The 127226-nt window shown below is 27.2% G+C and overlaps 9 protein-coding genes across 16 annotated transcripts; 7 read left to right on the forward strand and 2 right to left on the reverse strand.

The window, feature by feature from the left end:
- The first annotated feature begins 2332 nt into the window (after positions 1–2332).
- Positions 2333–9530, forward strand: LOC115719616 (linoleate 13S-lipoxygenase 2-1, chloroplastic). 2 transcript variants are annotated; one of them, XM_061111014.1, is made up of 10 exons: positions 2333–2889; positions 3032–3044; positions 4870–5133; positions 5580–5817; positions 5914–6234; positions 6676–6761; positions 7286–7396; positions 7499–7800; positions 8217–8483; positions 8639–9530. In XM_061111014.1, the coding sequence occupies exons 1-10, from the start codon at positions 2504–2506 to the stop codon at positions 9396–9398; spliced, it is 2748 nt and encodes a 915-aa protein (XP_060966997.1). In that variant the 5' UTR covers positions 2333–2503; the 3' UTR covers positions 9399–9530. The 2 variants fall into 2 exon arrangements, with proteins under 2 accessions (XP_060966997.1, XP_060966996.1); XM_061111013.1 differs by lacking the exons at positions 3032–3044; positions 4870–5133 and having other exon boundaries at positions 2334–2885.
- A 1643-nt stretch (positions 9531–11173) lies between these two features.
- Positions 11174–14332, forward strand: LOC115719618 (pentatricopeptide repeat-containing protein At2g33680). The gene is made up of 2 exons (XM_030648722.2): positions 11174–11345; positions 11662–14332. Exon 2 carries the CDS (start codon positions 11670–11672, stop codon positions 13938–13940), a length of 2271 nt encoding a protein of 756 aa, XP_030504582.2. The 5' UTR covers positions 11174–11345; positions 11662–11669; the 3' UTR covers positions 13941–14332.
- On the reverse strand, positions 14296–116905 carry LOC115719620 (beta-glucosidase 12). Of its 5 annotated transcripts, none has more exons than XM_061111021.1 (13): positions 44929–44944; positions 22042–22246; positions 21863–21932; positions 19417–19475; positions 18834–18909; positions 18572–18737; positions 17705–17960; positions 16943–17058; positions 15800–16017; positions 15315–15346; positions 15096–15198; positions 14684–14792; positions 14296–14585 (listed from the first exon to the last, which is right to left on the reverse strand). In XM_061111021.1, the coding sequence occupies exons 2-13, from the start codon at positions 22231–22233 to the stop codon at positions 14405–14407; spliced, it is 1578 nt and encodes a 525-aa protein (XP_060967004.1). In that variant the 5' UTR covers positions 22234–22246; positions 44929–44944; the 3' UTR covers positions 14296–14404. The 5 variants fall into 5 exon arrangements, with proteins under 5 accessions (XP_060967004.1, XP_060967003.1, XP_060967002.1 ...); XM_061111020.1 differs by lacking the exon at positions 44929–44944 and adding an exon at positions 41045–41063; XM_061111019.1 differs by lacking the exons at positions 22042–22246; positions 44929–44944 and adding an exon at positions 116537–116763.
- Positions 30352–31327, forward strand: LOC133035174 (uncharacterized). Its single transcript, XM_061111012.1, has 4 exons — positions 30352–30572; positions 30654–30842; positions 30944–31045; positions 31125–31327. Exons 1-4 carry the CDS (start codon positions 30376–30378, stop codon positions 31315–31317), a joined length of 681 nt encoding a protein of 226 aa, XP_060966995.1. The 5' UTR covers positions 30352–30375; the 3' UTR covers positions 31318–31327.
- On the forward strand, positions 40225–49108 carry LOC115719615 (linoleate 13S-lipoxygenase 2-1, chloroplastic). Its single transcript, XM_030648718.2, has 9 exons — positions 40225–40783; positions 41927–42195; positions 42280–42517; positions 45668–45985; positions 46527–46612; positions 46785–46895; positions 47142–47443; positions 47547–47813; positions 48181–49108. Exons 1-9 carry the CDS (start codon positions 40366–40368, stop codon positions 48938–48940), a joined length of 2769 nt encoding a protein of 922 aa, XP_030504578.2. The 5' UTR covers positions 40225–40365; the 3' UTR covers positions 48941–49108.
- LOC115719612 (linoleate 13S-lipoxygenase 2-1, chloroplastic) lies at positions 56273–63958 on the forward strand. 3 transcript variants are annotated; one of them, XM_030648714.2, is made up of 9 exons: positions 56273–56842; positions 57772–58061; positions 58787–59027; positions 59821–60141; positions 60572–60657; positions 61072–61188; positions 61314–61618; positions 62322–62588; positions 63105–63958. In XM_030648714.2, exons 1-9 carry the CDS (start codon positions 56449–56451, stop codon positions 63868–63870), a joined length of 2787 nt encoding a protein of 928 aa, XP_030504574.2. In that variant the 5' UTR covers positions 56273–56448; the 3' UTR covers positions 63871–63958. The 3 variants fall into 3 exon arrangements, with proteins under 3 accessions (XP_030504574.2, XP_060966998.1, XP_060966999.1); XM_061111015.1 differs by having other exon boundaries at positions 56329–56842; positions 61075–61188; XM_061111016.1 differs by lacking the exon at positions 61072–61188 and having other exon boundaries at positions 56329–56842.
- On the forward strand, positions 70490–76727 carry LOC115719614 (lipoxygenase 2, chloroplastic). The gene is made up of 9 exons (XM_030648717.2): positions 70490–71072; positions 72043–72329; positions 73056–73293; positions 73919–74266; positions 74395–74480; positions 74582–74695; positions 74788–75095; positions 75201–75467; positions 75804–76727. Exons 1-9 carry the CDS (start codon positions 70700–70702, stop codon positions 76561–76563), a joined length of 2781 nt encoding a protein of 926 aa, XP_030504577.2. The 5' UTR covers positions 70490–70699; the 3' UTR covers positions 76564–76727.
- On the forward strand, positions 90414–98041 carry LOC115720530 (lipoxygenase 2, chloroplastic). The gene is made up of 9 exons (XM_061111017.1): positions 90414–90925; positions 91940–92226; positions 92816–93053; positions 94998–95345; positions 95527–95612; positions 95712–95825; positions 95911–96218; positions 96323–96589; positions 97053–98041. The coding sequence occupies exons 1-9, from the start codon at positions 90553–90555 to the stop codon at positions 97810–97812; spliced, it is 2781 nt and encodes a 926-aa protein (XP_060967000.1). The 5' UTR covers positions 90414–90552; the 3' UTR covers positions 97813–98041.
- Positions 101425–103363, reverse strand: LOC115719621 (cyanogenic beta-glucosidase-like). The gene is made up of 7 exons (XM_061108938.1): positions 103226–103363; positions 103057–103126; positions 102817–102875; positions 102603–102678; positions 102393–102470; positions 101795–101882; positions 101425–101695 (listed from the first exon to the last, which is right to left on the reverse strand). Exons 1-7 carry the CDS (start codon positions 103361–103363, stop codon positions 101425–101427), a joined length of 780 nt encoding a protein of 259 aa, XP_060964921.1.
- Positions 116906–127226: the final 10321 nt, after the last annotated feature.

Consider the following 127226-nt stretch of genomic DNA (forward strand, 5'->3'; position numbering starts at 1 on the left):
GTCAAAGTTCAGGGGCAAAAATCTTAATTAGCCTATATTATATGCATAAATATTTGATTGTTTGTATATTAATTAAAACATGCTAAAATTGAAATGGATAGGTGAAAATGAACGTGACATATATGACACACCAATATATATTTAACCAATAATAATAGGACATGCATGCACTACATGTAGAGTCTTGGATACTTTTAAGATAAATTTGGAACTTGCATTTTTATAAGGAGGAAAAAAATAATGGTTTTTTTTATTTTTATATTTTAAGTAATTTTTTTTAACAGAAATTTATATAGTAACCTACGTAGTAACTAAAATTTACTTAGCAATTCACATAAATATTATCGGAGCAATCTAAACCGTAAATTTTTTTTTAAAAAAAATTAAAACATAATATATGAAATAATTCCTCAAATATTAATATTAATTAATTATATATATAATTGACATTAATTTTTGTTAATATAATTTTACAAGATTTAAAATATTTATAAATATATTCAAAGAGAAAATATTATTCAAAAATGATTTTATAAAATTTTATTAAGATTTTTTTTTTCTCATTTTAGATTTGTATATATGTTTGATGTCGAAAATTCTCGACAACAATTTGTATTATAACTTTGAATTCTTTACACCAAGTTCAGTCTAATTAAAATATGATCTCTGTCTACACAATTTCCCTCTCAATTCACTAAGTTTTTGTTTAGGTCGACTGCTTATTGTGCTCAAAGTGTTCTTGAGGCCCATGCTCAAAGTGTTCTTGAAGATATATTCCGACAGAGTTTCGACTAGTGTAACATGAGCAACATGTCGTCTATTTTTTTAATGAGGCAATATTTTCTAAGTTCTATTTATAGGCACAAAGGATCGTTATTAGCTTTCCTCTTTCCGTCTGTTCTAATTGGTCCACGTGGATTAATCCTCATTTGCTCATTCACGCGCTTTCCTCTTCTCGCTTTCAGAGCTCCTTAAAAACACATCTTCACAATTAGAGTAAAAGTAAAGTGAAAACATGTAAATTTTCCTAAAAGTAATACTTAAAATTTTTCAATAAATATTTATTAATATTAGCTATTGAGTAGGCCCGACCCTGATTATAGGTAAATTATGCTTGTACTTAGGACCTACTTAAGTCTATAGTCCGATTATTTTTTTTTTTAATTACACAATTTTTTTTTATTTTTTTAAAAAAATATCATATTTTTCTGTAAGAGTTTAAAAATATTTTTTTTCTTATCTTCCACTATAGCTTGCCGTTAAACGTTTAAAATGTTATATATCTCACTATTCTTTCTAGGATTAATTTTAGTGATAAATTTTTTACTTTTAGTTATAAATTTTATTGTAATTAAAAGTGAAATTTGTTATAGTATATAAATATGAGAATTCGCACATCCACTATTACTATTTCTGCACTATATATTGACAATATCTTACACAAGTCAAGTATATATCATATTTTTAATCTTTCTATTCGTGATCAATTAATCATAATGATTACAGTTGGCTTCAATAATTAATACAATACTTTTCAATCTTTCAATTTGTGACCAGTTAATCATAATGATAATAGTTGGCTTCAATGATTAATACAATAATAGGGACTCAAAAAGTAAACTTTAAATATAAAAAATAAAAATGTTCTTGTTGAAATTTAAACCCTTAACATTTATTATTATATATACTATAAGAAAACTTAACCATTATCAAAAAGCTACAACTATGTATATATAGAAATATCTTTTTTAATTATAAATATATGTTGTGATTAACTAAAATTTATATGTTGTGATTAACTAAAATCTATGTATATGTATTTTTATTTTAATTTTTTTAAGGGGCGACTACCCCTTCCCCTCTATGTGTGCCCGCCCTTGTCCTAAATTAATTTTCATTAATAATTCAACTACTTAAAATCTTTTCTTTATTTTGTGTTGTCCATGACTTTTATCATTATAATTTATGATATCTTAAAAAAAAGTTGGGATATAATTATTTTAGTTATTAAAAGTATAAAAGAAAACATCCTTACAACTAGAGTAAAAGTGATTAATGATGCCCCACCTAAAAAAAATTCAATAAATATTTATTAATATAAGCTGTTGAGCAAGTCCGGACATGTGCTTAGGATCCACCTATAATCCAGGGGTCTAAAAAAAATTGTTTCTTTTTAAAATTATACATTTTTTTTTTACTAATTTTAAAAAATACTATATTTTTCTCTAAATAAAAGTTTAAAAATATTTCTTTTTCTTATGACCCGCTAAATTTCAAGATTCCGATTAGGCCTATATATAACAGTACATCCTATACAGTAGAATTTTGTGTCTATTTCATATAGCTACTTGCTTAGATTCCTCACGTTTAAAATGTTATATATCTCACTATTCTCTCTAGGGTTAATTTTCACCTATAAAATAAACACTTCTCAACTACTCATCAATCACTTCATTCATATTCAAAAAGCTCTTCTATAATAATATAACATCAAACCCTAAAAATGTTGAAGCCCCAAGTTTTTCAAGAATCAAAGCTATCCTCATTATTCATCCATGGAGGGAACTATAATAACAATAATCTTGCTTCATTTCCAGTCTGTATAATAACATTACCAGCTTGTTATTATGAAAAAAATTATAACCACAGAAATTTTGGGAAAGTAATTAGAGCTGTTTCAAGAGATAATAATAATAAATATTATAGTAGTAGTAGTACTACTAAAGTTGTGGAAAAGTCAACAAAAGTCAAAGCTGTTGTGACTGTGAAGCCAACTGTGGGAGGTGTTTTGTCTAATATTGGTTTGAACAGAGGAGTTGATGATATTCAAGATTTGCTTGGCAAAACCCTTCTTCTTGAACTTGTTAGCTCTGAGCTCAACCCTAGTAAGTATTTTCATAATATATATATATATATATATATATATAAATATATATGTATTCATCTTACTTTTATTGTTGACTTAAACTTTAATTATTTTTGCTTGCTTAATTTCTTCTATATAAATTTTACAAGTTTTTCTTATTTTAAGAAAGAAAAAAAAAGTGTTTTTAAGTCATGTTACGTGAATTGTACGTATAATTAGTTATATTTTTGTTAATTATGTGTATTTTTAAAATTTGAGTAAAATATATATATAAAGTTTAAGAATATTAAAATTAAGTATGCTCACGATATTAAAAATAATAATATTACAAATAATATATTAATATTTATATATATTTAAGTTAATTTAAAATTAGTATAAATTCAATTAACTTAAAACAAACAATATTAATATTATATGTATATAAATTATTCTAAAATAAATAATATTAATATTTATATATATTTATAAAACTAACTCTGTTAACACCGTTAAATATTTAACGTAATATTCTTATATTTTTAAAATATTTTGTTAAACTAACAAAAAACTATTAGCTAACCACATTTTATGTATAAAATTTTTACAACACAAGAATATTAATGTATACCCACTTTAAAAAAATTAATTAATTAATTAATTAATATATAGACATATCTATAAATCATTACATTTTTGAGTGAATTACTCATGTGTATATCTGTCTTTTTAATTTGCTGACCACTCAAGACATTATTAAGGCTAAATAACTTGATATTTTATAAAAATTATTGGTTGGATTTTTTATTTAGTTAAAGGATAATTTAAATTATTTATTTTTTCAAAATAGTATAAAATAAATTATAGATTTAATTTTTTGTCAAATTAAAATTTAATAATAACCTTATTTTGAGGTAATATGACAAGAATGATTATATATTTTTGTTTTTGTTCATATTAAAAATTAGTTTTAAATTATTTATATTAAAACAAAAATAACAAAAAATTGAGTTTATAATTTATTTGTACTATTTTAAAAAATTTAAAATCTGAATAGTCATTTAATAAAACAAATTGATCCAATCTATAACTTTTACTAGGAAATAAATATTTTTATTGGCTTAAGTATTATTAGCTAGTTATATATAGAAATTTGCCTTTTTTTTTATTAATTTCTTTTTTGCTATTTTTTTTTTCTCTGTAAAGTAACTCTCATAAAGGTATCATAAATTGTATATATCACTAAAAAAATCTAGTACAGGTGTGTGGGTGAGAAAGAAAAAAGACTGTCACAATAATGTTATCTTAAAAATTAATTCATAGTACCTATTATGTGTTTTACACTTATTTTTTTTATAAGTGGTCCATTCACACATATTTGTCCTATTTTGGCTAAACTCTTCTCTCTCTCAAAATGAAGCTTTGATTAATAAAGCTAGTACCATGTGGGTTGGAGTTGTTCCCCCTTGTACGAGACAAGTGGTTCAGCTTAACTTGCCTAATCTATTGTAATGTTTGTTTGAATGAATAAATTTTATTTCAAAAAAAAAAAATGGAAAAAATAAAGGGTTTTTTATTTTTTTTAAAAAAAAAACACATCATCTAATTAATTAATATATAATTAATTAAAAAGAAAAGGTGCATGGAGCTCTATTATATATGCTTAACAATTTTAAGAATATATATTAATTAGATCATAACAATACTTTCTTACAAAAAAAATTTGTAATTAATTATAAATTATTATTTTTATATTGTCAAGGTCCGTGACTAAAATTGTTATTCACAAAAATTACAACTTGTTGTGACTAAATATATATTTAGTAACAATATTTATTGTAACTAAAATTAAATTAGTGACAATTGTATTTAAATACTATATATGTTTTAGTCACAAAATTTTTATATTGTACTAAAAGATTACGGCTAAAATTAACTTTTTTTTAGTGTTTGCATACATATATATATAATACAATTAAATTTAATATTATTAACTAAATATTATTTTTATTTTTGGTGAATAGGAAACAATTAAAGGATATGCACATAGAATTATTGGAGGAAGAGATAATATTGGAGGAGTTAAATATGAAGCAGATTTTGATGTGTCAGTTGATGATTTTGGAATGGTTGGTGCCATTCTTGTGGAGAATGAGCATCACAAGGAAATGTTCATCAATAATATTGTTCTTCATGGTTTTCCAAATGGTACTATTAATGTTACCTGTAATTCTTGGGTGCATTCTAAGTTTAACAATCCTCAAAAGAGAGTTTTCTTCACAAATAAGGTATTTTTTTTTTTATTTATTTGTACACATAATAGATATTTTATTTTAAAGTAGGGATATTACTTTTGTCTGTATCGCGGTAAAGATATTTTTTTATATATATAATTATGTATATTGTAGTTATATATATTGATGTTTTTAAAAAATTTAAAATAATTATAATATCGAAAAGAAGGTTCAAATATTCAGTTATATGTGTGTAAGAAAAACAAGCACACGTAAAATTTAATATTTGAACTTTATTTTTGACATTGTAAATTATTCATAATTTTTCGAAAATAGATAGAATGCTTACTATAACTATAATGTAGACCGTTATATAAAAAAATATGAGTTATAATATTGATTTCTTCAAATGTTGAAAATATAAATGTCCATGTCAGTATAATCATGTCTTTCATATTAATATTATATAATTAATGAATATGTATATATTCGGACTGCAGTCATATTTACCATGTGAAACCCCGAGTGGAGTAAGGAAGTTAAGAGAAGAAGATTTGAAGAATGTAAGAGGGAACGGTGAAGGAGAACGTAAGCGTTTCGAGAGAATTTATGATTACGATGTGTACAATGATCTTGGTAATCCTGATAAAAGTCATGATCTCAAAAGACCTGTTCTTGGTGGTAAAGAACGCCCTTATCCTAGGCGTTGTAGGACCGGGCGTCCTCGCACTAAAACAGGTAAACATTACATGAGTAAGCGACATACTTAAATTACACTCACCAAAATATTTTTAAGCGGAGATCACCTCACTTCTAAATATAACGATATTACAGATCCGGTGTCAGAGCAAAATAGTGCGAGCGTGTATGTCCCTAGAGATGAAGCATTCTCAGAAATAAAACAAATAACATTTTCAGCAAATACAGTGTATTCAGGGCTACATGCATTGGTACCATCTCTTCAAACAGCCTTACTTAACCCTTCACTTGGGTTCCCTTACTTTAGGGCTATAGATTCACTCTTTGATGATGGTCTTAAGCTACCTCCAACTAAAATAGAGCAAGGAATTCTTAGGAATGTTCTTCCTAGATTAATCAAGACTGTCAAGGATGCAAATGATGCCTTGCAATTTGAGATTCCAGACACTTTGGATAGTAAGTATAATTTACTAATAAACACAACTTTCTCATATAAATTATTATATATAACAATGAAATTATAGTCTCTAAAATAGAGATATTTATGTTTTACAGTGTTTGAAGATATTATAATTTCAATTTTTCTTTCATATGATGATCTATAATATAATTAAAATAGATATCTCACTTTTTTTTTTTTTTGAAAAATACTGAATAATTTACAATGTTAAAAACATAGTTGAATTATAAAATTGCATGCGTGTAAAAAATTATTATGTTTGAAACTTATTTATGAAACTTTCAATTATTTGAAATTTTTTGAAAACTAATAGAATGCTATATTATGATCTTACAATGAACACTTATTTTCAACACTACTTTAATTAATATATTTTCATATATACTAATAATATTGATTTTTAAAATTAACTTTTTTTTTCTTTCTTCTTTTATTAGGGGATAAATTCTTTTGGTTTAGGGATGAAGAATTTGGTAGGCAAACACTTGCAGGTCTCAATCCATGTTGTATACAATTAGTCAAGGTATGTTTTTCATCCATACACCAAATTCTATGTATGATGCAATAAAACAATCATAAATTAGTGGTTAATTATTATTTTTGTTAAATAAAATTTAACATATATTAAATTATGCCTCCTAAACTTTTTTGGTCGTTAAAATTTTTCCAACTATTGAGACATGGATGAAAATTTATTAAAGAAGTACATATATATATTAAAGTTCTCAAGGGACACAATTTAAAACTTATCAAAGTTCGAGGAGTACAATTTAGTACAAAGATATTTGTCACGTTAGTAAAATTAAATAAAAATTGATAAATGTACGTCTTTAAATTTAATAATCTCAAATATACAAAAAAGAATTTTTAACAGTCTAAAAATTTAGAGACAAAAATCCTAACTAACCTAAATTAATCATGTACGTATATACATCCAAGTAATTTATAATATTTTAGGTTTTCTATAAACCTATACATTCATGCACTCATAATTTATTACTAATTAAAACCTATATATATATATATAATATTTATATAAATATGCAGGAATGGCCACTAAAGAGTAAACTTGATCCAGAGATCTATGGACCAGCTGAATCAGCAATCACTGCAGAATTGATTGAGAGGGAGATCAAAGGATTCATGACTATTGATGAGGTATTAGTCATAAATTAATAACTAATTATGTTTGATAGTTATATAGCTATAAAATAATTCATAACTTTTTTTTTCTTTTATTTTCCCCACATATTATTGTAGGCCATAAATGAAAAGAAGTTGTTCATTTTAGATTACCATGATTTGCTTTTACCATATGTAAAAAAAGTAAGAGAAATCGAAGGAACAACATTATATGGATCAAGAACATTGTTTTTTCTAACTTTGGATGGAACATTAAGACCATTGGCCATTGAGTTGACTCGACCACCAATGGATGGGAAGCCACAATGGAAAGAAGTCTTCACTCCTTCTTGGCATGCCACTGCTGTTTGGCTATGGAGGTTTGCCAAAGCTCATGTACTTGCCCATGATTCTGGTTATCACCAACTTGTTAGTCACTGGTAAATATATATGATTATATATACTTAATTATTTTGTATGGTTTTATGTTATATATTTGAATGATGGTATATACGGTAGTTATTTAGGATATTCTGCAAAGTTTTGGAATATAGAAAGTTGAGTTTAAAAATAATCTATTTCACCACGTGTGTATAAAATAAAAGAGGTAGGCGTTGAACAAACTGTTTTGATCTTGTTTCCAATGTGTTAAATTATTCTGAATTTCTCGAAAGTTTATAGAATATCTTAGATTACTACAATGTACAGTGCCATATAAAAAAATTAAAATTAAAACTACTCCATTGTTGAAAATATGAAGGAGTGCATCAGTGTGCACCCATTTTTAAGAGTACACCATAAAATTTTCCAATATTATATCTTATTTCATTATTTGATTAGTTGTATATGAACACAGGCTAAGGACACATTGTGCAACCGAACCATATATAATAGCAACAAACAGACAACTCAGTGTGATGCATCCAATCTATAGATTGTTGCACCCACATTTTCGATACACAATGGAGATTAATGCCCTAGCTCGAGAAGCACTAGTCAATGCAGGAGGCATCATTGAATCTTCATTCAGTCCTGGAAAATACTCGATGGAGTTATGTGCTGATGCATATGACCAAATATGGCGATTTGACCTAGAAGCATTACCAGCTGACCTTATCAATAGGTAATATATAATGATAATATTTGTTAGAGAGTCTCATATTGCTAATTTGTAGAAATGTAATAATAAATATAAACTTTTAGGACTACTCTTCTCATTGTCAATTAATTTTGAGATGGAACTACATGCATTTTGCGATTCTAATACTAACTTTGTAGGGGAATGGCTGTGGAGGATCCGAGCGCTCCGCATGGTCTAAAGTTAACGATTGAAGACTATCCTTTTGCCAATGATGGTCTAGTTCTATGGGATATAATCAAACAATGGGTCACCGACTATGTCAACTATTATTACCCAGAGCCAACCCTAATTGAGTCTGACTTAGAGCTACAATCATGGTGGACAGAAATTAGAACTGTAGGTCATGGAGACAAAAAAGATGAGCCTTGGTGGCCAATCTTAAAGACTCCAAACGACTTAGTACAAATCATAACGACAATTGTTTGGGTAACATCGGGCCATCATGCAGCTGTAAATTTTGGACAATATACATACGCGGGATATTTTCCCAATAGGCCAACAATTGCTAGAATCAACGTGCCAACCGAGGATGCTAGCGATGAATTTTTGGAGAAATTTTGGGCTAAGCCGGAGGAAGCACTTATGCAGTGCTTTCCTTCGCAGATTCAAGCAACAACGGTGATGGCCGTGTTGGATATACTATCGAATCATTCACCAGATGAGGAGTATCTTGGGGAGAAGATAGAGCCTTCGTGGGAAGAAGATGATGTTATAAAAGCGGCTTTTGAGAGATTCCAAGGAAGGTTGAAAGAGTTGGAAGGAATTATTGATGGAAGGAACACCAATAAGGATTTGAAGAATCGGTGTGGAGTTGGGGTTGTGCCTTATCAACTTTTGAAGCCCTTTTCTGAGCCTGGTGTCACTAGTAAAGGTGTTCCTTATAGTATTTCTATTTGAGTTGCAAATGAAAATAATCATTGTAATGTAAAATGCAAATTAAAAAAGACTTAAACTAAAGTTAAATGGCATGTACATGCATGGTGATCTCTATAAAAATAAAATAAACGAAATTAATATTAATCATCAAAATCATTACTAGTGATATTTTACATTTTAGTTAATAATAGTTAAATGGCATGCACATGGTGATCTCTATAAAAATAAAAGAAACTAATATTAATTATCACACTAGTGATATTTTACATTTTGGTTAACAATTTTTTATTTTATTACTTATTAAATTAAAATACATTAGACTTGATATTTAATTATTATGCATCTTTTACATTTATTGTTCGACAGTGCTCCTTCAGACCATTTTCAATAGATGATGTATATTTTGGATTAAATTTAGTCTAAAATATACCATAAAACTATGATCAAAGAATTGCATGGTATAATTTTTCCTCATCAATAATATTAGAGGATTTAATAATAATAATAATAATAATAATAAGCAAGATGCATGATGTGTTAGTATTTCTAGAATTAAACAAGTTGGTGTTGGTGCTATTCTTAAAACTAGAATGAAGTTCCATACAGGCCCGGCCCTTGGGGATAGGCGGGCTAGGCCTGTGCCTAGGGCCCACCCAGCCCAGGGGCCCAAATTTTTTTTTTCCTCTTTTAAAATTATACATTTTTTTTTACTGATTTTGAAAAATACCACATTTTTCTAATATAAGGGCCCAAAATTTTTTTTTCTCCCTATGGCTCACTTTGTTTGAGGGCCGGCCCTGGTTCCATAAGATGGCAAATATGATGGTTAGAAGATTTATTAGGTGGGGGAGCATTTTTCAAGTCCTATTATTGAAGGTAGGATTCTTCTAATTTGGAGAAGAGTGTTTGTGCAAGTTAAATTAAGTCATTAAGAACATTCTCAATATGTCCATTGCCTTGTTAAGATGGCTAGACAACAATAAGTTTTTTATGTTACGTTTGTTTATGGTTAAATACAGTAAAAGAAAGGGTGGGTTTATGGCTTGCCCAATTTTTCCCAAAAACTTTCACTACAAAAAACTACTACTTCTAGTGATAATTTTTTAGTCACAACATAATTTTTTTGTGACTAAATGCGATTTTTAATCACAATAAAATGTTACTTGTGAGTAAATAGTATTTTGTTACAAGTTGTCACTAATTTAGTTTTAGTCACAATATGACTAAAAATATATTTAGTCACAATAAATTATAATTTTTTGTAACTAATATACCTTTAGCCACAGATTTTTTAGTCACAATATAAGAATAATAATTTATAATTAATCACAATTTTTTTATTTTTAATCACAAATTTTATTGTAACTAAAAGTAATTTTTTTTTTTATAGTAAGCTTCATTGATTATAGGAAATTTCAATGCAGTATTCAAGACATGCCATTACAAGAATTAATAGATTTGCAGGTGAATTTCAATTAACCCATCAACAAAACATTCATAATAAGATTTTTACACCATATACTAGATTGAAATTTCAAATTTTTTTCTTTTTTTACTGTAGAGCGGAATTTTTTTTTAAAAATACTGTATTATATTAAGTTTTCACTATTGTTTTACGGTTACTTTTAGTTGTCCTACCGTTGTTTTTAATTAATCTGTCTTTTCTTTTACGGTTGTTTTAGGTTGTTTTATAAAAAGACAGAATCTTTTGTAAAAAATTCCGCGTGACAGTAAAATTGTAAACTTTGACACAAAATCCAGTATTTTTGTAAAAATCCCAAAAAAATTTATTAGCCCATTTTTGTACAGGCCCAATTTATTATTTGGGCAATTGATTCTCTTCAAGTGAGTTCAATGGGAGAACACTAGGCTTCGTTGCTTTTCTCAGCTGGTATCACCGTCGCCGTCGTACTTCCGTTGTCGCTGCAACCTCTCCTGACGTCGCCATTGTTGCCGCCTCCGTCAACGGTACTTTCTTACTTTTTGTTAATTCATCTCTTCTTGGCTATTCTTAGTAAAAGTAAGAATTAGAAATGAAGTGCTCAGGTTATATATTTAAAAATCTAATTTTTCATTATTTTTATCTTTGATTACCAATCATTTCCTTCCATTACGATTTCGAAACTGAAATTCTAACTTATATATTTCAATCAGTACAATTTGTTGGCACTGCTTCGATCTTCGACTTATCATATTGGTATTTTCATGCAAATTCAAGAAACTAAAAAATTATGAGTGAATTTCTGAAAACAGAGTAACTGTCTAACATTTTTTTAAGTAACAGGTGATATCATGAGTTTATTCGAGGCTTTGGGTGTTTCTTCCCCACCTATGAATTCCTTCTTCTTCCCAAACCCAGCTCCCACCAACAAAACTAGACCAGTATCTAAGCCATCGCCAACTGTTGAGAAATCAGATAGAGATTTACAAGCCAGACTTTCAAGTTCAATTGCTGTACACAAGACTCAAAAACAAATATTAGTTGATTTTTTGCGTGATTCTGCAAATAAAAGATCTTTAGAAGCTACACGAGCTGTTCATGGTTTTGTGCTGAAGTCTGGGTTTCCAGAATCAGACTTGGTAGTCCTGTTAAATCATGTATTGCACGCTTATTCGAAATGCATGGACTTTGCCACTGCTCATCAAGTGTTTGATAAAATGTCTGAAAGAAATATATTCTCTTGGACTGCTATGATTGTTGGGTCGACTGAGAATGGGTTATTTAATGATGGGTTTGAGTTCTTTTGTGAGATGATGAATCATGGAATCTTTCCGGATAAGTTTGCGTATTCTGCAATTCTTCAGACATGTATTGGTTTGGATTGTATTGAATTGGGTAAAATGGTACATGCTCAAATTGTTGGAAGTGGCTTTTCATCTCTTACTTTTGTCAGTGTATCTCTTCTTAACATGTATGCGAAGTTGGGCTCCATTGAAGATTCATATAAGGTGTTTAGGAACATGAAAGAACATAATCAAGTCTCCTGGAATGCAATGATATCAGGATTCACGTCAAACAACCATCACTTAGAAGCGTTCCAATTTTTTCTCAAAATGAAGAATGAGGGAATTTCACCCAATGTATACACCATAATTAGTGTCTCAAAAGCTGTTGGTAAATTAGGTGATACTGACAAGGGTAAAATAGTTCAGGCTTATGCTTCTGAACTTCATTTGGATTCTAACATTAATGTGGGAACTGCTTTAATAGACATGTACTCAAAATGTAAGTCTTTGTCTGATGCAAGATCCATTTTTGACTCAAATTTCACTAGCTGTGGAATCAATACCCCTTGGAATGCAATGATATCAGGCTATTCGCAATGTGGGTACAGCCAAGAAGCTTTGAAACTATTTTTAACCATGTGCGAGAAAGGTATTTATCCAGACCTTTACACGTATTGTAGTGTGTTCAATGCAATATCTTCTGTAAAATGTACAGGTTTTGTAAGGCAAGTTCATGGAATGGTTTTGAAGTCTGGGTCAGTGTTCAAGACAAGTGTTTCCAATGCAATTGTTGATGCGTACGCTAAATGTGAGTTACTTGAAGATGTAAGGAAAGTTTTTGATAGGATGGAAGAAAGAGACATTGTGTCTTGGACAACCTTAGTAGTGGCTTATTCTCAATGCTCTGAGTATGACGAAGCACTTAAGACCTTCTCAAAAATGAGGGAAGATGGGTTTATACCCAATCAGTTTACTTTTTCTACCGTGCTTGATGTAAGTGCTAGTCTTTCTTTGCTTGATTATGGAAGACAAGTTCATGGTCTTTTATGTAAGGCTGGCCTGGATTCTGATAAGTGTACAGAAAGTGCTCTCATTGACATGTATTCCAAATGTGGCTTCATAACCGAGGCAAGAATGATTTTCGAGAGGATTCCCAACCCTGATATTGTTACATGGACTGCTATAATATCAAGTTATGCTCAACATGGTCTTGTGGAAGATGCTCTGCTACTCTTTAAAAGAATGGAGCAAATGGGCGTAAAGGCAAATGCTGTTACCTTATTGTGCATCCTGTTTGCTTGTAGCCACAGGGGTATGGTGGAAGAAGGTTTACTTTACTTTCAACGAATGAAGGAATGTTATGATTTGGTACCAAAGATGGAACATTATGCTTGTATTGTTGATCTCTTTGGTCGTGTCGGTCGCCTTGCTGATGCTATTGACTTCATAGAAAAGATGCCTATTGAGCCCAATGAAATGATCTGGCAGACCTTGTTGGGAGCATGTAGGGTCCATGGAAATGTTGAGTTGGGGAAGATAGCTGCTGACAAAATTCTTTCAATTAGGCCAGAGTATTCAGCTACTTATGTTCTTCTTTCCAACACTTATATGGAGGCAGGGAGTTACGAAAATGGAATTAGTTTAAGACATATGATGAAAGACCGAGGCATAAGAAAAGAAGCGGGATGTAGTTGGATTTCTGTCAAAGGCGAGATCCACAAATTTTATGCAGGAGATCAACTACATCAACAAAAGGACCATGTATATGCTAAGTTGGAGGAGTTAAGGATGACAATCAATTCAATGAATTATGTTCCAGATTTGAGCTACGAATAGTAACTGAAGTTGGACAAAAACTTGAGTTACTTGGCGGAATTAAGATTGGCAAAAAGACTTGCGGGGAGGTCGGAGCCCTGACCTGATGGGGCGGCTATGAGACTTGCAGAGGGTGTATTCCGCCAAAGAAGTTATTGATTCTGATTTGGACGATGTAGTCGAGTATATTCGTTCAACAAATACACCATAGGTACAGTATCACTAGAGATGAAATAATGGATAGATGTATAAAGAAAAATGAAAAATTATATGTTTGTTCATTTTTTGGCAAGCTGGAGATGAAATAAAGATTATTTTGTACAGATTAGAAAAAATATGAAGCACAGGCTTTGTAGGCTGTTAAAAGTTTGGTTGATTTATAATAAAAGCTCTTCTCTTATTGATCAAAAAAACTATAATAATAATATATATTTGTCACTATTTATTACAATATATATGGTGGTGACTAGTTAATATTAATGTGATTAATATTTCTTCTTCTTCACAAGAAAATTCTTAAACCAATGTGCTGAGAGTTTGGGGTATCTTTTTTGATGATCTTTGTAATCAACAAAGTTAATCCCAAACCGAACTGTGTAACCTGAAATCCATTCATAGTTGTCAAGTAATGACCATGCAAAATATCCCTTCACTTTGACTCCATCCCTACACACAATTAAATTCATAATAAATTTAATTTTACTCAAAAAGAATATATTAATTAATTAATTATATAAAATATAATTATAGAGATAATTAATTACTTGATGGCCTTTTTGAGGTAACTAAGATGTTTGAAGTAATAATCAACTCTTTGCTTGTCGTTGAGGGCTTCTTCTAGAGATAACTTGGGATTATTGAACTCATCAATGCCTATAGGTAATCAATTAATTAATTATATATACTACAAAAAATATTATTTTTATTTACAACAAAATTTATGACAAAATAAAAAAAAAAATATATGATTGTAAGGTTCGTAATTAAAGATATTATTAGTCACAAAAGTTACAATTTGTTGTGACTAAATGTGTTTTTAATTATAATATTTGTTGGGACTAAAAATCATATTTAGTCACAAAAAATTTACCTTGTCACTATTGTTAGGTTTTTTTTTTTTCTAGTGATAATTCAAAATATTAATTTATTTAATTATATATATGAATAATTACTTACCATTCTCAGTGATGTAAATGAGTGGATTGTTGTATTTTTGTTTGGTGTACTGTAAAATGTTATAAATTCCTAGTGGGTAAACTCTGAGCCAAGGTGAAGCAGCCTGTAAATAAATCATATGATATATATATTATTATCATGTATATAGAAAGTGTGAAAAATTGTATTTCATTTAATTTAATTTAATGAACATTAATAATTAATTGTACATACACACACCTTTGGACCAATGGAGACACCATTTCGCTCAGCTGTCACATATAAGATATCATAACATAAAATTAAATTCACATTAAATAGTATGTTTGTTTATTAATAGTATATAGTTAGATTCGATTAGGTTAGTTATAACTATACTATATAGAGGAGTGTAATTATGTCTTGTATAATGTGTTCCCATTCTTATATACTTCTCTCCTATTCAAACTCGCTAGTCATTTAAAATTGAGAAATGCCAAAAAAAAAAAAAAAAAAAAAGTGTCACGTGGCTCGAAATGAAACTCATGATCGAGATGTGTAGCATTTTTTTTTTTTTTACAAAATATAAGTAGCACTAGTATTTAAAAAATTTACATTTTATATTTTCCAATACATTTGATTTTACTTTGGAGAAAAGAAGATTAATTTACAATTTTCTTTATCAAATTAGGGTCAATATTTGTGTAATAGCTAGGGTAGTGACTATACATATATGAAGTACTTACTTGTAACATTAGTTCTTGAGTCGGTGTTATAGCTTGGTAAGGAGTTATTGGGCAAATGAGCATAGGCTGCATAACTAGTTGTGTAGTAATTTAAGCCAACAAAGTCAAATGATCCTTTCACAACTTTGGCTTCTTCTTTTGTGAACTTTGGTAGTCTCTTTCCCACTAGTACTTTCATACTATGTGGATACTCACCATTTCCCAAGGGTTCCATGCACCTACAAATTAATTAATATGTGAGATATAATTTCCCAAGGATTTCTTAATTAATATATATTTTTAATTAGAGCATTGTTATTAGATATTTTATGGTACCCAACATTATACCGAAATAACATGTTACAAGTAGATAGCAATTTCTTATATTATAATTTATTAAATGAAAGTATGTGAGATCTAATATTAATTTATACCAATAACAATGCACCATAAAACGTTTCTTAACATTTCTCTATTAATAATTAGGGTTCTCCTTATAGTTTTTCAAAAATCTCTTCTTAGAGAAAATTATTAAAACTCGTTTCTATCAAAAAAAGATCTTTTTAGAATTAAAAGTTGAAATAAACTAGTTACACAACTACCAACACAAATATTTTTTAGAACTTCAAAAACCTAAAAATAACTTTTAAAACTCCAGCCAACTAAAAGTTATATATATTTATACAGTAGAACCTCTATTTAAGAATACTCTATTCAAGAATAACCTCTAATTTGTTATAAAAAAATCAAGTCCCAATTTGGGCCAATTATAAATAAGAATAACCTCTAAATTGTAATTAGTTATACATTTTTTAAGTTCCTTATTAACAAAGTATACCTCTATATAAGAATAATTACATCTTAATAAAATATATACATATGTTTTGTAAATTTATTTACATAAAATTAATAATTTTATTCCAAATTGTAATATATATATTACCATTATATTTATTCTAAAATAATTCTATTATAATATAGTATTAATAATTATTTATTGTTATTATTATTACATTGATATTTTTTAGTATTTTAATTTTTCTTTTCTAGTATAACTCTATTTAGTTATAATCTCTCAAATAGAATATAATATTCTTGGTCGCAAATCTATTCTTGGATAGTGGTTCTACTGTATAATCATAGTATGATATAGTAATAATGTACCATCCAAAAACGAAATCAAGGGCTCGTTTTGCAGCATTTAGGTTGTGCTTTGCGTTAGAATACGGCTCATACCAGGGCGCCACCAATGATATTCCAATCACGCCTTTTTGAGATGCCTGCATAATTAGGGGCGAAGGCAGAAAAAGATTGTGATTAGGGACTAATATGCAAAAATAAAATTTAAGAGGAGCCATTAAATAAATTTTTAAATAAAAAAAATTACAAAATATAACTTAAAAAATTAAAAAATACATAACATATAATAAAGGCTAATTAAGATTTTTGCCTCCTGAACTTTGACATGTACCAAATCATGCCTCCTTGAACTTTTAAGGTCATTGAAAATGCCCCTGAACTATTGAGATTGTTGGATTTAAGGATTTTTTTTTCTAATTTTAGTAAAAAAGTCTAACATGAATGAAAATTCAGGAGACATAATTTAGTACATATCAAAGTTCGAAGGGCATGATTTGGTAGATATCAAAGTCTGGAGAATATGGTTTAGTACATAAACAATCATTGAAATAGTAAAATTGAATAAAATTAGACAAAAGTCCTTAAATCCAAAAATCTCAATAGTTCAAGGGGCGTTTTCAATGGCCTTAAAAGTTGAGGGAATATGATTTGGTACATGTCAAAATTTAGGGGCAAAAATCCTAATTAGCCTATAATAAAATTAGCTATAGGTTATAGTTAATAATCTTATTATTTGAAAAAATAAAATCTAAAAAATGAGTAATTAAGAAAATAAAAAAGACTTACTTGATATTTATCTCGATATAATTTGACTGCGATAGCATGAGATATAAGTTGATGATGAATCACCAAATATGGCTCAGTTCCCGAGTCTCCGCCCGTGCAATTGAGCTTTTGCCAGACAGAGCATCGACCTGGGGCTGCATACCCAGTTGCATAACCCCCAACAGCGTATGACCATGGCTCGTTTAATGTTATCCAATGCTTCACTCTGTCCCCAAATTCTTTAAAACAAAGTTCTGCATACTCTTTAAAATGCTCACTGAAAATACATAAAATATAAATTCACATTATTTTTGTATATTTTATTCTGCTCCCACTAGAATGAAACTCTTGATTCATCATTGTGTGCACATATCTTTATATTAATTATTAGAGTTTACACCCTAAATATATTTAAATTTAACTCTTAGTTACAATAAATATTTAAATATAATTTTTTACGATAATAATTAATTATTAGAGTTTACGGCGTAAATATACCTAAGTTTAACTCCTGGTTTTAGATAAATACTTAAGTCTAATTAATTTTTTATAGTAATAATACCTAAGTTATGTTTCTGGAACTTTCGTAAATTTTTAACCGTTAAGTGACAAGTTAATGACTACATGACAGTCCATAATAGATATAGATTATCAAATTTTTTATTTTTTTTATTTAAATATATCAATAGAAAAACAACACGTAGATATTGACTTGACACTTAATTTCTGAATACTTACAGAAATTTAAAAAATATAACTTTAATATTATTACAATAAAAATAAAACTTAACTATTTATCGGTAATTGAAAGTACTTGCTTAGATATATATTTACGTGGTAAATTACTTTAATTATTATTAAAAAATAATATTATATGAGATGACTTACACAATGTGAGGACTTAAAAAACCACCATACTCTTCTTCTAAAGCTTGTGGAGTATCCCAATGGAAGAGAGTAACAAAGGGCTTCAATCCTTTGGCTATGAGTTCATCAATGAGATCATTGTAATACTTTATTCCTTTCTTGTTCACACCACCACTCACTTTCCCATCTAATTAATCAAATTCATTTAATTATAATTAATCATACATATATTTATTAATTAATTAATTAATTAATAATACACGTAAACGTAATACGTACGTACTTGGTAACAATCTTGACCATGAGATTGAAAATCTATACGCATCCAAATTCATCTCCTTCATAATTCCCACATCCTCCTATAAATATAGATATAGATATTTTTAAATAATTATTTTATATATTTTTCGAAAATTATAATGTAAGTATCACTTTAGATTCTCTATTTTGAAAAGATTATAAATTAAACCATTTACTTTAATAATAAATTATAAATTAGACTTTGTATTTTATAAAATGATACTAAATAAATAGTACCTTAAATTAATTTTCTGTCAAGATAAAATTCAATAATAATATGACAAAACTGATTACATTTACTGTATCTGTTTATGTATGGAATTATCTTCAAGTTAGTTATATTAAAAAAAATTATCGAAAATTAAGCTCAGGATCTTATTTATACTATTTTAAAAAATACATAGGATCTATTTTATTTTTTAACAAAATTAACGTTAAATTAGTAATTTTTACAAAATACAAAATTTAAAGTAACATACATTAATATAAAAAATTAATTAATAACATTTCTCATAATAAAAAATTAATAACATTTAATTTTTAATATATATACATAATTTTTCTACCTTGTATCGATGGTATTCATCATTTGCCACATCTCCATTACTGCGGTCCGTTACTTTTCCTGTGCAATTTAATTATCACATATAAAAATGTTAATTAAAGAAAATTTTTATTGGATACTATTACTAGTAGTGTCGTATTTTTTTGGATGTGTCGTTTTGTAATTGATTAGCGATATATTTTAAAAATTATTATATTAAAGGGATTCGATATTTAAGTAATTTACTTAGATTAAATTATACGAGACTCGATATTTAGTTGGACTAATAGCAGTATTGATACGTAAAAGGGTGTTAGGCGTCACTGGTACCGTTTAGTATTTATCTTAATATAATATGAAGAGAATTACTAAAAGGCATCATTGGTGTCTAGCACCCTCCTCGATATCATAATACTATTGGTGTACAATTAAGTATCACATCTTTTATAACTTATTTTTTTTTTTTAGAGAATATATCGCTAACGAGAAATGCTAAAGGGCACCAGTGGTGCTTAGCACCTTCCTATGTGTCAATATCGCTATTGGTCCAACTAAGTATCAGGTCCCATATAATTTAATATAATAGCTTTTAGAGAGTATCGCTAACTAATCTCGCAACACGATATGTCGAGAAGGTGCTAGGCACCACTAGTGCTTAATAGTAATGCTCTATCGCTAACCAATTATATAAGATGCTATCTATGAAAAATATTTGGTGCCTAATAACAATGCTCAAATATAAAAATGTAACTGCACATATAAAAGGATTTCATAAAAGAGAAATGCTAATTACAACCTCCTATTACAACCTCTTAGTCAACCTTTACGTCCGAAATCACATGCCGAAATATTTTTTTTCATAGCAGTATTCGTTATAATTACAATATCATTCCTGTAAATTTTTGAAAAATTTCGAAAAGTTTACAGTACCGAAAACAGAGTTCTTGATATTCCAGTTTACCACGCGCATTCAAAAAACTTCAAATGTATTTTTGGCACTGTAAACTATTCGAAAATTTTTAAAAATTTACAGGGATGATGTTGTAAGCATAACGAATACCCCTGTAAAAAAAAATATTCTGATATGTATTTTCAGGGATAAAAAATTAACTAAAAGATTATAATAAGAAATTGACGGTAGCACTTCTCTTCATAAAAATTGACAGAGAAAACAAAAGAAACTTCATTGGAAATATAAATTATTTGGTTTGTAACTGCATGAGATGGATTAATTAAGAGTAATTAAGTAATTAAGAGCATTAATTATCTGAACTGTCAATTATATGTAACGCACTAGCACATATTTCTATGTTACTCTTTCTCTCCATTATAATTTTAAATTTTTTACCTTATGCTATATACTGCCAAAAAATTACAATGCTGGAAAGGAAAAAGAATATTGCCTAAATTATAATAGGAACTATTACGTTATAAATTATTTATATATTTTTTTTTATAAATTATCCTATTTTTTCAGTATATATTATTGTTATTTTATATTATTTGTCCATTTTAATTTTTTTTAATAATTTATAGCATTAAAAATATTTTAACAAATATTGTAAATAATTTAAATAACTGCATTTTATATAATTATATGGAAAATTTTTAAGATAACAAAAGTGATAAAGTGTGTTTGAACAACTTTTAAAGGGTGTCAATTAAGTCCAACTCATTTTAATAAATAATTTGTTTTGAATGTATATAAGTAATTTTAATTAAAAAAAAGTTATATTTTGTGTTGTCATTATTATATATCTAAACTTTCCAAATAGCCATTCATTAAAAAAAAAAAAAATAATAAATAGCCGAATTATTAGCAGAATATTATTTTATTATAGCCGAATTATAATTTGTGTTCATGTACCTACTTACTTACCACTAATGAAAAAGAAAAAAAAAAGTCATAATTAATATATGCCTAATTTGAATTTTTGTTTTTAAATTTTAACATAAATCAAACTAAGTTTTATACATTATTGAGATTGTTAAATTTAAAAAATTTTGTTTAATTTTATTAAAGAAAATTTGTCATCGATGAAAATTTAGAATACAAAATTTAATATATGTCAAAGCTTAGTGAACGATTTAGTAAATATTTAAGTTTGAGCAGTATAATTTAGTATATAAACAATTGCTACATTAGTAAAATTAAATAAAAATGAATAAAACTCCTTAAATGTATAATTTTAATAATTTAATGAAATTTTACTAATTTATACATATTAAACTTTAATGGATAAAAATTTTAATTAATCTTGATATATAAATAATAATATTAAGGTCATATTGATACTGACTCATTTAAATAAATAAATAAATAAATATAACTTTTTTTAAAAAACAAAAAAAAAGAAAAAGAAAAAAATCACTGTGCAGCACTGAGAGAGAGATCACATGACTAAAAAAAATCTTTGGAAAAATACAATTAATATAAATTTTTATAAGAAAGAAAATAGAAATTAAACCTGGATATTTGTGAGTGAAATTATCCCAAATACTTGGTCCTCTACCATCTTCATTGGCAGCCCCTTCATACTATAATCAACCAAAAATCACAAACAAAGAAAAATTAATTAACCCATATTTATAATATTTAATTACATATAACATAATGATTTATATGTATGTATATATAAATTTATACCTGATAAGATGAAGAAGCTGTTCCAAAGATGAAACCAGGTGGAAAACTTGTTCTATTGAGATGTAGAGAAGCATATTGAGTTGGTATTATTACTTTACCATTACTTTCAGATACCAATGACCCAATTAAAAGAAGAAGAAGAAGAAACCCTAAATTCAGTAGAGATAAGTCTTTTTGATTAGTATAAGCCATTAGTTATTTGATACTTTGTAAAAAAAAATTATAAACTTATTGTATTTGAAACCTCACTCATTATGTGTCTTTATATATAGCCATACATGACCACACTACTACTATAATTAAATAATTTATATTTAGAGAGAAATTTACAACAAAGCTCCTTATAGTTTTGCAAAAATTATATTTACCCCTAATAAAATATTTTGATGGCAAAATACTTTTTTTGTTGTTGTTATTTTGTTGTAATAATTATAAAGGGTAAGTTGAAAAATGCCTTTTTTATTCATCAATTAATCAAATTTACCTCTAATTTTATATTTATTTGAAACATACCTCTTTTTATATGTATTGTACCCAAAATATCCTTACATAAGAGAATCACATGGAGAGTATCTTGAAGTGACAGAGGCAAAATTGGTACAATGTTTAAAAAAAAAGGTAAAAATGATAGATTTTAAAAAAAAAAAGGTAAAAATAAAAGAGGACAATATAAAAAGGATATAGAGTATAATTTCCTCTAATTATAACCGGTTCAAGGGTGAGGCAGCAGAGAGACCCAATCCTAAGGTCCCCCACTTAAGTTTAAAAAATCTTTTAACAAAAAGATCTTAAATATATTTTTTAAATATCATATTTTATACTTTTACTATTAATATTTATTAAAAAATGTAATTATTTTCTAAAAATTATATCTAATTTAATTTTTAAAATACTACATTGGATATTTTACTAAAGAAAAATGCTCAATTATATTTTCTAAAGGACATTTATGGTACCTAATAACATTCTTATAAAGTGTAATATTATTATTGGTGTAATTTAATATCAGATCTCAATTATTTTTCCTTAATAAATATTATAGAAAATCACTAATCAATATCAAAATACTAAACACTATGAGTATTAGTATTACTAATCAATATATGGTGAGCCATGATAAAAATAAACGTTGGATTGTGTGTATAAATAAAATAATTTTATTTTATTATATATTATTATTATATGGTGTTGATTATCGTCAAAGTACACGTTTTGCAATCTAGATCATGTATAAAATTGTTTTAAGAATAGGTTTATACCTCAAAAATAAAAATAAATAAATAAATTGTTTAAGAATAGAGATATATGTGTGCAAGAAAGTGATATTAAGGAGAAAACCAAGAACAAAATGATAAGAGCTAAGCTTAATTTTTGATATTTTTTTTTTTAAATAACCAACTTGAAAATAATTCCTAACACGAATAGATACAAAAAATGTAAACAATTTTGTCATAACACCTTTAGATTGGATTATTATTAGATTTTATTTTAACAAAAAATCAATTCATGGCCCCATTTGTACCATTTAGAAAATACATGGTCCATTTTGTTATTAAACAAAACAGATGATCCAATTAGTAACTTTTGCAAAACACAGAATCAAAATGGTATTTACCCTTAATAATAAGGCCATTAAGTCTAATGTCTAACCAACTGATCAGGATATTTGAAGTAATCTCTTTACCTGTAATGACATTGAAAGAATAGATGATCATGTTTCAAGTTTTACTATCACAGATTGTACACTTGGTTATCAAAACAACCTCCAAACCGAGCCAATCTTTCCTTGGTTTGAAGTGTGTGACAGTCAGTAGTCCCGTGATCCGTAAGGGGAAACACCGGGTAAGCTGTGCAATCCCACACCGCCTGGGGAAGGTCAAGTGGGATGATTCTGAGACTGTGTAGGTATGGGACTACACAGTTGAAGAGGGCTTAAATGGATTGATTTGTACTACCTATATCAACAATGTGCATCTTGTTTTTGGATAGCCCATCACGAAAGAACTCCACGGTTAAGCGTGCTTGGCCTGGAGCAATTTTAAGATGGGTGACCTCCTGGGAAGTTTTCCCAGGAAGCGTGTAAGTGAGGACAAAGCACGCTGGAAACACTCGTGTTGGTCTGTAGGGTCACTCGTCATTCCAAGAAGCAGCCAGAGTGGCGTACTCGTGTATAAGAGCCATTAGTCCGTGGGTGTAAGGGCCCAATGGAGGCTTGAAGCGGGGACGTTACAAAGTGTCTCCAAGATAACCAACCATGTAATAACTTGGTGTTTAGGCAAACTTACTCTTTACCAATACTAAATTGCATTTCAAGACAATCTTCTACCAATACCAACTAGAACGAATTGGAGTCTCATAACTACACTAATCATTTTCTTTGGTATAAACTGAGCAAATTAATTCGACAACCCAAAGGTTGTCTTTTATCAAAGCAAGGTCCCAAACATATATTCTAATAGTTGCAATCGCTATAAATTTTTTTAAAAAATTGTGACTAAAACTAAATTAGTAACAACTTGTATCTAAATTTTATATTTTAGTCACAAGTAACTTTTGTTGTGACAAAAAAGTTATATTGTGATTAAAAAATTATCACTAAAAATAACTATGTTTATAGCGAATATTCCAATTTTCAATCTGTCTAAACCCCATATTCCTCTTGAGTGTAAAGACATCATTCCATGCAACTTGTCCTAGACCAATTGTAGCATCAACACTTTTCCATAAGAAAGCTTGCAAATATTGTTAATTAATTATATTATTACTGCTATAAAAAAATATATACATATATTATCGTTGTTGTAGTGCTTGGGCCCCTTGTCACATTTTTCAGTTGATATTTGTTTTAATTAATTAGTGTTGGAGCAATCATTAGCTCTTATATTATATGACTTTCATCTAATTATTAGCAATCATTTTCAATTTTTCTTTTTGTAATTAGTTTACTTTTGTTATTATGGTACCACTATAAAAAATGTCACTTTTATCAGCACATTTCGCAAACTAATCTTACTGATAAGGCTAATTAATTAATAATATTAATGTATATATAGTGGCAGTGACGGACTCACATGGAAACGAGGGGCAGTTGCCTCTTAAAAAAAGAGAAAAGATGTATATAAATTTTAGTTTAATTAAGAAATATATATTTGTAATAAAAGATATACGTATTTATAGGGCCGATTCTAAAATTTAGTGGACAATAGGGAAAAAATATAGTTTTCTGCTCTTATTTAGAGTAATATAAAATGTGATATTTTTCAAAATCAATAAAACAAAATTTGTAATTTTAAAAGGGAGATTTTTTTTGGGCCCTAGATAGGGCCGGCCCAAATATTTTGGGCACCTTGTGCAAAAGATTAAAATTTGGCTTTTTATAAAAAAAAAATATGTACATTAAGACCTCCATTACTAGTTTTTTACTTTTTTTTTACTTTTTTCAAAAATATGTTTCTAAACTTTTAAATATAAGTTTTTTTAATGTATTTATAATAATAATAAAAAAAAACTTTTCCTATAAAAAAAATAGGCCTTTAAAAATGGGAGGTCTTGTGCAATGGCCCAAGCTGTTTAAAGCTTAGGCTGGCCCTGACCCTTAAGACTCACCAATGTAGTTGGGTCTACTTATAAACATAATATTAATTTTGATGTATATGATTAAGTTAAATTGCAGATGGGAAACTTACAAAAATACTGGAATTTGGGTTAACTTTTACAAAAATACTGTCACACGGAAATTTTTTCAAAAATACTGTATTTTTATAAAACACCAGTAAAACACAAAGCAGTATAACTCAAAACAACAGTAGAACCACTACTACAATGTTAGCCTTTAGAGGCAGTTTTTTCAACCCCATTTATAAAAAGGGAAGCTAAAGGGTGTGAAAATACCCGCTATGTTCGAAATTGACATTTAGAGGCGGTTTTTTGATAAAAACCGTAGGTATAAAATTGCATTATACCATTTAGAGGCGGTTGGAAATTAATTTTTTTTTTTTTTCTGAACTACCATATGGCGTCGGTTCCAGCATAGGAACCGACGGCATAGGGTACACAGTCTGCTGACACGTGTACCCTATGCCGTCGGTTCCTATGAAGGAACCGACGCCATAGGGTCGACCCTTGTATATAGGGTTCGATCATCTTCTTCCTCCCCACTTCACTCAGCCCAGCAAAAAACCAGAGAGCCTTTTCCCAGCAGAAACCCTCGCCGAACCCAGCTCCTCCCCACCCTATCTCCCCCATTTCTCAACCATTTCAGCCCATTTTTTTTTTAAAAATCCTCCATTTTCGATACTTAATAACATACACCTAAAAAGTTTTGATTTTTTAGCCTCTTTAAGTGTCATCCGAACCCAAATAGTAAACTTTGGGTGTGAAATCCGGCCACCCATTTTTGTTGAGAAATTGTTCAATCTCAACCTCGTTTAAGGTATAAATATTGCTTCTATTCTTATTGTATTATGTATATTGTTTTATTTTTTGTTTTTGTAAATTATTATTTGAGTTTTTTTATTTTATTAGTAATATTATTGTGTTTTATGTGTATAGTGTCGGGATTTTTTACGGTGGTCGTCGGATTGCGGTTATTAGGTAATAATTTATACCACAATGTGTTTTATGTATTTGTATATTTTATTGAATATTTGTATATAATGTGTGTATATATTGTGTGTGTATATAGTGTGTGTATATTTTTTATGAAAATAAATTTTGTATTTGTATATTTTATTGAATATTTGTATATAATGTGTGTATATATTGTGTGTGTATATAGTGTGTGTATATTTTTTATGAAAATAAATTTTGTAATTGTATTTTATATATTTTTTGCAATATATATTTATTGTGACTAAAATGACATTGGAGGGATTTTATTAGTTTCAAAAAAAAAATTAGTTTAGAAATAAAAATTTTAAAATGGAATTAGTGTGTCATGATATAATTTTATTTTTTTGAGATAATAGTGTGAGATATAATTGATTATATATATGTATGTATAATTTAGTAACTAAGTAACTTGTTACAATTTTTTATAACTAGTTATAAGTTATGAAATAATTAATTTTGTAATTTCGTTGTATTTCTTTATATTATAGGGGTTCGGCATAATTTTGTGTGTAGCGTATTTGGGCTTGCAATTATAGGTATATACTTTTACTAACTTTTTCTTAATATATAATTAATTATCAATGCATGTTAGTTGAGTTTGAATATCTTAAATATTCATCCGTAGTGAAGTAGGTTCTGCGAATACATGTACTGCGGTCGGATGGGTGGATTAATTTTGTATTGTTTATCTGTTTTGTTTGTTATTTTAGGCACTTGTAAAATTTTTGGGAACGTCCAATTACAGCCGTTATGCTGCCGAAATTTCGGTAGAATTAGGATAAATCTTACTAAAACCATTCATAATATAGTTAATTATAACATAGTAATAAGAAGTTAGGTCACATAAAAAATAATAATATTCACATTTATGAAAACTTTTTAATTTTACCAACATTATAATCAACTAAACAACCTAATAACATGAACTAATGTAAAACGAAAATTTGAGTAATTTTTAGATTAATATGAATAAATTGTGTGAGAGACTTAGTTAGTTACATTGTGTAATTAGTAACTAGATATAATTAGTTACTAAATAAATTAACAAAATAAACATATAAAATCCTTCTTTTTTTTATTTTTTTTTTCTTTCATTTGAGAGGTTCAATGTGGATTTTTTTTATTTTTCAAAGAAAATAAAGAGCAAAAGTTAATTAAAAGGGGAAAATATTAGTTAATACCTTTATTGCTTTACCAAAAATTTTTCCCCTCAATTTTATTTATTAAAAATATTTAACATTTTAATAACATTCTAATCAACAAAACAACCTAATAATATGAACTAATCTAAAACGAGAATTTAAGTAATTTATAAATTAATATGAATAAATTGTGAGAAACTTAGTTAGTTACATTGTGTAATTAGTGAATTAAAGCTATAAGTAGTTACTAAATACTGAATTTTTTTGGATAGGATTTTTATTATGGATAAATCATGGATGCGTGAGGAGAGAGACACACTGCGATTTCAAGTAGGGTTCGATGCATTTTTAGAGTTTGCCTTAAAGAATTCTACAAATCACGATCGTATTCATTGTCCGTGTGTAGATTGTTGTAATGTATCTAAAGGGAATATTACAATGATTAAGGACCATGTGTATTTACGAGGTTTCAATAGAAGTTATACTAATTGGTATTACCATGGCGAACATTTACCTAATGATCCATATCCATTAGGAAAGCGGGGGGTAGATGATATCGAGGGTAATGATTTCGATGATTATCCATTGGACTTGCTTAACGAAGCACAGGAGGAATTTCTTAATGATCCTGAGAAATTCGATAATTTTCTTAGTGATGCTGATAAACCTCTGTTCGATGGTTGTAAAAAACTAAGATTACCAACAATGGTAAAGTTTTACAACATAAAAGCAGAAAATGGAGTGAGCGATAAATGTTTTACTCAATTTTTAGCTGCTTTTAAAGATATCTTACCATTTGCCAACTGCTTCCCGGAATCTACTTATGAAGTGAAAAAAACGTTAAATTCTATAGGATTGAAGTATGAAAAAATTCATGCATGTCCGAACGATTACATTTTATATCGTAAGGAATATCCAGACATGAATTATTGCCCGACTTGCGGTTTATCCCGCCATAAAGTAAACAAGAGTAAGGAGAATAGGAAACTTATCCCCCAAAAAGTGATGTGGTACATGCCTTTGATTCCGCGACTGAAACGATTATATCGTAGTGCAGAACATTCTGAAAATTTGATTTGGCATGAGACCAAGAGAGTGAAAGATGGAAAACTCAGACATCCTGCAGATTCCCAAGCTTGGAAAAAAGTAAACTACATAAATCTTGAATTCAAATCTGAACCAAGACACATTCGTCTCGGTCTGTCTGCGGATGGAGTAAATCCACATAGATCTCTAAGTAGTCGTCATAGTTCATGGCATGTCTTCCTAGTTATGTACAATATTCCTCCCTGGTTAGTGATGAAGAGGAAATTTAACATGCTTTCTTTAATGATATCAGGCCCGCAACAACCCGGACATAATATCGATGTATATTTGGAACCATTGATTGACGATTTAATAGAATTGTATGAGAACGGTGTTCAGGCCTATGATGGTTTTAAAAAGAATTTTTTAATGCGAAAGCCGTGTTGTTGTGGACCGTCGGTGATTTCCGCTTATAGTAATTTATCAGGCTTAAGCACAAAAGGTTACGAAGGTTGTCCGATTTGTTGCACTAACACATCGGCTCGTCGCTTGGCAAATGGACACAAGATGTGTTATATGGGTCACAGTACGGTACTTGCCCTCGCAAATCATCCCGATAGACGGAAGAAGAAAGCATTCGATGGTACCGAAGAGGGTGATATGGCTCCTTTGCCACCGTCCGGGGAACAAATTCTCCAACAAGTTCAACTTGTAGATTTTAAGTATGGAAAGACGCAAAAAAATAAAAAAACTAATGGTTGTTTTCAAAGAAAGTCAATCTTCTTTCGTCTTCCATATTGGAAAAGTCTACTAGTTCGACATTGTTTGGATGTCATGCATATTGAAAAAAATGTGTGTGAGAGTATTATTGGTACCTTACTTGATATTCCCGGCAAAACTAAGGACGGTCTAAATAGTCGTTTAGATCTCGTTGAAATGGGTATACGACAATCTCTGGCACCTGAGAAGAAAGGTGAACGTTTATATTTGCCTCTTGCTTGTTTCACTTTATCCAAAAAAGAGAAACAAACAGTTTGCAAATCACTTGCAAATATGAAAGTACCCGATGGTTACTCGTCTAACATCAAAAACTTGGTGAATGAGACTGAATTGAAACTAATGGGTCTGAAATCACATGATTGTCATGCGTTAATGCAACATCTACTTCCAATTGCCATTAGATCAGTCTTGCCAAAAAATGTTCGAGAGTGTTTGACACATGTTTGCATTTTCTTTAATAGGCTGTGCGGGAAGGAATTGGAATTGGATAAGTTAGATGCATTACATGAACATGTAGTCAAAACATTGTGCAACCTGGAAAAGTTTTTTCCGCCATCTTTTTTCGACATCATGATCCATTTAATGGTTCATCTAGTGAGAGAAGCAAGGCTGTGTGGGCCGGTGTGGGCGAGATGGATGTATCCATTTGAAAGAAATATGAAGGTACTTAAAAGTTATGTGCGTAACCACTATCGGCCAGAAGCATGTATGGTTGAGTGCTACATATCTGAAGAGGCGTGGTGCACGGGAAGATGAGTTGTTCACGGAAGAGAAGATGGCGTTGATCCCTAATTCGCTAAAATGGATGATTCATGAATTCCTAAGGCTCAAAGATAAACGTGATATAATCACAATTTCTGTCCCCCGAGGATTCATTGCACCGCGTACCCAGATCATTTTATCTGGAGAGGATTTGCAGCAGGTTGCTACGTGTAACTACATCGGCAACCAGGGAATGCTGTTTGGAATGATGTATACTCTTCTTTAATCTAATTAACCTTATATCAAATTATAGTTAAATTATTATAAGGCACTAACACTTTTTTTTGGCAGGCACATATGGGAGAGCATCAACGGTCTGAGAAAAATTTTCAAGTTTTACGACCCAGAGCTTCTCACAGTGCATGGGATCAGCGATGAAGAACAGAGTCAGTCTTTTGACGATGCGGCAAGACGATTGGCTAATTGGTTATCATTAATGAACAGCAACCACCAAATGTTCTTTATTCCTTGGAATATCGGGTAAACTTTATTAAATTGTTTAGTGCTAATTGTTCATTTCTATATTATGTCTTCAAATTATTTTTATACTATCTTACTTATATTCCAATATAATTTTCTAGGATGCATTGGACGCTAGTGGTGGTTGCGCCAAGGAAAATTATCCATTTAAACCCTCTAAAAGGCCGCCCAATTCCCGAAGAAATAGAACAAATGATCGGAAGGTAATTATTTAATGACTTCTTATGTAACGAATTTAAATTAACTAACGAATTGAAATGCTAATATAATTTTCCCAAACAGGGCATTCATGTATATAGGGGACGCACATCAGTATCTTGGCCCGTGGCAAGGAATTTCACAAGCAAACTGTCCAAGACAACCTAAAAGCCAAGAATGCGGTTTTTATGTTTTGAAATATATCACTGACATCGTCGCACGTGCCAACCCCAACCGTTACATAGAAGATCAAAAAGCTGTAAGTTTTAATTATTGATCATAGTATATAAATTTTTTTTAATTCAGGAAATCAAATTAGGTAATGAATATTGAAATCTAACTATATGTAGAATATCACACAAATATTTATTTATCTCAATATTAATTTCTTTATTTTATTCCATAAATAAACATATTATAATAATAAAATCTTAGGGGTCATGGCCACACTATCTCCTAAACTACCTCAAAAAAAAAATAATTTACTAAATCACTAATTTTATATGATAGCTAATTAATGTTAGATTAAATAAATCTAGATGCATATATAAACAATCTTAATCTAAACAGATTATTACAAATTTAATTTGTAAAAAAGAAAAAATATTAATAGGATATTGTTATATCTATATTTCTGCTGAGTAAAATAAATAGGTATAGTCGTGCAACATGTGTGCACGTACATCAATGAAGGACATTGAGATTCTGCTCACCTAACAAAAGATTTGAAATAAACGAGTGTATTGATAAAGTAATGTTGTTAAAAAGATTATAAGAAAATAATATTATTTAAAAAAAAAATAGAAAATTGCTAAAGGATATTATTAGTGCTTAGAGCATCTTCAAAGAGACACTAAATTTGGTGTTACACTATCACCAAATTTGGTGTCAAAAATTATTTCTACTCCAACCACAACACCAAAAATTACACTAAAAAAATATTCCTTATTATTATATTAATTTTTTAATAAATTAAAAAAAAATAATATCATATTAATTAATAAAAATTACCACAATTGTTATATTTGATTAATAATTTAAATAAACTTACTAATGTGATTAAAGACAATAATACTGTAAAATCGGCGAAATTCGATAAATTAAAATATCATATTACAATAACATAAATATTACATTACTAGAGAACAAACATTACATTCATGACAAAAATAAATATTATAAGGTGCTTTTACAATGTATTCTTCTAAATAAAAGAGTCACGCAACAGAAAGTTTGAATTTTATTTTCGGCATGTTAAATTTTTTTAAATTTTTTAAAATTTTGCAGGATGTTTTAAATAAATATAATGTACACGACCATAAAAAAAAAAGACTAAACAAGTCTCCCGAATGCCGAAACAGGTAGGAGTAAATCAGTGTACCACTTTTAAAGAAGTGCTTTATTTTCGGCGTATTAAATTTTTCTAAATTTTTTTAAATTTTACAGGATGTCTTAAATAATTATAATATACACTACTATATAAAAAAAATAGACTAAAAAAGTTTGTCGGGTGCCGAAATAAATAGGAGTAGATTCGTACATCACTTTTAAAAATGTGTATTAAAAAATTTTCCAAAAAATAATTCTTAATTTTACAAATATAATAATATAAATATATATAAATATAAATTAAATTATTAAAAAAACTAAAAAAAACAAAAAAAACAAAACATGCCGTGGCTACAGTGCACGGCATATATGCCGTGCACTGTAGAAAAACTATCAATTTGCAGTGTGTGTTGCTGCCTCCTTGGATCAATCTTCAACACCAAAGTGCCAATTTGCCGCCTCCTTGGAGTTGGCCTTAGTATTCTTCTTAATGTCATCTCGTTATTAGTGTAATTAAATAGTGGATCTCATATAACTTAAGAAAATAAGTTTTAGAGAATATCGTTAACCAATCATACCATGACACCTATAAAAAGTGTTGGGCATCACTGATACTCAATAACAATGCCCAAAAAAAACATCCTTTCACCCTGAATATAATAACAGATGTATTGGAAAGACAAATAAGAAAAATACTATTTTTTTTTCTTCCTAATTCAACACTAAAAATTTAGTATATTCTTTATTATTATATTATTTTATTATTATTATTTTTTATTTTTTTTTGAGTGTAGCGTAATGGTATTCTTACAATCAACTAATAGCTTATAACTTAAAAGTCTTAGGTTCGAACCAATATTTATCCATGATTATAACAAAAACATCGTATACCCATCTATACATGATTTCTATATACAAGTCATCTATAATCTCTCCAACCAATATTTATCACGTGCCTTCATTTTCTTAGGCAAAATAAATAACATTCTACTTTTTATGTTTTGCTTGATACAATGAACAAAATCTTTTACTGTATCCACTTTTTCTGCCATAAAGCTTTGTTTTTATTTAGCCATATATGATACACCATTGTAGCAATAACCATGACAAAAAAATTACTGCCTAAATGAAGAAAAAATAAAAACCACCCTAACCAACCTCTAATCTCATCCAAACATCAAGAACAAATGATCTATATTTTCAGTCTTAACTCCACAAACCACACAAACTATTCCTCATTAGAAATATTGAAATGGTGGAATCTTTCTCTAGTTTGTAAACTAAAAAGAAATGTCGTGGTCTACAGTGCTCATTATTATTAGTGGAATACAATAGACTCTTATGAAATAGATAACCTTTTGTCGTCATTCAGTTGGAGTATTTTACTCGAAAACTCACATCATATATACCATTAATTATAACGTTGGATTAGAGATGACTTAACTATAATAACTTTTAAAGAATATCACTAACTAATATTAAAATACTATTTTTAAGTTGTGCTTATATATGAATATATAATCACTATAAAAATCATACTTTTAGTCATAATAAAATTTGTGATTAATTATAAGTCATTATTTTTATGTTATTACTAACATGTCTGTTGTTAAAAGGTATTAGTCTTAAAACACTACTTCTAAGTTGCGCTTATATATGAATATATAATCACTATAAAAATCATACTTTTAGTCATAATAAAATTTGTGACTATAATTATAAGTCATTATTCTTATGTTGTTATTAACATGTCTGTTGTTAAAAGGTATTTGTCTTAAAAATTATAATTTGTTGTGATTAAATATATTTTTAGTTACAATACTTGATGACTAAAACTATAAATTAATAACAACTTGAATTTAAATATTATATTTTAGTTATAAATATTTTTTTTGTTGTAACTACAAGTTATGATTTAAAAATTATCACTAAGTAACTATTACTTTATAGTAAATGTATGTCATATTTAATTGAGTTTGTTGGTGAAGATGGCATAAACATGTGAATAATGAGAGTGTTTTGAAGTACTATTGTCATTTTTTCTAGTGTGACATAAATAAAAGGTGAAAAAGTAGTTTTGACTATATATGTGATTAGATGGTGATGAATAGTAATAATAATTAATTGATGACTAAGACATTTATAGATATAATTTTCTAAATTATTGGATATTTTCAGTATATAATAAAGCATTGCATATCCATGCATGTGAAAGAAAAAGTGAACACAATATTCCAGAAAATACTCTTTTGTATGTATATATATGTATGTCTTTATTAAAGACTTTTCATATACTTCCATCCCTAGCTATATAATTTATATATATATTATTGATTTGTAATAATATGATTAATTTTCATATAAAATAAAATTATTACAAAAGTTAAAGCATATATATAATTTTTCTTTTTAATTTTGATTATTAAAAATTATTTTTAATCCCAACAAAAGTTGATTAAAGAAAATGACATTTTGGATTTTATGTCTCTAATAAAGATGGTTGCAATGTGTGGTCATTTTCTGAAGTAGAGTTTTGAGGTCTCTTTAACATTATTAATGATTCAGAGTACTCATGAAAAAGTATTTTGGAGGTTATATATATAAATAAAATTGATCTTTATCACAAAAGAATATTGTGTGGTATACATACATTTTTTCAATTTCATAAAAAATTAAAAATCATTATTATGATTCATAGAAGAATTTTGTATTAGTTTCCAATTAAAAAAAGCCAAAACATTGTTTGGTGGCATTTCACATTTAGTCGGTCACAATCTAGCTAAGTGTTACTTCTCAATTTAAAACACACATTTATTCATAGTGAATTTTTTTTTTTAAAAAAATAAGATTCAACAACGACAAAAAATAACTTCTTATAATAGAGAATAGATAAGCTCCAAGCTTCCTACTTTTTGGTTAAATTTTTTAATAGTATTTTAATAAAAAATTATTTTATTAAATTAATTTATATTTGAGTAAATACTATTTTGTATCATGTATTTTACAAAAGTTATAGATTAGACTCTTTGTTTTATTAATAACAAAGTAAACATTTTATTTTTTAAAATAGTACAAATAAGACTCTGGGTTTAATTTTCGATAACTTTTTTAAATATAACAACTTGAAGACAATTCCTAACATGAACAGATACGGAAAATTTAACCAGTTTTATAACACATCTAGGTCAGATTAATTATTATTAAGTTTTATTTTGATAAAAAATCAGTTCAGGATCCTATTTGTACTATTTAAAAAATACAAGGTCCATTTTATCATTTAACAAAACAGATGATCCAATCTTTAACTTTTGCAAAATACAAAGTCTAAAATAGTATTTACCCTTTATATTTAACAAATTCAAATTATAAAATAGGGTAAATACCATTTTAAACCCTATATTTTACGAAAATTACCAATTGGACCTTCTATTTTGTTAAATGACAAAATAAACTCCGTATTTTCTAAAATGGTACAAATAGGACGCTGAACTAATTTTTTTTATCAAAATAAAATTTAATAAAAATCTGATCTAAATGTGTTATGACAAAACTGTTTACATTTTCTGTATCTGTTCGTGTTAAGAATTGTCTTCAAGTTAGTTATATTGAAAAAAGTTGTCGAAAATTAAGCTCAGGGTCCCATATTTTTACCATTTTGGAAAATACAAGGTCTATTTTGTTATTTAACAAAACAGAAGATCTAATCTGTAACTTTTACAAAACATAATATTCAAATAGTATTATTTAACCTATAAATTATTATTAAAATAATTAAATATTAATTAACTAAAGTGGGGAGTATAATTGGAGTAAGAATAATAAAAATAGCTATTTATTTTAATATTTTAGCCATTTAATTAACCCGAACGTGTTTAGTATTTGACTTTTACAGTGTAAAATCAAGTGAAATATACTAAAACTATTTGTTAGGTTAGTAGGACATGTTTGTCGATTTTATTAGTACAATTTAATTTTTGGCACGTGAAGAAATTATATATATATATATATATATATATATATATATATGACGGTGTATATGATTGTACAATTTTTTAAGAATTTTTGTAAAAACTTTAATAATTATAGTATTGAAAATAAGTTTTGAAATGATCAATTTTACGAGCTTATAAAAGAAATTTTTAAATAATTTATGTTTGTTTTTCAGTACATATAGGAATAGTTTACAATTTTTAATATTTTTTTTTCAATAAATATTATTTTAAAAAATAAATTATTTTATATTTTATTAAACAGTCTACTAATCGAACACATTTTTTTATGAAATAATTTCGATTATGTGTTGGTTGTAAATTTAGCAAGAAGAAATTATGTTATGCTTTTGAGAGATTTGTTCAATATTAATGAAATTTCATTAATTAAACAAAACATATCAAGTTCACGTGTATTAATAATTTATGTGTATGTATACGTAATATTGGTGATTCTACAATGCACCTCTTTAAAAGAGATGTACTGATGCACCCTTAACTTGTTTCGGTATCCAGAAGAATTTTTTAGTCTAATTTTTTTTCATATTCATGTATGTTATATGTATTTAAGATATCCTACAAAATTTTAAGAAATTCTGAATAATTTACAATATAGAAAATAATGTTCAACCAGTCTATTTTATACGAGTGTAAATGTAACGTCCCCGCTTCAAGCCTCCATTGGGTCCTTACACCCACGGAATGAATGGCTCTTATACACGAGTACGTCACTCTGGCTGCTTCCTGGATTGATGACTGACCCTACAGACCAACACGAGTGTTTCCAGCGTGCTTTGTCCTCACTCGCACGCTTCCTGGGAAAACTTCCCAGGAGGTCACCCATCCTTGAAATTGCTCCCAAGCCAAGCACGCTTAACTGTGGAGTTCTTTCGTGATGGGCTACCGAAAAACAAGATGCACCTTGTTGATATAGGTAGTACCAATTAATCCATTTAAGCTCTCTTTAACTGTGTAGTCCCATACCTACACAGTCTCAGAATCATCCCACTAGACCTTCCCCAGGCGATGTGGGATTGCACAGCTTACCCGGTATTTCCCCTTACGGATCACGGGACTACTGACTGTCACAATCACCCCCCTTACGGGGTCCGACGTCCTCGTCGACCACACTTCCGGCTGGGTCAAGGCTCTGATACCATTTGTAACGTCCCCGCTTCAAGCCTCCATTGGGTCCTTACACCCACGGAATAAATGGCTCTTATACACGAGTACGTCACTCTGGCTGCTTCCCGGATTGATGACTGACCCTACAGACCAACACGAGTGTTTCCAGCGTGCTTTGTCCTCACTCGCACGCATCCTGGGAAAACTTCCCAGGAGGTCACCCATCCTTGAAATTGCTCCCAAGCCAAGCACGCTTAACTGTGGAGTTCTTTCGTGATGGGCTACCGAAAAACAAGATGCACCTTGTTGATATAGGTAGTACCAATTAATCCATTTAAGCTCTCTTTAACTGTGTAGTCCATACCTACACAGTCTCAGAATCATCCCACTAGACCTTCCCCAGGCGATGTGGGATTGCACAGCTTACCCGGTATTTCCCCTTACGGATCACGGGACTACTGACTGTCACAGTAAAATATAATAGTGATCATGCGTACAACACACTGTTTGAACGTAGTTTTCGGCGTGTTAAACTTTTTCGAATTTTTTAAAATTTTGCAGCCGGATGTCTTAAATAACTATAACGTATATGACCATGAGAAAAAATTTGACTAAAAAATTATTTCGGATGCTAAAACAGATAGGGATGCATCAATATATCCATTTTAAAGGGTGCATTGTAGAATTTTCCTGTAATATATATTGAGCTAAAAGGACAAAACACACATATATAAATTTATATAAATAAATACTAGCTAAAGGGTAGTATCTTTATCTAGTTCTCCTTAGCTTTTAGTTAGGTTTTCCTTTCCTTTTTGTAGTTGAGTTTTAGACTAATTCAATTAGGTATTTTAATCTAAGTTTAGCCTATTATTTTTAACTCAAAAATTATTTCTTCTAATACTTATTATTTTTTGACGTTGTTTTGTTATTTTTTTAAGTAATATTTCAGTACTATAAGCCGAAACTTTGGCTCTTTAGGGAGGACTCAATTAGGCTTACAGAATTCTAATTAGTGAGGTTTATTCAGATTCATTTTCTTTGGTAAGAGCTATGAACAAAGGAATGCTATTTTTTAATAAGTTGGGCGTAATGTTTGAGAATGTTATAATTTTATTGTCTAAATTTTTAGAAATAATTTTATCTCATATGACTTGCGATAAGAATTCTACAACTCATAGTTTTACAAAACATGTCCTTTAATTAAACGATAAACTATTATAATTAGAGAAACTAATTATAAATTGATGCATAGAGAGTCTATTAATAATAAGTCAAAATAAATAAATAAAAACATTTATATAATGTGGTGAGCATGAAATCTTATTCTTATATATAAACGTATTTCAAGAAAAGACCATTTGAATATAATTGATTTTGATGGGATAACAACTAAGTCACACTTATCACATTTTGCCTCCTCAAATTTCCTGAAATTTCTATTGTTTAACTCTCTAATCTATTTTGGTACCCTAAATTATTTAAAAAAAATCATGATAAAATGTTAAAGATGTAACTATTAGAATTTGGGATCTCAAAACCAATTAATAATAAAAATAATATATAATTTATTCATTTTATATATTCTTTTATTTATTCACACATTAACAATGTGAAATTTTTTAACTAACTGGACATAAACCGTTGTATATATGAAATAGATTATTTTATAATAATTTCTTAAAATGTCCGCCAAAAATAAAAGTCTTCCTATATATATCCTCACCGTCGAATATAATAATGTTTTTTTTTTTAAAAAAAAATATTTACATTTTCTTAATGTAATATATATAGTTTTACATTGGAAATGAATGAATAAATATAAAACTAATGTAAAATATAGAATTAATGAAAGCACCCTCTCTCTCTCTCTCAAAAACATATATAAAAAACAAATTAATATACTGTGGTGTGTTGATTTTGTCTCTTAACTTTATTTTGAAAAATAATAATAAAAAACAAATTAAAAATACGTACGTCAAATTCATAATAATTTCTCTAAATTACTTTGTTTTCAATTATTATTATTTATTTATTTAATATAGTAACACAATTACAATACCCATATGTATTTTTACATATTTTATATAATTAATATATATATATTTTATTATAATAAAACTGCTTTCATAATCAATTATAACACTACTAAAATTACCATGCCATGCATCCAAATATATATACTATAATTAAACTTTCAGATTTTTAATCCTCGTACGTACAACGTAGTTAATACTGATAGTAATTGGCTTGGAGTTTACCAGGTTAGTATTTTTTTTTGATAAATTTGCACCACAATATTATTATTCTCTTTCCAAGCAGTTAAAATCAATAGGAGGGGACCAAATATATTTGTGTCAATTGTGAAGGTTATCGTATAATTATATATATATACATTATACACGTACAGTACAATACTATAGTATATAAGTAAGTACATATACTGATATTTTTCAATATTGGGAGATTTTTAGGTATGGGCATTATATAACTACAATTTTTCTATTTATATCTTAAATATCATATGTTTATTATGTATTGATAATAAAATTTAAAATAATTATATTGCATGCACACGCGTATTAATTAAAAAATACACATAGTGTAAATTAATTATTTAATTCTTATTTTCCGTAATATAAATTATTTTACCAACAAGTAAAAAAGTACGTGGTCTATAAAAAACACCCAAACTTTTTTATAAAATATATGTATATATTACCAAAACAGAGCCACATAATACTAATATTACGTAACCTTATTATGTCATTATAACTTGGTTACTTTACTCATTGTTATATATATGAAAAAGTATTAATATATATTTATATAATTCACAACTCATTGTTATAACATCCCAAAAAAAAAAACATATTTCAAAAATGAAAACCACAGAGATGTTAGTGAACCCTACTCATCACTCAAACTCATCTCAAATCCTCTACCGACGGCCGCCACTGCGAAAAACTTTTGTTCACGGCCTAGATGGCGCAACGTCGTCGTTTCGAATACTCTCACTACCAAAACGACACAAAAATAATCGTCGTATAACATGCCCTACTTCTACCATAAGAGCGATTAGTAGCTCACCGAGTATTACTGATAATTTTCAAGAAGAAGAAGAAAAAAGAGAATCAGAGATTGAAGAAGAAACTATCGCCGTTAAGGCGGTGGTTACCGTACAACCAACGGTCACCGGTTTCTTCAAAAGCCTTGGGTTAGACCGTGGTCTTGATGATATACAAGATTTGCTTGGTAAAACATTCCTCTTGGAGCTTGTTAGTGCAGACCTTGATCCTAGTAAGTATATAAATATATATATATATATATATATATATTTATATAAATATAAACATACATATAATTATTTGTTATAATAAATTGGTATAGTAGACCCTTTAGAGTTTATTTTATACTTTGCTTTATGTATTTAAATTTTCTTCTAAGTCAACTTTCTATTTCAACTTCTAAACCTAAAAATTTATATCGAATTATTTTTTTTTATTATTAACTTTATAACAGTGTTCGTGATAATTTTTAATAAATAATTCCTGTAATTTTTTTTGTAAAAAAATTTATAGTAATACAGAGAGTTTCTATATTTTAGTTTACAAAAAAGTGTGTATTTAGAAAAATTTAAATATGTTATTTACACTATAAACTATTTAGATTTTTTTTTTTAAAAAGAAATGTACAATAATGATTTCGGAATACATGTTTTTCACTATTTTTTTTATGTTTAGAAGGAAATTTTTTTGGTAGCCAGAAATTACTTCACATGTATGTTCAAGGTTTTAAAAAATTTATAGTACATACTCCCTTAAAAAAGTTCATTTCGCCAGCTATATCTCGTATTTGTTTTTGTATTGAGAAAAATTTATTAATCTAATTTTTTTTATAATCGTGCATGTCGTAATTTTTTAGAGTTACTTGTAAATTATTAGAAAATTCTGAATAATTTATAGCGTTAAAATAAAAATTCAAACAATACTTATTTACTATGTGTATAAGAAAATTATTCACGTATTTAACAAAATACTTGAACTTTATTTTTAACACTCTAAATTATTTGAATTTTTTTTGAAAATTTATAATTAATTAGACTAATTTTTTTTAACTAAAAATAAAAATAAATAAAAAGATCGAACTAATCTTTTAAAAAGAGTGTACTATAAAATAACAAAAAAAGTACTCCTATTCACACTTTGTATAACACGTGTAGGTGTACTATAAAATAACAAAAAAAGTACTCCTATTCACACTTTGTATAACACGTGTAGGTGTACTATATATGAAGTTTGATATGAGTTATTTGAGAAATGTTAAAGGGTATTTATATGGTGTTTAACACTCGTAGTTTATTGGTATAATTTAATATAAAGTCATATAATTATTATAAAAAACCGTTAACCACTTATATATTCGATTAATTTGGGTGTATAGAGACGGGAGAAGAGAAGGAGACAGTTGAAGGATATGCACATAAAATTGGAAAAAAAGAAGATGGAATAAAATATGAGGCAAGCTTTAAAGTTCCCATTAAATTTGGGCATATTGGAGCTATTTTAGTAGAGAATGAACACCATAAAGAGATGTATGTATCGGACATAGTCCTTGATGGCTTATCCAATGGTCCCTTAAATATCATATGTGGTTCTTGGGTTCATTCCAAGTTTAACAATCCTGAAAAGAGAATATTCTTTACCTCCAAGGTCTGTTATATATTCTCTTTAATTAATTACTCATTAACTAATAATATTTATGTGTAATTAATTAATTAATTATAACGTATACAGTCATATTTGCCGTCTCAAACCCCAAGCGGGTTGAGAAGACTGAGAGACGAAGAGCTTGTGAAATTGAGAGGTAACGGAGAAGGAGAACGAAAACATATTGATAGAATATATGATTATGATGTGTACAATGATATCGGTGACCCTGATCGAAAGTTTAAGCTCAGTAGACCGGTGCTCGGTGGTGAAGAACGCCCTTATCCCCGTCGATGTAGGACTGGACGTCCACCTTGTGAATCAGGTATGTTCTCATTAAAATTGTACAAAATAGACCATAAAATCAATTATTTTTTAATATAACAAACTTGAACCCAATTTATAATACGAAAAAAATACAAAATAATATAACCAATCTTGTCGCAATATAACACATTCATGTGTCAGATTATTATTAAATTTTAATATGGTAAAAATTATAAGGTGATTGTTCAATATATTATTAACTAAAAAAATGGAAAGAAAAGCTTAAAATAATAACATATATTTTGGAAGTGTGAAAATGATATACTGAATTAACATATGATATGATAAAGAAATAAGTACAATAATAGGTGTGGTGTGTGGTGTTGCAAAAAGATTCTAATTAATGGAGAGAAGTAACCACATAATATTAATTCTGGTTATAATAAAGTAACTCATATAAATAAACTCACAAACTTCCAACTTTCACTTTCACTTTCACTTTCATTATAGACATTTTGTCTTTTATTCCCCAATTGACTAATACATATGTATATATAATATTTAATGGTCCACACCCCACTTACTAAAATAAAAAAAAAAAAAATTATATGTAATTTTTTTTATTTTTTATTTTATTTATATGTAATATATATTTGTTGTGACTGTGTAATATTAATCGATAAATCTGTGTGGTCCGGGCCGTACTATATGTAATAATAGTCCCCTCCTTACCCTACTTATATTGTAAATATCTTACTTTTTTTTTTTCTGAAAAAGAAAATAAAAATAAATAAATATGTATTATGTATCATTTGCCTTTTTGATGAAAGGTCATCGTATGATAGATATACTATAAGATCAAATATACATCAAAAGATATATAATTGAATAATAAATATTCCATAATAGGGTGGGGACTATAATACAATTGTTTTTCTTTTTTTTTTTTTAAAAAAAAAAAATATGTATGTATATTAATTATACACCATAATTATCCTTTTAAAAAAAACACATCATTATGTATATTTTATTATATAGGTAAATATTCCAATTATAAATAGGAGAATTACTATACATACGGTTTTTTAAATTTTTTTTTTTCAAATTTAGGGTTTGAGTTTCTAAAGTTGTTGCAACGCTAGTTGCAATAGAGGTTTATATACGATTTATTGTTACAATTTAATTAGATTGCAGCGCTAGTTGCAATAGGAGTTTCTATATAGAATTTTGTAAAAATGTAAAAAAAAACTTTTGAAGTGTAAAAATAAAAAAGAGCCTTATAAATATTCTATCAAGGAACAAAGCTTAAATAAGTTTAAAATTTTGTTTTAGTTAGTAAAAATTATATATTTTTGTGAGTAATTGGAGAATCTTTTTAGAAATATTTTAAAGATTTTTCCAGTCCTAAATAGCTCAACTTAGCTATATAGTATCATACTTAAGGATGAACATTTTATCACAAAATTCTAACTATTTTTCTGTGTTGTGTAATGTTTGACACACAAGTGAGCAATATAGTCTTAATTTATCTGGAATTTTGGATTTTTTTTTTTTAATAATGACACTTATTAATTTTTCAAAATTTTATTTGGACCTCAAATTTTTTTAAGAAAATAAAAATAAAATTAAGAACTAAATCATTAATTTTTAGTCAAAATATATTCCAATGTATAATGTATGAATTTTGGATTTTAAAATAATTTTTTTTTAAAAAAAATAATTATCATTATACTAAACAATAAGGTCCGAAATAGTACACTCTTTCTATAACTAAGGGTATTTCAGTCATTAAAATAATTTGACCTTTGGGTTCTAGTTTTAATCATTTTGAAAAATAAGTTCAAAATAATTTTTTTTTAAAATATCCAATCAAAATAATAGAAGGTGCAAAATATTATAAACTCATTTATATATAGTGATAGGTATATTTTTGAGATAATTACATGAAGTATTATTTTTTGTAAAAAAATTATATTTTTACGTTTACAGATTTTTTTTTTTTTTTTACATTTTTACGAAAACAACAAGAAAATTACATAAAAGTAACTTGAAAATAACATCAAAACAACAAAAAATAACATACAGATAACAAAAAATCAACAACAAATTAACAAGAGTACAACATATAAATACTGTATTTTTCTGTAAATAAAATAAAAAAAATCGTAAAAATGTTTAAAATTCCGTGAAACCATATTTTTGTTATTTTTTATTGTTTTTGTGTATTTGTGAAATAATCCCAATATTTTTTAGGGAGTTTTTACACCATATACTGAAATTTTTAATTTTTTAATTTTTTTACTGCGGGATGGAAATTTTTTTTCAAAAATACTGTGTTTTTTTTTTCAAAAATATTGTGTTCAGTGTTAAGTTTTCACAGTTGTTCTACGGTTATTTTTTAATTGTTCCACTATTATTTTAATTGTTCTGTTTTATTATTTTACGGTTGTTTTATAAAAAAAACAGTACTTTTGTAAAAAAATTTGTATGACAGTAAAATTGTAAACTTTTACCCAAAATTCAATATTTTGTAAAACCCCATTTTTTCAGTACATAAGAATGAACCAGGGCTTAGTAGCTAAGCGGATGAGGCCTGAGCTTAGGACCCACACAATCTTAGAGCCCCTAAAAAATTCTTTTTTAAATAATACACATAATATTTAAAAATATCACATTTTTTTTTTTTCCATAAGAGCCTAATAAAAACTTTATTTTTCCTAATGCCGTAAAATCGCAGGAATAGATGAAAATGAAACAAAGTTATACAACTTTGGCTTCATGGCATAAACAAATACAATTTAAATAGAAAATGAAACAAAATTATTAATTTGTGTTTGATATTTAGATTTAGTGAATATAGGAAAATTACATAATTAAATTGTTATTTTTAGCAAATTTTTTACACATTTACATTTAATTAATTTATTTTTTATTATAATTTTACAGTGTTCATAAAAATAATACAAACAACAAGAAAATCATATAAAAATAACATCAAAAAATAATATACATATAACAAAAAAATTAATAACATAGTAACAAGTATAAAACATAAAAATACATCAAAAAATTGTATTTTATATAAATAAAACCTTGAAAAAATTATAAAAATATTTAAAATTCCGTGTAATTGTATTTTTTTTTATTATTTTTTATTTTTTATTTTCTTTTAAATAATATCTTAATTATATATATTTATTATGTGCAGATACATTGGCTGAGAAAAGGAGTGGAAGATTTTATGTACCAAGGGATGAGTGCTTCTCAGAGATAAAACAATTAACATTTTCAGCAAAAACATTATACTCAGTATTACATGCATTGTCACCTTCCTTGGCCAATGTCATGGCTGATAAAGACCTTGGATTTCCTTACCTCACAGCCATTGATGCCCTTTTTAGCAAAGGAGTTGATTTGCCTACCATCGGCACCGAAGGCTTTCTTCGGAAAGTCATGCCACGTGTTGTCAAGACTATGGACTCTGGCAAAGACGTCTTGCGTTTCGAGCCACCTGAAACTATTAACAGTACGTACTAATTAATTAAATTCAATAAATTAATAAAATATAAAAATACGTCGTACATTTACTACTACAAAATTAGTTTTTCCTAACGGTTAATAAGGGGGCCAATTATGAAAACCGTTGGATAAGGTAAGGGAAGATTTTTCCCAACGGTACTGAAGCAAAGAAACCGTTGAGAAAAACTAATGCCAGCAGTGGAACCGTCTTTTAAAGTTCAGTATCTTTATGACACCCACAAAGACAACGGTTTTAGGAACCGTTGGGAAATAGTATAAAAGACAGTTATAAACTATTGAGAAAAGCTAATTTTGTAGTAGTGATTAAAAATTGTTTTCGGGTTTTTGAAGCTCCAAAAACATTTTTGTAACTATATAAGTTACCAGTGAATTTCAGTTTCTAAGTTTAAAAAGTTCTTTTAACATAAGTCTATTTTTCTCAAGAAAAGTTTTATAAGAAGCTAAAATTTTCTTATTAATTAATTATATTTTTTTAATAAATAATTAGATGTGAACTTGGTATTAATTGTTTAATTATGGCTTTTCAGGGGATAAGCTCTTTTGGTTTAGGGATGAAGAGTTTGCTAGGCAAACCCTAGCTGGGCTCAACCCTTGCAGCATCCGATTGATCACAGTACGTAATTAATTTATTTATGTATCGAAAATATTAAATAGTGATTAAAATAAGTAATCACAAATATAAACTATTTTAAGTTCTAATTTAATAAATATTTATGCATTAAAAAAAATACAATTTATTTATGTATTAAAAATATTGAGTAAAATTGTGCATGATTATTATGCAGGAATGGCCAATTAAGAGCAAACTTGACCCTGTGATTTATGGTCCACAAGAATCATCAATCACTGAAGAGATGATAAATCAAGAAATTGGAGGCATCATGAAAGTTGATGAGGTAAATTAATTATTAATTATAAGAATATCATCATCATTATAATAATATATATGTATGTATGAGAAATGTTAATATGTATCGTCAGTTCAGTCTCATATTGTTATTAGTATAATTAAGTATTATTAGATACGTACTTTTATGAAATACTTTTAGCAAAATGGGAAGATGCTAACTTTTACATAGTACTAAACATATTATGGTTAAAAAATTATAATGCACTATTTTTTTTGGTTATTATAAATACAGGCCATAAAACAGAAGAAGTTGTTTATATTAGACTACCATGATTTGTTATTACCATTTGTTCACCAAGTTAGAGAGCTTAAAGGAACAACTTTATATGGATCAAGGACAGTCTTTTTCCTAAACCCAGATGGAACTTTGAGGCCATTAGCCATCGAGTTAACTCGGCCACCACATTTGGATTCGCCTCGTTGGAACCAAGTTTTCTCACCTTGTTGGCATTCAACGGGAGTTTGGCTATGGAGACTGGCTAAAGTTCATGTCCTTGCCCATGATTCTGGCTATCATCAACTTGTTTGTCATTGGTATACATATTTGTTTTTTAAATTTTATTCTATTTCATTCTTATTTTAATTCTCGTGTTTTCATATCAAAAAATTTATTTCCAATAATGTGTTTTTTGTGCAGGTTGAAAACACATTCTATAACAGAGCCATATGTTATTGCTACAAATAGACAACTTAGTATAATGCATCCAGTACATAGGTTGTTACATCCTCATTTTCGATATACAATGGAGATTAATGCGCTTGCTCGAGAAGCGCTTATCAATGCTGATGGTACCATTGAAACGGCATTTTCACCCGGAAAATATTCTGTAGAGCTTAGTTCTGTTGCATATGATAAGGAATGGAGATTCGATTTACAAGCATTGCCGGCCGATCTTATTGATAGGTAACATAAATTAGTAATTTAAACAAACTCATCACCTTAATTATTTAAATTTTATTTTCTTTATTTTACTTCAGATTATAATATTATATTAACTTTTTTAAAATATATTAGCAAAAACTCTACTTTCTTCAAAATTCTAATATATTCTATTCAAATATGAATGTATATGGAAATAAATACTAAAATCTAAAATAATCAATAAAATATATTTAATTTAATAAATAATATTTTATGTAGAGCATGAATAGTAAATTTTAAAAGATCAGTTCTAAAGAGAAAGCAAGAAATAAAGATTTAGGCCTAACCATGATGTAATACTAATTATTTTTTGCACTAATAATTAATAATTAATCATTATTTTGTTTAGGGGAATGGCTGTTGAGGATCCAAATTCTCCACATGGTCTAAAGCTCACAATTGAAGATTACCCTTATGCAAATGATGGATTAATAATGTGGGATTCCATCAAAGAATGGGTGACTGATTACATCAATCATTACTACCCAAAAGCTAGTCTTGTTGAGTCAGATCAAGAGCTCCAAGCATGGTGGACAGAAATTCGAACAGTAGGGCATGCTGACAAGAAAGACGAGCCATGGTGGCCTGTCCTTAACACACCGAAAGACCTTATAGAGATACTCACAACGATGTTGTGGGTAACCTCTGGTTACCATGCAGCTGTTAACTTTGGTCAATACACTTATGGCGGTTACTTCCCTAACCGACCTACAATTGCAAGAACTAAAATGCCAACAGAAGATCCCGACGAGGAGGAATGGAAATCGTTTGTTAAGAAACCTGAATCCGCTCTTTTGAAATGTTTTCCTTCACAACTTCAAGCAACTAGGGTTATGGCCGTTTTAGACATTTTGTCGAATCATTCTCCGGATGAGGAGTATCTTGGAGAGAAGATGGAAAAGGCATGGGCTGATGATCCTGTTATAAAAGCGGCTTTTGAACGTTTCAATGGGAGATTGAAAGTGTTGGAGGGAATTATTGACGAGAAAAATGAAAACCCTAATTTGAGAAACAGAAATGGAGCTGGGATTATTCCTTATGAACTCTTAAAACCTTTCTCAACTCCTGGTGTTACAGGCAAAGGTGTTCCATATAGTATTTCTATATGAAGATAAATATTTTCATGTAATAATAATGTTTGTGTAAAATAATTAAATAGTTAGAAGAAGGTACTTAAAACATTAAAGAGAATACATATTGAACTTTTTAAATGACTTTTGATAGTTAGACTAAAATTATATAACTTGGAATTAAATAAATATTCTTTTGTATCTTCATTTTACTATTACAGTTAAGTACATCAAGACACTATTTCCTAATATAAATATGTATAACATTTTTCATATCTGTTTAAAACTATTTTTTTTTAATGAATAAGTGTGTATTTCTAAAATTGATTGAATGTACAACCTAACACCACTAATGAGGCCTGTGTAAAAGCCAAAAAATTAGATACATTTTGAATTGCTTTAATTTTAACTTTTGGATTTTGAACACTTTGAGTCCAATATGCTTGATTCTTGTTCTTCCAAATTAAGATGATAAACAGTTGCTGCAACAACTCCATAATAAACTTGCTTCATGCACTTTGTGATCTTCTTCCTTTCGGATCCATTTTAGTAAGTCTCCCTATTATTGTTGAGGTCTTCTAGGACAGCTACAACTTTAGCTCTTAAAGGCAAGCTGAACTGATTGAACTTAAGAAGAGATGGGAATTGGTCTCTACATTTGAATCGCGGACCAGACTGATCACTTTGGTTTGGAGTGGAAGATTGAATATCAATTCTTTCTTTAAACTTGTTTTTTGACTGAAATAATTTGCTTCCAATACCAGCTTACTTGGTGCTCTGTAATTCCACCAATCATTGCTCCTCAAGTAAACATTATAGATTCATTTTACCCACAAGTTATCTTCTTTCGAAGCCACAGCCCAAACATACGTTCCTATTGTCGCATTGTTTCATAACATGAAATCTCTTATTCTCAAACCACCTGAATGCTTTGGGGTACAAACAATGCTCCAACTAAGCTTCTCAGTACCCGAAAAATTTGATATGCCTTTCCAAAGTAAGACATGCAAATTGAATTGTTCTGATATAAAACTTTCTTGGGAAGAATTTTGGGACCAATGCGTATATGTATGGAAATGAGAATTAAATTAATGAGCATTGTTCTACCAGCAAAAGAGAGATTTTGGGAGTTCCATAAACGAATTCTACTCGCAATTTTCTCCGCAAGAATCCTACAATCTATACCTCAAATATTCTTTTTGAACTATTCGGAATTCCAAGATATCTGAATGAATAGTGTGTACATAAAAAATGAAGATTGGTGGGTCTACTTACTGGAGGAAAGTAGTTGTTGTCAAGGATGTATTTCAGCATTTAATAGAGCACATCATCTTCCAATAGAGCATTACAATATTTAGGATGGATATCGTTTGATTCATCCAGAAAATGAAAGAGTTAGATGGAGCAATGAAGTATGAAATAGATTTAATAGTCTAAAACATGCTGTCATTTCTTGGTTGATTGATCAGGCTGAAACACAAGATAGATTGATTAAATTTAATATTGTGCATGAGTCGACATTTTTATTGTGTGGTTTGGAATCTGAACATCAACTACCCCTTTCTTAATTGCACTGTGATTATGAATTATTTAAGTGCTGCTAAGGAGTGGATGGAATGACACACTCGTTCTAGCACTCTTATTGTACTTTTTACATGAATAACTTGATCAAAGATGAGTAAATTTAGAAGGAGCTATTTCTTAGCCATCTGAGCTTTTTTAGTTTACCCTTTGTGGTGAACTCGAAATAAGGTTTTGTAGTCTCAAAAGCTAACAAAATTAAATATATTTGTAAAAAGAATCATTGGAAGTGTTAAAAGTAGAATTTTATTGATTTGGCCTAAACATGTTAGAAGAGAAGATAAAATTTGGTTTGATTATCTCATGTCAAACTAAGGTGAGATTTGTATAGATCATTAGGCCTTTTTAAAAGGTTCTACTAGTTTGTAATTGGTCTGGTTTATTGCAATACACTTTTTGATTTTACAAAAAAATATTTATAAAATTAATTTTACTTCAAATTTAACAGAATATTTTTATATTAATAAAATATTTTATTAAACTAACAAAAAATCATTAAATAGATAAATTTTATATAGACAAAGACATATAAATCTTTATATTATTTGTTAATGTAATTCTAGGACAAAAAAGTGGTCCTATATATTATAAAGAAAATGTTTATCTGTTTTATTTCAAGTGTTAATATAAATACATAAATAATATAAAGAGTGATTTACGGTATAAATACTTAACTTTAATTCCTGATTATAAATAAATATTTAAGTTATATTTTTTGAACTCTGTAAATATCTGACCGTTAAATGTCAAATTATTATTTACGTATTATTTTTTTATTGGTATATTTGAACTCATTTTATTAAAAATAAAAATAAAAATTTAATGATGTGGACCAATCAATAATTGTTATGTGACAATTTACTTAACAATCAACAGTCAGTCACCTTTAAATGACTGAGAGTTAAACTTAAGTAATTAATTCTTTTATGAGAGCCAGTCTTAAATCATGTTTAAATAATAAAGACCAATCTATATATCTATACAAAGAAAATGTATAAGATGGTGACGTGACGTTCTAAAATGGCTTAAAATCTAATTATCTATTTGTTTTTATTTTTTCTAATTATTTTAAATCTATTTATCCATTTTTAATTATTTAAAACATGTTTATCTATTTTCTCATTTTTTTAATTTTTTAAATAAAAAACACAATAGATTTTTTTTAAAAAAAAATATACTAAATTTAATTGTATCTCAAATCAAAAACTTATTAATCGTGTAATTCAAGAATTTTAAAAAATAAATAAATAACCCAATATTTCATAAAATCAATTAAGAAAATATCAATATATAGTCTTTTATAAATTTATTGAGGTACTATATGGTGAGTTTTATTCAATTTTATCATTTATATTTTTGTAGATCTCTATTTTTAGGTACTATATTCTCACAGTTCTATTCATTTATTATTATATGGTGAGTTTTATTCAATTTTATCATTTATTTTTGTAGATCTCTATTTTGAGGTATTATATTCTCACAGTTCTTTTCATTTATAATTATATGGTGAGTTTTATTCAATTTTATCAATTATTTTTGTAGATCTTTATTTTGATTTAGTTTTTTATAATCCTATATTATTTGACAATAACTCTTCTTTTTCTTTCTGTTCTAGATCACAAATTAATTATATGATAATTTTTTTTATAGATTTGTCAACTTTTTTCGAGATCTCTATTCTCGGTGAGAATTTTTTCAATTTCTAATATTTGTTAATCTTTATTTTGGTTTTAGTTTAGTCTTTTATTATCCTATATCGTTTGACAATATCATTTATTTCCCTTTTTTTAGACCACAAATTATATGATGAGTTTTTTTTCTTCATAGATTTGTCAATTTTTTTTTATAAAATCTTTTTTCTTGATGAGGATTTTTCAATTTTTAATATTTTTTTATTTCTATTTTGGTTTTAGTTTAGTCTTTTAATACCCTATATTTTTTTTTTATATACAATATTCTTTCTCTTTAAAAAAATATTCTTTCTCTTTTTTTAAGTCAAAAATTATATAATGAGGCAAGGAAGGAATTTATTAAAATAAAATCATTCACTTATTTATAAAAAAAATAAAAAATTGTAGTTAATTAACTCAAGGATATAATTATGTACAGAGAAAACTTATAATTATAAATAAGATACGATAATGATAGCGACTTTGAATGTAGTGACGACTACAAGTGAGATACGGTGATGACATCGACTTTGAATGATAACAATTTTCAAATCATACGATGAGTTTTCTATAGATTTATTAATTATTTTTTTTAGATCTTTATTTTGTGTGAGAATTTTCTAACCTTTATTTTTTTTTATTTTACTATAACATTTAAAATATTTTTTTGCTGTTTTTTTTTAGATAAGAAATCTTATAATGAACTTTTCTACAATATTAATTTTTTTTTATAAAAATTATAAAAAAATTTAATAGAATTTTTTTTGAAGATATCAATTTTTATATATTTTTATAACTTAATTATTGATACATAAAATATAACCGGACGCAAAGCGTGATTTGTTTCATGCTTATACAATTAGATGTACGGTCTCTCTGACTGAGACATATATATCTATTCTATATAAAGTGTGCCTATATAACTGAATTTCTTGGTTTATGAGAAATTCATGGGTAACTTTTTATTTATATTTACTAAAATAATAAAATATTATTTATATATAATAAAATAAAAATAAAACAAATCTCATTAATATTTGAACTGATATTTGATGCTAATTATGAGAAATTTATGGGTGACTTTTTTATTTATATTTAATAAAATAATAAAATATTATTTATATATAATAAAATAAAAATAAAACAAATTTCATTAATATTTGAACTGATATTATTTATCTTTTTATTAAAATTTCTTCAAACTAGAATTCTAAATTACATTACTGAGAACAAAAAAAAAAAAATAATTTTAAGCTTCAAGCTGTAATATATAAAATGTATAAGATTTTTTCTAAACCTAAAATTTTTAATTTCATAATAATTAACAATCATTTATCTATTTTTATTTTTTAAAAAATACTTGAGTTTACCAAAATATATAAGAACAAAACCAATGAAGAAAATTTTAACAAAAAAAAAATGAACGAAGAAAAAAAGAGTCATAAACATTATTGAATAATGACAATTGTCAACACAAGGATTTCAGCACAAAAAATTATACTTGACCCCTAGACAAGATTATCATGATCTTCCAATCCTAATAATATAAATAATGAACAACACCTCATTAGTTATTCTATGATGCATGGTAATGTCAAAAAAATTATTAGATGATAATAATATTTCTCTAACAATGATACCCTAAGTAAGAACTAAGAAATATTGTAGCATTTTATTTTTAAGAGCATGAATAATATTAAGACAATTGGATTCCACAATCCAGCTCTTATTCTCCTATTAAAAAAAATACATTAATATACATGTAAATAATTCTTAGTTTTACAATAATAAATTATTAATAAACTCACAATTTCATAAAATTATAAAGTAGTAATTTCAATTAATTTTTAAAAATAATTTATAATTTTTTCAAAATATTAGTTATAATTATTATTTCCAATTTTATAAAAAATAAATATAATTTTTTTTTTAAAAAATAATTATTAAAAACTTGCCATAAAAGGTTATTAGATTGTTATCTTATTAATTTTTTTGCCCATCTATGGGTATTACCCATTTAGAAGTATTCCATATATATATAAAGTATTTTAACTAAAACATTTCACATTATAATTTGTGAAAAAGAGATTTTTTATCTACAACTTTTAGATAGATGTTATCTTCAATTGTCAATAATTTAGAGATTGATTTTTAATTTTCTTTTTTATTTCACACACATTTAAGTTGTGTTTTCTTTAGTATTTGAACATGAATTTTTAGTTTATTTTTGAATTATCTTAAGAACATATTACACTTAAATTATCAAGTTTTCTTAAACACTATAATATATTACATCCAGTATATACTTTTAATTGTCAAAATTATAAATTACATTATTTAGATATACATAATAATAATCTCACCTAATAAGTTATAATATTTTTTTTTAATTGTTAATTATATTTTTTTAAATAAAGTAAAAAATACCTAACATAAAATTAGTATACGTGCCTCGCACGTAACTTTTTACTAGTATATATATATATCTACATGCACTTGTATATATTTCACACACAAGATCCATGGCAAATATCTTTAACGTGCAATAATCGTTATCCATACACGTGTTGTTTTTTGATTTGGTAGTAATCTACATTTCCATTACAAATATATCTTTATCGTACATAATAAAGACAATACATTAATCCATGCATGCAGTTGCCCTAACCCTAAAAACAAAGTAATATTGAATGGCTGTTTTTAGGTGGTCCATAACTAGACTTGACAATTACCTCAAAATACAATTCCAACGTGAGAAGAAACCTCAAATCGTACGTTGGTCAATAATGGTGTCTTATAATTAATACATAATATATTATTCAAAACTCTATTTATGAATTAATGAGTGATAAGATTTTTGCAATCCAAACTTTAATATGTATTAGCTAGGAGTCGCAAAACAGTTTTCAACACGGTATACGAACACAAACACAAATACAAATACGATACGAATTTTACGAGTTAAGATCGGAAAAATTAGATACGGGTCAAACACGATACGACTCGTTTAACACGAATTCGACACGATTTTTTAAATAAAATAAAATAAAAAATTATTAATAATATAATATAATTATATAAAAATATATATTTAGTGATTCAATTATTAAGTTAAAAAATTTAAAATTTATTATTCTTTAATTTGAAATTAAAAATATTTTGAAATTTTAATTTTTATTATATATATAACAAATTCTATATACATAAATGTATATAATTTTTCTAATAGAACCTATAATTTATCATTTTCTCAACAACTCTGGTTTCAATCATAGCAAAAGAGGTTAAAGTGGGTTCACATAAACACGACACGATGTTTTACGGGTCGAGTTAGGGTTGAAAAAATTAGACACGAGTCAAAAAATGGGTCAACATGCATGACACGAAATATCGAAACGGGTCACATAAAATATGACACGAACACGACACGATGAGACATTTTGCCAGTACCCCTTATATATGCACTAAATTGTGCTTCCAAACTTTTAAAACAGTTAAAAATTACCCCCGAACTAGATATGTTGGGTTCAAGGACATTTTTTCAATTTTACTAACGAAAACCATATGTAGATGAAATTTTAGTGGAGACGATTTGGTGTATATTAAAGTTCAGATGGTACGATTTGATACATATTAAAGTTCGAGGATACAATCTGGTACATGTACCACATTAACTAGTAAATTGAATGAAATTGAACAAAAATCTTTAAATTCAACAATCTAAATAATATAGAACTAAATTTTTTAATGGCCTAAATATATAGTTTGCATGATACAATTCGGTACATAACAAAGTTCAGAGTGTAAAAATCCTAAATAATTTTTCTATATTAATATATATAGAGTACTAGATTAACCACTTTGAATGACCTAGGAGGTGCCTAACTAAATTAATTAGCAGTCACAATTAATTGTAACATAAAAATATGACTTCTTACTGATAAATAATTGGTATATAATCCTAACTAATAATTATAGATTCATAATTGAAAAAACCTTCATTTCTAGATAATATGGAGTCGTGTATATATACCATGCAATTAATTGACGAGAAAGTCTTCCATATATATAAGATTGATTACTTATTATTAGTAGTAGCTTTCAAAATGTTAGGTATGACAATTCTATCATCTAAATAGCATTTTTCTTTTTCTCCTATATATAATTTATATATATATAGAGATAGCTAGATATAGATATATAGATATCTTACCACAAATAAACTAGACAGACCCCAAAACTCAAAACAAAACTTTTACCCCCAAAAACATTTCCTTATTATTATATATAAGAAACATGTTGAAGCCTCCTCATCAAGTAGTTCAAAATTTGAAATGTGAGAAAACCCTAGTTATTTTGAACAAGCCATTCATCCATGGCTACAACGGGGCTATTATCGGTATCAACTCTCGGCTATTTCCAGTAAAACCTAAAACCAAAAGACGAGTCGCTTCATCATCATCATCATCATCTCCCGGAACCAAAAACATTATCAAAGCTTCTTTATTTTCTCCAATGGAGAAGAAGAATACAGCTAGGGTTTCGGTTAGTGTGGCGGTACAACGTGTGACTCCAAAGTTTTGGAGATTTGAATTGTCTGAGAAAATCCAAGATGGACGTGATAGGCTTGAGGATCTTCTAGGGCTAAACTCTTTAAGTATTGAGCTTGTTAGTACTCAAAAAGATCCAGGTAATTAGTTTGTTGAGCTAGAATTACTTTTATTCGTATCGATCTTACCTAGCTTAGTTACGTTGAATATTGTAGTTATATTAGGGATCTATTAATTTCGAAACTTTAAAATGTTTATATTGTCAAATTTAAAATTCAAAATAGTTAATCAAAACACGTATAAAAATTCACTAAATTACGCATTATTTAAATATTATTTTCAGCACTGTAAATTATTTAAAATTTTCATATCAACTATAATAATTATATACGTTGTTACATATAATTAAAATTAAAATTAAGTTGTAATGTAGGAAACACCCTTACAATAGAAGTGAAAGTGATGCTGCCAATGTTTTTATGTATATTCAATTTAATATGTATAATTAAATATTTTCTTTTTAATTTTAGTTATTAAATGATGTGTTAATTATGAACTTTAATTAGAAATGAAGATAATATATACATGAAATTGACTTGTGAGTTTATAACTGACACGCATTTTAATTTTTTTAAAAAATAAATAGGGACAGAAAAAAAAAATGAAATTGACAGGACCTGAAACTAGTGAATTGATTCAGATAAGGAAGCAAATAGTACTTAATCTAAAGATTGTGGTTGGAATTAATATAGGAAATTTAAGGAAATCAAAATAAAATAAAAAAAAAAATAGTATTAATAAATATGAATGGTACATTTGATCATGTGAGGCATATATCAAATATAATATATACTATGTTCATTTCAAAAATATATATATATAATTTACTATGTAATTGATTTTAACCACAAGCATTTTCATTGTGATTTTTTTTTCACATTTAGATTTGAATATAGGATTGTAAAAACCATCTCTTATTATCTTTATAGTCCCAAATTTTATTATATAATTATTTAAATATTCCATTTATTGTATAATATTTATATTTTGTACTTTTTTTCATGATTAGTAACGGGGAAAGAACGAACGGTTAAAGGTTTTCCAAAAAGACCCGACTTTAACATATTTTCATCAGATGATGTAAAATACGAAGCGAAATTTGACATACCAAAAGATTTTGGAGAAGTGGGTGCTATAATCGTCGAAAATGATTTCGAAAGAGAAATATTTTTAAAGAATATTATACTCGAAGACTTGCCCTCCGAACCAAGCACCCTTGAATTCTCTTGCAACTCGTGGGTTCAGTCCAAACATGATGTCCCTACTGATCAACACAAGAGAGTCTTCTTCTCTAATAAGGTATGTAGTGATTCATTTCAATCTCTACAATGACTATGAATAATGTCACTAGTATAGTCCAAAAAATTGTCAATATAAAAGTTGTACTGACAATTAATCATATTAAATTTGTATAGTAATTCACACTACAATAAAAACTGTTAGGAGCGATGTATATAGTAATTTATTCCAGAAGATTATTTGGCGCGACTAATCATTCTTGATCGTGCCTGAAAATCGATATCAATAACAAAATATAACGACGTGCCAAATAATATCCTCAGTATAATCTAGAAAATTATCAATAAAAACTGTACTGACAATTAATCATAGGAATGAGTTTTGGTATGACTTTGTCCATAGAAGTTAACCTCTACGGACAAAGCGATATTCTCATTCCTACAAGGACAGTATGACATCCTTGTAGATTTAGATACTTTAGAGATAATTATAGAAACGACTTGTTGTCCCTAAAATACAAATAAATTTGTTCAACCTTTAGGAATGACAGTTTAAACCATCCATGTTGATTTAAGTCCGCCTTGTAGGTGTTGTTCCCAAAAATCTCTTTTCTTGTAGTGAAAAGCTTGTGAATATTTTTTCGATAATCCTAATAAAAACATCTCTCCACGAATTTTGGCCCGCCATAATTTTAATTTTTTGGCCCTTTAAATTTCAAGTCTAGCTCTGTTTCTGTATACATGAAATAAATTAATTAATATTTAAATAATATGTATTACTTACAGTGTTACCTACCATCACAAACACCAAGTGGGATAAAAGAATTGAGAAAAATTGCATTGGAAAACTTGAGAGGAGATGGAAAAGGAGAGAGGAAGAAGAATGAAAGAGTTTATGATTATGATGTGTATAATGATCTCGGACAACCGGACAACAATGATGACCTAAAAAGACCTGTTCTTGGCGGATCAAAAGAATTCCCTTATCCTAGGCGTTGTAGAACCGGACGGCCTCCAACTGAAACTGGTAAATTATTATATATACACGTCATATTCTTATATATTATTAATATAAAGTTTATTGTCAATTAATTTTGAGATAAAAAAAAATACATTTTACTCGTACATATACATATATATTCTAACTAAGCTACACTTTCATATATATTCTAAAGTATTGTTTTTTTTTAAAAAAAATTAAGATAATATTATTTTGTACCATTTGTTTTTATTAGATAATATAAAGTTTATTATCAATTAGTTTTGAGATAAAACATACGTTTTAACTAAGCTACACTTTCATATATATTCTAAAGTATTGTTTTTTTTAAATTTAAGATAATATTATTTTGTACCATTTATTTTTATTAGATAATACTTTTTAGGCCATATATATATAGGATTCCACATTTTGTAAATTGATTAAATAAAAAAGAAACTATACATTGAGTTTTAATATGTGCAAAAATATGATATTTTTTGAAAAAAGTTTATTCATGAAAAAAATGAAGAAAATTAAAAACAATGAAAAAAAAATAGCTAAGAATATATAACAAGTTACCTTATATTGTTTTGCTTGTATTATTAACTTCTTTTTCTTTTTTAATTTTCTCATAAAATGAACATTATTTTTTTTTTTTGGAAAATTAAAACCGTAAATATTTTAGCCGTCAATATTCTTTATTTTAATTTAAAAAATTCCGAAGAATCTTATTAACAATTAATCATATATAATTTTAAAATGATTCTAAATATATGTAGCTTGTACTAAATGTATAATTAATTTTACAATATTAATTAATGAATTAATTAACATGCAGATCCATTATCTGAGTCAAGGATTAGTGATTTTTATGTACCAAGAGATGAAGAATTTGCAGAAGTGAAGCAAAGTAATTTTAGTTTGAAGACTGTATACTCAGTAATACATGCAGTGATTCCCATACTCAGACAAGTCTTAATTGATGAAAATTTCCCATACTTCACTGCCATTGATGTTCTCTATGATGAAGGCATTAAAATTCCTTCTAATGCTGAAAAAAGCTTAATTCAAACCATCAAAAATGTCAATGCAAGAATATACAAAACTGTTTCTGATGCTGATGATTTTTTACAGTTTCAGCAGCCTCCAACCATGGACAGTAAGCACTAGTATTTAATAATTTCGGTTTATATCGTTTTTTTGATGAAAATATATTTTTATTAACCATCAAATTCCGTTACCAAACAAGGTAACAACTTCTTTTGGGTTTTATAGAGTTATTTTTAGTATTTTCGGTTCGTAAGTTCTAACTTTTATAAAATTTTCATAAAATAATTATGAATTGTCACAAATTTTCATAAAATTAATTTTGAGCAAGTTAGGATATTAAAATCAAGATTAAAATAATATGTTAATAAGCTAGTTGAATTTTAATTTTAGTATATTCTTAAATTATCTGAAATTTTTGAATTCTAAATAGTCCATTTACAAAAGAAGAAGAAGTATATTATTACAATTTCTTGTGTTTTTTTTCCTATAAATTTGTTTTAGTTTTTACTTTTTTCTCTTTTTGTTATGTATATGTTTAGAGGACAAATTCTTCTGGTTTAGAGATGAAGAGTTTTGTAGACAAACTATTGCCGGTCTCAACCCTTGCTGCATTGAATTGGTTAAGGTATATATATGCTTTTTCATATACATATATTTTTGTGAGGATATTGCTAGTATTTTTACATGTGTTATCTTGCAATTAAGTTAACAATACTTTTTAGGAGTTATTATATTAAATTGAGTATTGTTATTAAGTGCCAATGGTGTTTAGTACTTTTTATAAATAGTATTTTACGATTTATTAGCGATATTCTTTAAACGTTATTTTCTTAAATTATATGAAATTAATTAATATACCAGCGAGGAGGATACAAAGCACCAATAATATTATATGAGACTCAATATTTAATTACACTAATTATAATATTAACATGTAACATCACTGATTTTTTTTTTTTTAAAAAAATTTTTTAGGGGATAAATATAGAATATTTTAAGTTGTTCTTATTGGTATATATGTTATCCAAAATCCATGCAGGAGTGGCCTTTGAAAAGTGAACTTGACCCCACAATCTATGGCCCACCAGAGTCAAAAATCACCACAGAATTGGTTGAGAAATTCATCAAAGTATATGGCTACAATAATATTAATGAGGTACATATATATATACAAATTCAATCATATTAATTAATTGAAAACAATCATGTAGTCCAAAAAATTAATGCAATAATACAAAATGAAATTTTTATACTAATGTTATGTTTATTTTATTTATGCAGGCTTTAAAAGAAAAAAGATTGTTCATGTTGGATTACCATGATGTATTATTACCATATGTTAGCAAAGTAAGGGAATTGGAAAATAAAACCTTGTATGGATCAAGAACACTTTTTTTCTTGACTCCTTATGGTACATTGTTGCCTTTGGCCATTGAATTGACTCGGCCACCAATGGATGGTAAGCCGCAATGGAAGGAAGTTTACACCCCGATGAATTGGCATTCTACCGATCTTTGGCTTTGGAGACTCGCGAAAGCTCATGTCCTTGCTCATGATTCCGGTGTTCATCAACTCGTTAGTCACTGGTATTTACCATTACTAATAAAATTATATTTTACTTTCACTCATAATTAAAAATACTTGTAAGCAAAAAGTATTTAGTTACAAATTATCACTAACATATAATTTTAATATTTCAACAAATAATTTTAATATTTCAACAATACCAAATAATTTTAGTAGCAGGATCAACCCTGAGATTTATTGGACCTTAAGTATGAACAAAATTATTTGGGCCCTTATAAAAAATGTGGTATTTTAAAAACTACTAAAAAAATATAGGTATTTTTAAAATAATTTTTTTTTGGTCTTCGGGGCTTTGAATTGGGTGGACCCTAAGTGTAGGAAGGCCCGACCTTAGGCATAAGTGGGCTAGGCCTGTGCTTAGGGCCCACCTAGCTCACGGGCCCAAAAAATTCTTCTTTTAAAATTACACATTTTTTTACTAATTATGAAAAATGCCACATCTTTTTTCTAAATAATGACCCAAAAATATTTTCTTTACTATAACCCACTAAATTTAGGGCCAGCCTTAAGCTAAGCCTAATCTTTCTTAACCCAGATCCGATCCTATTTAGAAGTCACAATATTTGTGCGATATAAATTTTAGTTAAACAAACTTTGACAAATAAATAAATATATATTTTTTTTTTACTACAAGTGATATGTTATGTATTAATTACTATAACTTTTTCTATTTTAACGTGGAAAATTGGTGCATGCATGCAGGCTAAGAACACATTGTGCAGTTGAGCCGTACATAATTGCAACAAATAGACAATTGAGTGCAATGCATCCTATCCATAGATTATTGAAGCCACATTTTAGATACACAATGGAGATTAATGCTCTTGCTCGAGAAAGTTTGATCAATGCAGGTGGTATCATCGAAACAGCATTTGCACCCGGAAAATATTCTATGGAGTTAAGCTCCGTCATGTACGACAAACAATGGCGATTCGATCTACAAGCATTGCCAGCTGACCTAATTCATAGGTATACATTTGTTTAATTATAACATATAAAAAGATAATTATATTTCGAACATTGCTATTTAGTATTTTATGGTATCTAATAAAGATTTCTAATATAAAATAAGATATATGGGACCTGGATATATATATGTCACATCATGTTATGTAGTTATAACGTAGATAGACTTTTTGTGACTAAATATTATTTTTAGTCACAACAAAAATTAGTACTTATTACTAAAAAGTAGTATTTAAATTGTTACTAATTTAATTTTAATCACAACAAATATTATGGTTAAAAACACATTTACTAACAAAAAATTGTGATTTTCGTGATTAATATTTTTAGTTATGGACTTTTTATTAGTAATAATATAGGAATGATGATTTATGTTTAGTTACAATTATTTTACTTTTAAGTACAAATTTTATTGCAACTAAAAGTAAAATTATTTTGTAGTGGATGTTGAAACTTAATTCTATACTATATACTTTTCATTTATATGATCTCATCATAATTAGCTTGAAATTCATGTAGACGAATGGCTGTTGAGGACAAGGATAGTGAGCATGGTGTAAGAGTAATAATTGAAGATTACCCATACGCCAACGACGGTCTTCTCATATGGAGCTCCATCAAACAATGGGTTACTGACTACGTCAACCACTACTACCCTATCTCAAGTGAGGTAGAGCGTGATGAAGAATTACAAGCATGGTGGACAGAGATCAGAACTGTAGGTCACGCTGACAAGAAAGACGCACCTGGGTGGCCTGACTTAAAAACGAAACAAGACCTCATAGACATTGTCACAAACATGGCATGGACAGCGTCAGCTCACCATGCAGCTGTCAACTTTGGACAATATGCTTACGCTGGCTATTTCCCTAACCGACCAACCATAACAAGAACTGTTATGCCGTCAGAAGAGAAGGAGTATAACCTAGATGCGTGGAAACACTTCAAAAATAGTCCTGAAGATGCCCTTTTGAAGTGCTTACCTACGCAATTACAGGCAGGCCTAGTTGTGGCCGTGTTAGACGTGTTGTCTACTCACTCGCCAGACGAAGAGTATCTTGGAGACAAGATGGAACCCTCGTGGGGCTCGAATCTTGTTATAGCGGAAGCTTTTAATCGGTTCAATAAGAGGATGAACGAGATTGAAAGTATCATTAATGAAAAGAATGATAATGAGAATTTAAGGAATAGACATGGAGCTGGAATTTTGTCTTATGAACTTCTCAAGCCCTTTTCTGAGCCTGGCGTCACTAACAAGGGTATTCCATATAGCATATCTATTTGAAATAAATTTTAAACATTCATGTATTATGTTTTTGTATTTGTATTATTGCTCTAGAATAATATAACCCTAATATTATTTTGTATACTAATATTATTGTGTACATATGTATACATGTGATGCCAAGTATTAATTAGTATTACTTAAATTATATAGTGATCGAGTTAGGATTTTCAGTATAGCGGGAGAGAGGAATGGAAAGGAGAGAGAGAGGGAGACCCTCTAAATACACAATTTTCAATTCCTCTAAAAATGAAAGAATTTAAAAAAAAAGATTAAAAAATATATTCAATGTCCTTTTTACCCTTAAAAATAATTTTTTATAATTGTATTTTTAATAATAAAATAGTAATTGTAATATTTATTTTACTCTCTATCCTTCCAAGTTTACTCTTAACACTAAACAATTAACACAAATGAGAGCAACTATACTTCTAAATTTTCTATCCATCCTACTCTCTCTTTCCTACCAAACATAACCTATTATAGGATGACAATGAATTTATTTGATCTTAAAGGTAACTCCAATATAGTAAATGTTAAATTTATTAGTATTAAATTAACAAAAAAAAAATATGATAAAATTTTAGCACTAAATTTTAATCTATTCTAATCACAACACTAAAATTACATTAAAATCATATTTTTTATTATTATATTATTTTATTAAATTATAAATAATCACAAATAATAAATATACAAAAAATTTAAGTATAAATATATTATTTAAATATTAAAAATCAATAAAAAAAATAGTTAGTGTAGTTTATAGTGTCACACTAATAATAATGAGACATTATAAATAATATTTGTTTTGAGTGAGCTACAACAAAACTGAGAAAAGGAGAAAACAGAAAACACAAGCTGCAGCAAACACGAAGAATGGAGAGCAATTAAGTTCTCCAAGATCAGTCCTCATCACGCCTTAGAGCTTCCCGAGCATAAAGGTGAGCTTCTTTATTATCGGTCCTAGAGATGTGCTTCAGGGAGGCATTAGGGAAGTTTGAGAGTGACTGACGAATCATCGAAACTAGACTCGAGAGAGTTGATTATCCTGCCAACTGCTAGTGATGAGCTGAAGGCAATCTGAAACCCCTAAACTGGGGTGAAACTGAGAGTTCTTGCACCACAATAAGCCTTCCAGGAGAGATTGGGCTTCTGCAAAGATTGGCAAAGAGGCCCCTGGCTTAGAGATGGATCGAGCTGATAAAACATGATTAGGGCCTTTTTTGATGGCTGCTCCTAGCCCTATTATTAGCGCCTTTTGATCTTGTTACATCCCCGTTTCAAGCCTCCATTGGGTCCTTACACCCACGAAATAATGACTCTTATACACGAGTATGCCACTCTGACTGCTTGTTGGACTGATGACTGACCCAACAGACCAACACAAGTGTTTCCAACGTGCTTTGTCCTCACTCACACGCTTCTTGGGAAAACTTCCCAAGAGGTCATCCATCCTGAAATTGCCCCAAGTCAAGCACGCTTAACTGTGGAGTTCTTTTGAGATGGGCTACCGAAAAAACAAGATGCACCTTGTTGATATAGGTAGTACCAATCAATCCATTTAAGCCCTCTTACACTGTGTAGTCCCATACTTACACATTCTCAGAATCATCTCACTTGACCTTCCCCAGGCGATGTGGGATTGTACAGCTTACCCGGTATTTTCCCTTACGGATCACGGGACTACTGACTGTCACAGATCTAGGGTTGCATTCAAACAAATGCAGTTGTTGGGAATGGCAGGAGCAGAAGTAGATGTGTGAGCTTTTAAACGTTGTCTCCCTGCAGGAGAATCCTTTGCTTTTACATTAAAATTTTGAGCTTCCTTATAGTCCTACAAAAACCTGGTTACAAAATCTTTAACATCCATATTGTTAGTAAATCGATTATTGAAAAGAGTATTGTTCCTGGTATTTCAAATATGCTAAAGGATACTAATAAGCAAAATGAAATCCTCCTTATTTAATTGTTCTAAGTCTTGGAGATAGAAATCATTGATATCTCGGTTTTGATTAGAGGTGAAAAAGGTCAAGAAGAGTGTTTCCATGGGAAATAATTTCTACCTTATCTCCACAAAAGTGGCAATAGGGATAAATTTTAGAGTGTGGTAGAAATAAATTTAATTTAACTCATCAAATTTAATATTTTAATGTTCTATTAAAAATTGGCTTAAAAAATTTCAACTTATTCATTTAAATAATAATAATAATAATAATAATAATAATAATAATAATAATAATAATATCTTCAAGTTGCAATCTAGAGTTATTTTTTTAAAAAAAAAAAAAAAAAGAAAAAGAAACCTTGTATTCTGACATATGCACTTATTTGGTTCTGGACTTCTGGGCAATATTCGTCACTAGAAAATAAGATATAGGACATGAGGTAACTACTAACTAGTTTCCAAAAGAATTAGGTATTTATTTATTTTTATTTTTTAAAATAATCTTCACGTGCTATATTAAATTTATGGTTGAAGCCTCTTATATACATTATCCACGTGTAAATTTTTTTACTAGTTTATGTAGTTTTTTATAGAAATCCTTCTTTTAAAGAGCACTCATAATAAATTTTTTAATAGCACTCATAATTAGGGATGCATTTTATATATATTTTATTTTAAATTAATCAGCATTCTACTAATAATTAGTATATATATAATAAGATAAATACTATTTTAGATTATGTTTACAAAAAATAATTAATTACACTATTTGTGTTTAGTTATTAAATGATAAAATAGACATATGTATTTTTTAAAATTATACAAATAGGACTCTAAATTAATTTTTTGTCAAAATAAAACTTAATAATAATCCTATCCAGATGTTATGACAAAATTATATTTTCTGTATCAATTCGTGTTAAAAATTATCTTAAAATTGGTCACATTATAAATAAAATTATTGAAAATTGAACTCAGTGTCTCATTTTTACTATTTTGAAAAAGAGAAATGCTAAGGAGCACTAGTAGTGCCTACCCTCTTATGTGTCAGTATCGCTATTGGTTCAACTAAGTATCGAATTTCACATAGTTTAATATAATAGTTTTTAGGAAGTATCGCTAGTCAATCGTAACGTGATATGTCGAGAAGGTGCGCATAAGCGCCACTGGTACCTAATAGCAATACTCTTTGAAAAAATATAGAATCTATTTTGTCATTTAATTTCCTCTTAATAATAATTACTATAAATTAAATTGGAAAAAACAAACAAATTCATGAAAATGGTTTATACAACTGCCAAAGTAACTTTTTTTTATGATCATATTTTTAGAAATAAAAAATGGCATTCTTTGGAATCATTACCACGTATAATACTTGTAAAAAGAACTAATTAATAAAACAAAGATTAAGCATAGAAGAAAATAAATCTTGTTATGCCTATAAAAGTTACACATGTTGATAATGATTGATTTAATAATCTTTAAAGTGGTTGTATAGTAAAAAAAAATTTACTAATTAAATCCTAAAATTACATGATTGAAAAAACCTATGTTTCATTTAAAATATTTTATAAAAATATTATTTGTACAAATTCGAAACTATATTTAAAGTTAGTCTATGTAATAAATAATTTTAATAATTACTCTATAAGATAAATATAATTATTTTTGTGAAAAAATACAGATATATTTACTCATATTCATTGTTCTAAATAAAATAAAATAAAGAATTGATAGGTCACTAGTTTCCAAAAGAGGTAGGTGTTTTGTTTTCTATAATCTTCTTCTTCACGTGGTATATTAAATTTGTAGATGAAGACCTTATTATCCACGTGTAGTAATTCTTACTGGTTTGGTTTCTGTTGTTTGTTTCACACGTACCATATTACGAAACCTTTTTAAGCTTATGAATAGAAAAAAAAAATATACTAAAGAATACTTAATTTTGTTTAACTTTTTTAAGATTATTAAATATCGATATTTGTGTAATTTAATATCAAGTTCGACTGTTACTACTCAATCGGTAGGGTTCATTCTCAGCCATCACAAACTCACTTGCTGCCTGAAAAGATGTCAAAATTTAATTCAGTACAACTTAGCAATATACAATCGAAAATCCATTGAAAAACTATCGAAGGAAAATTTTCAAACTATTCAAATAAAAAATCATCGAAAAACTGTCAAAAAAATAATCGAAACTAGTCATCTTAAACCATGAGACACCAATAATCGAAAACTTATCGACACTAGAGATCTAAAAGCTATCAAAAGTAAACACGAGCAATGAAAACATGCACAAAAATTAAATCTTAAAATTTTAATTTTTATTATGGGTGGAATAATTTTATAATTAGGGTCACATTTAAGTATATTTAGTTAGATTTCCAATTTAATATATAATGCTATTTAATATAATTAAAAAAATATATTGTCAAATTGGATAAAGCTTTATACTTATAATTACGAAGTGTTACTTTGACTATATTTTTGTTTTGAACATTATTTGACATCAAGTGAAACATGGAATAAATTAATGTAAAATAATAAGATCAATTCTTCCTACTCTCAAAATCTACGTTTCTGATCTTTGTTTTAAATAATAATAAATAGAATTTATTCCCCTAAATTATGACATTTGTAGAGTTTTTCTTACATTTCTTTATTTCAAAAATTCCCCTTAAATTATATAAAAATGTTGAAAACATCCCTTACATTTGCATTTTGCTAATCTTTTAAAATAAATTGTTAACATACAAACATGACATTAATCTATCTCAGTTCTAAAATTAAAACAAAAAGTAAATACATAAATTACAATCTAAAAATGAATTACATATAAAAATATGTATGTACTCTGAGCTAATATTTATATATTAAATTAAATCGAATTTCAAATAGCTTAAAATTATTAAATGTATACTTAATAATAAATGTAATTCATAATAACCAATAAATATTTAAAACACTTTGTTTAGTTTTGGAAGACTTTTCACGCAAAAAAAAAAAAAAAATAGAAAGCATAACTGAACAAAAGTCATACTTAATTAATTTATATTATTATGTTTGTGAATAGAATAATTAAACTCATGGTACATCCCTATATATTCTTCAAACATATATTTATATATAAAAAACTTTTATGACACATATATATAAATTAATATGTATATAAATATATATATAGTAGTTAGAGAAAGCTTCCAAACGAGTTAGGTAGACCTTATAAATCGACCTATTATATTTTTAAAAACATATTTTATTAATTGTACTTTTTCCCAACATTTTATCCATGTCTAGTTAAAAATAATTTATTCATATCTGCATATCTTTCTTTCTTTCTAATAATTTTTTGGTTTGTGGGTATTATTAGTGATCAATATTTTTTATAAGTTGCACTTTATAATTGCTTATTGATATTTTTTAAAAGTTACTTTTTTAATTATACGTGCACTACTAGCGACACCAAGGAGAGTGTTAGACATCAGTAGTGTTATGTAGGAAAATTATTAAAAAGTACTATAGGTATTTAGCACTCTTTTCAGTGTCATACCATTATTTTTGTAATTAAGTATCAAATTTCATATTAACTTAAGAAAATAACTTTTAAAAAATCACTAACTAATTGTGTAACGCTGTCTTTAAAAAATACTACTGAGTATCACTGTGATTAATAACAATATTTGACTTTTTAGCAATTCTCTAGGTATATATTTATTGTAACTATATCACACCGTCCTATTTAATTATTTTTGTACTAATATCATTAATATAAAAATTAACACGTTAATAATAAATTCTCTCTATTATATATATTATTATGTATTACTCCTCCAACTTACCTATATATATATATATAGAGTTGCATCAATATATATATATAATTCAATTTCAACCCATCTTCATATACATATATACACACACCCAATTAATAATTAGTTTCTACTAATTATTAATAAAAAAGAAATGTTGAAGCCTTCAAATTACTAGTGGCCAAACTATAGTGTTCTTCTAAACAAGCCATTGATAATGATATCCATGGAAATTATATTATGAACTTTGACTATACACATTTCACACAATCAATATATTAATGTAAAATAAAATCAACTCTTCCTATTCTCAAATAATCTAACAAAACTTTCCTTTTCGGTTGAGATAACTAAACTATATATATAATATAAAAAGTTTTGGATAAGCAATTTTATTTGAATGAAACGTATATATAGTAGTAAACTAATTTATTATTATTATGTACAATATAATTAAGAATTAATTAAACTCATCTTATTAGGTACCTTATATGTATAGCTTTATGACACATGCACACACATAAATTAATACATAAATAATTAAATCATGAGTACAGTTATTGAACATCAGTAGTATCTAACACTATATAAAAATAGTACTCTATTATTATTTATCGATATTTCTTAAAACTTATTACACCGAAAAAAATACTAGACATCACTGCTACTTTTTAGTATTTTTCTTAAATTATAATACCTATATAGCTAGCTTCCAAAAGAGCTAGGAATTGAGACTTAAATGAACCTATATTATAATTTTTAAAAAAACACATTTTTTTATTTTATGTTTTCCCAACAATTAATTAATATCCATGTGCATATATAATATCAAAGAAATTCCCATCTACATATTTTGTTTCTTTCTAATAATTTCATTTGTTATTTCTTTATCTATTATAACTCATCCACACCTACCTTTATATATATATATATATAGAGAGAGAGGTACATACATATAACATAACCACATCAATTGCAACCAATCTTGATCTAGAGAGAAAAAGAGAGAAAATATATCTATATATATATACACACCCAATTAATTAGTTTGTACTAATTAATCAAAACAAAAATGTTGAAGCCTCATGTTCAAGTTACTAGTGGCCAAACTAGTGTTGTTCTAAACAAACCATTCATCCATGGAAATTATCATTTTCAATCTCCATTTTCATTGTTAGTGCCCTCTAAACACACTAACAAAAATAATGTTGGTGTTTCAATTTCTCATCGTGGCAAAGGCAATAATATTATCAAAGCTAGTTTACTTGGCCGATTGGTATCAAGTAAAGACAAAACAGCCACTGAAAGAGTTACAGTTAATGTTGCGGTACAACGTGAAACAGCTCCATTAATTGAGAAACCCCAGAGTTTGAGGGATAAAACTAATGATTTTCTTGGTGTAGCAAATTTCAGTGTTGAGCTCATTAGTGCTCAAAAAGATCCTGGTAAGTAAAATAGTATATTATTAAGGGGTATTTTCGCAAAAATATAGTTTTTCTTTTTATATGTTTGGTATCCATGAAATTTTTTTAAGGAAAATTTTTCAAGTTTTCGGCATCTAAAACAATATGATATTAAAAGAAAATAGAAAAAAATACATGTGTATGAATAAAATATATTATTTTTACTTTGAGTACTGAAAAAGATCTTGGTAAGTACATATATATATATGTAATGTTTCAAAAAGAAAAGTACATATATGTAAATAATATATTATTAAGGGGTATTTTGGCAAAAAATACAGCCCTTTCATTTTTTTAAGGAAAATAGCCTTTTCTTGTCATATATATTTTGCATATTATATAATATTAGAAAATTTTATGTTGTATGGATACTTCATTATCTGTTTTGGCATTTAATTTTTTTTAAAGGGCAGGTTCAAACAATTTGCTATATAATCTTTTTTTTTTTAAAAAAAAAAATACATATGTATTGATAATATATAAAACTTTTACTTTGATAATCTTTATGAAAATTGTTCTGAAAATTTTCGATCCTAAAAATTATTAGAAAAAAAAAGTCATTTTGCAAATATTATAATAAAATATAGTGTCTATTTTCATGTCATGATCATTTATTTTGATAAATTATATAAATTTTAAACTTTACATATACTTATTATGTGACAATTATTTTCAATTAATTAATTTATCTTTATGTATACATCAAAGTTTGTGTACATAAATTGTTTATACAAAAACACTTTAAGATACACAACATATATAATTTAAATTATTAGTAATTAATATATAAAACATTATTAAAGTTATACCATAGTTACTTACTTAACTATAATAATTAATTACTAGACACACATTAATATGTTAAAATTATGTATAATGCAATTATTATGTTGTTATTATTTGACAATAATAATATAGTTATATGTTTAATTTGTGTGGTTGTGATGATTAGAAACTGGAAAGCAAAGAAAGATGAAATGTTTCCCAGAATCAAAAAAAGGTGGGAAAAAGGACAAGGTGATGAACTATGAAGCAAAGGTTGATATTCCAAAGGATTTTGGTGATGTTGGTGCTGTTATTATTGAAAATGATTTCGAAAGAGAGATTTACATGAAAACTATTTCACTCCATTACCACTCTTCCGACGATAAGTTTGTTAATTTCTCCTGTGAATCATGGGTTCAATCCAAGCGCGATGTCCCCCGCGATCAACAATTGAGGCTCTTTTTCTCCGACAAGGTACTAATTATTGAAAAAATTAAATTGGGTATTCCCGGGTTAATTATAAGAGATTATGAGCTCGTTTAATACATCCTATAAAATTATATTATAATTTAATTATATATTATATTCTTATATTATACTATCTTAAATTTTAATTTATACTAAAATATTATATATTTAAGAGTATCTGTAAAAGTCAATCTACCACATACATATAATTTTACAAAAAAAATATAGTATGAAATATAATTCAATATAATATTATACAATACAATATGATATAGTGTACTAAACGAATCCTATATATCTCGTGTTTTATGCGCATGAATAGTTATATAATTCTAATTTTTCATATGCATGTCAATGAATACTGTAGCCAGGATTGGCCCTAGGCATAGACGGGCTAGGCCCGTGTCTAGGGCCTATACTTTTTAGGGACCGAAATGAAAAAAAAAATCATTAAGTTTTTACTTAAGTAAAATTAAATGTATTATAGATAACAAATATTTATATTTTAGTCGGTTGGGGTTATTGACATATTATAAAATGTCATAGATTCGAATCATAAATTTATGAAAATGAGTACTCTAAAATCTAATTTGTTTTATGCTCATATATTTTCAGGATAACACATAAAGTATATATTTATTTATTTTATTTTATAGGCATGTGACATATTGTAACTTTAACATATATTTTATATATGTATGTGAATATATATATATATATATATAATTACAGTCATATTTACCATCACAAACACCAAGTGGGCTAAAGGAATTGAGAAATGAAGAACTGAAAAGATTGAGAGGAAATGGGAAAGGAGAGAGAAAGGAGTATGAGAGAGTTTATGATTATGATGTGTACAATGATCTTGGTGATCCTGATAAAACCTCAGACCTCACTAGACCAGTTCTTGGTGGTTCCCAACGTCCTTATCCAAGACGTTGCAGGACTGGTCGTCCTCCAGCTAAAACTGGTAATTAATTTATATATTATCTTTGAAAAAGTCTTAATTAATCCTTTAGAATAATAACCTCATTATTTTTCAAAAGAGTTGTTTTCATACATTTCTTATTTATTTCAACCACATTTAACAAAGACTTCTAGTCATTTAAGTTGGTTTGTAAATTTTTAGGAAGTTTTAAATAATTTTTAATTTAAAAAGAAAATTAAATAATTAATTATTTACTTATGTGGGTAAGAAAAATAATAAAGAATTGCTAAAAGGTATTATATGTGTTTAACATCTTTATTGGTGTTATACTGCTTTTGGTGAATTAAGTATAGTCTTGTATAACTTAAAAAAATAACGTTTAGGGAATATTAATAACTATTAGTGCTCAAAATATTCACATTTTTTCAAAAATGTAGATGTGGTGTTTTAAATAACATGATTAATGTACTCAATTAATCATTAAAAAAATAAACTAAAAGGCTAGATGTCAAAACGGATAAAAGTATATATACTAGGACAACTTTTTTTTATAAGAAATTTACGTTATTTCACTCATTTCGTTATCGTTGAATTAATAATTAGGTTGATTGAACATTTGTTAATTATTAGCTTCATAAAATTAATGCATGTATATATATGTGTACAGACTTATCATCGGAGTCAAGGAGTGATAAGGCGTTCTATGTTCCTCGAGATGAAACATTTGCTGAAGTGAAACAAAGTGATTTCGGGTCGAGGAGAATGCAATTAGCGTTAAAAACCCTACTTCCATTCTTAGAAAACAACATGTTCGATGAAAAATTCCCGAATTTCACAGATATTGACAAGATGTTCAAAGAAGGCTACGAAATTACTGATAAATCAATTTCGGGAGATAAGTCACTCAAAGAAATGTTGTTGTTACATGTTGGAACTAAACTCCACTCATCTGTTTTGGTTGCTGAGAGCCTTGTTGATAATGTCATCAAGTTTAAACAACCACCCACTGCTGATAGTAAGTAAAATAATATTATTTTATTTTATTGAATTATATTGTTTGGTCAAATTTAAAGACTTGATTTACCAAACATTTAATTAAATATATACACTAATCTAGATTTTTTTAATGTTAATCAAATATAGTGGACAAGTTCTTTTGGTTTAGAGATGAAGAATTTGCTAGACAAACTATTGCTGGTCTCAACCCTTGTTGTCTTCAATTAGTGACGGTATGTTCTTATTAATTATATGTTAATAATTGAACTTAATTTTACAATATTAAAAAACTTGTTACCAAATTAATATAATTTGTTACTATTTGACTTTGTAGGAATGGCCACTAAAGAGTGAACTCGACCCTTCTATTTATGGTCCCCAAGAATCAAAAATCACTACAGAAATCGTTGAACAACAACTTAAAGCTTATGACTATACACTGCTCGATGTACATATATTTTATTGATTTTTTTTAGCATAATAATTAAAATTGTGATTAAATTAAGTAATTATTTAATTGTTATGTATGTATAATTGCAGGCTAGAAGAGAGAAGAAGTTGTACTTATTAGATTACCATGATGTGTTACTACCATATGTGAGTAAAGTAAGGAAATTGGAAAAAAGAACACTCTATGGATCAAGAACCTTATTTTTCTTAACTCCATATGGGACATTAATGCCTATGGCTATTGAGTTAACTAGGCCACCCATGGATGGTAAGCCACAATGGAAGGAAGTCTATACCCCAAATAGTAATTGGCATTCTACTGATATTTGGCTTTGGAAACTTGCAAAAGCTCATGTCCTTGCTCATGATGCCGGTGTTCACCAACTCGTTAGTCATTGGTAAAATATACAATATTTCAATTAGGGTTAGGTTTTATATTACACCGTTGTGAACTTAGCCAATGTTATTTTGCTAATGAGATGATAATTTGATGGTGCATGCAGGCTAAGGACACATTGTTGTGTTGAACCTTATGTGATTGCAACAAATAGACAACTTAGTGCGATGCACCCGATCAACAGATTGTTGCAACCGCATTTGAGGTATACGATGGAGATTAATGCTCTTGCTCGAAATACTTTGATTAACGCAGGCGGTGTTATTGAAAGTACTTTTGCACCTGGAAAATATTGTCTTGAGCTTAGTTCTGTTATCTATGATAAGCAATGGAGATTCGATCTACAAGGCTTACCTGCTGACCTAGTCCACAGGTATTACTACAAAAATTTTACTTTTAATTATAACAAACTTGTGATTGAAAGTGAAAAAATTGTGACTAATCGTAAATTATCATTCTTGTGTTGTGACTAAAAGTATTAGTCACAAAAATTACAATTTATTCTGACTAAAACTGAATTGATGACAATTTGTATCTAAATATTATGTTTTAGTCACAAATAACTTTTTATTGTGACTAAAAATCACGATTCAGTCACAAAAAATCTATGTTGTGACTAAAATTATTTTTTATATATATGTGCAATTATAGGGTTGAGATTTATTATACATCGTTTAACTAATATTAATGATTATTACAAAATGTGTAGAGGTATGGCAGTTGAGGATGAGACATGTGAGCATGGTCTAAGACTAACAATCGATGACTACCCTTACGCCAACGATGGTCTCCTAATATGGGACGCCATTAAAGAATGGGTTACTGAGTATGTTAAACATTACTATGCCAACTCAAGCGAGGTTGAGAGTGATGAGGAGCTACAAGAATGGTGGAAGGAGATCCGAACAGTCGGTCATGCTGATAAGAAGGAGGGTTGGCCTGACCTAAAGACACGTGAAGACCTCATAGATATTGTGACAAACATAGCATGGATCGCATCTGGTCACCATGCTGCTGTCAACTTTGGACAATATGCTTTTTCAGCCTATTTCCCAAACCGACCTTCGCTCACAAGAACCAACATGCCTTCAGAAGAAAAAGAATCAAAACCCGAGGTTTGGAAAGCCTTTAAGGCGAATCCAGAAGACACAATTCTTAAGTGCTTCCCTTCACAGCTTCAAGCAGCAAAGAATATGGCTGCATTAGACTTGTTGTCTACTCATGCGAGCGATGAGGAATATTTAGGGCATCATGTTGAGTCTGCTTGGAAGGAAGATTCTAAGATCTTAGACTCATTTAAGAAATTCCAACAAAGGATTAAGCAAATTGAAGATATTATTGATGAGAGGAATGATGATGAGAATCTTAAGAATAGACATGGAGCTGGGATTTTGCCTTATGAGTTTCTTAAGCCATTTTCAGAGGAAGGTATCACAAACAAGGGTGTCCCATACAGCATTTCCATTTAAAAGAAGTGCCATAAATATTATGAAAGCAATAAGTGCAATAAATAACAAACTATTTTAAATAATGGCTAGCTAGCTATAGCTATTTAGCCAATTGGTTGTAACTCTTATTTTCATGAACATTTCATGATATGTATGGGAAATAACAAAACATGAATTATCACAAATTATAATTTGTGCTTGATTAATTACAGACCTAATTATAATTTCCCACTCTTTCTTTCTCCTTTTCTCTTCACTCACTCATGAAATCATGATGAGAAGCTTTCTATATTTATTATTGAATATCACTATATTTAGCTCAAATTTTGGAATTATGCTTTAATGCACAAGATTTAAATTAACTTATTTTAAAGTCAACATAGTCATTATTTTTTTTATTGAAACTATATATAAAAGAATTATTTAAATCAATATAAAAATATTTTAATTAGTAAAAATCATTAATTAGTGGCAAATGAGTAAATAAAAAATGTAATATTAATTGTGGTGTAAATTTGGCCCGAACTATATTTTGTGTTGAATTTAGCCTAATTTTTAGCATGTGTCGAATTTGATACACCTTTTACACCACCATTGAAGTTTCATTTTTTAAAAATTAAAATATAACAATACACTACTTTATAGCCCTCTATTTGATTCTAACTACTTTATTTACAAAGAAAAGCTCATTTAGCTCATTGAGATTAAAAGTAAGATCCATTAATTGAGTCTACACACAAAACAATAATTTTAACCATGCATGAATGAAAAATTAATTTGTAAAGGAATATTTTTAGAGTTAAGCTTGAGCTAAGGTGGGCCTAGTCATTGCAAAGGGCCCACCCAACGTTGAGGCTAAAAAAATATATATTTTTGAAAATATACATATTATTTAGTAGTTTTAAAAATACCACTTTTTTTAATATAGGACCCAATTATCTTTTTTTTTAAGACCCGTCCAATCTTATAACTGACCCTTAATGTTTAATTCAATAATCACACATAAATTACTATTGTCCCTTCAAGCTTTTAAAGAAAGGATAACAAGTTTTTAAAACAAATGGCGAGACGCTGATGACATTGGATTGCATCTTGTTACCAAGATTTTATTACTTATGTGATTTATTTTTCAATGAAGTTTCCCTACTCTAATGAATTTAAGATCATTGTTAGAAATTTTTACAAGTTTGTCATCCAGATTTTCAAGAGTGTCCCTAATCTGTGTTGCTCATGGATGCTCCTCGGATGAATGAATAACTTGTTTGGCTAGATATGATGATCCAAGTTTTTGGTAGATGTATAAAAATATCGTGATAATCATGATATGTATAGTATTTATTTGATAAACATGATCATAAACTAGCTTGTATAACATTATTATATTTTCAACAAATTTATTCATTGCTTTGAAAAAAAAAAAAAAAATCACACATAAAATTGCCATCACCATAATGAAATGTCTAAAAATGAGGGAAAACAAAACAAATAAGAATAACTACTTATTCCTTTTCAAAAAATAAATAAATAAATAACTTCTCTTAAAAATTTACCATAAAATAATATTTTTCAAAAAAGACACATTTTGCAAACTTGTAACTAAAATACCATAAAAATGAAAAGTCTAATATAAAATAATAATAAAAAAAAAACCTCTCCATACACAAGTATTAGAGGAAATTAGATTGTATACCCCTTTTAAGTTAGTGTCTCTCATATTTACCTCTTGTTCAAAATTCTTTAATTAATACCCTCTTTTTCCTTCATTCTTCCAATTATAACCCTGTCCCTTTTCACACGATTCTCTTCTCTAATTTAATATATGAAGGGAAATTTCATTTTTAATGCTTAAAAAAATACCCTCTAACAAAATTTAGACTCCTAATTAATTTATACAATTAAATGCTATTGTTTTCAATTTCTACCCAAAATACCCTCCCTTTCATTTTCCTTCTCTCTCTGTCTCTTTCTCTTCTCCACTCTCTCTTCCTCTTCCTCGCACCACCGAGACCAACCAGACCCAGGCACCGAGACCACCCAACCACCACCACCGAACCTCCTTTCCTCCATTACCGAACCTCCTCATCTACTCAAAAACCCAGACGAAACCCAGAGGCCCAAGACCGATCGGACCTCCATAGCACTCAAGCATCAAAAAACCCAGAGGCCCCGAACCTCTCTCTCCGTCTTCATCTTCATCTTCGTGTTTATTTTTTTATTGGATTTATCGATAGGTTATCGATAAGTTATCGATAGTTTATCGATGGCATTTATCGATAGGTTATCGATAGTATATCGATGACATTTATCGATAATTTCTGTTTGCACACAAAAAAAGCAGTGCGCAGACAAAACCATCGATAAACTATCGATAAAGTATCGATAACCCATCGATAATCCCATTTTGGCCAGAAAATCATACCTTCCACCACCATCTAATGTGTCAAACAAATACGAATTCAATGAGCTTCTGGTTGGGGGAGGGTTAGGTGGGCGATGGCGAATGGCAGTGGTTGAGAGAAGCCGAGGAGGAAGAAGAGAGAAAGATTTGGGTAGGTGAGGTTTGGGGGTTGTTGGATTAAGTTTTGGGTAGATGAGGAGGTTCGATGGTGGAGGAGAAGAGGTTCATTGGTGGTGGTTGGTGGTGTCGGTGCCTGAGTTTGAGTGTCTCAGTGGTGCGAGAAAGAGGAAGAGAGAGTGAGGAAGAGAAAGAGAAAGAGACAAAGAGAGAAGGAAAATGAAAGGGAGGGTATTTTGGGTAGAAATTGAAAACAATAGCATTAAATTGTATAAATTAATTAGGAGTCTAAATTTTGTTAGAAAGTATTTTTTTAAGCATTAAAAATTTCCCTATATGAATTAACATTTCTCTGCCTGAAACTTTCAGCAAAAAAACAAATCTCCCTATAACTTCCTAGCCATCTCCTTCGTTGGAGCTATACACTCTCTCTCAAAGATTCACAGTCATCAACAATAATCAGAGTTGTATGTCCTGAGGTTCATAGCTTCACAACCACAAATCTTCCTCTTTAATTTATACCCACTTTTATAAGTTATATTCTCATTATGTGCATTAAGAAGTCTAATTTTAATAAGTTTTGTGAGGTTATATTTGATAGTTTGATTATAAAAGAGGGTATTTATCAATTAAAATTATTTTAGAGTTATATTTAATTAATGTGTAATAAATAATGGGTAGTTTTCAACTTATCCCCAAGTATTATCCCAAATTACTTATAATTTATTAAATTTGAACAATAACAACAAAAGGGTTATATATTATATTTATTTTAAATTTGTTGTTGAGGAAATTTTTGAACCAATGTTTGTAATCCACATAGTTAAGCCCAAATCGAACAGTGTGCCCTAATATCCATTCAAAGTTGTCTAACAATGACCATGCAAAGTAACCTTTCACCTTCACACCATCCTTTCTGATATTCATACCATAAAAAAAATATTAACATATATTAATAATTAATTTATTTAATAATAAAATTAATGTGTATAAGATTTTTGACATACTTACTTTGAGACACGAACATTCCTTTTTCTGTCTGACTTCAAAAATGACTTAACATTTAGATATATATTTTTTTATATAAATAAATTTAAAATTAGATTAACTTTTATATATTTAAAATATATAATTGAATTGTATTAAATTTAGTTTTATTATTATTATTTAAATTAATAATTAAGGTAATAACAACTAAAATATAATTTTAATTAAGCAAACATCCATTACATGCTACTAATACTTAGTATATATATAATAGGATAAATACTATTGTAGACCATTATTTTACAATAGTTACTAATTATACTCTCTGTGTTTTGTTAAAAGATAAAATAGAATCATGTATTTTCTAAAATTATACAAATAAGACCCTGAATTAATTTTTTGTCAAAGTAAAACTTAATAATAATCGGATCTAGAGATGTTATGACAAATCTAGTTATATTTTCTGTATATATTCGTGTTAAAAATTATCTGAAAATTGGTTGCATTAAAAATAAAATTGTTAAAAATTGAACTCAGTGTCCTATTTTTACTATTTTGAAAAATATAGAGTCTATTTTGTCATTTAATTTTATCTTAATAATAATTAGTAGAAATTAAAAAAATCAAATTCATGAAAATGGTTTATACAACTGCCAAGTTAAGTAACTTTGGTTTATAATCATATTTTTAGAAATAAAAATGACATTCTAATTTGGAATCATTATACGTACACAGTACACTACATGAATACTTGTAAAAAGAACTAATTAATAAAATAAAGATTAAGCATAGAATAAAATAAATCTTGTTATGCCTAAAAAAGGTTACACATGTTGATAATGATTGATTTAATAATCTTTAAAGTGGTTGTATAGTAAAAAAAAAAATTTACTAATTAAATCCTAAAATTACATGATTGAAAAAACATATGTTTCATTTAAAATATTTTATAAAAATATTATTTGTACAAATTCGAAACTATATTTAAAGTTAGTCTATGTAATAAATAATTTTAATAATTACTCTATAAGATATATATAATTATTTTTGTGAAAAAATATAGATATATTTATTCATACTAGTAAAAAATTACGTGCGAGACACGTATACTAAATTTTATGTTAGTTTTTTTTCTATGTTATTAAAAAATGATACAATTAAAAATTAAAAAAAATATTATTAGTTATTAAGTTCAACATCATTACCCTGTGTTCATTTTTAAGGAAAAAAAAAATTATGAAATAATAATTTGTTGCAACGGGAGTACAGGCAAAATTCAAAAAATATAGTATTTATTAGTAGAGTATTGACAATTTCAACAGTAAATTAACTGATTGTATACTTTTTTGTCTGCTAACATTAAACTTTTGATATTTGAGTGGTGGACTCTTATTTGTCTGCTTTTCAAATTTTTTTAACACTCTCATTTTATTCTTCCAACTTTCTGTAGTTGGAGTGATGTCCTTAATTGTTGTATATAGTGTAGTCATTTATTCACTTGTTTTCAAATAAAACAATAGATATACAAAATAAAATTAAATATAACTAAGCTCATATTAAAATCAATCTCACCTTTCAATATAGTAAAAGGTTTTTAAATTGATTCATTCTCACTTAATAATAATTGTGACACACCTAACGAATAATAATATTATGTTACCTAATAACAAAATAGGAATCCACCAAACAACATTATGAAAATTTATTCCAAGTATAATTATATAAATCTATTACTCATTGAAGTCTATAAGAAACTCTAAAAAGCTCACAATACGAAATTTCACATTAAAAATCTAAAAATGATCAACTATGTAGCAGGAATAATAATACAATAACCATAATTGCTGTAACGTCCCCGCTTCAAGCCTCCATTGGGCCCTTACACCCACGGAATGAATGGCTCTTATACACGAGTACGTCACTCTGGCTGCTTCCTGGATCGATGACTGACCCTACAGACCAACACGAGTGTTTCCAGCGTGCTTTGTCCTCACTCGCACGCTTCCTGGGAAAACTTCCCAGGAGGTCACCCATCCTGAAATTGCTCCCAGGTCAAGCACGCTTAACTGTGGAGTTCTTTCGTGATGGGCTACCGAAAAACAAGATGCACCTTGTTGACATAGGTAGTACCAATCAATCCATTTAAGCTCTCTTCAACTGTGTAGTCCCATACCTACACAGTCTTAGAATCATCCCACTTGACCTTCCCCAGGCGGTGTGGGATTGCACGGCCTACCGGTGTTTCCCCTTACGGATCACGGGACTACTGACTGTCACAATCACCCCCCCTTACGGGGTCCGACGTCCTCGTCGACCACACTTCCGGCTGGGTCAAGGCTCTGATACCATTTGTAACGTCCCCGCTTCAAGCCTCCATTGGGCCCTTACACCCACGGAATGAATGGCTCTTATACACGAGTACGTCACGTTGGGCCGCTTCTGGATCGATGGCCGACCTACAGACCAACACGAGTGTTTCCAGCGTGCTTTGTCCTCACTCGCACGCTTCCTGGGAAAACTTCCCAGGAGGTCACCCATCCTGAAATTGCTCCCAGGTCAAGCACGCTTAACTGTGGAGTTCTTTCGTGATGGGCTACCGAAAAACAAGATGCACCTTGTTGACATAGGTAGTACCAATCAATCCATTTAAGCTCTCTTCAACTGTGTAGTCCCATACCTACACAGTCTTAGAATCATCCCACTTGACCTTCCCCAGGCGGTGTGGGATTGCACAGCTTACCCGGTGTTTCCCCTTACGGATCACGGGACTACTGACTGTCACAATTGCCTAGTCATATACAGTCTTAAAACTTAAAAGAGTGGCATTATTCATTCAAGTTTCGACTAAGTGTTTCTGAGTTTGAGTTATAATATTGTGTCCTGTGTTTATGTCCAAATATTATGTGTCTTTGGCTAATCTAGTGAAGAAGATTGAAGTTTTGATTCTCAATAAATAGAATGAATATAAGTGTATACTTTGTAGTAGGTCATTATTGTGTCATTTTTAAGTTAATGTGTCAACTTGAAAATAATTCATTTAATAAACAGAATGGAGTCAATCTAAAAATATTTTTCTGCCTTAATAAGTAGAGCTATAAAAAATAAACTCAGTAACTTTTTGAGTGTTAAAAAATTGTAAATGGTTATAAATTCAGAGTAAGTAAGTTGTGTGTGGCAGCTGGTTAAAGAAGCCAAAATTAAGGTTTATGATTAGAAAGTAGAAGCACCGCTAGAACTTTCCTTTGTTTGAAGTAATAGTATAATAACTAATATTTTTTATTACATATTAATAATTAATTCAAGATGAGTTTTTTAAAGTATTTTTGAAACATCGTGGGATATATAAATGCAATACTTTTGCATCTTTAGCAATATATATATAATATATAAATAGTAGTAAATTCTTATTTAATTTTTAATTGTATCATGGCATAAAATTTAATATATAGCTTTTTACTTACCATGCATGGTCGACACCTCAATTGAATAGAGTCCTATTCAATTAGTTTCTATTTTTCGTGTCTTGATTTCAGATTATAAGAAAGTATTATTTTTCTTTGGACCTTGACCACTTAATCTATGATCGTATAGTTTTAGAATAAAATTCTTATATGATCGTAGATGTATATTTATGGTATTGTTTATTAATAATTAAGATATCAAATTAAATATTTTAAACCATGAATTTCTCATAAACTATTTTATTTTTATTAATAAATCATTTTATTTTTAATATAAATATACATCTACAATCATAAACTATATTCGGTTCCCTACTCATCCTTTCAACCTCAATTATCTCTTTGTGATTTACAACCAATTTTGTCATTTTTTTCACCTACAAAATTAAATTTATTTAAAAATCCACCCAATATATATCTATTATCAAACTGTACATGTATACAAAGGCTTGATTAGTTTAAAATTCAAAAAGTTTTATGTTTCTGAAAATTTAAAAGATGAGTCCACACGAAATTTTTTAATTGGTTGGTAGTTTTCAAAATTAATAAACCAAGAATTCTGTTATATAGGCACACTTTATATAGAATATAAATAATTATATAATATTCTCCGCTTTTATTTATTTATATATATCACAATTGGTATTCTTTTTTTTTCCTCTCTCAATGCGATTCTTTGAGTGTGTTTACTGAGAATATTTAATGCTTAATAATCTCTTCTCATTCTTTCTTAGTTTACTATGATTTTGAACTACATTTGTGTTTTTGCCACTTTTTCTGTTCATTGTGATCTTGAACCACAATGAATTATTCTAAATAATATAAATAATAGTTGTGATTATATATAGAGTTGAAATATGCTAAATATCAATTCAAATATTAATAGGATTTGTTTTATTATTATTTTATTATATATAAATAATATTTTATTATTTTATTAAATAAAAATAAAAAATCATCCATAAATTTCTCATAAACCAAAAATTTTAGTTATATAAGCACACTTTATATAGAATAGATTCATTGTTCTAAATAAAATAAAATAAAATAAAGAATTGATAGGTCACTAGTTTCCAAAAGAGGTAGGTGTTTTGTTTTCTATAATCTTCTTCATCACGTGGTATATTAAATTTGTAGATAAAATCCACGTGTAAAAATTCATGCTGGTTTGGTTTCTGTTGTTTGTTTCACACGTACAATAAATAGAATGTAACATTCTAAAAAACAGTAACTTATAGTCAATAAATAAATTATTAAAAATATGCTACAATAATAACAGTAACTTATACTCAATAAATAAATTATAAATATGCTACAATAATAACAGTAACTTATACTCAATACATAAATTATTAAAAATATGCTACAATAATAACAGTAACTTATACTCAATAAATAAATTATTTTAAAAAATAAATAGAATGTAACATTATAAAAAACAAAAATATCAAAAAGCATTACTCAACAAAAGTCATAATTTTAATTATGACTAATATGGTTTTTTAGTTTTTATGGCACGTGTTTTTTGGTTTTTGTAAGGCAATATATCTAGTTTTGTAAATGGTTTGTTTTTATTGATTTTGTAAGACCAATGTGGCTAGTTTTTTTGTATGGCCAATGTGGCTAGTTTTCTTTGTACGGCCAATGTGGTTAGTTTTGGTTTTGTAAGGCCAGTATGGCTATTTTAGTTTTGTAAGGCTAGTCTGGCTAGTTTTTGGTTTTGTAAGGCCAGTATGGCTAGTTTTAATTTTGTAAGGTCAGTATGACGATTTTTAGTTTTGTAAGACTAACATGACTAGTTTTGATTTTGTAAAGTTATTATATGGCTAGTTTAATTTTGTAAGGTCAGTTTGGTCTAATAATAACACATCAAATGTAGTGTAATCACCGTCAGGAATGGAGATGAAAATAGATAAGTACCTACGTCAGAGAATTCTATGTGACTATTTATATAAAATTTCATATTTTATTTTATTTTATTTATAAGGGAAATTTCATTTTTTTATTAAATATTTATTATGTATTAATTAATTTCTCTTTATTTTGCAGGTGTTTTACTAGTGGTTCGGAAGTGACAACTCTCAGTTTTCAGGTTTTCTTTTCTGATATTATGGTTTTATTGTCTAGCTCTCCTAGGGTATCTCTGCATGCTCTTAGGATAGACAATAAACTATTATAGATGGAAGAAAATTCTCCTCTGGTTGTGTAACTTTGTTATCTTTGTTATTTTAACCTGTATCGGTTACCCTACAAAAAAGAAAAAAAAACAAAAAACAAAAGTCATAGTTAAAGAAAATTTTTATTTATTCTTTATTTGAATGAGTCCAAGGAACGTGCATAGTTAATTAATTTATATTATTATGTTTGTGAATAGAATAATTAAATTCATGGTATATCCCTATATATTCTTCAAATATATTTATATATAAAAAACTTTTATGACACGTACATATATAAATTAATATGTATGTATCACTTAACAAAAGTTTCCTACCATTAGAGTACTTTTTTTAATCATTGATTTTAGATCGGATAGTTATTATAGTTTAAGATATATATTAACTAACTGTATACAATAAAAATTTTATACTTTCTAAAAAAAAAATATTTATTTTTAAAAATAATAAATATTAAAACTTAAAAAAAGGACCCTAAATTTTCTCACTCTCCATTACAATATTGTTCTTCCAAAAATCTGAATGGCATTCTCTGCAGCAAACCCACGCCATCTCTCCATTACAACAATCCCACGACGACCCAATGGCGACCCGACGGCGAACTCATTGTGAACTCTCGAACCCGGACGACATAAACTCATACAAACAATAAAATTTTACTTAGGGCTATTTACAAAAATATGGGAAAATAAAGATAAGTTTTGATATAAATGGCATAAAAACTTAATTACACTAAATATGGCATTTTTTAAAAAAACTTACAAATATGGGAAAAAGTCTTGAGTAATGCCATAAAAAACTTAAAATTTGTGTTTCTTTTTATTTATTTTTTCTTTTTTAAAAAAATAAAATAATAAAATAAATAAAAAATAATCTCAACTATAGATATTATTTTTTATTTACAGAAATTAAACTTGTTTTTTTTTTTTTATTTAAACTACTATTTTTTTTCTTTGTTTTTTTGTTAAAAACTAATTATTTCATTAAAAGCAACAGAAAAAAAAAAAAAAAACCAGTTTCATCAACATCATCCTGAAGAAAAAACAATATAAAAAATTATAATCTAAATATAATATAAACTTTAAAAATCAGTTTCATCAACATTGAAAGAAACTATTAATTTCATTAAAAGAATAAAAAAATAGTTTCATTATGTTATTAGAATTTTTTTTCAAGTTACTTTTTTATTATTTTGTTTCTAGGTTGGAAACTTACACTTATATTTTGTTATTAAATTATTGGTAGGCATTATGTGTTGTTTTGATTATATTTGTGATTAGTATTTTTTTTTTTTTTTGTATATTTGTGTGTGTATGTTTTTATTTGATTGTCTGATGAAACTGGTTTCAATTAACTTTATTATTTACATTTGTATTTTGTTATGATTTTTTATAACGTCAAAACTGGTTTCACATGTCGAAACTGGTTTCACATGTTTTAACTATTCTGTAATGGGGTTGCTCAATTTTTATGATATTATTATATATTTTTTCGTTTGTATAAAACCAGTTTTATTATTGTATGATATTTGAACAACAATTTTTATTTTATTTTAATTAATCAGTTTCTGACATACATATTATTTTATTATTTTCATAACTGGTTTTTTTAAGTAATTAATTTTTTTTTATTGTTGTTCATAATTGAGTTTTATTCAATTTTTTATTAATTTATCTCAAGAAACTGGTTTTTATTTGTTTGTTTTTATTTTGGTTGTTTTACTAACTGGTTTCTCACATTCCACTGTTTTTTTTTTTGTTATTCTTTTATGGTTTTTATTGCACTTTTGTCTCTTTAATTTTCTTTGTTTCTTTTTTTTCTCTTTGATTTTAATTTGTGATTCTCATTGTTATATTTGCTGCATATTGTATGTTTAAATTAACTCTAATTTTTGAGCAAGCAAATAAAAAATTAAATGCCAAAATAAAGAATGAAGTTAGAAGTTTGATTATTAGGTATTGATATAAATTTTATATGTTCGAAACTGGTTTTTAAATTTAGTATCGTTAATTTGTAAAAGTTTAGTTATTAGGCATTGTGTATTTTTTATTATGTTATTGTTGAAACTATTTTTTTTTTTTGCCTCTTTTAATGAAATAATTCGTTTATTTTAATATTGATGAAACTGGTTTTTAAAGTTAGTATCGTCTTTAGATTGTAATTTTTTTCATTATCTTGTTGATGAAACTATTTTTTGTATTCTTTAAATGAAATTATTAGTTTCTTTCAATGTTGATGAAACTAGTTTTTAAAGTTTGGATTCTTTTTAGATTATGATTTTTTATATTATTTTTTTTTCAGGATGATATTGATGAAACTGGTTTTTTTTTTTTCTGCTGTTTTTAATGGAATAATTAGTTTTTAACAAAAAAAAAAAAACGAATAGTAGTTTAAATAAAAAAACAAGTTTAATTTTTGTAAAAAAAAAATGAAATATAAAAATGTACACTTATTATATATATTAAGAGAAAAAAATTAGGTTGAGAAAAAAATTGAAAAAAAAAAGAGAGACACAAAGAGAAATTAGAAAAAAAAAATAGAGAGAGATAAGCGAAAGAAAGAAAAAAAAAAGTAGCAACTGACTTAAAAGTTGAAAAGAAAAAAGAGAGCCAAAATTGACTAAAAAATATATAAAAAAGACAAAAAAAAAACTTTTTGAAGTTTCAATAAGTAAAAAAGAAAAAAAAAATTAATAAAAGTATAAAAGTAAAATGTTCTTGTCAAATTAAAAATATAATGTTTGAAAAAAAAAATGTAGTATTTGGTGTAAATTTTTCAAATAAAAAGAAACCCTAAAATGTAAGTGTAAAATAAATTAAAAAAATAAATAAAACTAATTAAGCTAAAAACAAAAACATAAAATATGGGATTGGATAATAAGTTTATAAAAATATGGCATATCAAATACCATAAGAAACTTAAATGTGAAAAAATGCCATAGAAAAGTGGCAAACCTAAAAATACCATATTTTTCTAACTTTGTTATGAAATCCCATATTTCATGTAATTTTCACTTTTACTTATTACTAAAGCCTAAAAAAAATAAAGCCCAAATCTTAAATAATCAAATTTATATATATTTTTTCCTTTTTAAAGCTTAATATTACTTCCCCATAGCATAGGTCATTATACTTGGTCCTACTATATAAATGCCCCATATATATAGTAGCTAGAGAAAGCTTCCAAACGAGTTAGGCAGACCTTATAAATCGACCTATTATATTTTTAAAAACAGATTTTATTGTACTTTTATCCAGCAATTTATTAAAAATAAATTATTCCTATTTATTTTATTAATTTAAAGGTTTGTATATTACAACCATATGTAATTTGGAGCTCGAACCAATCTCCAACACACACATCCTCCTATAGTTATTTAAGCTAGCCTCAAGTAATAATAAATTATTCCTACCGGCATATCTTTGTTTCTTCTAATAATTTTTATTCGTTTCAAACTATATATAAGCATGGCTTGTGGGTACTATTAGTGACCAACTTTTTTTATAGGTGATATTTTATAATTAGTTAGCGATATTTTTTAAAAGTTATTTTTTAAGTTATGCTACTAGCGACACCAAGGAGAGTGTTAGGCATTAGTAGTATTATGTAAGAGAATTGCTAAAAAAAAGCACCACTAGTGCCTAACACTCTCTTCGGTGTTATCAGTGTAATTAAATATCAGATCTCATATTAACTTAAGAAAATAATAACTTTTAAAAAATATCACTAACTAATTGTGTAACGCTGCCTTTAGAAAATACCGAGTATCATTAGTGACTAATAAAAATATATGACTTTTTAGCATTTCTATACTTATAATTATTGTAACTATATATCACACCATCCTATTTAATTATTTTTGTACTAATATCGTTAATATAAAAATTCACACTTTAATAATAAATAATTCTCTCTATTATATATATAATTATATATGTACTCCAACTTACTTATATATAGGTCCATATATATAATTATACAATTCAATTTCAACCAATTCTTGATATATATATACATATATACACACCCAATTAATTAGTTTTAATAAAAAAAATGTTGAAGCCTTCAAGTGCCAAACTATAGTGTTCTTCTAAACAAGCCATTGATATCCATGGAAATTATATTATGAACTTTGACTATACACATTTCACACATCAATATATTAATGTAAAATAAAATCAACTCTTCCTATTCTCAAATAATCTAACAAAACTTTCCTTTTTTCGGATGAGATAACTAAACTATATATAAAAGAAAAAGTTTTGGATAAGCAATTTTATATTTGAATGAAACTTATAGTAAACTAATTTATTATTATGTACAATTAATAATTAATTAAACTCATCCTATTAGGTACCTTATATATATAGCCTTATGACACATGCACACACATAAATTAATACATAAATAATTAAATAATCTAACACTATATAGAGGTACTTTATTATTATTTATTGATATTTTTTAAAAATTATTATACCGAAGAAATTACTAAGCATCACTGCTGACTTTTAACATTTTTCATAAATTAAAAGAGCTAGGAATTGAGACTTAAATGAACCTATATTATAATTTTAAAAAAACACATTTTTTATTTTATTTTTTCCCAACAATTAATTAATATCCATGTGCATATATAATATCAAAGAAATTCCCATCTACATATTTTGTTTCTTTCTAATAATTTCATTTGTTATTTCTTTATCTATTATAACTCATCCACACCTACCTTTATATATATATAGAGGTACATACATATAACATAACCACATCAATTGCAACCAATCTTGATCTAGAGAGAAAAAGAGAGAAAATATATCTATATATACACACCCAATTAATTAGTTTGTACTAATTAATCAAAACAAAAATGTTGAAGCCTCATGTTCAAGTTACTAGTGGCCAAACTAGTGTTGTTCTAAACAAACCATTCATCCATGGAAATTATCATTTTCAATCTCCATTTTCATTGTTAGTGCCCTCTAAACACACTAACAAAAATAATGTTGGTGTTTCAATTTCTCATGGTGGCAAAGGCAATAATATTATCAAAGCTAGTTTACTTGGTCGATTGGTATCAAGTAAAGACAAAACAGCCACTGAGAGAATTACAGTTAGTGTTGTGGTACAACGTGAAACAGCTCCATTAATTGAGAAACCCCAGAGTTTGAGGGATAAAACTAATGATTTTCTTGGTGTAGCAAATTTCAGTGTTGAGCTCATTAGTACTCAAAAAGATCCTGGTAAGTAAAATAGTATATTATTAAGGGGTATTTTTGCAAAAATATAGTCTTTTCTCTTGCTATAAATATTTTGCATATAGCTAGAAAATTTTATAATATATCAATGTATTCATAAAAAATTTTGCAAAAACAATATAATCTTTGAAAAAAATACATAAGTAGGAATAATATATAGTACTTTTACTTTGAGTACTGAAAAAATCCTGGTAAGTACATATATGTAATATTTCAAAAAAAAAAAGTACATATATGTAAATAATATATTATTAAGAGGTATTTTGGCAAAAATATAGCCTTTTCATGTTATATATATTTTGCATATTATATAATATTGAAAAAATTTATGGTGTAGTTATATTTGTTATCTGTTTCGGTATTTAGAATATTTTATAATAAGTTAATTCAAATAGTTTGTTATATAATTATTTTTTTAAAAAAATACGTGTCAATATATATAGATAATATATAATACATTTACTTTGATAATCTTTATGAAAATTGTTGTGAAAATTTTTTATCCTAAAAATTATTAGAAAAAAAAAAGTCATTTTGCAAAATTATAATAAAATATGGTGTCTATTTTCAAGTCATGATCATTTATCTTGATTATTTTGATAAATTATATAAATTTTTAAACTTTAATTACATATACTTATTATATATAGACAACTCTTTTATTAAGGTATCTTTATTATGTAGATATCTTGTTTGTGTACATAACTTGTTTATACAAAAACACTTTAAGATATGCACAGCCACAACATATATAATTTAATATATTGGATAAATTTCATATATTTTAAATTAGTAATTAATATTTAAATTCATTCATAAAAACATTATACATTAATGGTTAGGATTGTTATACGATAGTTATAATTAATATATATTTAAATTGCGTACACACTTATTACACAATGATGTGTTAAAATGATGTGTATGTAATTATTATGTTGTTATTATTTGACAATAATATAGTTATATATTTATATTTGATGTGGTTGTGATGATTAGAAACTGGAAAGCAAAGAAAGATGAAATGTTTCCCAGAATCAAAAAAAGGTGGGAAAGAGGACAAGGTGATGAACTATGAAGCAAAGGTTGATATTCCAAAGGATTTTGGTGATGTTGGTGCTGTTATTATTGAAAATGATTTCGAAAGAGAGATTTACATGAAAACTATTTCACTCCATTACCACTCTTCCGACGATAAGTTTGTTAATTTCTCCTGCGAATCATGGGTTCAATCCAAGCGCGATGTCCCCCGCGATCAACAATTGAGGCTCTTTTTCTCCGACAAGGTACTAATTACTGAAAAAAATTAAATTGGGTATTCCCGGGTTAATAAGAGATTATGAGCTCGTTTAATACGTCCTATAAAATTATATTATAATTTAATTATATATTCTTATATTCTTATATTATATTATCTTAAATTTTAATTCATACTAAAATATTATATATTTAGGAGTATCTATAAAAGTCAATCTACCATACATATAATTTTACATAAAAAAAATATTGTATTAAAAATAATTCAATATAATATAGTGTACTAAAGGAATCCTATATATTTCGTGTTTTATGCACATGAATAGTTATATAATTCTAATTTTTCATATGCATGTCAATGAATACTGCAGTCAAGATTGGCCTTAAGCATAAATGGACTAGGCCAGTACTTAGGGCCTACACTTTTTAGGGGGCCGAAATAAAAAAAAAAATTATTAAATTTTTATTTAAGTAAAATTAAGTGTATTTAGTCGGTTTGAGTTATTGACATATTATAAAATGTTATAGGTTCAAATCATATGTTTATAAAAGTGAGGACACTAAAATCTAATTTGTATGTGAATATATATATATATATATATATATATATTATTACAGTCATATTTACCATCACAAACACCAAGTGGGCTAAAGGAATTGAGAAATGAAGAACTGAAAAGATTGAGAGGAAATGGGAAAGGAGAGAGAAAGGAGTATGAGAGAGTGTATGATTATGATGTGTATAATGATCTTGGTGTTCCTGATAAAAGTTCAGACCTCACTAGACCAGTTCTTGGTGGTCCTCAACATCCTTATCCAAGACGTTGTAGGACTGGTCGTCCTCAAACTAAAACTGGTAATTAATTTATATATAATTTCAAACATATATATATATTAGTATATTGTTACTTGCGATGCACGTATGCTATGTTTTATATTAAGTATTATATTATGATCAGTTCGAAAAGAAATAAATGAATCAAAAATAAATAATATTTAATTTAGAGAGATTTGAATAATAAATTTAAATTAAACTTTTATGTCCAGTAAAAACATATTGGAAACAATAATAATATGGTTATAATATATGTTGCATTTGTTCCAGTTCTTAAAATAATAACAGCAAGAACATCTTTGACCTGGAAAAACAAATATTACAAAATTAATAATAAAAATAATAATAAGGTTATAATATATGTTGCTTTTGTTAACTGATGATTGCATTCTGTTTTAGGTGAAATTGAGAGAGAGAGACTTTTGTTGTGTTTACCTGTATGGGTGATGAATGGGTTAATTGAAATTTGAATGAAGTAGTGTAAAAAAATTTCAAAAATTGTAGTTTGTTAGAGAGATATGTAAGTTAATCGTAAATATTATTTAATTTTTTGGGTTTATTTTTTGAAATTTGAATTTAGCCGTGTAAAAAAATTTCAAAAATGGTTGTTAGAGAGATATGTGGGTAAGATATTTTTTTTAATTTAAAAATTTCAAAAATTGTAGTTTGTTAGAGAGATATGTAAGTTAATCGTAAATATTATTTAATTTTTTGGGTTTAATTATTGGGTTTATTTTTTGAAATTTGAATTTAGCTGTGTAAAAAAATTTCAAAAATAGTTGTTAGAGAGATATGTGGGTAAGATATTTTTTTAATTTAAAAATTTCAAAAATTGTAGTTTGTTAGAGAGATATGTAATTTAATCGTAAATATTATTTATTTTTTTGGTTTAATTATTGGGTTTATTTTTTGAAATTTGAATTTAGCCGTGTAAAAAAATTTCAAAAATGGTTGTTAGAGAGATAGGTGGGTAAGATATTTTTTTAATTTAAAAAAAGATTGTTTAATTTTTTGGGTTTAATTATTGGGTTTATTTATTTATTTGTTAAACCAAGAATTGCCGTTAGATAGGCACTTTTAATATATAAAGATATGTGTATATCACATATTATTTTTGAAAAAGTCTTATCTTAATCCTTTAGACTAAGCTCATATTATCTTTCAAAAGAGTTGTTCTAGTAAAGAATTTTTAGTCATTTAAGTGTGTTTATAAGTTTTATGAAAATTCTAAATAGTTTATAGTTTTTTAAAAAAATTATATATATAAAAAAAATAATAAAGAATTACTAAAAAGTACGAATGATGTTTAGTATCTTTCTCGGTGTTTTATTGTTATTAGCAAATTAAGTATTGAGTCTCATATAACTTAAAAAAATAACATTTAGGGAATATATATCATTAACTAATTGTGAGACGCCACCTATACACGTTGTTGAGTACTACTGGTGCCCAATAACAACGCTTAAAATAATATCACACATATAACAAAATATTTAAATTTTATTTTTGATACTATGCTGTAAAATATTCACAATTTTTTAAAAAATGTAGGTGTGGTGTCTTAAATAACATAATTAATGTACACAACAAATTATGAAAAAAAAAACTAAATGACTAGATCAAAACCAATAAAAGTATACCAGAACAACTTTTTTTTTTATAGAGCATTGCTATAAGGCACCAATGGTGCTTAGCACCTTGTCGACAAGACGTTGCGATTGGCTAGCAATACCACCTAAAAATTATTATATTAAACTATATGGGACGCGATATTTAGTTGGACCAATAGCGATACTGACATATAGGAAGGTGCTAGGCGCCACTGGTGCCCTTTAGCATTTCTCTTTTCTATAAGACATTTACATTATTTCACTCATTTTGTGATCGTGGAATTAATAGTTAGATTGATTGGACGATTGTTAATTATTAGCTTCATAAAATTAATGCATGTATATATATGTACAGATTTATCATCGGAGTCAAGGAGTAAGACTGCGTTCTATGTTCCTCGAGATGAAACATTTGCTGAAGTAAAACAAAATGATTTCGCGTCGAGGAGAATAGCATTAGGGATTAAAAGCCTAATTCCATTCTTAGAAAGCAACATGTTTGATGAAAAATTCCCGAATTTCACAGATATTGACAAAATGTTCAAAGAAGGTTACGAAATCACTGATAAATCGATCTCGGGAGACAAGTCAATCAAAGAAATGTTGGCATTACATGTTGGAACTAAACTCTACTCATCTGTTTTGGTTGCTGAAAGCCTTGTTGATAATGTTATTAAGTTTAAACAACCACCCACTGCTGATAGTAAGTACAAATATTATTTTATTTCATTAAATTATTTATCAAGATAGCCTAATTTTTATAAAATATTATTTGGTCAATTAATTTAAAGAGTTGATTTTGTAAAAAATAATGTTATTTAATTTACCAAACATTTAATTAAATATATGCTAATCTAGATTTTTTTAATGTTAATTAAATATAGTGGACAAGTTCTTTTGGTTTAGAGATGAAGAATTTGCTAGACAAACTATTGCTGGTCTCAACCCTTGTTGTCTTCAATTAGTGACGGTATGTTCTTATTAATTATGTTAATAATTGAATTTAATTTTACAATATTAAAAAATTTGTTACCAAATTAATATAATTTGTAACTATTTGACTTTGTAGGAATGGCCACTAAAGAGTGAACTCGACCCTTCTATTTATGGTCCCCAAGAATCAAAAATCACTACAGAAATCGTTGAACAACAACTTAAAGCTTATGACTATACATTGCACGATGTAATTGATTTTTTTAAGCATAATATTAAAATTGTGGTTAAATTAATTAATTAATAATTTAATTATTATGTATGTATAATTGCAGGCTAGAAGAGAGAAGAAGTTGTACTTATTAGATTACCATGATGTGTTACTACCATATGTGAGTAAAGTAAGGAAATTGGAAAAAAGAACACTCTATGGATCAAGAACCTTATTTTTCTTAACTCCATATGGGACATTAATGCCTATGGCTATTGAGTTAACTAGGCCACCCATGGATGGTAAGCCACAATGGAAGGAAGTCTATACCCCAAATAGTAATTGGCATTCTACTGATATTTGGCTTTGGAAACTTGCAAAAGCTCATGTCCTTGCTCATGATGCCACTGTTCACCAACTCGTTAGTCATTGGTAAAATATACAAAATTTCGATTAGGGTTAGGTTTTATATTACACCGTCGTGAACTTAGCCAATGTTTTTCGCTAATGAGATGATAATTTGATGGTGCATGCAGGCTAAGAACACATTGTTGTGTTGAACCTTATGTGATTGCAACAAATAGACAACTTAGTGCGATGCACCCGATTAACAGATTGTTGCAACCACATTTGAGGTACACGATGGAGATTAACGCTCTTGCTCGAAACATTTTGATTAGCGCAGGTGGTATTATTGAAAGTATTTTTGCACCTGGAAAATATTGTCTCGAGCTTAGTTCTGTTATTTATGATAAACAATGGCGATTCGATCTACAAGGCTTGCCTGCTGACCTAATCCACAGGTATCACTACAAAAATCTTATTTTTAATCATAACAAACTTGTGACTAAAAGTAAAAAAGTAATGAGTAATCATAAACTATCATTCTTATGTTGTGACTAAAAGGTTGTGACTAAAAGTATTAGTCACAAAAATTACAATTTGTTGTGACTAAAATTGAATTGGTGGCAATTTGTATCTAAATACTATGTTTTAGTCACAAGTAAATTTTTAACATTTATTATTTTATTTCCAAAAATTTGAAGTTTATTAGGAATACTTTTACCAAATGAATTCAAAAAATTCAAATTTTGTAAAGATTTGTGACTAAATGTCACGTTTCAGTCACAAAAAATCTATATTGCGACTAAAAGATTGTTACTAAAGTTATTTTTTTATATATATATGTGCAATTATATGGTTGAGATTTATTACACATTAATCGTAGTGTTTAACTAATATTAATGATAATTACAAAATGTGTAGAGGTATGGCGGTTGAGGATGAAACATGTGAGCATGGTCTAAGACTGACAATCGAAGACTACCCTTACGCCAATGATGGTCTCCTAATATGGGACGCCATTAAAGAATGGGTTAGTGAGTATATTAATCATTACTATGCCAACTCAAGCGAGATTGAGAGTGATGAGGAGCTACAAGAATGGTGGAAGGAGATTCGAACAGTCGGTCATGCTGATAAGAAGGAGGGTTGGCCTGACCTAAAGACACGCGAAGACCTCATAGACATTGTGACGAACATAGCATGGATCGCGTCTGGTCACCATGCTGCTGTTAACTTTGGACAATATGCTTTTGCAGCCTATTTCCCAAACCGACCCCCGGTCACAAGAACCAACATGCCTTCAGAAGAAAAAGAGTCAAAACCTGAGGTTTGGAAAGCCTTTAAGGCGAATCCAGAAGACACAATTCTTAAGTGCTTTCCTTCACAGCGTGAAGCTGCGTTGAATATGCTTGCGTTGGACTTGTTGTCTACTCATGCGAGCGATGAGGAATATTTAGGGCATCATGTTGAGTCTGCTTGGAAGGATGATTCTAAGATCTTCGAATCATTCAAGAAATTCCAACAAAGGATCAAGAAAATTGAAGATATTATTGATGAGAGGAATGATGATGAGAATCTTAAGAATAGACATGGAGCTGGGATTTTGCCTTATGAGTTTCTTAAGCCTTTTTCAGAGAAAGGTATCACAAACAAAGGTGTCCCATACAGCATTTCTATTTAAAAGAAGTGTCATAAATATTATGAAGCAATAAGTGCAATAAATAACAAACTATTTTAAATAATGGCTAGCTAGCTATAGCTATAGCCAATTGGTTGTAACTCTTATTTTCATGAACATTCATATCTATTTCATGCAAATTTATAATAATGCATGATATGTATGGGAAATAACAAATTATCACAAATTATAATTTGTGCTTAATTGATTAATTAGAGACCTAATTATAATATCCCACTCTTTATTCCTTTTCTCCTATCATTATATTTCTTCCTCTTTTTCTCTTCCATCACTATGAAAGATGAGAAGCTACATCCATTATTGAATATCATTATATTTAGCTCAAATTTTACAATTATACTCTAATGGAGAAGATATAGATTAACTCATCTCAAAGTCAACATAGTTATTATTTTTTTTATTGAAACTATATATATATATAAAAAAAAATTATGATGAATATAAAAATATTCTAATTAGTGGCAAATGAGTAAATAAAAAATATAATATTAATTCTAGTGTAAATTTGGCCCGAGGTATATTTTGTGTCAAATTTGGTCTAATTTTTAGCAAGTGTCGAATTTGATACACCTTTTATGTAATATCCAGATTAAAATAGTATTTAATTTTTTTTTTTTTGGATATTAATTGAGCGAGGATAATTATCTTGTTTCTTTGTGTTGTTAGTGAGTTGATATTATTGCTTAGAGTAGTTGTACCAATTTTCTAGAGAGAGTTAAAGTTGTATTAACTACGAAAGTAAAATATTATGGTATTTTTACAGAGTAAGTAATCGTTTAATTAAAGCCCAATATGAAGGTCCATTAGGGTTTTATAATATATTTAGTGAGTTTAATTAATTAATGTTAAAAATTCGTAGGTTTGGATAAATTCGCAAGATTAAAAACTGTTTTACTAAAACGATCATATCTGGAGTTCTAGAACTCCGATTGAGGTGATTCCAGTGGCGTTGGAAAGATAATTTAAAGATCTATAAATCTTGTAGAAATAACTATATCAGAATTCGTAATTTTTCTAGGTCAAAACTAAGCCCTAAAGTTACGAGATTGAGAGGTTACAATTTAAATTTAAAAGTTAGATATTTGTTTATTTAATAATTTATCATATTATTATTGTTATTATGTTAATATTATTATTATTCATAAAACTAAACCTAATAAGAGTCAGTATAGGTTTCATTAACCCTAGAATTATATCGTTCTATTCTTCCCACCCATCTGAGCAAGACTAACCCTAAAAATTTTCAAGTCATCTTTCCATTACATCCTTAGCCAAATCTATACCACTCTTCACTCTCATCTTTGATCACCATCATCTTATCATCTTATGTCTATCGATCCAAGTAGCTTGATGTATTTGAGGTAAGAAACTCTACATTTACTTATTTATTGATCACAATAGGAGAAATTTTCGTAGGTTTCCTTTTCTTATTTTTCAGAATGAAACATGTCTCAGTAAAACTGTCATATCTCTTTAAATACTCATCTGATTCTCGCAATCTTGGTGTCTATAGAAAGCTTATTAAATTTCCTATAATTCTTATGAAGAAAGGTTTTACTGAATCGAAATTTATCTATGTCAAAAATTAGTATTTTTACGCTGTTTGTTGTAAATCGTTTTTCATATTTTCTATATAAGTTGTTTCAGTAAAATCCGAATATCTCTCTGAATAATGATCCGATTCTAGCGATCTTGGTACTGTTGAAGAGATAATTCAATTTTCTAAATGTTTTATGAAGAAACCATTCACTAATTATTGATTATTCTAAGTCAAAATTATTGTTTTATTGCTGTAGTTCGAAATCCATTTGTTTCAGGATTTCTAAAAAACTGTTTCGGTATAATATCTATATCTCTTACGTTATAACTCCGATTTTAAAGATTTTAGTGTCATTAGAAAGGGAATTTGATTTTCTAAAACTTTTATGAAGATAGTATTCTCTGATTTGGAATATTTCAGTATCAAAACTTTGTATTTCCGATGTCTCCTGTAATTCGTTACTCCATATTCCTTCTCAGAAATAGTTTCAGTAAAACTATCATAACTCCCTCAGTTTTAATCCATTTTTAATGATCTATATATCGTTGGAAAGATAATTGAATTTCCTATAATTTTTATGAAGGAAACTTTTACTGAATTCGTGTAGTTATTGGTCAAAAATAGTATTCTTTCTGCTGTACTGTAAGAGTGTGAATTTTAATGTTAGGGCCTTGACCCATGTGTTATTATAGGTAATAGTGACGAGATAACAAGTTTAAGCAGCAGGATTTGAGGTAAGGAAATTAGATAGTTTTTTATGTGTTTATCTTCATAAATTTAAATTCTTTATATATTGAAATATGATTTATGATTTGTTATTATGAATATGTATATGGTACTGAGAATGTGTGGTATGGACACAATATGAGTTTGTGAATTGATACATAGATTATGGTTGTATGACTTGTATATGTTGTATGTTGTATTTGTATGTTTCAGGTTGTATGTTGTATGATATATTTGTATGTTGCATGTTGTATGTTGTATGTTGTATGCTAACGTCTCAGGTAAAGTGGGGGACCATGGTGGGGTATGATACGGGATAAGGCCGTTGAATGTAGAGATACCCTACCCTGCATTTTACTGAGTCGTGTATGGGATTGTTATGGTGGGTATGATACAGTGATGTTACTGTTGAATATAGAGATACCCTATCCTATAACAATGGTAGGGCTGCATAGGCCCATATTATTATATGGGCAGATTAGGCCCAGGATATTGTAGGGTCAGGCTAGGCCCGGGTTATGTAAGTAATGGCTATGATATGCCAATATTGTGATAATGTTATTATTATTTATAGTATTGATATGATTATGTTATGAGTATGATATTGGAGTTATGATCTCTGTATATGTGTACGATGTGAACAAATAGTATAGACTTGTATGATAAAGGTTTCCATATGTACAGTTATTTGGTTATAGTTATAAAAGAGCATGTATGATATTGCTAAAACTTAATAAATACATTAATGGTATGTGTGATATTATATGGTATTGTTTGATAAGCATTTCCTTACTGAGCTTTTAGCTCACCCCCCTTACTTTCCCCCTACAGGTATTAGACAGGGAAGTATGAATAGTGAGCAGGGTCAGTTCTGGTACGTATACTGTGAGCGGCTACGGGCGGACAAACGATCTAGAACGCCGGTGGTGCCTTAGTTTTATTTTAAGCAGTTGATAAATCTAACACAGTGGAAATGCATTATTTAAAATTATTTACTTACTGTATCTTGTTTTACAAATGAAGGATCCTTCTCTGTTGCATTTTGATTTTTTTTAAAATCCACTGTTGTATTTAAATTATTTTTTTTTTATCTTTTCAAATTATGCATGAAAATAGTATTTTTGTAAAATAAGGCAAAATATCGGGGCGTTACAGTAAAAATTAAATACTATTTTAATCTGGATATTACATTTTACACCACCATTCAAGTTTTATTTTTTTTTTTAATTTGCTAAATTAACAATTTGAATTTCACATAATTTTCTTAATTCAATTTCTTTTTAAGTACTCTACTCGAACACAAACTCTCATACTAAACACCCCATTAATTAAGGTCGACGTACCTGATACTTGTCCTTGTAAAGCCTAGCCGAGGCTGCATGAGCGAGAAGTTGGTGGTGCGTGACCAAATATGGCTCGGTGCCAGAATTCCCAGCCGTACAATTCATGTGTTGCCATTCGGAACACCTTCCTGGTGGGAACATTCCTGTTGCATAACCAGCCACACTATAAGCTATTGGCTCATTCAATGTGATCCAATGCTTCACTCTATCACCAAATTCCTTGAAACATAGCTCTGTATACTCCTTGAAATGGTGCCTTAAATAACATTAAAAAAAATGCAATTAGGTACATGTGAAGCCAATTAAATCAAGTATATAAATATGTTGTTTCATATTATCAACTATATGTACTTACACTATGTTAGGGCTTAAGAAACCCCCATATTCATCTTCTAAGGCTTGGGGAAGATCCCAGTGGAAGAGTGTTACAAATGGTTTTAAGCCTACATTGAATTAAATATATATATTAAATTAATATATATGATGTTGGCAAAAATAATTTCTTACTAGCTACCATCTATGTTAATAATTCTGTTAAATTAATTGGCCTAAAATTGTACTATATAAAGAGAAATATGAAAACCTTTTTTAACCATGCACATTAGTAACTTGAGTACTAAAAAAATTGCTAAAAAGTATCCTCTAATATTATAAGAATATGTGAAAATAGTTTATTGGGCTAAGAGAGATCAGACCTATATTTAAGGCCCACTTAGCTGCAATTTTTTTTGAGCTTTCTGGGTTAAATGGATCTTAGGCACAGGCCTGACCTATCTTAACCCAAATGGGTTCATATAATATATGAGCCCAAAAACAATTCCTTTTATATATATAATTTTTTTTTGGATAATTTTCAAAAATATAACATATCTTTAAGCACAAGGGTGGTGTTGGACACCTTGGTAGAAGAAAAAAAATTATACTTGAAGTTCATGGTATGTTTGTATATATACCATTGGCTAGGAGTTCATTAATTAGGTTGTTGTAGTATTTGATTCCTTCCTTGTTCACTCCCCCACTTAGCTTTCCACCTATTATTAATTGGTACATATAATCAATTACACAATAATTAATACAAGAAATATAAACAATATCAAATTTTAACTTTCTAATTCATGCACATATTTATATAATGTTAATTATCATGTCAAACTATAACTTACTTGGTAGCAATCTTGGCCATGAGATAGAGAATCTATAAGCATCCAATCCCATTTCCTTCATAATTTTCACATCCTCCTATACATAACACGAAAAAACTTAATTAATAAAATGAATTTCCCATTTACTTATGCATAAATTTTAATTAATTATATATATAAATATAAATATTGAATTTCATGATCAATAATATATATGTGTGTAAGTGTAACGTACCTTATAGCGATGATATGCATCAACAGCCACATCGCCATTGCTACCGTCCTTTATCTTATCTGCATAATATATATAAATTATACAAATATAAAACATGTATATATGCATGCATGCATGATAATATTGAAATATATTTAGATATATAAATGAGAATTCATAAAAATATATATTGCAAATATATATTAGACTATTAAAAGGGAAGTAAATTAAGAGATGATTATGTATCTAATAATTAATTACCTGGATGTTTGTGTGTGTAAGTATCCCATATACTTGGTCCCTTGCCACCTTCTTGGGCACCACCTTCGTACTAATTATTAATTAATTAAAATTAAATCAATAAAATGTGTTTGATTAATATTATGTAAAATATTAATTTGATCAATTAAAGTTTATTGTTAATTATTACCTGATAAGCTGAGGAAGATGTCCCAAAGAGAAAACCAGTTGGAAAACTTGAACGATTGAGTGAACAAGTGTTATATTGAGTAGGAATATTATTAATGGTTGATATTGATGATTTAATTACACCAATTAACAACACCATTACCATCCACCAATGCCCTAATTCCCTTCTCATCACCATCATCTTCACTATGTCTATACTCGTATATATGATCTTAATTAGATAATTAAGATATTATTAACTTAAAATGTTTTATGTATTTATACGTACAAAGCAGGCCGGTATATATATTCATGGTCAACTTAATTGATATGATACCTAAAAATATAATATTATATGTTTGTATAAAGCATCTTTTCTCTACTTATTGCACTTAAATATTATGCACTAATATTTTAGTGTATCATTTCATTACTCATAATTTATATTAAACATGAAAACAATAAGTATGATTCATGCACAAAAAGTTAAAAGACATAAATTCAGCCGGCTACTATATAGGCTATAGCATTATAGCATATATATAGAGAGAGAGAATTGTTAAGGAGCATTTAGTGAAAAAATCGTAAAAAGTGTTAAATTGATATTGATACAATTTAATATTGAATTTTATATATTTTGATTTAACAATTATACTGTAAAAATTGTTAATTACTCACAATGAACCACATTAGTATGATATTGGACAATTTAGAACATCTTCAATAGGGGTAAGCATCTCTAATGAAAGGTAATTAACACACAAGGTCGGCCCTGAGTTGAAATGGGTCATAGGTAAAAAATAAATTAGACCTTTACTATAAAAATAAATGATATTTTTAAAAATTATTAAAAAATTATGTATATTTTTAAAAATTATTATTTTTATTTGGGCTCATAAAATGAGTGGGCCCTGGGCCCTAGTCACGGGCCTAACCCGCCTATGCCTAGAACGGCCCTGGTAATACATAGTTGTCAAAAGTGCACACATCATTTTAAAGTATTTTTTTTTTTAATTTTCTCTCTCTCATCTACATAAAATTTGACAACCTTTCTTACAAAAATTTCTCGAATAGTTGACAACTCCAAAAGTTGCCCAGTCTCACATGTCATCATTTAAATGATTAAATTTTATTAAATACTGTAAAATAATACCACAATGTAATTTTTTGAAAAAGAAAAGGTAAAGTAATATCACATGGCCGTTGTTAAATATAAACAATAATAATAAATAAAATTGCACTGAAAATAATAACCATATTGCATATGTAGCAAAAATAACTAGATGGACAATCCCATTAGAAATGCTCTTATAGTTGCCAAAATACACACATTATCCTAAAATATTGTTTCTTTTATTTTTTTTCTCTCATTCACATAAGATTTATCATATTCTCTTAGAAAAATATTCAATAGTTGACAACTCTAAAAGTTGTATACTATGTCTCACATCAAATTAAATTACTGACTTTTTAAGTAAAAAATAACTTTTTTTCTAATAAAAATAATTAAAAAAAAATGACATGTAATTATTATCTATATTGAACAACACTTCACATAAAATTAGTCTTAAAAATTAAACTAGAATATGCATATATGGTAAAAGTATCACTCTAATAGACAATCCCATTGGAGATGCCCTTAAGGTGCCTAATAGCATTGACCAGATATATATGACCAAGAGCTATTAATTAATTTTTTTACCATCAAATATAATTTCTTACTAACTTTTCTAAAATTATTAAAATATTTTATGTATATATTTATAATTGTTTTTCTGATCAACATAAATTATTCAAGCTAATTAAAGAGTTTCCATATTACAAAATAATAGAAGAGAGAGTTTCCATATAATGCCATAAATTGATCATCTTCACACATACATAGAAGAGAGAGCTAGCATATATAAATTATTGTATATATATATATTGTGTGATTAATTAGTATTTCTTCTTCTTCACAAGAAAATTCTTAAACCAATGTGCTGAGAGTTTGGGGTATCTTTTCTGATGATCTTTGTAATCAACAAAGTTAATCCCAAACCGAACTGTGTAACCTGAACTCCATTCAAAGTTGTCAAGTAATGACCATGCAAAATATCCCTTCACTTTCACCCCATCCCTACACACAATTACATTCATAATAAATTTAATTTTACATAAAAAAGAATATTAATTAATTAATTATATAAAATATATAGTTAAATGTAAATAATTAAGAGATAATTAATTACTTGATGGCCTTTTTGAGGTAACTAAGATGTTTGAAGTAATAATCAACTCTTTGCTTGTCGTTGAGTGCTTCTTCTAGAGATAACTTGGGATTATTGAACTCATCAATGCCTGTAATTAATTAATTAATTAATTAAAGTATTAAAACTTAAATTAAATTATTTAATTATATTAATAATAAATATTACTTACCATTCTCAGTGATGTAAATCAATGGATTGTTGTAGTTTTTCTTGGTGTATTGTAAAATGTTATAAATTCCAACTGGGTAAACACTTAGCCAAGGTGAAGCAGCCTGTAAATAATTAAATAAATCATATCAAATATCATAAAGTGAAAAAATATTATCATATTTTATATATAATACATATATAATATTTTATATTTAATACATATATATTAAGGGGTGCTTCTATAATAAATTCAATTATGTACTATTTAATTACTTGTTTTTGCATTCAGAAAAAAATTTAATTTAATTTTTGTTTTATATTTATGTACATTATACTTATTTAAAATATTTTATAAAATTAATTTGATAAATTCGAAAAAATTTATAATATAGAAAGTAGTGTTCAAATAGTTTATTTTCTATGCGTATAAAATAAAATAGTCATGCATGCAATGTAATGTTTGAACTATATTTTTGTCATGTTAAATTTTTCGGAATTTCTTACAATTTTACAAAATATCTTAAATTACTATAACGTACATAACCACGAGAAAAAAATTGATTCAAAATTATTTCAATTACTAAAAGAGATAGAGACATAATTATTGAATTTTAAATTAAGTACAATTCAAGAACAAATTAGAAAATGTACACACCTTTGGACCAATGGGAACACCATTTCGTTCGGCTGTCACATATATAAATCATAAGATAAATTAAAATTCATTCATTAAATATTAATACATGTTATTAGTTCACTTTCAAGACAAAAATTAATTAGTATGTACAATGAATTAAGGAAAATAATAGCCAATAATATTAAATTATTTGCAGCTAGCTAGAAGAGTTTGTGTATCTCTCCAATTAAAACTAGCCACGTCACTTAAAACAATAATTTTCTACTTATAAAATTAATCAAATACATAAAACAAAATCTCATTTAATTTATTAAGTGAAGTAACTACTGGTTTTGATTGGAGGAACATGCAGGATCCAGAAAACTAGGACAGAAGATTATTACAATCCGTTGAATATTTTTTCAATCTAGACTAATTTTCACTCTAATATGCACGTGTCATATATAAAAGCCATTAGTTTCACTAATTTTTGAAATATAAACAATATTCAAAACATTTGAATTGCATATGTGTTTGTATTTTTTATATAAGCATGCAATTAATTATAATATGAGTATAATTTCAACTATATATATAAATTATTCACAATTTTTAAAAATTTAGTTGGACACTATTATCTACTCAAAACTAACATAGTTTCTCATATTAAAAAATGAGTTACATATTATTTTTTCTCCAAAATATTAAAAATAGTTATTATTTATAGTCATTTTATTTTGTAATATAATGTTTGAAGAAAATTGCATTTAACATTTTGCACTGGTGTTGATTGAAAGGAATGAAAATATAAGAACATGAATGAGAATGGAAATAGCCGAATAAGAATAAGAATGGAATGGAATAAAATTTAAAATGCATACAAAAAATTGATAAAAAAATTACTAAATTTTTTCTCATGTTACATTGGAATGGTCTTTCCTTCTATTTTAAAATGGAATAGTAATTCTACCAAAATGGTGGAAAGAGTATTCCATTAAAATAACATTCCAATACTTTAAAATGCAAACAAAAAAAATAGAATAAAAATTGTTTCTATTCTATTTTATTTCATTTCATTACCTACAACTAAACGTCACCTAAGTTACACTATGAAAAAGAAAAATATTTACTTTTAGAAAGAATTATCACAAGAAGTAATTGGGGGCCAATATTTTTGTAATGCGAAACTATAAGGCATCATTAATAGTATTTATCATTCAAAATATTATATAGTTATTGATATAATTAAATATAAATTTGGCATAATTTAAGATAATATATAATTTTAATATAGAATATTATTAATTATTTACATAATTATTTTGGTGATAATTTTAAACACTATTGATATTTAATAATAATGTTGGTAATTATTATAATGTGATTTATTATATAGTACACTTACTTGTAAGGTTAGCTCTTGAGTCGGTGGTATAGCTAGGTAGGGAATTTTTGGGCAAATGTGTAGAGGCTGCATAGTTAGCTGTATAGTAATTTAAGCCAACAAAGTCAAATGATCCTTTCACAACTTTGGCTTCTTCTTTTGTGAACTTTGGTAGTCTTTTTCCCACTAGTTTTCTCATACTATGTGGATACTCACCCTTTGTCAAAGGATCCATAAACCTACAAATTAATTAATGATTAATATCATCACTAATATATAGCAATATTAGGGTTACAAAAATAATTATAGGGTAGTAATAATAATAATGTACCATCCAAACATGAAATCAAGGCCTCTTTGTGCAGCATTTAGGTTGTGTTTTGAGTTTGAATATGGCACAAACCAATGGGATACCAATGTTATTCCAATCGTGCCCTTTTGAGATTCCTGTATTTAATTATTAGAATATTATTCATTAATTATAATAAAATATTAAAAGGCATTAGTGTACTTATTACTCTTTAATATGTAATATTATTATTAGTATAATTAAATATGTTATATTATTTTTAATATAATAATATGTAGATTAAAATGTAGTAATATATATTATTATGTGAATAATATGTATTAGGTGTTTGGTAAATAAATTGTGTAACATATAATTTATTTAACCTAAAATTGTAACCTACACTTTATAACATGGAGAAGAGTTACAAAGTTAATTGCTTTTGTAACTTCTTTTGGTTGATCATAATATTGTGTAATAAAAGAGATGTTACACAATTTGATGATAGGATTCAAATGGTTTGAAATATAGTTGTTACAAACTATATTAATGCTCATTTTATGAGAGAAATGAGATGGTGTGTTTGAATCCTAAGAGTGATCACCTAAACACTATATAAAGGAGTCTAATGTGCTCATTGAGAGAGGAAGTTTTCTATCAAAAAAGCACTTTGCTAGAAAACCCTAAAAGGCTTGATAATTCCCAAAGCTATTTCCATGAGAGTTCCCTTAGTGCTTAGAGATAGGGGGAAATAAGCTTTTGGACAAAGGTGTAATACCTTGTTCAAGCCATGGTGATCCCCACTAATCTACACTCAAGGTTGTGAGTGAGTGATCTTCTTTTTCTTCTTCATATTATATATATATGTATGTGTTATATAATATTGTGTAATCTATCTTCTCTTCTACCTTTCATATATGTATATATAATATCTATATATTGTATATTATGTATTGTAACATTTATTTAATCTCTTTGTTAATCCTTGTATTATATTGCAATAGTGTTGTAATGTCTTGATTTTCTTCCATTGTTATAAAATCTCTAACAATCAAAAGCTTATCCCTTTTCAATGGAAGAGGTTATAAATCAAGATTTTGAGAATACAAGGATAAGGGATTTTGTGAAAACCATTCATGGGTGAGCATGGTGGTTTATATTTTTTGATTTACCATTTTATATGATAGTAATATATATGAGTTATATATATGTGATCATGTGTTTATATCATATTATATATATAATATTTGAAATTTATATCATATTATTGTATGTATATATGTGAGATATATAATATATAATATGTATATATGAGTAATATATATTATATATATGTAGAGCATGTGATATAATATATATTAGTGAGATTAAATATGTAGAAATAATTATTTCTATGAATTTATATGAGACATGCATATATAATATATGTTATATACATATCATGTATATTACAGTGTATATATGTTATATATGTGTGAGGTATGTAACATATATAGTTGTGTAATTAATGTATATATTATGTGTATATGATATATATGTATATTATAGTATATATGTTATATATATATGAGATATGTAACATATATATTGTGAATTTAATATTGATAATATGTGTATGTTACATATAAGAAGTTGATTAGTAACATACATATTATATTAATATATGAGTTACATAGCATGATAATAATGTTGATAGTAATAAAATAGTGTTTATTATTATTGTGAGAATTATTATCATTTATTTTGTGAATGAAGAATATTTTGAATTTTTATTCAATTTGGTGGTGAACATCTCACTTTATGAGATAATAAAAGATGGCTTTTGAGAAGTTACATCTTTTATTGGATTATAAGAGATAATCATCTCATATTATGAGATAAATAAAAGTAAACTATGAGAGTTACACTCATGAGAATTGTCTTGTCATAGCAAGAACAAATGGATCAAAAGTGGATCCAAACTTGTGAAATGAGCCATAAATTGGATGAGCAATTTTGGACTCAAAATAAAGTGAATCAATGTGGATTCAAAAATAGTTAAAAGATAACAAAATTGGAGAAGCAATTTGAAATCTTAAAAAATCAAAGTTGTGAACAACATTATGAGAATTTTGTTAAATTTGGTATAATTTTGGGCTAATCTCAATGAGGAGATAACCTTAAAATTATGAGTAAAAATAATCACATTATTTTATAAGTGGTGATGTGAGTTTGATATTTTAGTTTTGTTGAGAAAACTAAAAATGTCAAATGGTAATTTTTAAGGTGATCTTAAAAAGTCATTTCAAGAGGAAAATACACAAAAGTGATATTTTTTATATACACTTTATGCTAGAAATGTGGGGGTGAGCCACAAATTTAATCAAAATGTGTTGAGACATTGTTGATTAATTTATTTGATTTTGAATTCAAATTTTAAATCAAGTTTGGCTATGTGCATAAGTGAAAATATTGACATATTTGGTGTCAAATTTTGGTTAAAATAATTTCAAGAAGGAAATTAAATTTAAGAAAAATTATAGAGACAAAGTGGTCTTCTATATTTCAAAATCAAGATATTGTCTTGATAATGAAATGTGAAAGTGTGGGGGTGTATACTCCAATATGAGAAAGTTTAGACATACTTGGTGTCTAAAAATAAAATATGAGAATTTAGACATGTTTGGTGTCTAAATTGGTGTATTTTTGATATGTTTGGTATCAAAATTATTTAGAATTTGAGTTGTGTGAAAATTAATCTTTTATGATTTAATTTTCAAAGCTTAAGTACTTAAGGAGAAAAGTGGTCACAAAGTGAACACTATATTTTTGGCATGCATGATTCACATGGAATCAATAGTGAGAGGTTATAACAAATCGCTTAATCTCTGTACAAGATTAAAGCATGAATTTTCGAGGGATGGGACCTAAACTCCCTTAGCGTTTTGCTCATTGATGGTAACCTATCTTAACACTAGTAAAAATCTAGTCTTAAGTTCAATAGGTAATAACAAGTCAATAGAGTGAATGTGGTACTCAATTGTCCCATCTATGGATGAGTACATGTTGTAAATTGAGGGTTAAAACCAAAAGGTTTTTTAATGGAGCTTAAGCTTAAGAAAACTCACTTAAGCTTAAGAAGTGTCTAACGAGTGGTGAGACACTAAAACTCCACCTATATGGACTAGAGGTGGTGCCGCCTCTTATGAGAATCGGGAGTATTCTCTAGAGAGTCTATGAATTGGAATTTTGCACATGGCCATTAACGGTGCAAGAGCGAGACACGCGGTCTCAAGTGAGCATGAGCGAGGGTGTGTGTGTTATCACCGGTTTGTACTAAAGAAATAGTGGTTCAATGCTACGGCAACCAAAATTTCATCAAACTTTGTGGTAACTACACTAAGGTAAAATTCAAGTCGAAAGACATTTTACCTAATGCACCTAAGCAAGACTTCTTTAAAAGTGTGTATTTATTCAATCAAAGTGGGGGAATGTTATATTTTGATATAATATTTTGATTGATTAAATAAATGTTACAAGTGTGTTACAAGTGTGTCACACATTTTAATCTAGTGGGGGATTGTTATATTATTTTTAATATAATAATATGTAGATTAAAATGTAGTAATATATATTATTATGTGAATAATATGTATTAGGTGTTTGGTAAATAAATTGTGTAACATATAATTTATTTAACCTAAAATTGTAACCTACACTTTATAACATGGAGAAGAGTTACAAAGTTAATTGCTTTTGTAACTTCTTTTGGTTGATCATAATATTGTGTAATAAAAGAGATGTTACACAATTTGATGATAGGATTCAAATGGTTTGAAATATAGTTGTTACAAACTATATTAATGCTCATTTTATGAGAGAAATGAGATGGTGTGTTTGAATCCTAAGAGTGATCACCTAAACACTATATAAAGGAGTCTAATGTGCTCATTGAGAGAGGAAGTTTTCTATCAAAAAAGCACTTTGCTAGAAAACCCTAAAAGGCTTGATAATTCCCAAAGCTATTTCCATGAGAGTTCCCTTAGTGCTTAGAGATAGGGGGAAATAAGCTTTTGGACAAAGGTGTAATACCTTGTTCAAGCCATGGTGATCCCCACTAATCTACACTCAAGGTTGTGAGTGAGTGATCTTCTTTTTCTTCTTCATATTATATATATATGTATGTGTTATATAATATTGTGTAATCTATCTTCTCTTCTACCTTTCATATATGTATATATAATATCTATATATTGTATATTATGTATTGTAACATTTATTTAATCTCTTTGTTAATCCTTGTATTATATTGCAATAGTGTTGTAATGTCTTGATTTTCTTCCATTGTTATAAAATCTCTAACAAAATATCAAATCTCATATAAAAAAAAATGTATATACAGTGGGATAGCATAATTAATTAATATATTGTTTGGCCTAACACATTACTATTAGCTAGCTAATCAAATTCATGTATTATAGGTCATGAAATATGTGATGCATAGCATAACAATTTACAAATATTGCTTTTGCTTTTGGATTAATTTTGTTTTTCCTTTGATTAATTTCGTTATAATTAATCCAATAATCACATAATTCATCACTATAGGCCATATATTAAGGTGCATATAGTGTAGTTGTGCATTAATCGTGTGTTGTTCACTACTAAATTAATTAGAATTAATAATTAATTAAATAATTATATAATTACTTGATATTTGTCTTTGTAGAGTTTGACGGCAGCAGCATGAGAAAGAATTTGATAGTGGGAAACCAAATAGGGCTCAGTTCCAGAGTCTCCACCAGTGCAGTTGAGTTTTTGCCAAGAAGAGCATCGACCAGGGGCAAACGTTCCACTCGAATATCCGCCCATACTGTAAGTCCATGGCTCATTCAGTGTTATCCAGTGCTTCACTCTGTCTCCAAATTCTTTAAAGCAAACCTCGGCATACTCTTTAAAATGTTCCCTAAATGTTTGTATACAAGTAGCAGTGTCAGGGTACACTATAAGAAATGTCACTTTTGCCAGCACAGGCAAAAGTTAGTATTACGCTGGTAAAATAGAATTTACCTATGATGTGTTGGTAAAAGAGGATTGGCAAATCAATATTGGTATTAGAACTTTTGTCAGCATAAAATGAAAAGCGCTGGCTAAAAAGACTTTTCCTAGCGCGTAAATGTGCTGGTAAAAGTTAGATTTTAACCACTGCAAATGTACGCTGGTAAAACTTTGATCTCTTTGCCAGCGCAGTTTGTGAAATGCGCTGGTAAAAGTGACATTTCTTGTAGTGGTAGTTAGGATTCAAACCAGCAATCTAATTATTTCGAACCAATAACTATAATATTTTTACAAAAACTAAATTGGATAACAGTCTCAATTGGATTGAATCAGTTAACGGATAGACTTAAAGAACCACTTACACAATGTGAGGACTTAAAAAGCCACCATACTCATCTTCTAGAGGTTGAGGAAGATCCCAATGAAAGAGAGTAACATAGGGCTTTAAACCTTTGGCTATGAGTTCATCTATGAGATCATTGTAATACTTTACTCCTTTCTTGTTCACACCACCACTCACTTTTCCATCTAATGTTAGTTAAATAAAACAAATTGATAATTAATTAGCTAGTTAATCCAATATTATTATTATTGATAAACAATTATTTATTAATTAATTATAAAATATACGTACTTGGTAACAATCTTGACCATGAGATAGAAAATCTATAGGCATCCAAATTCATTTCCTTCATAATCCCCACATCCTCCTATAAATATATATTATTAATTATAAGTTTAACAAATTAATTACTATTATTATTAATTAATTTATCATAGCCATATATAATAATATTCATAATTTTTTAAGTACCTTGTATCGATGATATGCATCATTTGCTACATCTCCATTACTACGGTCCGCTATTTTTTCTGCAATTTAATTAAATATTAAATAAAATATATAAAATGAAAAAAAAACTAATTAATTGAAATTAAATTTATTATTGAAATTAAAATTTACACCAAAAAAATTTGAAAAGAAATTATGCGCCAACACAATTTTTTTCATTTTTACATTTTAAATTTTTTTATTAACAAAAATATAACTTTAGTAAAAATAATAAATTTTTTTAGTTGTTTTATAGTTTATTTATAGTTGTTATGAAATTAATTTTTTAATTATTTTATAATTAATTTATAGTTGTTGTAAGATTAATTTCTCGTTATTTTTTTTATTTTTTATTGAGCAAAGTGTATTTTGATAATTTTACAAACTTATTTTTATAATTACAAATTTTAAACCATAAATTGTAAATAAAATATAAAAAAATATTTTAGAAAATTGCTCACTGTTGTTATAATTAAATAAGGATAAGATTATTCAATCATGCATGTGTATATACAATATTGAATAGAAATATTGAGAAATTTCTTGGAAATAAAGTGATGTAATTGTAATAGTCATGGATATTAATTAATTTAATTTCTATTTTTTTTTAATTTATTTTTTAGGGGAAAACATTAATTGTTATTGTCAATATATAAAAATAGGGATATGATTTTGTCTCGTAATGTATTTTCACGGAATGTATTCCGTGGTACATTAGATGGATCTCAGGGTACACTAAATGAGTGTCAGGGCACGTTTCTACTTTTTAACTCTAATTACCCTTAGATCAATCTCAACCGTCAGATCAAATAACTCCCTCATCTGACGACTGCCGTACATCACAGATTACAATCCGTAAAAGTACAATAATGGGACAAAATCATATCCCTATAAAAGTAAGAGTATTGTTATTAAATATCGGCTGGTATTGTTCTTTTTTATAAGTAGTATACTCTACGATTGGTTAGTAATATTCTTTATAAATTATTTTTTAAAATTATATAAAACTCGATATTTAATTATATATCAATAATAGCATAATATCGAGGAAAATGGTAAGCATTTTAACAATTCTCTGCAAACAAACTTTTATTCAATAATAAAGTCGACAATAACGTTACGTATATTTTCTTTATCATATTTAGAACATGTTTAAATTTGTATGGTCCCTCTCTATTACAAAGCTGAATTTTTTTTTTTAAATATATAATTATATCATATATATATAAATGTATTTTTTATTAAAAATAAATAAATATATATTAAAATATTTTCATTATTTTTTTTAACATATTTATAATTAATTAAAAATGTGTTAATATTAAAAAATTATTAACTTAAATTAATTTTTAAAAATTACATTTAAAAAAAATTTCACATTATTTTCTTAATATCAATAGTTAGTTTTATTATCATAATTTCTTTAATTTTTTTTATTTTAATTTTTTAATCTAAATATTTAAAATATATTTTATTTTTATTTTATAAGTATATATATTTCTTAAAAATATGATAAGGAACAAAAATATTTAAAAAAATAGTACAAATTAAAAATATATATTTTATATAAAATATAATTATAATTTCATAAAGTCCAAATAAAATCTCCCTAAAACACAATCATGAATTTTTCTTTATTTAGAAATAGACCAGTTCCGTGAATTAATATTCAAACTATTTATAATTGCCTCCACTATGAAATAAAAGTCTACCAAAGCATATCTTATCAAATGAGAATGTCTATTTGCCACAAAAAAATATTTATATATATAATATTTATTAAAAAAAATACAATAATTATTAATAAGATATTTGTAACGAAACTCCCTTAATATTTATAATTGTTACACATATAATTTTAATAAAAAAAAATAACATTTCTTATAATTTTATTGTAATTATACTTTTTTTTTTTTGGCAATTGAATATTAATTCAAAAAGATGTGGTGACAAATATTTCATTATCAATAACAATAATAAACAATATATATACTTTAATTATGAATTACAATAATAATTAATAACAATTATACTTTAATTTTTGTTAAATATATTTTAAAGAGATTTATTCCCGTAACTTTACATCAAATCACAAGTTAACTAAAAATAATTAATACATTTACCTTTTAATTTTTATTTTCTTCTAGATTTAATATATTAAATGCATGTTTATTCAAATGGCCGAATTATTATAACAGAGTATTATTGTGTTAATGCTAATTACTGTACACATATTTAATATTTTTTTTTCATACACCTACGTACAATTAATAATCTTTTCAAAAATAAAAAATAAAAAGAAATACGTCATAATTAATAATTAATTCCTTAAACATTTTTTTCTTAATTAATAATTACAAAAATTCAGTCATCAGAATATATTTTAAGATAATGTGAACAAACTAATCAGTCTTCAAAGTATATGTACCTTAATTAAATTGCAAATCACAGGTTCACAAGCAATTAAATTAATTAATTAATATACTGACTCATATTTAATTAAACAGAGAGAGAGAAATCACAAGAGTACTAATAATAATTCTTGAGAAAAATAAATATAAATTTATAATTAAGAAAAATAATAATAAAAAAAAACCTGGATATTTGTAAGTGAAAGTATCCCAAATACTTGGTCCTCTACCATCTTCTTTGGCAGCCCCTTCATACTGTAATTAACCAACAAAAAATAACATAATAAATTAATTATGGATAATTAAATTTAATAATTATAATTAATTAAAACATTTTATATATTTATGTAATAAATGTATACCTGATAAGAAGATGAAGCTGTTCCAAAGATGAAACCAGGTGGAAAACTTGTTCTATTGAGATGCATAGAAGCATATTGAGTTGGTATTACTATTTTACCGATATTTTCAGAAACCGATAAACGAATTAAAAGAGCAAGAAGAAGAAGAAACCCTAAACTGAGTTGAAGAGAGTTTTTGTAGTGATTAAAATATGCCATTGTTTGATATATTTTTGAACTTGTATTTGGGAAACTCAGTGTGTCTTTATATATAGCTACACATCATGACCTTTAATTAGTACGATAATTAATTAAGTTATTAAATTTAAAAGACATTATTAATTAATATATTATTTATAGATGTATAGATATAGCTAGAGTCAAGTTTGAAAAGCAATATATATTAATTTAATGGATAAATTAAGACGACATGTACATAATAATTACGTTATTAATTAACTTTGAAAGCATCTTTCTTATATATAAATAAGTATTGTTAATTTGGTGTTTTAAGATATTTTAATATTCTATTTTATGTAATTAATTAGTGATTTTTTATATTATTAATTTAATTAAAAATATATGGGGACCTACATAATAAGTTTGTATTTGATTAGAGATAATGAAATAGAATAGAATGAAAAAAAAAAATTATTTTGGTTGCATATTAAAGTATTAGAATATTATTTTAATAGAATGGTCTTTTTATTATTTTGGTAGAATGATTATTCTATTTTAAAATAGAAGGAAAGACCATTGTAATGCATAATAAGAAGATATTTAATAATTTTTTTTATTAACTTTTTATGCATTTTAAATTTTATTTTATTCCATTTTTATTTTTATATATTTATGTTTTTATTTCTCTCAACCAAACGCCACTATAATATACATTTTTCTTTTTAATTATGTGTTTAAAGAAATTGATACTATATATAGGGAGTTAATATATGGTGTGGCATAAAAAAAAATCAAAATATTGTTTTCCATGTGTGTATAAAAATATAGATATATTTGTAACAAATTAAATTGTTTGAATTTTTATTTAGGACTGTTTATCCCTAAAATATCTTAATACAATTTTTTTAAAAAAAAAAAAATTGGTATAATGATTTTTAAGTTCAATTAGATTTTGAAGCATTATTATTATTATTATTATTATTATTATTATTATTATGGGTTTTTTTTTTCATTTTTACACTTCAAAACAGCTTTTTTTTTTTTTTTTTTTGCATTTTTACGAAATTCTACATAGAAACCCCTATTGCAACTAGCGCTGCAACATAAATTGCAACAAAAAATCGTATAGAAACCCCTATTGCAACTAGCGCTGCAACCACTTTAGAAACCAAAACCGTAAATTTAAAAAAAAAAATTAAAAACTTAGTATTTTGGGTAATTCCCCTTATTATTATTATTATTATTATTATTATTATTATTATTATTATGGGCTTTTTCATTTTTACACTTCAAAACAATTTTTTTTTTTTTTTTTTTTTTTTTTTTGCATTTTTACGAAATTCTACATAGAAACCCCTATTACAACTAGCTCTGCAACTTAAATTGCAACAAAAAATCGTATAGAAACTCCTATTGCAACTAGCGCTGCAACCACTTTAAAAATCAAAACTGTAAATTAAAAAAAAAGTTAAAAAAAATAGTATTTTGGATAATTCCCTTTATTATTATTATTATTATTATTATTATTATTATTATTATTATTATTATTATTATTATTACCACCTCAAACAAATATTTTTGTATCTATTTGGTTTATTTGGTGCTATAGATAACTTACTTTTAGCCGTTCACCATTGTACTCTTATCTTTTTCTTTTTTTTTTTCTTTTGTTTTTTTTTTCTCTTTTTGTAAAAGACTTTACTGATAAAAGCAAACAATTACAAAGAAAATAGCTCGTCCACTCAAAGAACATGACAAACGAAACTCCAATTTACATAGCGCTAACTTTTAATAACAAAACTTAATAGACTAAAATGTAAACCAAATAATTGGCCTCTCTAAAAATAAAAGACATACCCAAAATAGGTAAGTGTAAAAGCATTCTCTAATTTGAAATAATGGACTCTTATCTTAGAAACTAATAATTTTATAGCATCGGTCTATTTTATAAATGGAATAATATAAATTATTTTATCTAATAAGCTAATAACACTTCAAAAAAAAAAAAAATAAGATGAACTAGTAATATAAAATATATGTAAATATATCATGTTAGATAATTATTTGTTATTATTGGTATTAATATTTAACAATTTTTATTTAAATTTAACAATTACTATATAAATTAAAATTAGGTTATTTAAGATTTTCCTCCTTAAATTATGAAGCTCGATAAAAATAGTTCTTGAGCTATTCACAGTATTCTAAATTGGTTATTTGTCAAATTTTGTTACACGTGCTAAACAAAATGATGACATGGCTGTTTAGTAGTTGTCACAGTAGCATGTGCAACGTCACATATATAATTTAATTTTTTAAAAAATAATTTAAATTTTTTTAAAATTTAATTTTACATAATTTTTTTAATTATTAATTAATTTTTAGTTTAATAATCTTTTTAAAATGCATAATTTGTATTTTTATTTTTTTAATGTAAAATTATATATGTGGCATTAATGTAATAATTGACTAAGCAGTAATTATATCATTATTTTATTTGTCACATGTCATAAAATTTGATAAAATAACTAATTTACAATTTTGTAAATAATTCATGAACTATTTATAACAAATTGAAAAGTATATAAGGTATTATAATACATATTTCAAAAATCTTAAATAATAAAAATTATTATTATTATAGCCAATTTATAGTGATAAACATGACTAGTAACTAATAAGTTTTTTGTAATGTTAACAATATTATTGAATTACATTAAATACACATGTATTGCGTGCATAGACTGTTGATAATGGTCAATGATGTATCTGATCAATCCAATATCTTAAATATTATATTTATATGTTTTAAAATGAATTCCATTGAATTTTATTCATATAAATATATATATATGTATATATTAATATTATTATATATATTTATTGGGTACGTAGTGGCAAACACTTGAAATAAAATATAATAGAATAGAATACTTATCATCATTATCTTTACTATCATATATATTTCGACATTAATTTCAATAATTTGATTTAGTCAATAAAATAACTAATTAAATATTATGGCTTAGATTCTCCTTTTCATATATATGTTGGAGATTTTCTCAACAGGGGATATGGAGGTTAGATTACAACTATATACACAAAATATAGATAAATGTATTTATTAAGATTACAAAATAATTTAAGAAAAAAAAAAGAACACTCGAAAACATACCATTATTATAAAAAAAATTATAAATTTTCATTCTTATGTTCAGACTAATAAAAGGTCAGTGACTAAAAGTATTAGTCACAAAAATCAAAATTTAGTCACTACGGATGCGTTTTTAGTCATAATACTTGTTGTGACTAAAACTAAATTAGTGACAACTTATATCTAAATACTATGTTTTAGTCACAAGTAATTTTTTGTATTCACATTTAGTCACAAAAAATTTATATTGTCACTAAAAAATTATCACTAAAGATAATTATTTTTTATAGTGCACAGGCTTAACCAATATTCAAGGACCAAGATTGCACTGAACTTTAGTGAGTCTTAAAAAAATAAAATATTTAAACCCTTATTAAAAGAGTAGGTATATTTTTTATTAAAAAAAAAACACTAAAAAATATATAAATTTTTAAAATGACTTTTTTTTCTTTAATTTGGACCCCTTGGTTGGGTGCGCCCTAAACATGAATCTAGTCTGTCTTAGCCTATGTGATCGGTCCTGTTAAAGACCTTTGTCCTAAAATTTCCTCCATCATTTGGACACTTAAGAAACTTTAGAAAAGCTTCATCAAATAAAGATTTTTCAAGTATTATATGTCAGTTAATATGTTCGGCCTAGTGTCTAAGAATAAACATATCTTCACACAAGGTTTTCACCACACAACTAATGATTTCAATATATATTTCTATTATAAAGTATTTTCTTAATGACTTGACTTTGACGTAAATTATTAATAATCTTACAAAACTCTTACCTTTTTTTTTTCTCTTTGAAATTATATTTAATTAAAAAAATTGTTAAAAGGTATTATTAGTACTTAGTATTTTTTTCAGTGATGTAATTGTAACGTCCCCGCTTCAAGCCTCCATTGGGCCCTTACACCCACGGAATGAATGGCTCTTATACACGAGTACGCCACTCTGGCTGCTTCATGGACTGATGAATGACCCTACAGACCAACACGAGTGTTTCCAGCGTGCTTTGTCCTCACTCGCACGCTTCCTGGGAAAACTTCCCAGGAGGTCACCCATCCTGAAATTGCCCAGCCAAGCACGCTTACCGTGGAGTTCTTTCGAGATGGGCTACCGAAAATAAGATGCACCTTGTTGATATAGGTAGTACCAATCAATCCATTTAAGCTTTATTCAACCGTGTAGTCCCATACCTACACAATCTAATCATCCCACTGACCTTCTGTGCGTGTGAGATTGTGTCTTACCCGCATTTCTCTACGGATCACGGGACTACCGACCGTCACAATCGTCGCAGTCCCGTGATCCGTAAGGGGAAACACCGGTAGCCGTGCAATCCCACACCGCCCGGGGAAGGTCAAGTGGGATGATTCCCGAGACCGTGTAGGTATGGGACTACACGGAAGAGGACTTAAATGGATTGATTGGTACTACCTATATCAACAAGGTGCATCTTGTTTTTCGGTAGCCCATCACGAAAGAACTCCACAGTTAAGCGTGCTTGGCCTGGAGTAATTTAAGGATGGGTGACCTCCTGGGAAGTTTTCCCATGAAGCGTGCGAGTGAGGACAAAGCACGCTGGAAACACTCGTGTTGGTCTGTAGGCCGCCATCAATCCAGAAGCACTGCAGTGGCGTACTCGTGTATAAGAGTCATTCATTCCGTGGGTGTAAGGACCCAATGGAGGCTTGAAGCGGGGATGTTACAGTAATAATTAAGTATTGAGTTTCATATAATTTAAGAAAATAATTTTATAAAATATCGTTAATTAATCGTAGAACGTCACCTATGAAAATTATTAAGCACTACAGATGCCCAATAACAATACTCTTAATTAAATGCCAAATTATATATCTTATTTTGAAAACTACTCCATCTTATTAAACTTAAAGCAACCCAAGTTAAAGTTTTAAGATACTATTATCTTATTTATTTATAACTACTCATCAAATTTTTAGTTATCTTTCAAAATTTAAAGTGATTTTTTTATTAATTCTGTTTATATAATTTTACACAAACAAAAGTTACATTCTTTTTTTTAACCAAATAAATAAATAATAAAGTCTTTTTATTTATTTTTTTTAGCAAAAAATTGATATTTTTTTGGTATATATATTGTAAAACATAAAATTATTATTCTATTTTTTTTTAAAAAAAAAATTAATTAAGTGCTAGTATATTTAGTCAAAAACATACAATAGACTAGAGAGAATATCCAAATATTGTGTCAAAATTGATTTTTATTTTCTTTGACTGAGCTTATCATTAATTTTGGAGAAGGGAAACACATTTTGGCCTATTAGTTATTTATTTTCCAAAAGAGCCTATTATTAATTATTAGTCACCTATTTTCTTACTTTCTCATCACATTTTCTACTTATTTTTAGGGTGATTAAATTTTCTATCTTAGTTCTCATGATTTTTTTCCCCTTGAAGTTGATGAATTTTTATTCAAAGGTTAAAATGGATTACCCAAATAAGTTATGCTTTTCTAAATAATAATAATATTAATAATAATAATTATTATTAATAAATTATGCTAATTATTGATAAGACTAATTTTGGGAAAGAATAATTCTATGAGAAGATATATATTATATATCTCTTGACCAACTTAGGAATTAAAAAAATTAAATATACATATATTTTATTAGTTTTTATGAAGGGCAAATACCATTTGAATTTTGTATTTTGTAAAAGATACTGAATAAATTTTGTATTTTTTTAAAATAGTAGTATGAATTTATTTTCTGTCAAAATAAAATTTAATAATAATCTGATCTAGAGGTGTTATGATAAAACTGATTACGTTTATTGTATCTGTTCGTGTTAGGAATTGTTTTCAAATTGGTTATATTAAAAAATTATCAAAAATTGAGCTCAGAATTCTATTTATATACTATTTTAATACAAGATTCATTTTATCTTTTAACAAAGTCCATTCAATAACTTTTACAAAATACAAAATCTAAAATAGTATTAACTCTTTTAAAAATACCACATATTTTAATAATATGCAAAAAAAAAAAAAAAATCTAAGGCCCACTCAACCTTAAGGCTAATCTTGTATCTATTTTCTTGGATCAAACAAAAACAAAGTCAAAATTTAATTTAATTAAGACAGCTACATGAAAAAATTAAAAAAAAAAAAAAAAGTGTATAAAATAAATTTTTATATAATATTAATATATTATTTTGAAATATATTTTAATTCATTTTTATGTTAATTATTGAATTGAAATTATTCTTAGGACAATATAACATTTATTATTTTAGTCAAACCTAAATTAATTTGACTTAACTACCATAATCATAAATTGCAACAAGTATCTTTTTTTTCTTTCTTTCTTTCATTTTTTTTTTTTTGGGAAATGGGAGTATCCTTTTTTTTTTTTTTGAAATAGTCAACAAGTATCCTTAAGGGTTAAAGTTTTACTTCAAATAATATTTCACATAAAGTAAGTATCGCAAAATAATAATTTCACTTATTATTGGGAAATTTTTAAAAATATCATTTTTTTTATATTTTATTTACAATTTTACGGTTTAAAATTTTTGTTTATAAAAATATCCTTCTAAAGTTTTACAATTGCAATAATACACTTTACTGAACAAAAAGTAAAAAAAAAACAACGATAAATCAATCTCACGACACACTATAAAAAAAACGCTACCTTTAGTAACAACTTTTTAGTTACAGCATAATTTTTTTGTGACTAAATGTGACTTTCAGTGCATAACAAAAAAAATTACTTACAACTAAAACTTAATATTTAAATACAAATTGTTACTATTTTAATTTTTATCATCCCAACGAATATTATTACTATATAAATGAACCAAGTATATATGTATCTAGAAGCATAAGCCACTTCTTGATAAGTTCTTATTTTCCATGTTAGACTAAGATTTTATTTGTAATTTATTTAATATTGATTACAATGTATATGTCATTATAAAATTAAATTAATTATTGGAATTAATTATTTGACTGTTTCCAAATGAAAGATAACAAAAGAAAAATTTAAAAGAAAAATACTACATAAACCTCTTGGAAAAGTCTATATATTTTTGATAATTTTAAGATATATTTTCATGTAATAGATTTTGTACAATTTGCTTATTAATAGATATTTTTGTAGGATTTTACCCTTTTACCTTACACCAACAAGAGTTTTAATATCAGGATCAAGGTCAAAAATGACATTTCTTTGTCTAACTTAACCTTAGACAAAAACGGCAGTGTTTTGATCAACACGACACAAACTCTAGTGTCGTTTGAAGCTTTGGTTTAAAGACTCTACAGAAGAGTCTGGAAACCCTAAACACCCAAACACAACACACACTCAGCCTCTCTGAATCGAAATCCTAGGTTCTTCACCCACACACACAGATTTAGATTTAGCAAAATGAAAAACAAAGTAAGGGAGAGAAAACACCAAGAAATATTTCAGAGTTCACCCAAAAAACTGGGCTACATCTCTGTCAAGCTCATCTCAGAGATCGAAGCTTGATATCCACTATCAACAATGTCGATTTACAAGTTTTGGAACTTCCTGTCACATAAGATCGACCAGGTAAGCTCGATTCTTTCTCTTTTACACTTTTTGTTTTGTTCTTCACTTGATTTGTTCTCGATCTAACTCTCTTTTTGTTTCCTTGTGCATGTACTTCCTCCTTCTACCTCCTCACCATGAGAACTTGGTTTCTCATCTCTGGATCTTGGAGAAGAATCCTTCAACTAGGGTTTACACCTTCTCTCTTTCTCTATCTTTTCTGATCTGTGTAATCTGCACTGTTTGTTTTAATTTTCTGCTTATATATATGTGTCATAGTCGGTTGATCACAGATCTAGGAGTTAGTTACAATAACAGTTGTAACTAACTCCTATTTCTTGATCTAGTAGAGGCGAAGCCACCTAGGGTTGAGTCCAACTTGTTTTGTTTCTGTTGTAAGTGCTGATGTGGATATTTGTTGTAAAAAGAACTGGTTATAAGTGGAATTTACCCAACAATTTCTATATTTTCTAAAAATATATATAATAATAAAAAGTAACAAAAAAAAAACTACGTAGTTGTGTTGTGATCACAAATTTCAACTAGCTAGGTCAATTGGCTTTAGGTACCTAGAGAAGTTGAGTTCATTGTTCTTTCAATGTACATTACGCATCAATACTGAAGAAAATAAAAATAAATTTTACAGAACATGCATAACTCGACTCTGATAAAATTAAAACTTAATAATAATAATTACAAACTGGGCTGTAAGTGTCGCTATCAATTATTCATCGAAGGTGTCAAGTCATATGTCTAAACATGGTTCATACATTCAATTAGCCTACAATAATTTCGCCAATACAATTATATTTTAAAAGGCCTATTACAATCCTACTAAATCTAGAATTATCATATTATAACAGAAAACTATGCGAGTTTTCATTTTGGAAAACCCTAATTAGACACTAACATAACTTGTCTATAAATACAAGATGTTAGACTCAGAAACAGAGCCATCCTATACACAAGAGCGACCATGGTCCCCCAAAATTCTAAAAAAATAAAAATTAATTCTTTATTATTGTATTAATTTTTATTTTCTTCAAAATTTACAATTTGTCATCCTAATTTTAATTTCTTTTCTTTTTGTCGTCCTAAAGTTGAATTCTAACTCTGTTCCTAGTTGGACATATTTTGAAGCTATATTTTCAATGTATTTGAACTCCAAAAACTTAATGATATTAAAACTCAAAATATATATATGTATAAACTTTTTGTGTTCATCATCTTTATACGATGTATTTGTGTTCATTTTTAAAATATAATATTTAAATATAAGTTGTCACTAATTTTATTTATTGTAACTAAAAATATTTTTTCTAGTCACAATAAATTATAATTTTTGTACTGACTAATATTTTTAATCATGAATCTTTATAATTAATTACAACTTATTTATTTTTTATTTTTAAAAGTAAAATTTTTATAATATTTATTAACACGACATTAATTGTCTCTATTTGTTAAATAAGAAAGTGAAATAAAATTCTAAATTTTACTAAAATCAACATAATTGTCTCATTTTATATTTTGTACGTTACAAGATAAATATATATAAACATTAAGATGATAATGAAAATAATAAAGACAAAATTTAGTGGAAAAAGCTATCACTGTAATTAGCTTTTGTTTCAGATCTTTGGTTGGAATTTGAAACTTATAAAGGTGTCTATATATATAGCTTTATAATTGTAACGTATATAGTAAAGTAACTTAATAACAAGTGTTCTTTTGATTCAATGCAAAGACTCGTAACTGCAGTCTTAATAGTTATTTTTTTATATATATAATATATTTGAAAAAACTAGGAAGGTAAGAAGGTAAGGTATATAATTTGATAGATAAGATTTGTTTTGTCATATATGTAACACGTGTCATCCAATTAATCTTTGTGTGTGATCCAGTTCAACTCACTACTTGATAAGCATAATAAAACCCTAATAAACCTAGCCACGTACCCTAAAATTAGATGATCATCATACATATATACTTACCTGGTCAACAACTCAAAGTTTTCTATTTTTGGATATTATATTATGGCTAATTAGTATTTTTACCCCTTGAACTTTGACGTGTACTAAATCATGCTCTATGAACTTTTAAGATCATTAAAAATACTTCTTGAATTATTGAGATTGTTGGATTTAAAGACTTTTGTCGAATTTCATTCAGTTTTACTGTTTCAAAGATTGTTTATGTATTAAATTATACTCCCAAACTTTGATATCTACCAAATCATGTCCCTTGAATTTTGACATGTACTAAATTATGTCTTCTAAACTTTCATCCATGTTAGACTTTTTTACTAAAATTGGAAAAAAAAAAGTCCTTAAATCCAACAATCTCAATAGTTCAGGGACATAAGCGTTATATTAAGTCTTAATTAGCCTTATATTATATTGGCATAAGCGTTGTTTAGTATCCCATGTGACTCGCGATAAAAATTCTGCAACTCAGTGTCATATCGTAAATATTAAATTTCATATAATTTAAAAAAATAATTTTAGAAAATATCATTAATTAAATAATGTAAAATACTACTTATAAAAGATATTATGAAGTGGTGTCCAATAATAATACTCTCCTCATTATATTAAGTGTATAATATGATTGTTTAAATAATTGTGTTTGGTTATATATAAATATATTTAGTTAAATTACTATTAATTATTAAATTATATTATTATTTAGTTGAACACACAAATATAATATGTTGACGTAATAAAAGCTTTAAAAAATTATTAATATAATCTATTGTATTGATGGAAATATTTGGAACTTATCATTTAAAAAAGATTTAAGATTATCCACATGCAGTAATAATTTT

The sequence above is a fragment of the Cannabis sativa genome, chromosome 2, assembly GCF_029168945.1.
Source record: "Cannabis sativa cultivar Pink pepper isolate KNU-18-1 chromosome 2, ASM2916894v1, whole genome shotgun sequence".
In the NCBI taxonomy this organism is placed as follows: Eukaryota; Viridiplantae; Streptophyta; class Magnoliopsida; order Rosales; family Cannabaceae; genus Cannabis; species Cannabis sativa.

What these genes read in the sequence shown, in the direction of transcription:
- LOC115719615 (XM_030648718.2), top strand. Translation starts at nt 40,366, where the DNA reads ATGAAAACCACAGAGATGTTAGTGAACCCTACTCATCACTCAAACTCA. An exon ending in TAGTGCAGACCTTGATCCTA is followed by an intron (nt 40,784 to 41,926) that starts GTAAGTATATAA and finishes TTGGGTGTATAG; the next exon opens with AGACGGGAGAAGAGAAGGAG. An exon ending in GCCACCTGAAACTATTAACA is followed by an intron (nt 45,986 to 46,526) that starts GTACGTACTAAT and finishes ATGGCTTTTCAG; the next exon opens with GGGATAAGCTCTTTTGGTTT.
- LOC115719618 (XM_030648722.2), top strand. Translation starts at nt 11,670, where the DNA reads ATGAGTTTATTCGAGGCTTTGGGTGTTTCTTCCCCACCTATGAATTCC.
- LOC115719614 (XM_030648717.2), top strand. Translation starts at nt 70,700, where the DNA reads ATGTTGAAGCCTCATGTTCAAGTTACTAGTGGCCAAACTAGTGTTGTT. An exon ending in TAGTGCTCAAAAAGATCCTG is followed by an intron (nt 71,073 to 72,042) that starts GTAAGTAAAATA and finishes TGTGATGATTAG; the next exon opens with AAACTGGAAAGCAAAGAAAG. An exon ending in TCGTCCTCCAGCTAAAACTG is followed by an intron (nt 73,294 to 73,918) that starts GTAATTAATTTA and finishes ATATGTGTACAG; the next exon opens with ACTTATCATCGGAGTCAAGG.
- LOC115719616 (XM_061111014.1), top strand. Translation starts at nt 2,504, where the DNA reads ATGTTGAAGCCCCAAGTTTTTCAAGAATCAAAGCTATCCTCATTATTC. An exon ending in GATTCATGACTATTGATGAG is followed by an intron (nt 7,397 to 7,498) that starts GTATTAGTCATA and finishes ATATTATTGTAG; the next exon opens with GCCATAAATGAAAAGAAGTT. An exon ending in CCAGCTGACCTTATCAATAG is followed by an intron (nt 8,484 to 8,638) that starts GTAATATATAAT and finishes CTAACTTTGTAG; the next exon opens with GGGAATGGCTGTGGAGGATC.
- LOC115719621 (XM_061108938.1), bottom strand. Translation starts at nt 103,363, where the DNA reads ATGGTGTTGTTAATTGGTGTAATTAAATCATCAATATCAACCATTAAT. An exon ending in CATCTTCCTCAGCTTATCAG is followed by an intron (nt 103,127 to 103,225) that starts GTAATAATTAAC and finishes ATTAATAATTAG; the next exon opens with TACGAAGGTGGTGCCCAAGA. An exon ending in ATGGCCAAGATTGCTACCAA is followed by an intron (nt 102,471 to 102,602) that starts GTAAGTTATAGT and finishes AATTAATAATAG; the next exon opens with GTGGAAAGCTAAGTGGGGGA.
- LOC133035174 (XM_061111012.1), top strand. Translation starts at nt 30,376, where the DNA reads ATGGCGTTGATCCCTAATTCGCTAAAATGGATGATTCATGAATTCCTA. An exon ending in GGAATGCTGTTTGGAATGAT is followed by an intron (nt 30,573 to 30,653) that starts GTATACTCTTCT and finishes TTTTTTTGGCAG; the next exon opens with GCACATATGGGAGAGCATCA. An exon ending in ATAGAACAAATGATCGGAAG is followed by an intron (nt 31,046 to 31,124) that starts GTAATTATTTAA and finishes TTTCCCAAACAG; the next exon opens with GGCATTCATGTATATAGGGG.
- LOC115720530 (XM_061111017.1), top strand. Translation starts at nt 90,553, where the DNA reads ATGTTGAAGCCTCATGTTCAAGTTACTAGTGGCCAAACTAGTGTTGTT. An exon ending in GTTGTCTTCAATTAGTGACG is followed by an intron (nt 95,613 to 95,711) that starts GTATGTTCTTAT and finishes TTGACTTTGTAG; the next exon opens with GAATGGCCACTAAAGAGTGA. An exon ending in CACCAACTCGTTAGTCATTG is followed by an intron (nt 96,219 to 96,322) that starts GTAAAATATACA and finishes TGGTGCATGCAG; the next exon opens with GCTAAGAACACATTGTTGTG.
- LOC115719612 (XM_030648714.2), top strand. Translation starts at nt 56,449, where the DNA reads ATGTTGAAGCCTCCTCATCAAGTAGTTCAAAATTTGAAATGTGAGAAA. An exon ending in GCTACAATAATATTAATGAG is followed by an intron (nt 61,189 to 61,313) that starts GTACATATATAT and finishes TTATTTATGCAG; the next exon opens with GCTTTAAAAGAAAAAAGATT. An exon ending in CCAGCTGACCTAATTCATAG is followed by an intron (nt 62,589 to 63,104) that starts GTATACATTTGT and finishes AAATTCATGTAG; the next exon opens with ACGAATGGCTGTTGAGGACA.
- LOC115719620 (XM_061111019.1), bottom strand. Translation starts at nt 116,734, where the DNA reads ATGGCATATTTTAATCACTACAAAAACTCTCTTCAACTCAGTTTAGGG. An exon ending in TATATCGAGATAAATATCAA is followed by an intron (nt 17,059 to 17,704) that starts GTAAGTCTTTTT and finishes CTAATTATGCAG; the next exon opens with GCATCTCAAAAAGGCGTGAT. An exon ending in TACCTCAAAAAGGCCATCAA is followed by an intron (nt 14,586 to 14,683) that starts GTAATTAATTAT and finishes AATTGTGTGTAG; the next exon opens with GGATGGAGTCAAAGTGAAGG.